Raw genomic sequence first — 144179 nt, 5'->3', positions numbered from 1 at the left:
CCCCAATGTCCATAACCCCACCCCCCTTCTCCCAACCCCCCTCCCCCCAGCAACCCACAGTTTGTTTTGTGAGATTACGAGTCACTTGTGGTTTGTCTCCCTCCCAATCCCATCTTGTTTCATTTATTCTTCTCCTACCCCCTTAAGCCCCCATGTTGCATCACCACTTCCTCATATCAGGGAGATCATGTGATAGTTGTCTTTCTCTGCTTATTTCGCTAAGCATGATACGCTCTAGTTCCATCCATGTTGTCGCAAATGGCAAGATTTCATTTCTTTTGATGGCTGCATAGTATTCCATTGTGTATATATACCACATCTTCTTGATCCATTCATCTGTTGATGGACATCTAGGTTCTTTCCATAGTTTGGCTATTGTGGACATTGCTGCTATAAACATTCGGATGCACGTGCCCCTTTGGATCACTACGTTTGTATCTTTAGGGTAAATACCCAGTAGTGCAATTGCTGGGTCATAGGGCAGTTCTATTTTCAACATTTTGAGGAATCTCCAGGCTGTTTTCCAGAGTGGTTGCACCAGCTTGCCTTCCCACCAACAGTGTAGGAGGGTTCCCCTTTCTCTGCATCCTTCAGCGAAGACTTTTTGTGAAGAAAAGAGAACCAGCAGCTTAAGCTAATTAGACCATGCGCTGGGAGATGTAAGAGGAAATCTGAATCAGGGCTCTTTATTAAAGGATAGACATGTGAGACCTGTGTGGTTCTGAGGTCTGACTTATAAACCCTGAAAGATAAAGGACTCGATATTAAATACTGGGCTTCATCCAGCAGGCCTAACTCACATGCGGAAATGAGCTGTAACTCACTAGACTGTGCGTGAAGAATGAAGCATTCCACGTATAAAGATGGACTGGTTTCTGAAAGTAGCAATAAAAATACACAAAAGCATATGGCCAAGGGCCAAAGGTTCTATGAGAAAACTGAAGGAAGATGGGTAGGGTTATGGAACGCATATTAGCTGGAGTTATTTCTAAGGTTTCCGAGGAATTGGAAAGTGCTGGGAACATTAAAAATGGTGGTTAGAGTGACGTGATTTTAGACCTAACATTAAATACTTGGGAGTGTAGGGGCACCTGGGTGGCTCAATCAGTTAAGTGCTTGAATCTTGTTTTCAGCTCAGGTCATGATCTCAGACCGGTGCAGGGCTCTACAGTCAGTTGGAAGTCTGCTTGAGATTTTCCTTCTCCTTCTGCCCTGCCCCTCTGAAAAACAAAACAAACAAGCAAACTTAGGAGTGTGAGGGCACCTGACTGGCTCATCCAGTAAAGCATGCAACTCTTGATCTCAGGGTCTTGACTTCCAGTCCCACGTAGGGGGTAGAGATTACTTAAAAAAAAGAACAAGCTTGGAAGTGTAGTCTAGGAATTTAGTTGACAGACCTAGAGTTAAATTCCTGCGGCTCAACCACTGCTGGTGTGACCTTGAGCAAGTTGCTTAATTCCTCTATTTCCTCACGAGTACAATCTGAATAAAGTACCTACTTTTTAAGATTGTACTGAGAATTAAACATGATAATGTTTGTAAAGTGCTTTATGTAATACCTGGTTCTTGAAATCTAATTAAATGGTAATTATGATCAAGCACAGATCTCCAATGAAAAACTGGGCTGCCCATTGGTAGGAAGCCTACTGCTTCTAAAAGTGCTCAGTAAGGGGTTAAGTGACCGACTTTGGGTTTGGGCTCAGGTTGTAATCTTGGGGTTATGAGATGGACCGCTCTTTTGCACTCTACGCTGAGCACGGGGTCTGCCTAAGACAATCTCCCTCTCCCTCTGCCCCTCTCTGCCATGTGCTCTCTCCCTCTCAAATAAATCAATAAATCTTTAAAAAATAAATAAAGGTCTTCAATAAGTCAGCTGGTCGTGTAGCAGGGTGCTATAAAGCCATTCCTCCTGTCTGGGCAAGGAGAGTGTCAGGGGTCATGACTGCACTCTGGTGAACATGTTCGAATCTAAGATTCTGTGACATGTTAGTGGTTAAATGGTTTTACAAATATTGATTCTAAAATAAAACAGCCCCAAAATACACACAGCTAAAATTGCAGAAACTACAGGGGAAAGTAGACAAATCCACCAGTGTAATGAGAGACTGACTGATCTCTTTTATATGTTCATGGATGAAAGGCCCCCTGATGGACCAACATGAACATTAGTAAAGATGTAGAAAATCTGAACTACTCATTTTGATTTATTTGATATACATCATTGTACCTATCTATTTAGAAGAAATAAACATTCTTCTCTGGCTTAGGACATTTGTAAACATTGACCAGAGACACATAGCACATAGCAAGTCTCAAGATACTTTGAAGAACTGATGTCATATTTATTCTCTGGCCATAATGCAATAAATGTATATGTAAAAAATATACATATAAATATATGTTGAATTAAAAATACTTTACCTTACATTTTAAAGAAGAAATAATAAGGTAAAATTTAGAATACCAGAACTAAATAAAAATACTATAGATCAAAACTGTGGGATGTAGAAAAATTATAATTCGAGGAAAACTTATAGCCTTAATTTCTATATTACAAAAATAGGAAGGTTAAAAATATACTCATTAATTGAGAGAGATTATAAAAAGAACAACAGAATAATCTGAAGAGGGTAGAAAAGAGAGGGAGGTGGGAGGGAGAGAAAGAAAAGAACAGAAATCAGTGAAACAAAAAACAAACATACAATAGAGAGGATGACCAACAAAGTCAAAAGTTGATTCTTTGGGGTGCCTGGGTGGCTCAGTGGTTTAAAGCCTCTGCCATTGGCTCAAGTCATGATCCCAGGATCCTGGGATCGAGCCCCACATTGGGCTGCTCAGTGGAGGGCCTCTTCTCCCTCTCTCTCTGCCTGCCTCTCTGCCTACTTGAGATCTCTGTCTATCAAATAAATAATAAAATCTTTAAAAAAAAAAACCCAAAACACTATATAACAAGATGATGTTTCTGGTGAAATTGATTAAGAAAAAAAAAATATGAGAGAGGGGCGCCTGTGTGGCTCAGTTAGTTAAGCATCTGTCTTTAGCTCAGGTCATGATCCTGGGGTGCTGGGATAGAGTCTGACATCACGTTCCTTGCTCAGTGGGGAGTCTGCTTCTCGCTCTCTCTCTGTGTTCTCTCTTTTTCTCTCTCTCAAGTAAATAAATAAAAATCTTTAAAAAGAAAATAATGAAAGGTCAAAGGAATGAAAGAGAGGGATAATTATATATTAAACATAGATATATGTTTAAATATAGATTAAAGATAAAATGAGGGGCGCCTGGGTGGCTCAGTGCGTTAAAACCTCTGCCTTCAGCTCAGGTCATGATCCCAGGGTCCTGGGATGGAGCCCCACATCAGGCTCTCTGCTCAGCAGGGAGCCTGCTTCCCCCTCTCTCTCTCTGCCTGCCTCTCTGCCTACTTGTGATCTCTGTCAAATAAATAAATAAAATCTTTTAAAAAAAAGATAAAATGAGTTACTTTGTGAAAGTAAATATAAAACCAGTTAAAAAGGATATTAAAAAATATAACTTAACAAAACAATTCAAGAATTCCCTGAGAAAGGCTATCTGGTCCTATGATACTAAAGACAATAAATCTAAAGGGAAAAATCTTTCCATATACACAAAATAAACTCCAGACCCAGATAATTTATAGGGAGTGTGTCAAACTTCCAGCAGATGATTTCAATCTTTAAAAAAAAAAAAAAAATTTAAAGTAACCTTGTTACCAAACATGAGGCTCCAACTCATGACCCAGAGACCAAGAGTCAGCTGTTCTACTGACTAAGCCAGCCAGACATTCCCGAATTATTTTGGTCTTATATAAATGATTGCAGAAAATATTCCGCAACTGAGTGTTTGATGATTGTATATCCATGAAAAGTGTGACAAAGGAAAAATATAGGTCAATCTCACTGATAAGCATCAATTTATTCTAAACAAAATGTTGAACGTAAAACGTCAGGTATATAAAAGATACTGAATCATGGCCAAATAAGGTTTATCTCAGGAGTGCAAAGATATTAAAATTTGAAAAACCTATAATTTTTAATACTGATAGATGAGGGAAGAAAAAAATCTCTTAAAGTGTTTTTGAGGGGTGCCTGGGTGTCTCAGTTGTTGAATGTCTGCCTTTAGCTGGGGTCATGATCCTAGGATCCTGGGATGGAGCCCCTCATTGGGCTCCCTTCTGGGCAGAAGGCCAGCTTTTCTCTCTCCCACTTCCCCTGCTTGTGCTGTCTCTCTCGCTGTGTCTATCAAATAAATAAATAAAATCTTTTTTTAAAAAAGTGTTTTTGAGGTACCTTCAACACACATCACTCTTAATGAGGAATCGTGAATTAAAGGCATTTATTTACTGAGTCATAGGGTAGTTCTATTTTCAACTTTTTGAGGAACCTCCATATTGTTTTCCATGTTGTTTTGCACTACTGGGTATTTACCCTAAAGATACAAATGTAATGATATGAAGGGGCACGTGCACCCGAATGTTTATAGCAGCAATGTCCACAATAGCCAAACTATGGAAAGAACCTAGATGTCCATCAACAGATGAGTGGATAAAGAAGATGTGGTATATATACACACAATGGAATACTATTCAGCCATCAAAAGAAATGAAATCTTGCCATTTGCGACGATGTGGATGGAACTAGAGGGTATCATGCTTAGCGAAGTAAGTCAATCGGAGAAAGACAACTATCATATGTTCTCCCTGATATGAGGAAGTGGTGATACAACATGGGGGCTTAAGGGGGTAGGAGAAGAATAAATGAAACAAGATGGGATTGGGAGGGAGACAAACCATAAGTGACTCTTAATCTCACAAAACAAACTGAGGGTTGCTGGGGGGAGGGGGTTGGGAGAAGGGGGGTGGGGTTATGGACATTGGGGAGGGTATGTGCTTTGGTGAGTGCTGTGAAGTGTGTAAACCTGGAGATTCACAGACCTGTACCCCTGGGGATAAAAATATATTATATGTTTATAAAAAATAAAAAATAAAAAAAAAGTTTAAAAAAAGCATTTATTTATTAATTTATTTATTTTTAACTTTTTGGCTTTTGATATCAGCAACTAGACACAAATGTCCACTAACATTACACTCATTCAACACCATAATCAAGTTCCAGCCAGCATAGTAAGGTAAGAGAAAGTAAAGGAAAAGAAAAACAAAACTATCATTACTTAAGATTAGTTATTTTTAGAAAACGAAAACTAAAAATTATTAGAATGTGAAGAGCATTTAGCAAGGTGACTTATAAAATTTGTAAAAATGAAATTATATAAATATATTAAAAATATATAAATTTCATTTTATAAACCAATGAACAATTCAAAAACATGTTTCTTTTTAAGATTTTATTTATTCATTTTAGATAGAGAGAGAACATGGGAGTAGAGCAGGGGCAAAGAGAGAGGGAGGGAGATAATCCCTAGGCAGCACACTCCTGAAAAAAACTTGCTCAAATGGATAGCAAAACTTACGAAGGTAAAGTAATTAAGACAGAATGGTATTAGCACAGGGATAGACAGTTTGGGAGAGAATAATGAGTCTGGAAACAGACTTGTATGTCATGGAACCTTGATGTATGACCAAACATGACATTGCAGATCATTGGAGAAAGCATTCTTCAATAAATGGTATTTGGAACATTGGCTGGCCATTTGGAAAACAAAGAAATGGATTCCCATTTCATACCAAACAAAAACGAACTCTGTATGGACTAATGGTTTAAATGTGAAAGCCAAAACTTCTAAAGTTTCCCGCCAAATTCAAGGAAGTGCCTTTCTGACTTTAGGGTGGGCAAAGATTTTTTTCTAAGCCTTTTTCGCCACCAAGGGCAATTTGAGGTTCACGGCAAAATTGAGAGGCCACTACAGAGATTTTCCATAAACCAACTTGCCCATTCATGTAAGGCCTTTCCTGTTATCCATATCCCCCACCAGAGTGGTATGCTTGCTACTACTGATGGATCTCCACTGGTACATCATTTTCACCCTAAGTCCGTGGTTATTTAGGATTCACTCCTGGTGTTGTACATTCTGTGGGTTTGGACAAATGTTTAGCGACACGTATCCACCATTATAGTATCATACAGAATAATTTCACTGACTGAAAACTCACCTGTGTTTCACATAGTCATCCCTACCCCAATCCCCTCAACCCCTGGCAGGGCAAGGATTTTTTTAGATGCAAAAACTTTCTTTTTAGAAGAAAGTTGCAAAATACAGAAGAAAGAATTGACACATTCAACTATATAAAACTTAACTTTTATTCATGACATTCTCCATAAAAACAGTGAAAAGATCTGGGACTGGATCCCAGCTTGGGGGAAAAATTGCTCTAAAGAATGTTATTGGAGGGATGCCTGGGTGGCTCAGTGGGTTAAGCCTCTGCCTTCGGCTCAGGTCATGATCCCAGTGTCCTGGGATCGAGTCCCTCATGGGCTCCTTGCTCTGCAGGGAGCCTGCTTCTCTCTCAGCCTCTGCCTGCCTCTCTGCCTGCTTGTGTGCTCTCTCTCTCTCTCTCTGACAAATAAATAAACAAAATCTTTTTTAAAAAAAAAAGTATGTTATTGGAACAACTGGCCAAATTTCAATAGGGACTACGTGTAAGATACTAGTCTTATATCAATGTTAAACTGCCTAAATTTGAAAATGGGTATCTAAAAGAATATTTTTGTTTTCAGGGATACGTGATGCAACTTATTCTCAAATAGATGAACAAAATAATGTACAGATTATCTATTTTTTTTAAGATTTTATTCATTTATTTAATAGAAAGCACAAGTAGTCAGAGAGGCAGGTAGAGAGAGAGAGGAAGGGAAGCAGGCCAGCGCCAAGCAGAGAGCCTGGTGTGGGGCTTGATCCCAGGACCCTGGGATCATGACCTGAGCCGAAGGCAGAGGCTTTAATCCACTGAGCCACCCAGGTGCCCCTAGATTGTCTATTTTATACACAAATAGAGCAAACTGTGAATTGAAGGGTATTGTATACAGGAGTTTGTTGTATTAGTCCTGAAGCTCTTCTGTCAGTTTGATTTTTTTTTTTCCAAAATAGAGTAAAAAATATTTTTAATACTTGAAAAAAACACATGCTATAAACAGGGAAAAAATACTTGCAACACGTACAATTGACAAAATATTAGTATCAATAAAATATTTCTAAGAAAAACTCTTAGAAGTAGAAGAGAAACATGAACTGAATGGACAACCAGCATATGCAAAAAGGCTCAAACTGAGGGTACTGTGACTTATTATCAGTAGATGAGGAAAATTAAGAAGTCTGACAAGAACAAGGTTTGGCAGGAATGTGGAGTAACAGGAAAGGGCTTATGGGTGCTGCTGGCGGTATAGACTGGTACCACCACTTTGAAAACATTACAGCATTATCTTTTTTTTTTTTTCAAGGTTTTTTTAAAGATTTATTTATTTGAAAGAAAGAAAGAGTACAAGTGAGCATGGCAGGGAGGGGCAGAGGGAGAGAGAGTGAGGGAGAGAATCTCAAGCAGACTCTGCACTGAGCACGGAGTCTGATATGGGGCTTGATCCCATGATCCCTCCAGATCACAACTTGAGCCAAATCCAGAGTCAGATGCTTAACAGACTGAGCCACCTAGCTGGCCCCAGTGTTATCTTTTAAAGCTGAAAACCCCATACTCCCCCACCTAGCAGTGTTCTGAGTTTAGATGAGACCGGGATACATCCACAGGAAGTGTGCCGAGAAAGCTCCTACCAGCCTTGTTAGTAATTGCCAGGGGCAGATTTGGGTTTTGTAGGGCATGACATTATATAGTTGAGAAAAATCAGAACAAGTTGGAAAAGTGACAAAACCCAGGAAAGTACCATGCCATGTTTTATATTGTTTTATGCACTTCTATACTTTTTTCTTTTTTTGCTGCATATTCTTTGATCCCCTCTTCTTATGACAATACATTGTTTACATAGCGAGAATAAAAAGGCAAAGTCTTTCTTTTAGCATGGTTTATTTAGCTTCTTAAAATTATTAACCTTTGGGATATTAAAAAAACGTCTGGACAGAATCACTGTATATCTGTTCTAGGTCTGTGATCTACAAATTCAGGGATTCTGATAAATTTTACTTTGTATGATTCCCATCAATAAAGAAAAAAATGTAAAATACATTTATAATCATATAATCATGGATACATTCCTAATGGGAGAACTTCCATTTGACTATGTATTGGTCTGAACTCGATCCTCTACTTAGTTTTACAGATCTAACACATTTTTACAGACCAGGTTCTAGCTCCTGACATTTCAAACTATATTTCTTCCTCAACATGTGTATAATTCCGGCATTGGATGCTGTAGGACACATTCAGATCCTGATGTGACATTTGTCCCTACACCTTCCTACAATGGGATGGAAAGCAATAGTCTAATATTAACAGACTGCAAACCCATAAAATACATCCCACTGAACTCAAGAAAATGTATCTGCAACTCAACCTACTTTGGCTCAATCCCCAAATGCCTGCTGCTATCTATCACTATTTAACTTGAGAAGTGTTGAAGAAGTGGAAGCTGGAGTGTAAAGAAAAAGTGGTCCTAATCCATTGTGGTTTAAATATCCTTCTTTTGAAGGTTTTACAAAAACATATAACAACGTGAACACATTGACAAGAGTCCTCTTTTACAGATATGGATGGGATGCAAGGGACTGTAGGGCTCTGAAGCTCAAATTTCATTAGCTTCATGGCAAATTTGCCTCTAACATGCACAAAATATTGGAGACAACTCAAGTGTCCACATGAAAATGGATAAATAACTACACAAAAATAGCTTTACGGACATACAATATTACAGCAGTAAAAATAAATGTTCTACTGCTTGTTTACACTTAACTTTGATGAATCAAAGAAACATGCTGAATGGTAAAAAAGAGGATCCCAGAAGGCTAGATATATATTATTTTTATAATGTAATTTTTATTAGGATCCCATAGTTGATACTATGGGATCATAGTATTATGAGCTACTTATGGACTATTTTATGGGATCCCAAAGTTGACACTATGATGAAACTACTAAAAATGGCAGGGAGGGGCATCTGGGTGGCCCAGTGGGTTAAGCCTCTGCCTTCAGCTCAGGTCGTGATCTCAAGGTCCCCAGGATGGATTCCCGCATTGGGCTTTCCCCTCTCTCTCTGCCTGCATCTCTGCCTACTTGTGATCTCTGTGTTAAGTAAATAAATAACATCTTTTTTAAAAATTAAAAAAAAAATGTCAGGGAGAGGGAAAAATTCAGGATTGTTGTCGCTGAACGGAAGAATCCAAGAAATGAAGGATATATGCTTATATTAATGTGGTGGAGTCAGAAACTTTCACATTATCAGTATGCTTTAAAATTTAACGTATTTGTTCAAAATATTATTTTCATGCATCAAATACTAGACTGAAAATATTTTTAAGCAGTTAAAATCTAAAATATTTAAGTCATCAACCTCTGCTTTCCTCTTCCCTCTCTCCCTGCTTTCTCCCCATCCCCAGCCCTTCTTAACCACCAGCTGCTTGGGGCACGTGGCTCCAGAGTCTAGCAAAACAGAAAAGGCAATCCACAGGCACAAAGAGCCGTGACTTGTGTTATTTTCTTTTTGGTGTTGGGTGGGGTGTGGTAGTATGGAAATATGATCCAGTATGTCACATGCACCGCATCAAATTTACTCCGTTTCATTTCAGAGTTACTCTGCCAACTAAAAGCAGACTGGGATTACAGGCCTTTTGAGCCTCTGCCCCTCCCTTTTACACTCAGACTTCCCAATTTCTAAGGGTACCAGGCTCCCGCGCCACCAGCTTCAGTCTTTCCGGGCGGTCAAACTGTTTTTCAGCAGTCCCGGCCCACTCGATTACGTAAATTCTTCCAAGAGGCTCCCCAAATCCGCCCCGCCCTGCAGAACCTGGCCAGCTCCAGCCAGGATCCGAAATTTACCAGCGCCCTGGAGCCGGGAAGAGGGCAACGAAAGGCTCGGAACTTCCCAGGCCCCGCCCCTCCCTCGCGCTCCCCGCCCCCCCGCCCCCCCGCCAGCTCCCAGCCAAGCTCCGCCTCCCGCAGTAGCCCCGCCTTCCCCGCGCGCTACGCGCCGCGGCCTTTTCCCAAAACCCGGAGAAGTGGATTCTGCGCTCCGCACGTTCCCTCGGAACCGTAGTGTGGCCGAGCGAGTCCAGGCTTGCCGGAGGGAAGGTTGGCCCAGGGCCGGGAGGAGGAAACCGGCCCCGAGGGGGGAGAGGACGCGGCCCCAAGTCTGCGCCAGTGAGCGGGCCGCGGGCCCCGGCAGCTCTGGCCTCCTTCCCGTCGGGTTCCCTCTCCTCTGGGACGCGGGGCGCTAGGCCGCGGCGGTAGGATACACCCCCTCCCCCCGCCCCGTGAGCAGTTGCCCTCCCACCCTTGCGGTCTCCACGTCCCGGGCCTCCCGCCGGAACGCGGTGCCCCGCCCGCCCCGTCTCCTAGCAGCGCCGTGACGTGCACGCGCCTCTGGGTGGAGGGCCGCGGGGCCGCGGTGAGGGGCAACGCCCGAGGGGAGGATCCGGGAGCGCGGGGCGGGAGGAGTCGGGGGCCGCGGGGGACTCGGAGGCCTAGCCGCCCGCCCTGCTGGAGCCTGCTCGGTTTCGCCTTTCGAGGACCTCAGTCCCAAGCTCTTCCTGCTGATACAGAGCCGTCCCTCCCCCAACCTCCTTGACGTTCCCGGAGACTTAGGGCAGTAATTCTAGATCTTCAGTTGCACTTTTTGTTGGAATTTTTCTGGAAGAACTGAATCTGGTAATTTAGCTTAAGAATTTTTTTTTTTTTGCGAGAAATGTTTATTAGTATGTTTAGTAGTCCCCAAATTAGGTTAAAGGCCTTTCACAATCCACGTCATTTTGCAAAAACATTCTTGGTGGAAACAGGCATGGCAGTGCTTGAGAGCTTGCCTTCTGGAGCCCACCGTGCTCGGGTTCTGACAGTTAGTAAGGGTGTGAGCTTGGACAAGCCGCTTAATCTCTAAATGGCCAACGTTCCTCATGTGAAAAATTACAGTACATAATACAGCCTAGCGTGGGAGCGCGTATCTGTGCGGGGATGGTGCGAAGCCCCTTTTACGGGCTTGTGAAGGTTCCCTTGTGAAGCACTAAGCACTGTGCTTGGAACGTAGCAATACCTACGTGTTACTAAAATAGCATTTTTCTCTATGCTTTCTGGTTTTGATTTTAAAGATCCCAGTTGTGAAGTATCCCTTCTGTTTTGTGAAAAATGTAATAGAAGGATTTACTCCAGAATTTCTATAATATTTGGTATTTCAAAGTGCAAGTAGTCGGCAGAAGTAGCCTGTATGCACAAGGCTGTATTAAGCAGAGTGCAAAGGTTCACCATTCCCATGTATAAGGAAAAAGGATTCTTTTTTTTTTTTTCCCACTAGAGGAAATTTGTGAATGGAAGGAAAGCTTGCTATTAAGTAGTGTCATGATGCCTTCTTTGATTCCTTGCAGGCAAAGCCCTAGGACCGTAGGCGGACTGCAGGATAGCCATATGGTACTTTACATGTGGACTTTTTTGAGGGTAAAATACATCTCATTATGTGATTTCCTCAACAGAATACTGGAGGATGTTTGTTCCAAGATCTCTCAAAATCAAGAGGAGTGCTAATGATGATGGCAAAAGTTGTACAGCTAAGAAAATTAAACCAGATGCAGAAGACCTGCGGCTGGCTGAAGGCAGAGGTGATAGAGCTGATGCGTTAGGTACAAAAGAAGCCGAAGGGCACAGCATGGAACCATGCCCTTTCCCCAGTACAACTGGTCAGTTGGCTGAGGTTGGTTTGGTTGGATCCCAGCAGGATGCGAAGGAGAGCGATCTTTCTGAAGAGCCTGTTAAGTCATTTTCCAAAACGCAGCGCTGGCCGGAACCTGGGGAACCGGTCTGTGTTGTTTGTGGTCGTTATGGAGAGTACATCTGTGATAAGACAGATGAGGATGTGTGTAGTTTGGAGTGTAAAGCAAAACATCTTTTGCAAGTAAAGGAAAAGGAAGAAAGATTAAAGCTCAGCGATCCACACAAAGTGGATTCTGGGCCAGAGTCTCCACTTAATGCTTTTTATGTCTATAGAGAGCACCCCTTTATTTCGAACCTTCAGGAAGACCAAATTGAAAATCTTAAAAGGCAGCTAGGAATTGTAGTTCAAGGGCAAGGTGTCACCAGACCCATTATTGACTTTGAGCACTGCGGTTTCCCTGAGGCCTTGAATCTCAACTTGAAGAAATCAGGCTATGAAGTTCCAACCCCCATCCAAATGCAGATGATTCCTGTGGGACTTCTGGGAAGGGACATTCTGGCCAGTGCTGATACTGGCTCAGGAAAAACAGCTGCTTTTCTTCTTCCTGTTATCACCCGAGCTTTATGTGAGGTAAGAATTCTCAGGTGTTATTCTCAGAAGCAAGTCGGGTATAGACAAAGTTTCATCCTTAACTATGTTAAAACTGCAAGCTGAAAGTGTAACTTCAGTCATTATTGCTCCTGGTGATTTTGCTTCTGATAGTTTCTATGAAAAACACAATTTTAGGGAATTTTTCTTTTATCGGATTGAACCAAAAATATTTTCATTGAAGGTCTTAAAAATCGCCTTCCTTACAAAATATTTTCTTTCAACAAATTTTCTTTTCAAGAAATATACTTTTGCTTTGGGGAAAAAAAAAATCCTGCCGACTGAATGACCTGCAATTTTTTGTCCGTTTAGCCTCCTTGGATTTTGTGTTTTGAAAAAAATGATTTATACCAAAGTTGGAAAGTTATTGTAGAGTTCAAAATACATACTTCAGTGTGATTCGTGGTTCATCTTAAAATACTGCTACCTTACTTTACTTGTTTATAGTGTGCAAAGCACTCCTACACGTAATTAATTTCGCTGACATATTTGCCAAGGACTAGTGAGTTTATGAGGTCTGAAGTAGGATAGAAAGGGAAACCACTATAAAACGCAGGCAAAGAGAGGAGAGGTAAAGGAGGAAAATTTGGAAAACTAAAGAATTGTAGAAGATCATGTGAGGGAAAAAAGATAAAAGAAAGCATCAGATGTTCAAAATACAAGTGAAACTCACTGGTGGAAAACCAGATCTTCCTAGTTTTCTCTTCTGAAGTGGCTTGAGATTTCTGGGTCCAGCTGGCCTTCAGTTTTCCCATGCTGGTTTATTGTGGGTGTTTCTCCCTGGCCCCAGTTTTGACCTTTTCACTGTATATCTGTTATATAAGGAAGGGTTCCATTTATGGTGGATTTTTGGAGAGAAAATCTGCAGGGAGCAAAAGGCAAGAGGGTTCATAATTAGTTGGGCTGATGGGAACATCCCCAGAATCACTTCGAACATTTAGTCCACATCAGCAGGAATTAATTGCCAGCATTTTTAGACTTGTTTTTCACATCTTTGCAGAGCAAAACTCCATCTGCTCTCATTCTTACACCAACAAGAGAGCTAGCCATTCAGATAGAGAGCCAAGCTAAAGAATTGATGAGTGGTCTGCCACGCATGAAAACCGTGCTTCTGGTAGGGGGCTTACCCTTACCCCCGCAGCTTTATCGTTTGCGACAACATGTGAAGGTAAGCACCAATTTGATACAATGCCTTTGAAAAGTATTATAAGCAATGTGGGAGCTAGGGTTTTTTGGTGTCGTTTTGTTTCTGCCCTTGAGGAACTTGTGTGATTTTTAGGTTACCCTATATTTATTTTTATTTTTGTTTTTGTAGGTTAACCTTTACATTCTTACCACATAAGCCTTAATTTTATTTTTAAGGTTGTTTTCTATAGGAAAGGAACACAATTTATTGAGTAGCTGTCATACGCCAAATGCTATTGGATGTTCTGTGCACTACCTCATTTAATCACATTTGCTCTTGAAGGTCTGTGGGCGTATCGTCTTCTGGTTCAGAAGTTAAATCTCAGAAAGATGGCATTTATTTAAGGATCTATAGTTGATACACTTTTAGAGTGTATTTCTACAAACGAGGACATTATCCCACGTAACCACAATACAGTTACAGAATCCGGAAATTAACATGGATACACTGGAATGCTTCAGGAGTAAACATTGCTATCATTTACTCCTCAAAGCCCATTCATGTTTTACTAATCATTCTGTCAACTTTTCAGTAGCATAAGAACGCAGTTCAGAATCACATTTTGCCTTCCGTTGCCATATCTCTTTCATCTCCTTCAGTTTAGAACAGTTCTTTATTCTTTCCTTTTTTTCCATGATCTTGACACTTTTAAGGATTATAAACTGCTTGCTTTGAAGAACGTCCCTCAATTGATTAGATTCAAGTTATGCATCTTTGAAAGGAATATCATGGAAGAAGAGATGCTTTGTTCTTTTCATTACATCCTTTTAGGTGATACACCATTTCAGTCTGTCCTTCTACTGGAGATATTATCTGGAAAGTAAAAGTAAAGTTTATTGTTTGCCTTTGTATTTAGTTAAGTATTTTGAGTACTTTGATATTATATTTTTCTTGTGCTTTGCCAAATTTCCAGGATGACTCAGAATTACCTACTATATTTAAAGGATTATAATGCGTTATTACCATGATTTGCTTTGGTTCTCCAGTTGTCCCCAATTTGAGCGGTGGAAGCACTGTGAAGTTGGTTTCTGCGGCCTTTTATTATATCCCAATCATTCTTTGAGCACTTTTTTTCTTTCTATCTGAAGAAGATGTTCATGCTTAAATTGTTCTTCCCTTGGCTCAGCCCTGGAATCCTGCCTTTCCCCAAGCTGCCCTGATTCCTTTTGGTAGAGGATAGTAGCTAGAAATCAAGAGCTGGGCTCTTGGTAGGGCTCATTGCTATTGCTCTTTGCTGTTAAGGTACCATTGCTTCTAGGACCTGTCAGTGAATGGAAGGAGAGAATGTTCCGTAAGTGTGTGTTTCTGCTCTACATTTATTATAGACCATGAATTCATGTCGATACTTCCAACTCTAATTCAACACAACAAGACTCATTTTGGCGCTTCCTGTTTCCATATTTATCATTCTGGCAGTGAGAAACCTGCTACCTGTTATCTTTTATATGTTTATTTACTTGACCAGCTGTCTTATATGTAACCATTCGCCCATCCTCATTTCTGTCCCCTGCCCCCCAGTGATGCCTTCCTTCCTAGACTCCACCCTGCATCCTCTTCACCCCCTTAGACCGCAACACCCCGTGCAGGGTCACCTTTCTCCAGAGGCCCCTCATCACCCTGTGCCTTGCCCACTCCCCATGCCAGGCTCTGTCCTTCACATATACCCCCCTGAGGAAAAAAAAAATGGAAAAGTCTGTCTGTTCAACAAAGTGATCTTTCAAAAGCCAGGGCAAGATAGAGACCTGTTCAGATAAAGAAAACTGAGAGGGAGTTTATTACCAGTAGACTTATCTAAAAGAACACAAACTAAGATATTCTGCATTAAAGAAGATGATTCTGGAAAGGAAGGTGTGGGATCAAAGAAAGAATGGCAAGCAAAGAAAAGCCTAAGAATGTGGGTAAATGTGAACAAACATTGACTAAATAAAAAGTAATAATGAACAATCTGTGGGTTTAAAAAAAAATAGAAGTAAAATACTGGCTGACTGTAGCGTGTAAGTGCAGGAAAGTTGTGATTGGTGTTAAATCGTTTGCCCTTGGTTGCTCAAGAAAAAGCTAAATGTATCAATTTACTTTAGACTTTATTAAGTTTATTATAAATTTATTAAAATTCCCACACTAAAAGAATGGGGGGGGAGTTCATTAAAAAAAGGTTTATAAAAAAAAAGCCGGGGGGGAATAATAAATAGAAATAGAAGGGATGAGCTCAGTTCAAAATAACTACAACAGATTTAAATGTTTATGGTATTTCTGAAGAAACTAAGCGGAACTCTATAGTTCTATAGATATAGATCCTTACTACAACCCTAAATTTTATCATTCTCCATGATCTGTCTCACCATTGTGTCGGTGTGTCCTTGAAAAGTGGAATACAAGTAAATTTATGAGATCATTTGTAACTACTGTACTTTACACCAGGCACTGTCTCATTTAATCCTCACAGTAATTATTATCATTTCCATTTTATGAATGTGAGAACAGAGTCTCACACCATTATCAATTGCTAGAACTAAGATCCCTACTGAAGTTTGACCAAACAGGCCCTACTTTTAACCACTGCTTCAACTAATATGTTCTAAGTGTTAAGAGCCTTAAGCAACTTTAGAAATCCTTTTGTCCAACCTTTTAATTTAAAAACAGAAGAACAGGCCCAAAAGGATTCAGGGATTTGCTTTTGTTTACAGTCCAGATAGCAGTCAGCCTGCCTGCTAGGCCTTTACTGGTCTGGCCTCTGCCTCTTTTCAAGCCTCACCCAGGTCTTCTCCCCCTTTTTTACCCAGTGGAAACCTCAGTGGTTTTCCAGCTTCAGAAGGTTCTTGAATGTTTTCCCTCTGCCTTCTCCTCACTGGCTCCCACTATTCCTTTTGGTTTTAACTTACATGTTAGCTAGGGCTGGATAGATGCCTCCATTTATTACTCTACTGACCTCATGGGTATTTGTTTGTTTTTTCTGTTCCTTTATGTTGCGAGATTCATGAGAGCAGAGACTATGTGTGACTTAATCATAATTGAATTCTGAGTACTTAGCCCAGCGGCTGGCACATAGTAGCCACTCAGTAAGGACAGAGAGAAGGAAGAAAGGAAGAAAGGAAGGAGTATTATCTAATTTTTTTTTCTTTTTCTCTGTTCTTCAGGTTATCATAGCAACTCCTGGGCGACTTCTGGATATAATAAAACAGAGCTCTGTAGAACTCCGTGGTATAAAAATTGTAGTAGTAGATGAAGTAAGTAATTGTTGTTTAGAACATAGTCATATAGTTTAATTTATGAAAAGTATATTATACTTCTATAAACTCACCATGTGTTCAGGCATTTTCAGTCGCAGTAGTCAGTTTTAAGCTGGCTCCTGTGTGGCACTGCCCCTGACCTGTAGTGCACCCAAATTAAACCACGTTAACAAATACAACCAGCTGTTTTTTTCCTAATTGACAGAAAACACAAATCCAACATCTACTTTACTCTCAGTGATAAGTTATTTATTTATTTTAAAATTCTTTATCATTTATTTGACAGAGAGAGACATAGCAAGAGAGGGAACACAGCAGGGGGAGAGGGAGAAGCTGGCCTCTGGCTGAGCAGGGAGCCCAAAGCAGGGCTCGATCCCAGGATCATGACTTGAGCCAAAGGTAGACGCTTAACAACTGAGTCCCCCAGGCATCCCTCAGTGATAAGTTTTTTAAACATTTGACACCGGCTGTCATTTGCCTATAAAAATAAACATGTCCGTGGCCAATAACTATCAAGAGGGAGTTTGGAAGAAACTCATCATGCTTAGTTGGATGACCTTTTGCATTTTTTTCTGTGTGGACATAGGTGTCTGTCGTTGTGATTTTCAGTGTGACATAGAGCATATAGGCGTTTTTATTGTTTTGGTTTGCTTAGTAAGGTGAAATAAATATGTTTTTATCTGATGATATTCCAGCATGTGAACTGGCATGAGGACAGAAAGCCATGTGTCCTCCCAGCCTGGGCAAGGGCTGGTTCGGCCTGCAGTGTATCACATGCCCACTTTCACACGTGTCCCACCAGCAGTCACAGAGCAGGGGCCCAGCAGTGATCAGAAGTGTGGGGTCCAGGGGCTGACCAGTGATAGTAACGTGGTCCCCCTACTGTGGGTCCCAGGAGGTAGCAGTAGGGTACCAGAGAATATGGAGAGAACACATAAGTAAGATCTCCGAGATGAGGATTTGAGCCTTTTCTCCACCCACTATGGGATGCTGGGCAACTCATTTAATCTCCCAGAGTTGTGGCAAGGATGAAGTAATGATTGTGAACATGGCTCAGACCCGAAAAGTCTTGTGTAAATGTAACGTTATTCAGTCCTTTATTAGTTTTTTGTGTTTTTTTTTCTTACATATTTACTTTTGTGTATGTGAGAGAGAGCATTTAAATTCTACTCCCTTAGCAAATTACAATTATACAATACAGTGATACCAACTATGGTAACTGTTATGATTTCAGACCTTATCTGTTTTATAACTGTAAGTTTTTACCCATTAGCCCTAGATCTCTTCCTGTTTCACCCACCTTCCAGCCTCTGGCAATCATTTTTCTCCTAATTTCTATGAATTTGACTTTTATTTTCTTATTTTTAACTTTTTTACATCCCACATGTAAGTGTTACCGTATAATATTTGTCTTTTTCTGTCTAGCTTACTTTACTGAGTATAATGTCCTTCAGGTCCATCCATGTTACAAAAAAAGGAAAGAATTTTAAGTCTGAATAATATTCCATTGTGTATAAATATACCTCATTTTCTTTATCTGTTCATCCACTGATGGACACTTGGGTTGTTTCCCTACCTTGGCTATTGTGAACTGTTATTTAGTCCTTTAAAAAGTACTGCTAAGTCAGCACTTGCCTGGTGTGACCTAGTGTCAGCTGACTTACTGCATCCGGTTATCGTCAGACTGACTTCCGCCTGCAAGTACGGGTGGGCTTCCCGGTGTTGCTCAGTCCATGTGTTCTGACGTCCTCACCATGCTATGAGCCAGAGAAATGATCCTCAGATTTTAAATCTTTTTTTTTTTTTAAAGATTTTATTTATTTATTTGACAGAGAGAGAGCTCACAAGTAGGCAGAGAGGCAGGCAGAGAGAGAGGAGGAAGCAGGCTCCCTGCTGAGCAGAGAGGCCGATGCGGGACTCGATCCCAGGACCCTGGGATCATGACCCGAGCCGAAGGCAGAGGCTTTAACCCACTGAGCCACCCAGGCGCCCTGATCCTCAGATTTTAAAGTGAGATCCCATTTCCGCTTGCTTCTCCCCACGACATTTTCACTTTTGCCAATGAATGAGCCATCACAGGGCACCTCAGTGCTGTGCTCAGAATACAAAAGGAGTATTCATTCAGCAAACCTGTGCCAAGTGCTTGTCCTGTGCAGCCTCTGTCCCAGCATTGCAGGAAATGAACTGGTAAGCTACATAACTGATCATGTACTGAAACTGACTTTGGCCCAGCAGTGCTATTTAGGTACAGACTGACCAACTCTGGGTCAGTTCGGATGGCATCACAAAGAAATTTTAAATATTATTACGGCCTCCAAAGTGCTGAAGTCCTACTAGAGAAAAATACACAACCACTTGAAGTAAAGGCAAGAGCATTATCACCTACACTGACACCCAGAATTGCTGCTGAAAGGTGTAGTGCAGGCCAAGGAATGGCAGATTTTTTCTGTAAAGGACCAGACAGGAAATATTGTAGGCGTTGGGGGCCACGTGGTCTTTGCTGCAACGGCTCAGTACAGCCAGAGACAGTAGGTAAATAATCGGGTGTGACTGCTTTCTCCTGAAGCTCTATTTACAAAAACACATAAAGGCCTGTGTTTGTCTCAAGAACCTTAGTTTGCTGACTCCTGATACGAAGTGTTAGTAAAATAATGGGACTGTGTATGATATGCTAATTGTTCAAGACAATTAAGGTGAAAAGGAGAAATGAGAGAATGTGTGGATTGGCACTGTAAAAATGGCTTCTCCGATGTCATGGGATGTTACCTGGTCATCCACAGATGGAATAGGATTTAGAAAACTAGAGAACATATCGAGTATTCCAGGTGAAGAGGCTAACATGAGCAGAGCCAGAAAGGCCAAGCACAAGCATGGAGGGACCAGCCAGCTTGATGTGTTCGTCCTGAGAAATAATAGGAAGTAAAGTTGGGTAGTTAGGGTGGGGTCAAATTATAGAGGGCCTTGAAAGAGAGGCAGAGGATTTTGGATTTGATGTGGGAAACAATGAGGCTTTCTAAATTATTGAGTTGGGGTGTCACATGTGGAAAATGGTGGTTTAGCAAGGTTATTCTGCTGCTCCATGAAAGAGAAATTAAAGAAGAAAGAATCTGTGGGACAGAATGGCTAGCAACCCAGACAAGAGGTGAACAGGGTCAGGGACAGGGCGGAGGCAGTGGAGGCATGAGTACATTTGAGAATCACTGTAAATCAATCATTCATGAATCTTCTGATGACTGAATATGAGAGAAGATGGAGAAGGTGGTTGAGGAGACTCTGTAAATTCTGGTTGTGCCTTTAATTTTAAGTAAAGGACAAGTGGGTATGGGTTGGGCTTAACAATATTTGAGTTGGTTTTAGAGATGTGAATTTCTTGTGAATGGTGCATGAAGGGGAAATACCGTGTGGCATCAGCACCCATGTGAGCCACACTGGTTTCTCCAAGGGAGAAAGATGAGAGGGAGGGACAAGGGCTGGGGCTGAGTGTCTGCTTGTGAAGTTTGAAGATGAGTCCGTAGTAAACAGAGAAGTAGGCTGAGAGACCAGGCAGGAACTGGGAATGAGTAATATCCCTGAAGAGAGAGGCCACTGTTTCGAGAGGAGGGTGAAGATACAGAAATGGTCAGGCATGGAGACTAAGATAATTCCTTTAGAATTAGAAAAATCTGCTCTATTACTCTTCTGTGTCTTCCACATATCTGTCCTTTAGCCTAGAATTCTCTTTTGTCCCCTCTTCCTTCTCTTCCTTCTTTATGTGTCCATGGCTCTGAAACCTTCTATCAGTTCTCCTGATAGACTTCTGGCCTTCTTTCCTCTAGGCTCTGTTGACCTGGCTATAGACTGTTATCATTTCTCTTGTGTTATGTTCCTTGCTATATCCCTACAATCAAGCACCGTGTTGGTCCAAGTTTCTCTAATGGTTAAGAATCATCCAGTGTGTTCAGTGAATGTAATTGAAGCCCAGACCTCTTCCTTGGGTATACTGATTCAGTAGGCCTGAGTTGGAGGCGAGGAATATGTAAAAACTCTGTCTGGGTGATTCTTGTCTTCAGGGAGATTTGGGACACACTGACTAGCATGCTGCCTGACAGGTAGTACTTTTTCAGTGCTCAGATTTAATGAGTGCTTATTTGTTCATCAGATGCATTTTTAGGGCTTTTTACATGATAGACACTATCCTTGGTTTTGAGGATACAGTGGAAGGCGAGATAAGCCATGACAAATGTTGGTACACAGGTTGTGTGAGAGAGACACCTGGGGAGTTAGGTTAGTATCAGAGGAGGGTTCCCTGAATGCCATTTCTGCTGAAACCTGAATGAGAAGGAGCCAGCCACGCAGAGATCCATCTGGAGGAAAGACTGCTTCAAACAAAACAGCCAGTGTGCAGGAGCTCACGTGGGAGCAAGCATTAGGTAGCTGAGCACAGAAAGAAGGCTGGTGTGATAGGGTCGTGGGGCGTGACATGGAGGAATGGTAGGGGATGAAGTCGGAGAAGTGGATGAAGATGAAAACTGTAGGACTTTTGGCTGTGGTTAGCCGTTGGGTTTTAGTCTATGTGTGATGGGAAATTACTGGAGGGTTTCAGCAGAGGAGTAGCAGATATGATTTATGTACTAGAAGATATGGTTTATGTTCAAGCTGGGTGCTTGAGGTGGATGGCTTCCGTTGTGGGGGTGACAGGATGAGGGGGAGTCTTACAACTGTGAGCTGGAGAGAAACAGCTGGATTTGGGGCATGTTAGTGTGAACAGATTAGATGTGGGGAAGCTTGGATGAAAGAAACGGGGCGAACTTATTTCTGATGGCTTCTCTGTTTTCTGAACTGGGAGAAGCGAGGCCATCTCCTAAGATGAGAGGGGCTGAGTAGGATTATTGAGGAAAAGCAGGGGATGTTTGCAAGCCATACTGCCGTGTGCATATGCACATGCTCTGTGTCTCATGGTAAATTGAAACATAGAGACCATGCTGTGAGTGTGGTCTCAAGGGTCTTAAGTATTTTATCTCATGAATCCTCATAACAGCCCCATGGGGTGGTAACCATTATCACTCCCATTTGTAAAATGGGCGTATAGCCATTCATTAACATGCTTAATTTAAGGTCCTAGGTAGAGCCAGGATCAAACCTAGACCATCATGTTTATTTTAGATTTTTTAAATATCATAGAATGAATAATATTAAAATGAGTGTTTAAACGTCCACATTAATGGACACTTAAAAATACAGTACTTTAGGGATGCCTGGCTGGCTCAGTCAGTAGAGCATCAGACTCCGGATCTGAGAGACATGAGTTTGAGCCCCACACTGGGCATGGAGCCTACTTAAAAAATAAAAAAAAAAAACAAAGAAATAACAACAAAAATACAATGCTTTAGTCTAAATACACTGAAATAGTTTAATATCTTAATTTTCAAAATTACAGACACCTGGATTGTATTTAAAAAATCAAGATAGCCTTTATCTTTCATTATTTTAAAGCAGCACTAACAAAATTTTTTCTTGTTTGCTTAGTAGTACATAAATTGTTTTTGAAAACTAGCAATGCAGCAATATATACAGAAGCAAAAGCCCTCAGCATTAAATTTTTTAAATTTATTTAATATTTTATTATAAATATATGTACATGGTTAAAAAACAACAACAACAACAAACCCCCAAACTTTGCTAAAAGCTATAAAATGAAAAATTTTTTTTTCCTTTTTTTTTTTCCCAATTTATTTATTTTCAGAAAAACAGTATTCATTATTTTTTCACCACACCCAGTGCTCCATGCAAGCTGTGCCCTCTATAATACCCACCACCTGGTACCCCAACCTCCCACCCCCCTATAAAATGAAAAATTTAATTGCATTCCCTTCCACAGCCTGCAGGCCCTTTCCCCAGAGTTAGCAATTAAGTTTCTTGGGTGTATATGCAAATGGTACCACGTTATGCATAGTGTTTTGTACTTTGCTTTTTTCCTCCTAGCAGTGAGTATCATTTAATAAAGGACTTTCTTCTCATTATTAATGGTAGCACAGGGTTGTAGTATATGGCTCTACCATATTTTATTTCCCAGATCCCCTATTGATGGATATTTAGGGTTTATACATTTGTTGCCAGTATTAATAATGCCATAAAAATCTTTGTATATCACTAAAAACATGTAATCATACAATGTATAAGTTTATATAAATATATATTTTCCCAGTTCTTTATATTTTGACATTGTAGTATATTCTGTGCAGAAGTTTTTAATTTTTCATGTTCTTAATCATATCTTTTTTTTCCTTGGGTGGCTCAGGGTTTTAATGTCAAGTAGGACTAACTTTAAAATGATTTCATTTTAGGCCGATACCATGTTAAAGATGGGCTTTCAACAGCAAGTGCTTGACATTTTGGAAAACGTTCCTAATGATTGTCAGACCATTTTGGTTTCAGCTACAATTCCAGCTAGCATAGAACAACTAGCAAGCCAGCTTCTGCAGAATCCTGTGAGAATTATCACTGGGGAAAAGAACCTGCCCTGTTCCAGTGTGCGCCAGATTATTTTGTGGGTGGAAGAGCCAGCCAAAAAGAAGAAATTATTTGAAATCTTAAATGTGAGTAGTGAACCACGCAACCCTGTTTTGTAGACAGTGTTTGCATCTTTTACAGTTCTTAAGATAACGATTTTTAGATACAGCTTTTGGGTAATTTGTCTAGATATTTAATAATAAATTGCTTTACTTTGGAATTCTGTGGGGATCAAATAAATGCTGTATGGATGCAGGGTTGCTTTTCATTTTCTGTATTATAGAAAGATATAAATATCAAGATTATTCCTAAATAATATTTTTTATTTCAAAAATTTTTAGTAGTTTTATATATTAGATAAAGACAAGTTCTTTCTTGGCCATTCTGTCCTTGAGAAATATAATTTTTTTAGCAGTAACTTGCTCATTTTTAAAAAATATTTTATTTATTTATTTGTCAGAAAGAGAGATCACAAGGAGGAGGAACAGTAGGCAGAGGGAGAAGCAGGCTCCCCTGCTGAGCAGGGAGCCTCATGCGGGACTTGATCCCAGGACCCTGGAGTCATGACCTGAGCTGAAGGCAGATGCTTAACTGACTGAGCCACCCAGGTTGTCCCAGCAGTAACTTGTTTAAACAGAAATTTATTAAGTGGGTCATAATATGTAAGCACAGTTACTTAAAGTAGAAAGGGGATGCCTGGGTGGTTCAGTCAGTTAAGCATTTGGTTCAGTTTCAGATCAGGTCATGATCTCAGGGTTTTGAGGTTGAACCCCATGTTGGGCTCCTTGCTCATCGTGGAACCTGCTTAAAATTCCCTCTCTCCCTCTCTCTCTTCCCCAGCTTGCTTGGGCACTCTCTTTCTAAAAAAAAATTAAAAAAATAAAGTATTAAGTTAAATACAGTTTGTATTTACTTATAAACAGTATTTATAATCTTAAATTACACTCAAAATTTTAAAATTATTTTTGCAATATTAATGAAATGATGGAGAAACTGAAGAGCAGTAGAGTTTTGCGCTTTTGTTTTTGCATGTTTTAAAGAAAACACTCATTTTAACACTCATTTTTCCTCTATGAACCTTTTGATAACTAGCTTATACTAGTGCTTTCAGAAAAACTTCCCATTTTGATTTATGTTCTATGAATAATTTTAAATGCATGTTTTTCATTTTTCAGGATAAGAAGCTCTTCAAGCCTCCAGTGTTAGTATTTGTGGACTGCAAGCTGGGAGCAGATCTCTTAAGCGAGGCAGTGCAGAAAATCACAGGTTTAAAAAGTGTATCTATACATTCGGAAAAATCACAAACAGAAAGGAAAAACATATTGAAGGTTTGACACTCAGCATTCTTTTTTTTTTTTAAAGATTTTATTTATTTATTTGACAGAGAGAGATCACAAGTAGGCAGAGAGGCAGGCAGAGAGAGAGAGAGAGAGAGAGGAAAGCAGGCTCTCCGCTCAGCAGAGAGCCCGATGTGGGACTCGATCCCAGGACCCTGGGATCATGACCTGAGCCGAAGGCAGCGGCTTAACCCACTGAGCCACCCAGGCGCCCTCAGCATTCTCTTTTTAAGGGACCCTATATCACCAGCAGGTTTTTAAAGCAGACTTTTTTAATGACTGCAAGAATTTCAGGCAGGCAGGACTATGAGCTAATTGTTCCTCTTGCTCAGGCTTCTGTGTGTTGGAAGCAATAAGCCTGTTCCCTACAGGATTAATCTACTACATAGATTACTAATTCAGAATCCACCATTTCTGGAATCAAGTCAGTTTAGACTGGGGGAGAGCAATAAATTCACCCTTAGAAATGTTTGCCAGAATACCTTAGTAGAAAAAAAAATTGATACCAGGAATGGGGAGGGTTTGGGAAGAATTAAACTACACATGTTCCTCAGTTATATTAAGACCTTAACTTATTGAAAAGATTTGGCAACAACAATATTGATGAAGAAAGCTTTGAAAAAAGAAAAGATGTCTGAATTGTATCAAACCAGGTAAGATAAATTCTGAATAATGAATTGTGTTGCTTTGTCGGGAAGGGATTACTTGAAGGAGACTACGAAGTTGTGGTGAGCACAGGAGTCCTGGGACGAGGCCTAGACTTGATCAGTGTCAAGCTGGTTGTCAATTTCGATATGCCTTCAAGTATGGACGAGTACGTGCATCAGGTAAAGAGATTTTATATGTTTCCACCGTGAGTTTTCTTGGGTGAGGCATTGTCAGTAGAATGGTAACTAAAAAGATAAAAAAGTTTTATCATAGATATAAAAAAACTCTCACATCATTTTGTTTTTAAAACGTATATGTAGGGGTGCCTGGGTGGCTCAGTGGGTTTAAGCCTCTGCCTTCGGCTCAGGTCGTGATCTCAGGGTCCTGGGATCGAGCCCCGCATCAGGCTCTCTGCTTATCAGGGAGCCTGGTTTCCCTTCTCTCTCTGCTTGCCTCGGCCTACTTGTGATCTCTGTCAAATAAATAAATAAAATCTTTTAAAAAATAAAAAAATAAAACGTATATGTATGGGGGTGCCTGTCTGGCTCAGTTGGTGGAGCATATGACTCTTGATTTCAGGGTTATGAGTTCGACCCCCCTGTTGGGAGTAGAGATTACTTTAAAATAAAATATTTAAAAATATGTATATATGGATATAAACTAAATTTTTTTTAAAAAACTATATGTATACCTAAAATGGGTTAAATTATTAGAAATAATAACCTAAAATGTTAGTGTAAAAAAATTTTAAGTAGCTAGTTTTGCGGTTATTTTTACTTCCTTTGTATTTCTTATTCAGTAAGCATATTAAGTGACTTTTATAACCAAGGGGAAACAAGGCTTTGTTTTAAGTTAATATATCTGGCCAAAATAAAACTGATCCATTAAAAGTATTTGTTTTTTTTTTTAGAAATCTTGTCTTCATCTCTTCTTCATATCCTTATTTGTTCTAGACTTTCACCTATTAAAGTTTTGTTTCTTTATTTTGCTGCCAGAGATAACAGCAGCTCTTCTTTCGAGCAGAAATAGAGCTTTCTGTTAGCATCGCCTTATCTCCCTGACTGCTACCTGTCTTCCTTCTCCGGCATCACTTACAGACTCTTCAAGTAAAGCCTTTCTGTCATGTTCGTAGAATTACCTCTGAATGCCGCATTTGCTGGGATCACCCACTGAAATGCTTTTAGTGCCTTGAAGGCATTGTTACTTGTGTCTTTACTTAGTAATAATATAGCAGAGCCTCTGTCTGTCTGTGCTGCCTCAGTTACCTGTGCATCACGGAACTGACTCGCACACAGGAATTGATTGCTCAGATCACTGAAGCTTATTTTCTTCCAAACTTTTAATGATTTTGGGTGTAATCTTTCTAAAATATTAACATGTTTAAGAAACTCCTTTGCTTCTTAAGTAGAATATGCTGATTATAATTAATTAACTCTTTCTTGCCATCCCATGGTCAGTCCTGTGGCTCTCAGTTACTCACAATGTACCCTGAGCTATGGCCTCAGGGGGTCTTGATGTTTGTAGAGTTTCTAACATCTGCTCAGAATGGCCCCATATCCTCCCGCTTTTCTGGTTCTGTATCAGTGTATTGTTTGTTCACTTGCTTCAGTAAGTGAAGTATGAAGATACACAATAAGAAATAATGCAAGCAACAAAAGATATAAAATGAAAAATAAGTCTCTTTCTTTTTTTTTTTTTTAAAGATTTTATTTATTTATTTGACAGAGATCACAAGCAGGCAGAAAGAGAGGAGGAAGCAGGCTTCCTGTGGAACAGAGCCCGCTGTGGGGCTCGAACCCAGGACCCTGGGATCATGACCTGAGCTGAAGGCAGAGGCTTTAAGCCACTGAACCACCCAGGCACCCTTTTTTGTTTTTTGTTTTTTTAAGGTTTGTGTATTCTAGGGAGAGAACGTGCACATGTGCATGCAGGGGGAGTGGCGGAGGGAAAGAGAGAGACTCTACAACAGATTCCCTCCCCAGCATGGAGCCCTATGTGGGGCTCGATCTCACGACCCCGAGATCGTGACCTGAGCCAAAATCTAGTCCGATGTCCAACTGACTGAACCACCCAAGGACCCCAAGATAAAAAAATAGGTCTTTGTAAGGTAGCCCTCCTACCTTTTAGTAGATACTGCAGTTAACAGTGCAGAAAATATAAATGCCTATTTATACACAAATACACGTGTGTATGCATACCTAGTTACACTTACTACATAAATGAGACCATATTACACCAACTATCTATGCCTTGCCTTCTTTATTAAATATGTATTAGGCATCTTTCCTTATTAGCATACATAATAGGTATCATTTTAAAAATACTAATGTGTATCAAATGCTTCCCATATGACGAGGAGGCCCTGTTCTAAACTCTTTAAATGGTTTTACTTGTTTAATAGGGCTTGATCTGTTTTCATGGCTGCATGGTAATCTATTTTATGGATTATCTTAATTTACTTGATGAATCCTTTTGAATTTGATGGAAATCACATGTTTCTAATATTCTGTTATTAAATAATGCTGCACGGGGCATCTGGGTGGCTCAGTCAGTTAAGCATCTGACTCTTGATCTCAGGTCAGGTCTTGATCTCAGGGTAATGAGTTCAAGCCCCGTGTTGGGCTCCATATCGGGCATGGAGCCTATTTAGAAAAATAATAATAATAATGCTGCACTGAAAATTCACCTGCATAGTTATGCCTCTCATGCAGTGTATTTGTAAGATAAATGCGTAGGAGACCTGCCCGGTCAAAGGAAAATATTGTATTTTATTTAATTCCATTTTATTTATATTTGTTTTTTTTAGGATACATGGACTTTTTTAAGATTGATTGATTGGTTTTAGATTTTGTTTATTTGAGAGAAAAAGAGAGAGCATGAGTGGGGGAAGGAGCAGAGGGAGAGGGACAAGCAGACTCCCCGCTGAGGGCAGAGCCCTACTTGGGGCTCACTCTCAGGACCCATAATCATGATCTGAGCCAAAACCAAGAGTCGGATGCTCAGCTGACTGGGCCACCCAGGCACCCCGAGGATATATGTATTTTAAATTATAGTAGGTATTCCTGTGTGCCTGCTTTTAAAGATTTATTTATTTGAGAGAGACAGCGCATGCATGAGCTGGGGGGAGAGGCAAAAGGAGAAGGACAGAATCAGAGCATGGAGCTCAATGCTGCCGGGCTCAGTCTCAACCCTGAGATCGTGTCCTGAGTTGTGAAACCAGGAGTCGGACTCTTAACCAATTGAGCTACCCAGGTGCCCCTGCGTGTCTGCTTCTAATTTAGGGGCAGAGAGCTTCTGGGGAAATAATTTTAAATTTGTTAAGTTTTTTTAGAGTTTGTAGACTATTGCAGTTATTTTTTTAAAAAGCTTATGTCTCAGTATAAAATATCTTAGAATAAATTATGTCTCAATTGATAAAATTCGCCACTTGAAAGTGTACAATTCAGTGGTTTTAGTATATTCATATAGTTGTGCAACCATTACTACAATTTTAGAACATTTTTATCATCCCCAAGAGAAAACCCCATACCCAGCCCATCAGCAATCACTCACTCCCCCTTCATCTCTCACACATGCGCACATGCGTGTACACACACACACACACACATACCCCTTAAGCAACCACTACTCTACTTTCTGTCTTTATAGATTTATCTTTTCTAGAAATTTCATATAAATGGAATCATATGGTGTGTGGTATTCTCTGGCTTTTTTTCACTGAATATGATGTTTTCAAGTTTTACCCATATATATATCGGTACATTTTTTATTGCTACATAATATTGCATTGTAAGGATATACCACCTTTGTTCAAGAGTTGCTGGACATTTAGCATGTTTCTACTTTTTTTTTTTTACTGTGAATAATGCTGCTGTAAGCATTCATTTACAAGTTTTTATGTGGACATAGGTTTTCATTTCTTTTGTTTCAATTCCAGTATAGTTAAAATACAGTATTTTATTAGTTTCAGGTGTGCAATATAGTGATTCAGCAATTCAGTGCATTACTCAGTGCTCATCAGGACAAATGCACTCTTAATTCTCTTCACTTATTTCACCCCTCTCCCCACCACCGTAACTGTCAGTTTGTTCTCTAAGGTTAAGTCTCTCTTTTTTGGCTTTTGTCGTTTTTTTTTGTTTTGTTTTGTTTGGCTTTTGTCGTTTTTAATTTGTTCATTTGTTTCGTTAATTCCACGTATGAGTGGAATCATACAGTATTTCTTTCTCTCTGACTGACTGACTTCATTTAGCATTATACTGTCTAGATTCATCCATGTTGTTACAAATGGCAAGATTCCATTCTTTCTAAGGCTGAGTAGTACTCCCAGGCATATATAGATCATGTCTTCTTTATTCATTCACCCGTGGATGGACACTTCCATAGAAGTGGCACGGCTGCTTCCGTAATTCAGCTATTGTAAATAATACTGCAGTAAACATAGGAGCGCATCTATCTTTTCAAATTAGTGTTTTCCTGTTCTTTTGAGTAAATACCCAGTAGTGGAATTACTAGATCATGTGGTAATTCTATTTTTAATTTTTTGAGGAAATTCCCTGTTTTCCACAGAGGCTATACCAGATTACATTCCAGTTAACAGAGCACAGGTTTCCTTTTTCTGCTTATCCTCGCCAACATTTCTTCATTTTCATGTCTTTTGGGCATACACCTGGGAATGGAATTGCTGGATCATACAGTAATTCTGTGTGTATTGTTTTGAGGAACTGATAGACCCTTTTCCAACACAGCTTCATGATTTTACATCCTCACTGGTGATGTATGAGGGTTCCAATTTCTCAAAATCGTTATCAGTACTTATTATTTTTTTAACTATAGCTGTGCTAGGGTGTGAAGTGATATCTCCTTGTCTTGTGTTCTTCTTTTTAAGATTTTATTTTTATTTATTTTAAAGAGAGAGTGAGTGCGGTACTCTGTGCTAGGTGCTGAGCCTGAAAAAGGACTTCAGTGCTTGACCAACTGAGCCGACGAGGCCCCCCTCTCTTTTATGTTTTGATCTGAATTTCCCCAATGACAAATGGACATGATTTCATGTACATACTGGCCATTCGTATATCTTTTTTGGAGAAATGTCTGTTTAAATTATTTGCCCCTTTTTAAATTGGGTTGTCCCGGGTTACTGAGTTGTAAAAGTTACTTATATATTAGAAAACCTTTACCAGATACATGATTTGCAAATATTTTCTTCCAGTATGTGAATGCAGCTATATTTCATATTAATTTTTAGCCTTATTGGAAAAATTCAGTAACATAATTAAATAAAATAGCATTCCTTCCCTTACTTGTTCCCAGTCTCATTCCCTAGAGGGCCATGTTTTGTTTTGTTTTGTTTTAAGCCTTAAAATGTCCTGTATATTGGCAGCAACTATTCATTTAAATAACTCTGAAAATAGATTTTAAGTTCTACATTTAAATTAAGGAGCCATAATTGCCTGTGACTGTGTATTTACCCCCTTCTTCTGAAGAATTTCTCAGTATATTTGGAAATGAGCAAATTTTGTTTCTTGTGTGTTTCCATCACCAATTTATATCCATTGAATTTTATCAAAATCAGAAATAACGATGCAAAAAATGAATTTGCTTAAATCTCACATTTCAGAGGCACTGAAGTACTCTAAAGCAAATAGTCTTCTTGTTCTAAAAACAGTAGCTTTCAAAAAGCTTTTACCCTAACCTTCTGATGATAAGAACCATCTTCGTGTCATTACCACCCTACACACATACACACATACACACACACACACACGTGCACATGCACACACAGGATTCGTAACTGAAACAAACATTTAACAAGCAGTACTTACTTGTGTTATGTGTGGGCGCTTTGTTATTTTCTGTTCAAGCTATTTCATTAAAAATATGCAGGTGGCAGTCCACTAATTTGGTTTCACAAACTACATTGAGATGTACAATTCAAAAACATGCTACGTGAATGCATGTTAATCTTAGTAAAGCCTCTTTAAATACTAATCTTCATTTTCTTTCAAGCGACATTGAGGTTTTATGTGAACATTTTGGAAATGTTCTTTGCATTTCATTTCAGGTTGGAAGAGTGGGAAGATTAGGCCAACATGGAACAGCGATTACTTTCATCAATAACAATTCAAAAAGACTCTTCTGGGATATTGCAAAAAGAGTGAAACCCACAGGATCCATTCTTCCCCCACAGTTGTTAAATTCCCCCTACCTTCATGACCAGAAAAGAAAGGAACAACAGAAAGATAAACAGACACAGAATGATCTGGTTACAGGAGCTAATCTTATGGACATCATTAGAAAACATGATAAAAGTAATTCTCAAAAATGACTTGTGATACCACTGAACAATTTTTTATTGTGTATTACCAGTGAAATTTCTGTATAATTGTATGGTTTGAGTAAATGAGACCTGTACATGAAACAAAAACATTTAACATAATTTAAATTTTTTAAATTGAATCTCAAATTTATACTGCAGTATTGTATTTATTTCCCTTTTAATTCTCATAAATTAAAAAATAAGAAAATGAATTGCTAAATAAAGTAAAATTTTTTCTGTCTAGACAAAGCCTCAGTTTTTCCTTAATAAATATTTTTGGAGCTGCTGTCAGAACCAGGAACCTGAATAATGAGGAGTCAGACTCAGAATGGTGATGCTTTTGTTTAGTGTCCCCCGTGCGCTGCAAGCCTATCAGCGCTTGGATCATTGTTCAATAAACGAATGTTAGGAAGAAAGTAAATGATGGAAACTGGAAGAAATGGTCAGTGCTGCTTTTAAAAGATAAATATGAAATATCTATCCTATTCTTAGTTTTCCCTTCAGCTTGGTAAATAGAAGTTTATGTTACATTTAATATGAGCTTATCAAAATAATGTCATGTTCATGTTGCTACTTACAGTTTTAGGTTAATTTTGGTTTGCTAACTAATATTAAATGCTAGAAGAAAGGATAAGTACTTGATGCATCAGTACTTTCATTTCTTTGTAAACTGCTGGTGTCAGTTAAATAGTATGTTACATAAATGTTGACACTTAACATTTAGGACACTTAACATTAGGATATCCTAAACATCCTCCCCAAAGGGGTGTGGCAGATTTGTTTTTTACTTATTTGACAGAGATCGCAAGTAGGCAGAGAGGCAGGCAGAGAGAGAGGGGGAAGCAGGCTCCCTGCTGAGCAGAGAGCCCGATGCGGGGCTTGATCCCAGGACCCCAAGACCACAACCTGTAACAAAGGCAGAAGCTTAACCCACTGAGCCACCCAGGCACCCTGTGGCAGAGATTTATATAACTAACTAGAGTCTACGTGTAGATAGTTTCTTAATGTTGTCTCCACCCAAAGGAAATCAGGGGGTCAGAAGTTCCCCAAAGAATATGAACCCTCAAGACTCTGGCTCTCTTTACCTGTTTCTGAGTTTGCTGTCAAGTGATAAGTATGTTTGATTTCAAGGATAAGGCAGCCATTAAGGTCCCAGAGTGTTGTAGCCAGAAGAGGTGCATTTAGAGCCTGAACTCAAAGCCTCAGCTCAGTGCTCAACGTATAAAAGAGGCCTTAAGGGGGACCTGGGTGGCTCAGTGGGTTAAGGCCTCTGTCTTCAGCTCAGGTCGTGATCCCAAGGTTCTGGGATGGAGCCCAGCATTGTGCTCTCTGCTCAGCAGGGAGCCTGCTTCCCTCTCTCTCTCTGCCTGCCTCTCTGCCTACTGGTGATTTCTCTCTGTCAAAAAAAAAAAAGGGGGGGGGGTCCTTAAAAGTGCTGATAATACTCTCTAGAGAAAGGGCACTTTTTCACTAGGCTCAAACTTGCCTATAAATAAAAGCAGTATAATTATAAGAGAGCTTAGCAAGTCAACATATTTAGAAGACTGTATTTTTTAAAGATTGATTTTATTTGTCAGAGAGAGAAAGAGAGCACAAGCAGGGGGAGCGGCAGGTAGAGGGAGAAGCAGGGTCCCCGCCGAGCAGGGAGCCAGACATGGGGTTTCAATCCTAGGACCCTGGGATCATGACCTGAGCTGAAGGCAGATGCTTAACTGACTAAGCCACCCAGGTGTCCCTTTACCAAACTTGTTAAACCATCACCAATGGGCACTAACATTTTTTTTTAACTAACCTCTGTGCCAAATGTGGCGCTTGTCCTCACAACCCCAAGATCAAGAGTTGTGTGCTCTACGGACGATCCAGCCAGGCACCCCTAGAAGACCATATTTTTAAAAAATCAGTAGTATTGGGCTATGACGTAACCTCACTGGTCAGCTTAATGTGCTGGCTGGCCGGCTTCTGCTCCCACCACCACTCCTGTCCTTCATTTTTCTTCCTACAACCTGATGTCCCGCCTGCTCTCATTTTGAACTTTCCTATTGCCTTGGGCATTATTGACCACCCTCTTCGGAACTCTCCCTTCCCTTAAGGCAGCAGGTGAATGAGGCAATGGTGGGGGCAAGAGCCCCAGGCTTACAGGATCAAATCAGAATTTTTTTTTTGAAGTTCTTTTTTTTGTTTCCTCACATCTTCACAAAGAACATTGCCACGTATTTAAATTCTCACAATGATTAATTTTTATAAAACTTTAAAAATATTTATTATATTAAATATTTTAAATTATATTAAATATTATATTAAAATTTATAAATAAATTTTTATTAAAAAAACGTTTATAAATCTAAGGTGGATCCATGAAGTGTTATTTTCTGATAAAACCGTACTTTTTTTTGGCAGTGTTACTCGGCTTGCGCCCTTTTATGAGATTAATATCAATGCACCTCTTAGTGCCTTGTTGCATTTTCTGCTCACCACAATCCACACAGAGTTTGCTCCACAAATGTAGGCAGGCCTGCCACAAGAGGTGATGTGTCATTCGAGGTGACTTTCCTGGCAGCCAAAAGTAAACTGACTCCAGACAGATAGGACTCCTTTGTTGTCTCCCAGGCACACTTAGAGTGACCCCAGAGGCTGTAGGGCCACTGTATGAAAACCAACCACTGATAATTAAGTAAACACAATTCTCTTGTTCTGCGAGGTTAGTGTGAGGACCAGTGTTACTGTTCTATTTTATAATGTATGGCGTCTGTGGTGTTAATTTGACAAAATTGCACATAAAGGGATTATAAGACAAATGTTTACTTTTTAAAGGTGTTTACAAATAGTAATTCATAAAATGTTTACAAAAAGTAATTTTTTGAAGATATTTTATTTATTTATTTGTGAGAGAGAGAGAGGGAGCACAAGCAGGGGAGCAGTGGGCAGAGGTAGAGGAAGAAGCAGGATCCCAGCCAAGCAAGGAGCCCAATGTGGGACTCGATTCCAGGACTCCGGGATCACAACCTGAGCCAAAGGCAGCTGCTTAACCAACTGAGCCACCCAGACGTCCCTACAAATAGTAATTTTCTAAAAATTTTTGAATTTTACCTTTCTGAAGAATCTGTATCCTTTTCTCATTTCATCTCATAAAGATGAAAGCTTAATAAAACTGTTTGCAGATAACTAGGTTCCAGTTGCAGCTCCACAGTTTGTTTGTTTTAATTAGGGGAAATTTATTACTATATCTAATCTCTAGCTTTGCTCATTTGTAAGATGAGAGGGTTTGCTTTAAACCTCTCTGAGGTTTTCTCAAATCTCTATTTTCTGTGCTTCATACATTTTTTCCAAGATTTTACTTTTTATTTTATTTTATTTTTTAAGATTTTATTTATTCATTTGAGAGAGAGACAGAGCACGGACGGGGATTGGCAGAGGGAGAGGGAGAAGCAAGCTCCCCACTGAGCCAGCCAGGAGACTGATGTGGGGCTCAGTCCCAGGACCTGGAGATCGTGACCTGAGCCAAAGGCAGACACCCAACCCTCTGAGCCACCCAGGTGCCCCTTAAGATCTTATTTGTCAGAGATAGAGATAGAGAGAGAGGGAGAGACAACAAGCAGGAGGGGCGGAGAGAGAGGGAGAAGCAGGCTCCATGCTGAGCAAGGAGCCCCATGCGGGACTTGATCCTGGGACTCCAGGATCATGACCCGAGTCAAAGGCAGACGCTTAGCCGACTGAGCCACCCCCGCATCCTAACTTCTCTTTTTTATTAAATAATCACCCCCGCATCCTAACTTCTCTTTTTTATTAAATAATCTCTATACCCGACGGGCTTGAGCCCACACCCCGAGATCAAGAGTCACATGTTTCACTGACTGAGCCAGCAGGTGCCTTTGTACTTCATAGTTTAATATACATAAGTCTCTGTTTCCATGTCTGGAATATGCTTCAGAATAATGCAGGGCGGGGAGTCTGGATGAAACAAAGTTGGCTAAGAGCCCGTCATGACTGAAGCCAGGTGATGATGGGTACATGGGGGTTCATTACTATTCGGCCTATGTTTGATGTGTTTGAAATATTCCATAATTAAAACATACGCACACACACACACACACACACACAGATTTTGTATTTATATAAACTTTCCAATCCTATCCTTTGACTTGTGCCCTAGTTACAGATCTTCAACTTTCCCCCCAACCTTGGCTGAAATTCTGCCTATCTAGAGCCAAAGTCATCAGCTTCCTGACAAAAATAAAAGTCCCTCCTGACTTCCCCACTGCCTGTGGTGCTACCATGTCCTAGTCATGCTCAGAACTGCGGTGTCATCACTGACTCACCTCTCTCCCTAGTCTCCGTATCTGCTTACTCACCGAGTCCTACCTGTTTTTCTTTCAAAATGCCCCCATTTTTGTTTTTAAGATTTTATTTATTTGACAGACAGACACAGTCAGAGAGGGAACATAAGCAGGGGGTGTGGGAGAGGGAGAAGCAGGCTCCCTGCTGAGCAGAAAGCCCGATGTGGGCTTGATCCCAGGACCCTGGAATCATGACCTGAGCCGAAGGCAGACGCTTAACTGACTGAGCCAGGTGCCCCAAGATGCCCCCATTTTTGTGCTGCCACAAAAGACCAGGGCTCCATCACCCAAAATCTAAATTTTACTTGCACCTCTGAATTGGCCATTCTAATTGCAAGCCCCTGGCACTCGGTGTTCCTCCAATCCAGAGCAGGAGCATATTTTTAGAGTAGAATTTCAGAAACCTTCAGCAGTTTCCTGTTGACAGCAACGTCAAATCTGCGCTCTTCTGGCTGGGGTCCGAATCCCTCCTTCATCTGAGTCCACTCGGCAGCTTTCTTCCCACTGTTCCCAAGCCCGAACCATCTGCTGTGGCTTTCTCTGCCCACTAGAACAGCACTGAACACCTCTGCTGGAAGATTAAGCAGTTCCTCAGAGCTTCCGCGGACACATTCACAGCACCGGTAATTAGCTGCTGGCAACCTGAACGTTATGTCACTGGCTGAGCTCTCAATCACCCAACACAGCTCAAGAAACGCGAAGCATCTGCTTGTGGAGGGACACTTTTAATTAGGGAGGGAATGTTTGTCGCATTTTTTCTCTATTTTGAATCCTAATGATATTTTCTTTGGAATTCCAGAGAACTTTTAAGTGTTTGGAATCAGGTAATAATAGTAAAGCGGACTGTAAAATTAGGGCAGCATTTTATGTTTTTATTTCTATTTATCTATTTATTTGAGAGAGAGAGAGCATGAGTGGGGCGTGGGGCGGAGGGAGAAGCAGACTCCCTGCTGAGCAGGGAGACCAATGTGGGACTTGATCCCAGGACCTTAGGATCATGAGCAGAGCCAAAGGCAGACACTTATCGGACTGAGCCACCCAGACATCCCTGTTTTTATTTTTTTAAAAAGTTTTATTTGTCAGAGAGAGAGAACACACAAGCAGAGGGAGCAGTAGGCAGAGGGAGAAGCAGGCTCCCCGCTGAGCAGGGAGCCCTATAAGGGACTGGATCCCAGGATCTTGGGATTATGACCTGAGCTGAAGGCAGATGCTTAACTGACTGAGCCACCCAGACATCCTTAAGGCAGCGTTTTAGAACTGACAAGATTTGCTTTGATATAGGAGTTAGATGACTGTGTGCATTTCCTTAATGTCATGCTTTAGAGAAAGGAAATTAGGACTTATTTATTTTGAAAGATGTACATATTTATTTAAGAGAGAGAGAGAAAGAGAGCACGTGCAATGGGGGGTGGGGTGGAGGGGAAGAGGGAATCCTGAGGTAGACTTCCCGCTGACTGTGAGTGAGCTCTACATGGGGCTCCTTCCCAAGACCCCGACATCATGAGTCAAGAGTAATCAAGAGTCAGTTGCTTAACCAACTGAACCTCCCAGATGCGCCAACATTTTAAAACACTTATTATGATTTTTAAGGCATTTCACGCAGAACAGTTAATGACTTCTATGAATGCAAAAATAGACTGAAAATTCCTAATCAAAAATAGCATTTTACATAAAATGTATGCATGCACTTAGGAAGTATCTTTGGAACAATATTAGGAAAGCAGATGTGAGAGCCCACGAGGAGGAGAGAGCTGGAACTGTATCTTTCTAAAATAGAGGGCAGTTTCCATATTTATTTATAGGTAAGTGACTGTTCAATTTCCTTAAAATTCTTTTGGATTTGGGGGTGGTAGGGAAGTGTGGATTATGTGTGTATGTGCTTTGTAAGAAATACATTTCAGGGGCGCCTGGGTGGCTCAGTGGGTTAAAGGCTCTGCCTTTGACTCAGGTCATGATCCCAGGGTCCTGGGATCGAGCCCCGCATTGGGATCTCTGCTCGGCAGGGAGCCTGCCTCCCCCTCTCTCTGTGCCTGCCCCGCTGCCTACTTGTGATTTCTGTCTGTCAAATAAATAAATAAATAAATAATCTTAAAAAAAAAAAAAAGAAATGTATTTCAATTTCAGTTTATTGGGAAAGATAGCGTTGTGTTTAAGAAATTCGTTTATATACTTGAACTCTCACTAACAGATATGAAATAGTACACATAAAATTAAAATTCATTTCAAACTGCTAGCAAATTAAATAATTAGCTTAATGCTGTTGGAATGGTATTATTGGGTGGGGATGCATTTTGGAATTTTTTTAAAAGATAAGACATCGTTGTAAACGATTCAAGGAAAATTTTGTATGGGCTTTAAAGAAACAAACTAGACTAAAGGTATCCTGGGCATATCAGTCTAGGAACTGAGGAGTCCATCCAAGCCCCAAGGTAAAGGACAGATACTTGACTTTTTCTGCCATCTCCTCTTGCATTCAATGCATACTGGGGATGATAGTGGGTTCTGATTGCTTTGTATACTTACTTGAAAAAAAAATCTATAGAATGGGATTCTCAGGATTTCAATTTTTTTTATGTGTGATTGAAGCTTCTGTAGCTTTTCTTAATTAGTTTTTGGGTGTGGTTTCATCTTGTATACATAGTATTTATTCTCAAGTAAGTTATTAATCTTCTTTTTGTTTTGCAAAACTGCTTTTTCCAGCTTTATTAAGAAACTAAAAGCCTAAGTAGCCTTTGTGAGACTAATGAACTCAATCAATTTATATTTTTTAAAAAATGCGAACACAAAATCAGATACCTGATTCTGATAACAAATTTTTCCAATACTAAAATACGGACCCAGTCTTTTAGAATATTGTTTTTTCCTGATGTATAAATGTATTTATATGGTCAGTCTTGCACAGGTTTAAAATCAATCATATTACTTACACATTTATCAAATTGCCAGAAATTCAGACCATATTATTGCTGCTGAGCACCATGTGAATAGATTATGATGGTGACATTTCATGATATTCTAGACCTTATGATCCTTAATGCCCAGGATTAACATATGCTCACGTCTTTGACAAAAAGTCAAGCTTCTTGAAAGCTCTGAAAGCTTCGGACCAAGAGCTTTAAAAGTAAAGACCATGTCTCTGAGATCTGCATGAGTCTCATTACCTGTTTTTCTGATTTTTTTTTAAGATTTTTTGTATTTATTTGACAGAGAGAGAGATCACAAGTAGGTAGAGAGGGAGACAGAGAGAGAGGGAGAAGCAGGCTTCCCACTGAGCAGAGAGCCCACTGTTGGGCTCCATCCCAGGACCTTAAGATCATGACCTGAGCCGTAGGCAGAGGCTTAACCCACTGAGCCACCCAGGTGCCCCTGTTTTTCTGATCTTGAGAAAATGCTGGTAACTGGAGGATTTTAGCGGATGGAATTCCTTTTTTTTTTTTTTTTTTTTTTTTAAGTCTTTACAAAAGCCAACCAGAATGGGAAAATAAAAACAAATTCAATGGTGCCCCTTGAGTTGTGCAAGAAAGTCGATGGGAGTTTTAGAGTATTTACCGACAACCGGTGAAGTGAATGATGGTTGAGCAGTTAACCCTTCACATGTTTTGGCATATTGGGTAGCAATACCCTGGCCAGAAGCTAGGGCGGCTGTGATTTCCCCTGTCATGGCTTCGCTGAGCTCCTTGGTTACAGTGCTGTATAGGCTTACCATTTAGTATTCACAGTGCGTCCCAGCACGCTGAATGCAGCACAGAACACTGGTGATTCCCTGTGGTTGGCGGTGGGTATGGGTGTGTATGGAAGGGCAGACATTATTCGACAACAAAGGAGAACAAGTTTATCATGATTTTATGAGCATCAAGGCTCAGCTTTGTGCTCATGATGTTTCTTTGTCATCAGAGAGAGCAGAATCCTTAAATGTAAACATGAAGACAGTGTCTTACTTGGTTGAAAGAGCAAGATAGGAGCCAACTACTGACAAATTTTCTGCTGTGATGGAGAAACACAATTTCATTACCCTATTGCATTTAAAATAAACATGGTAGGGGCTCCTGGCTGGCTCAGTCCATTGAGCATCTGACTCTTGATTTCAGCTTGTGTGGTGATCTCAGGGCTGTGCTGTTGAGCTCCCCTTGGGGCTTTGCTCTCAGTGGGGAGTCTGCTTGGGATTCTTTCGCACCCCCCTCCTCACGTGTGTGCTCTTTCTCTCAAATAAATAAATAAATATGTCTTCTAAAATAATTTTTTTTAAAGTGCTAAAAAGAAAAAGGGTAATTACGAAAATGGATCTGTGGATTTAATAAAATTGTTAACAATGGTCAATATCATCAATAAGTATTTAGGTGGCCAGTTTCTAAGCTTTTAAAAAATACAAAACGAAACCAAGGATACAATTACTTTTTGAAAGCACTAGTCAGTGGGAGCAGAGATGAGTGAAGACATAATCAAAGGTCAAGAACGGGAAGAAACAAATTAAAAAAAGAATTACTGATATTCTTTCTGATTGGTTTTTCTTACTAACACTAGTAGGGAGGGAAAAACAAACATAGGGACCTAGATGGGGCCGTGATGGACGGCAGGAGGTTGAGGTGATATTGCTCTCTTGAATACTCTGGTTCTCATCCACCATGTGAAGCTACTGGAGGTGCTAATGATTAAATTACTTCTAAAATAATAGAGTTAGAATTCCTAGATAATAGACCCTGTTTCTCTGAGGAATGAAATGGAACTATTGTAGATTAAAATTCTTAGTGATTCTTTAAGGAACAAAATAACCATACAAACTTCTAAACTGTTTAGCGGAGACAATGAATAACTAATGCTATTCTAGCATTTCCCGGGTATCAGGCAGTGTTTAACTACTTTTGATGATTAACTCATTTAATCCTTGCAAGTGCCCTAAAAGGTAGGTACTTTTCTTTTCTTTCTTTCTTTTTTTTTTTTTTAATAGGCTCCATGCCCAGCGTGGAGTTCAGTGCGGGGCTCAAACTCACAACCCTAAGATCAAGACCTGAGCTGAGATCAAGAGTTGGATACTCAAGTGACCGAACTACCCAGGTGCCCTGGTACTATTTTTTTAAATGAACATTTTACAAATGTTCACAGGGGTTACCTAAAATGCCCAAGGTAAGTGGCAGAGCCAAGACTCAAGCCCAGACAGCCAGGATCTAGCATTTCTGTGCAGAACCAACATCCCTGTGCTGAGTTTTGGTATAGAGAGAATGACAGGCAAGTTCCTTTCTCTATGCCCCGGTAGTCCCATTTCTTCTCAAAGCAAGGACCATATATCCTCTAGAAATGAAACATTTGAAGCCAGAGAGACCACACCTTGTTGACAGCTTCTTGTTCCACGCCCACGTCCCGCAGAGAGGGAAAGTGTGAATATGCACGGGCTGTTGGAAGGTTAGGACCAGAGTCCAAGCCTTTTGATTTCTTCCATGACTTCATTTTGCAGATTTTATTAGTCCCCGGAGCACCCAGAACAATGCTGTACTATATTCTCAGTGAATGCCTAGACAAGTATGTACATAGCCTATGACTTAAAATAAAACATAAAATCTATTAATATATTATTAAAACATAAAATAACTCAATAAAAACACTATAAATAACAAAGTATTTCTATTCCTTTTTTAAAATTATGGAACAATTGTTGAAAGCTGAATTCTAGCTATAATATTTGGCAATTTATAGAGAACATCCATAAAAGTGAATAACTATCATGAAATAAAATAGAAAAATAATCTTTTGATATATAGACTGTGCTTTATAGTTCCAAAACTCTTCCTTATATTTTAATGCTTATAAACAAATTGTATTTTTATATATGTGTGTATATAGATACATAAATTTTTGTATATATATTATTTAATAAATTAATTAATTTTTTTTTTTTTAAGGGAGAGAGGGATGGATGAGGGGTGGAGGAAGAAGAAAAGAGAGAATCTTAAGCAGGTTTCATGCTCAGTACAGAGCCAACTTGGGGCTCAATCTCACAACCCTGAAATCATGACCTGAGTTGAAATTAAGAGTCAGATGCTTAATTGATTGAGCCAACCAGGTGTCCATATTATACTTTAATGTAATTCTGGGTTGGCTTTTTTCTCCTAAAATATCAGGAAAAGAATAGTAGTGGAAACTTGATCTGGGTTCTTTGGTTCTCTTCACTTGTTGGTATGTAATTTAGAAATTTATGAAAATTAAATGCTCAGTTTTGGTAGATTAGGTTGCTATTCAGCAAGTAGCCATTTCTCTGTCCCTCTGTCTCATGGGGTGGGGCATATACCTTTCTGCCCTGCTTGCTCTGGGCTTGGCTCTGTGGCTTGCTTCGGCCAATGGAACAAGAGCAGACTTGACGAGAGCAGAGGTTTTAAATGAGCTTGCTGGTTTTTGGCTCGCCCTCTTATGACCTTGCCATTGAGCGTGAGAGGCACCCAAGCTGGCCACTATCCCTTCAACCTATTCCTGGAAAGAGAGGCACAAAGACCAGACCTGATTCTCACCAGCAGCCTGAGGTAGAGAGAGCCACCTCAACAACTTACAGATCTGTGAGCAAGAAAAGGAAGAGTTTTTGTTTTAAGCCACTGAAATTTAGAGGTGTTTGTTATACCACATTATTGCCATAGAACCCTGAGATCTGTGGGAACCTGTACGGTGGTCGAAAAAGGAGGTCACATTTACTAACGACCTAAGATGTGCAATGGTTTCACTGACCATGTGACTATTTTTGTTTAAAGATTTTATTTATTTATTTGACAGAGAGAGAGGAAAAGCACAGAAGCAGGGGGAGTGGCAGAGGGAGAGGGGGGAGCAGGCTCCCTGCCCAATGCAGGACTTGATCCCAGGATCCTGAGATCATGACCTGAGCCGAAGGGAGCTGCTTAACCAACAGAGCCACCCAGGTGCCCCATGCGATTATGTTTTGTTTTGTTTTTTAAGATTTATTCATTTATTTGAGAGAGAGGAAAAAAAGAGAGAGAGCACAAGCAAGTGGAAGGGGCAGAGGGAGAAGCATAGAGAACCCCAAGCATGCTCTGAGCTGAGCAGGGAGCCGAACACAGCCCTGGATGCCCAAAACTTGAGATCAGGACCTGAGCTGAAACCAAGCATCACACGCTTAATGGAGAGCACCAGCCAGGCACCCTGACTGACCAGGCAATTCTTACAACAGCTCCATGTCGTGGGAACTATTATTATCCCATTTTGTAGATGAGGAATGGAGCAGAGAGGGGTTAAGGAACTTCTCCAAGATCACACAGCTGGGGCATGGACTGAAGCCCCGCTCTGGATGGTTATGAAACCTGTGCCTTTTGTTCTCTACTGCCTCACATGTTCTTACGTGGTTTTTAAAATTGCAGGCTCAAAACGAGAATTTTAAAAATGGCTCATAACATAGCAGAATGAGCTAGAATTCAGACGCCAGCAGCTACATCTGAGAAGATGAGGTGTTTGTTAATGGATGTTACTAAAAATTAAACATCTGGAAGGATTGTTTCCAAGCTTCTAGAAACATGACACTATAGGTTTATTGTATTCTGTAATGATTGTGACAAACTGTATATAATTGTCTTGAAAGTTATTTTTTTTTATTCATCCAGAGAGATCTTGGGCCAGATCCTGTTCCAGCAATGACGCCTCTGGATGCTGTGGTTGACAAAGTCTGTGACATCTATTTCCTGCCCTCGAAAGATGAGCAGTTTCATGGGGAAGCCCGGAAGTGGGCTGTGGTTACTGTGTTGTCCCTCAGTCTAGTCCTGTTTATTTTGGGTGGAGCGGTGGAAGGCAGGTGGAGGCCATAGCTTATCAGAGACGTTGGCCACATGGGCCCTTTCTCTTATTTTTCCCTTTGCTATCACTACTGCCCCTTCTCATTCTCTTTACAGCCACTGAGAGAAGAGGCCCAGTTACATTCCCCACTGGCCAGTCCTCCAGCAGCCAGAGTAACAGAGGGGGGGCGGCCAGGCCGCAGGGACCCCGGCTTTCTAAGAGCTGCGACCGTTTCTCCACACACCTTCTTACACCCTGGCTGGTGTGTGAGAAGCAAAGGTCCCTTTGTACCCTCTCTCTCCTTGTAGTGCTACTTCCGACCTCCCTCTCTCCTCGGAGGTTGCTGCTCTCCTGCTGTTGCCCGAGCAACACCAGTGCCCCACATCCATCGTTCCGGCTTCCCTGCGATCAAGATTTGCTCTAGCTCCCATCAGAAGGACTCTAATGAGTTAATGCATGCTGTGATTTCAGGAAAACGGCTTATGTTATTTTTTTTTCCCTGTCCCCCCCTACCTTGAAGGAACAGTTAAACATATCTGGATAGATTGTAAATTGTGGGATCTCAGGGACCAAGAAACATGAAATGACAATAACTAAATGTATGGAATGCTGTGTGCCGGGCAAACATATTTATTCATTTGATCCTTATAACAACCCACTATGGGAGTCCCTATTATTATCACATCCATTTTACAGATGATGAAAACTGAGGCACACTGGAGTTAATTATGGTGCCCAGATCTAAGTAGCTTTTGAGCTTCACTCCTAACATCTACTGGGAGAGAGGCAAGGGGCGCCTGGGTGACTCAGTCGGTTAAGTGTCTGACTCTTGGTTTGGGCTCAGGTCATGATCTCAGGGTCCTGGGATTGAGCCAACAGTAGAGCTCTGTGCTCAGCAGGGAGTCTGCTTGAGATACTCTCTTCTTCTGCCTCTTCACCCACTCATATGTGTTCTCTCTCTCAAATAAATAAAGAAATCTTTAACCAAAGAAAGGAAGGAAGGAAGGAGGGTAGGGAGGAAGGAAGGAAGGGACAGGAGATAACTCTTGTGTGAGCGCTTCCTGGAAGCCCACGGACCATATCACTTAGATGAGGCTTACATCTCCTTGAAGACTGGCCGGTTCCTTGAGAACAAAGCTTATGTGATGACAGGACGCCTGGGTGGCTCAGTTAGTTAAGCATCTGCCTTCAGCTCCGGTCATAACCACAAGGTCCTGGGATGGAGTCCCACCTGGGCTCCTCGCTCAGCAGGGATACTTCTTCTCCCTCTGCTGGCTGCTCTCCCGGCTTGGGCATCCTCTCTCTGTCTCTCTTTGACAAATAAATAAAAATCTTTAAAAAAAAAAAAAAAAGCTTACGAGATGGACACTGCTTCATGCTTAATGTTTGTTGAGGAGAGCCCAGGCGTACAGATATCTATTCAAGCCAAAGAGCTCTAGCTTTAGAAAGTAACTGAGAGATAGTTTGTCTAACCCCATCAGTTTACAACTGATGAAACAGAATAGAACAGGTTTAATGGATTTGGTTGGGCCTCCTGGCATTTCCCGACGACCTGTCCAGTGATCTTAAAGTGTCAGCCGTTCACCCCCTCTTTCCTACTTCTCTTCATATAACCTGTTCCAAATCCTATTGATCCTCAACCTCAGGATGTCTCATCCACCGCTGGCTTGGTTCCCGCCCCCACTGTCAACCAGGCTCATCATTACCTCCCAACTGAACTGACACAGTGACCTTCCTTGGCACGCCTGCCTCGGCCACCCCCCGCCAATCCTGGGCTCCTGTCCACAGCTCACAATCACACGCTTGTCTGCTCATCTTCTTCAAAGCCTGGGTCTGATCTCAGCACAAGCCTGGAGCCCAAAGGCCTGGATTTGAATTTCGGTTTTACTATTCTGTCACCAAACAGACTCAGCCATTGTGGTTCAAAACAAAATGGGGGAGGGGGATGGTGAAACCAGCACCCGGTTTAAAGCTCAGCCCTGGGGACTGAGGGGGACAAAGCATCAGCCCAGAGCACCCGGGCCAACCAACCTCAAACTCCATCCCCAGAGGCATAAGCAGCCATCTTTAAAGCTGGCATTTCTGTCCTCCCTCTGAGTACATTTAGGGGTGGGGGAAGAGGGAAGGCCAGGGAGGGGCTGGGAGGGACAGCCAAGAGAGAGGGAATCCCCACACCCACTGCCTCTGTTTAATTTCTCGATGAAAACCTCTCCCCTTCCTAGAAATGGAAGCAGAAATGAAAGTGTGGCCAGCGCTGAGGGTTATAGCAGGGCGGAGAGACTAGAATTAAGGGAGAACTTGCCAGTGTGCAAAATGGGCCCCCCCTCCCCCTTTACAACTCCCAGATGTAGAGTGGGGAGAGGTAGGCAGCACAGCTCGGAGGGCCAGGACCAGGTACCCCACATTCAGACCACACACACACACCACCTCCCCCAAAATCAGGGCCCCTGTGTGGCATTCTCATTACCCTGTGCTAGGTGCCTTTTAACACAATGGGAGAACTGAGTGCATTGTGTGCTCAGGCTAGAAGGTTAATTTACAGATGAACCTGTGATGAAGGAGTATCAGTTGCTACATTCCAGGAATGGGCCAGATTACTGAAGATTCAAACAGTTTAGGGAAATGGGCAGAAACGAGGCTAATGAAATTCAGTCTCACAAAGCTGGAAGATCATGCATTAAAGTAGAATCCGTAATATATTTAAATGAAGCCTTAATAGGTAGAATTGCTGGCAATAATGAGGAAAGGGTCCCAGGGCTAGATAAAAAATCATCAGGAGTCTAGTTACAAACAGGGGATTTCCTCACAGAGCAGAGGAAGCAATGGTTCCTCTACGTAAATGAGTCTCTCATATCTCATTTAGAATCCTGGGTGCAATCCTGAGTTTGTAGCTATGCCAAAATGAACACTGTGTTAAAAAAAAAAAAAAAAAAAAAAAAGTCAGCGGGGTAGGGGTTGCAGGGAGAGGGAAACAATGGGAAAGGTTGATCTGGAGCTCAGGAATGTGCCATAATAATTTTAAAAGGACTGTTTCACTCCTTTCCTGAGCTGAGTGCAGGAAGAATCTTTAAACTTTGGTTCAGGGCTTAGAGGGTGTCTGGCTGGGCAGTTGGGCATGTGACTCTTGACCTCAGGTTGTGAGCTCAAGCTCATGTTGGGCATAGAGTTTACTCAATAAAAAAATAAAAAATAAATAAATAAACTTTGGTTCAGATGTCTGGAGTTTTGGATAGGCATCCCCACAATTCTTTTCATGCTTTGTCCTCACTCTTTCGCTGACTTGGTACTTTGTCGTGTATTTTTGAGATAAGGATTCTAAATTTATTGCAGGGAGAGAGCAGGAGTTTTGAGCAGAGAAAAAGGAAATGGAATGATTTTGAAGTTAGCATTATTCGAGCACAGTCAAGAACACATGAGTGCAGAGTGGGCTACAACTTTGTGAAACCAGAAACATCCTCTAAGCACAGACCTATCACCAGCAGGGGCCAACGAAGTCCCAGGGAGAGGAAGAGAGAGGCCATGAAGATGTGACCAGAGAGATGGGGAGCCATAGAATTCTGTCCCTTTTCATCCAGTTAGAGTGCAATTGTCTTATGATTGAATAAATAAAATCTGAACCCACATCTTAAAGCCCTGCTCTCTCATTCCTATATGCAATGAGAGAAAGAGAAATTCCTTAGACTTGCCCTGTCCTGTATGGTGGCTGTTGGGCACTCAAATGTGGCTCCCATAAGTGGGAAATACACACTGGATGTCAGAAAAGGACGTAATTTCATTAATAGTTTTTTAGTATATATGCTGCCGAAGCTAGCACAATTACTTTAATAATTTTTATGTATGAAAATAAACATTTAAACCTTCAAAAAAATAATTTTTATGTGGATTGTGTATTTGAGTGATAAGTCTGACATGTGGGGTTAAATAAAATGTATTATTAAAATAAATTACTCATTAATAATTCATTAAAATGAATTAATGGCTATTAAAGAATTTAAAATTCGCATGTAGTTTATACTATATGGGACAGCCTGCTTTAGATTTTCAAGTAGTGGAACGGACGTCTAGGGTAGCAGTTTCCATTCCCCTTGTTAGATTTCTGGAGAGGGGGGAGCAAGCTGATAAATGAGGAGTCTGTTTTCATTTTCTTTTCTCAGGAATATAATCTCGAAGTGCTCAGGCCGAACTGTTGTCAGTTAGAGTAGATGTTTGGGGCCGATGAAAGCCTCATGGTACAGAAATTTAATTAATAATATTTAAGAAATGCAGCTGGGGAGAAATAAAGGGCACAGTGAACAAGACTATTTGGGCATAATTCCATGTGAATTAAACTCATAAAGTCCATCTAAACCTTCACCATGGCTTGTGAAACACTGTTCTTCACAGAAGACAGCAAAATGCCATCCTTTACTCATCTTTGTACACTAGAGGAAACTGAGAAAATGTTAATCCAAATAGAACACTAAACTCTCTGTTGTGCCCCAGATCATTGCATCTGAAAAAAAAAAAAAAAAAGACAAAAACCTTGTAGAACTCTTTCTGTTGGTGGATTTCTTTTTTTCCTGAGTGAGTCAGAGAACAGACTGTGGTCTAAACTAAAAAAAAAAAAAAAAAAAATTTAAAAATAAGCCTTATGCATACGGGTAAGGGCATGTGGATGGGTGTGGAATTATTCATGAAGCTACAAAACTGGAGAGACACTCCCTCTTCTCCCCTCTGGAAAGACTGAGGATGTAGATGATTCTCTTAATCCAGGTGGCCTGCTTACTTGGCAGCTGGGTTTTAAAACTGCAACCCTGAGAAGCAATCACTTGGCACAATCCTTTTTATGCTGTTTTTTAAATGGGAAAACTGATTTATGAGACCACACGAACTGAAGAGTGATTATATCATTCTAGACCATTCTCAGCATTCTGGATAGTACTACCATTGCAATTGAACCAATAAAAGAAATGGGATTATAAACTATTTTGGGGTTAATATGGACAGCTGAGTGATTTATACACATTTAATATCCTTAGTGAGACCTCCTAATCACTTTTTATACTGGTTGAAAGATAAGTTAGTCTTATTTTTCATTCCTTTTGGGAAAGCATCTACAGTTCTAGGGAGCAAGAATGTCTTGTCCCCTGTTTGGGGAGCAAGAATTCTTGTTTCTTTAAAGGTCTTTTTAGCTGGACTAAGAACCAAATTAATATGAGACAGATGAACAGGAGATAATCAAATTGAATAGCATATATATGGAGAATCTACATAAACAAAGGATGTACATAGACATGGAAATTCCAAGGACAATCAGGCTAAATGAAGTGTATCTGTTATCTTGTACCAAGGAAAAGGGGCTAAGAGTCTGTGGTTTCAAAGAAGGGAATGCGGGACAACTGGGTGGCTCAGTTGGTTAAGTGGCTGTGTTTGGCTCAGATTATGATCTCAGGGTCCTGGGATCGAGCCCGCATCGTATAGGGCTCTCTTCTCAGTAGGGAGTCTGCTTCTCCCTCTCACTCTATCCCTGTGTTCTCTCCATTTCTCAAAATAAATAAATAAATAAATAAATAAAATCTTAAAAACAGAAGAAAGAAAGAAAAAGAAAGGAGAAAGAAAGAAAGGAAGAGAGAAGGAAAGAGAGGGAGGAGGAAAGGAAGAAAAAAAGGAGAGAAAGAAAAGAATGCAATTTACAGGGCAATCAGGAGAAGAGGAGAGGTTTGGTAATTAGATGTTTGCCCTGCCATATGATGGTTACTCAGACAAGATTTATCTCTGGTAATAACCCTTATTCTGGAAAGACCTGTCCCCCCAACCCCGCCTTTAGATTTTTCTGTGTAGTTAAGAGAGGGACAAAAGTTTCTATTGAACCAGCAAGGTCTTGATTGCCTTCAGCTCAAAATAATCCACGTGTAGGGGCACCTGGGTGGATCAGTCGGTTAAGCTTCTGACTCTTAATGTCCACTCAGGTCATGATCTCTGGGTCTTGAGATCAAGCTTCTCCCCATCCCCCAGCGGGGACTCTGCGTGAGAGTCTCTCTCCTCTCCTTCTCCCTCTGCCCCTCCCCACTCAAATAAATACATAAATCTTAACAAAAAATGCGCATGCCAAAGTGGGACAGTCTGCTTGTCCTGAACTCCTTCAAATTCTACTTGGAATAGTCAGCAACATTTTCAACACAGTATAAACAATGACCTTGGGCCGTGTTGGCAAAGCACCATGGGAAGAAGACTCCCAACAAAAGGTCAAAATTAGCATTTTAATTTTTTTTTTTTTAGTGTTTTCTGAAGATTTTTATTTATTTATTCGACAGAAAGAGAAAGAGAGCACAAGCAAGGGGGAGCTGCAGAGGGAGGAGGAGAAGCAGACTCCCTGCAGAGCAGGGAGCCCAACTAGGGCTCTGTTCTAGGACCCTGGGACCAGGACCTGAGCCAAAGGCAGCCGCTTAACAGACTGTTTCACCCAGGTGCCCCAAAATTGGCCTTTTTTAAAAAAATTTTTTCTTCCTAAGCAAACCCTAGAGCTTTCTTTATATAAAAATTGGTTACCCGGCAGGCTTTGGGGCTGACAATGGTTTTTAAATCTTATTAATCTTCTCTGGAATGAAACCAGCATGATTCAAAGAGCAAAGAGAGGCTGGAACGTTTGCTAATCCCCGAGTTCTTTTCTTTTTATATTAAAAAAGGATTACTGGCTTAATGTAATTGTTTCTTTTTAGATTACTGGTAGTAATGCTAAATTTATTCAGAATGTGTCACTGAGTGATCGCAACTGAATTCATACAGATTTCATCAACAGGACGTATTAAAAAGTACAAGCATATTATATAATACATACTTCTGAGGCTCTTAGTCTAACATGTATTAGAATTTAGAAGGAAAATACAAAATATGACAGATTTTTAACTATCTATATTTGTTTAACTCTAGGCTTATCAAAAAGTCATAGAAACTTGAGCACCAGAAAGCATCATTGTAAAAACAGCAGTACAGAGCAGTGGTGTGGAACACAGGCAATGGCGCCCAATTTCCTGAGTCCCGAACTTGGCTCTGTGACTAAATAAGTATATGATATCAGGCAAGTTATTGAACCTCCTGGAAACTGTTTCCCCTTATCTATAGAATAGTGATAGTCACAGTAATGTTACTGAGCTTATAGGGTTATGGAGATTAAATGAGATAATGTATGTATCTTGCCCAAAGAAGGGACTCAATAATTGGTAGTCATGATTATTTAATGCAGTCATTGAACTCACCTGTTTCTCAGGCAAGAGAACTGCAGCGAAGAAACTGGTCTGGTCCTATCATGGTTGTGATGGAGCCACAGATGGAATCCAAGGGCTGTGTTCTTAGCCCTGTCCTCAGCATCCACTTTGTCCTCTGGACTTTGAAATTACTCATTTTTATAGTTTTGTTGCCCTTTTTTGTTATGGATCCCAAATGGAACTAAATACAAACACCTACAAAACAGGAAAATACAGCCTGAATTTTAATGATTAAAAAGTTATGAAATTGACTAAATTGTAACAGGTTTGAATCCTAAGAGACTGTACATTAGTAAGAGATTCTTCCTGAAATCTTAATCTAGAAGGCTTCAAATATGCTTGCTTTACTTCTGAATTCTTTTTACGTTTTCTTTCAGTTTGTCTCCCTCTAGTGGATCTTAAAAAAAGATACTTGCTTTTATTTTCAGTGACTATGGATTGTTTGGGATAGGTTTTGACAAGTTAAGAGAGTTCACTATTGTCAGCCTGGTTCATGTTGTGAAACACCTAGAATACTGTGTTGCCTGGGTGGGAGTCTGCAGAGACTCTAATTCAAAGGGGGTAGAAAGAGTCCAAGGGCGTTTGCTTTCTGCCACCTACACAAGCTCTAAGTAGCACATGCAAAGACACAAAAGCGTGTTCAGAGAAGTGGCAAGTTGTTTGAAATGACTGAGAAAAAAGCACAAGCAATTCGGAAGGAAAGACTGTGGTAAGGATGGAGTGGAAGGGTAAACAGGACCAAATCACAGGGTTTTTTTAAAGTTATGTTTGAATTTAGTTTTTAAGTAATGAGAGTTGTATTGATTAAGATTAGGCTGCAAAAACCAAAAATCAAATAAGTAGCTTTTAGAAAATGAAAGTGAAATTCTGTCTATACAAAACAAATCAGGAAGCAGGTAGTTTGGTATGGAGCTCCCCATCAATAGGGATCCAGGTTCTTTCTAAGTCTACCTCCTCCAACCACAGCGTGTGGCTTTTCTCCTCATGGTCCAAAATGGTTGCCAGAGCTCCAGCTATTGTATACATTTATCTAATTGGCCATCTATATTTGCACTTCAGACTCAATTTTCCCAGAAAATAAATTAACTGATTTCTACCCCCAAACTAGTGCTTTCCTTTGGTTCTCTAGCTCCCTATCTCACTAGAAGAAAGAACAATAAAATGAGACTGAGAAGGAGATGTAGGAGACTTGAGCTGAGAGAGAGTTCAGCAAACAAGAGAAGAGTGTTTTAAAATGGAGTGGTGAGGGGAGGCTGGCTGGTTTGGTTGGTGGAGTATGGAGCATGGAGCATGTGACTCTTGATCACTGTGTCGTGAGTTCCAGCCTCATATTCGGTGTAGATATTACTGAAATAAAATAAAATAAAACAAAATGTAGTGTGACTAATCATGCTAAATGCTGTAGAGAGTTAAGACATACAGGTCTGAAGGTCAGGATTTTTTTTTTTTAATGAAGGATTTTATTTTTCTTTAAATATTTTATTTATTTATTTGAGAGAGAGCACTAGCACGGGGGTGGAGGAGGCTTGTGGGGAGAAGCAGAGGAAGAGGGAGAAGCAGGCTCTTCTCTGAGCAGGGAACCCGACGGGGATCACAAGCCGAGCAGAAGGCAGACTTAAAGGCAGACTGACTGAGCCTCCCAGGCACCCCTGGAGGGTCAGCTTTTTATGAGAGCTGACAGTAAGGTGACTGGTGAGCTTGGGAGAGGTGTGTCTACACATTTTTCCTAGAGCAGAGCCCTGTTCAGTGTTGAAGTTCATGGGCTAGAATTGCCTCTCACTATTATCATAATGGTGGGATAGTGGGGTTAGAAGTTAGTTGAAATAAGAAGTGAAGGGAACAGTAAAGGAATAGAGAAAGGGAGTGTTGGCCTTCAAGAAATTTATATGAAGAGAGGAGTATCCTGCGCTTATCCCTGTCATGGTTGATCCACCCTCATAGTGTGAGGTTAACTTCCAATCAGAAAGAGTTGTGCAGGAGTGCTTGGGTGGCTCTGACTCTTGATTTTGGCTCAGGTCATGATCTTAGATCAAGCCTAGCATTTGCCCTCTACACCTCCCCCCTCCCCCCCACCGCTGAACATGGAACCTACTTTAGATTCTCTCTCTCAGCCCTGTCTTCCCTTCCCTTCTGCTCAGTCTTCTGCTCACTCGTGCTCTTTCCCCCACCCCAAAAAGAAGAAAGAAAGAAAGAAAGAGAGAGGAAAGAAGGAAGGAAGGAAGGAAGCATGGATGACTTGTGGACATCTCAGTTGTGTCCATGGAAAAGTCCCAGACTCTCTTACTCTATTTGGACCTTGGTTCTTAACCTTTAGCACTATTCCTGGAAACCTGATTATTTGGGGCCTTAACGGCCCTGCTTCTTTCTTGATTTTAATGAGTCTTAATTTCTCAGTATTTTCTTTTGGATGCCATCTTGTGTTCCCTTTCTGGCTTCTACCCCTTGTAGCTGCCCTGTCCAACAGCCCTGGCTGAAAGCAGCCTCTTCCGCATGAATTCGACATGCCTCATACACCTCTACATCTGCTATGCCCCTTCCTAAGGGAGCACTGACATGAGGAGGGATGGAAAGGTAGAAAAGGAGCCAGAGGACAAGAAGGGGTGTGGGGGTAGAACATTCTTCTCCTCTCTTCTCTTCTATTTTCTCTTCTCTTTCAGATGAGAGAAATGTCAAAGATGGAAGACAGGATAACTGATGTAGGGAGGCCCCTAGTGGTGGAGAAAATGAATCCAGGATCCAGGAAGGACACGAGTTTCTCTGAAGCCAGAGCTAAACGAGGGCTCAAAGGAAGGATAAGTTTGCAGCTGGTGACAAATGCGACTGGAAACTTAGAAAAAATATCAGTAGGGTTATCTTAGATGACTGAAGATGTAATTGGTTCCAACTGAGCTCACAGTTGTGCAGAACTCAGGTTGCATGTAATGTGCTTACAATTTTTATATGCATGGTCCATTTTAATTCTCCTAAATACCCGACGATTAACTGCATATAGTTGAAACATATCGATTTAAATTTATATACGGTAATGTGTCACATTTATCAAATCATTTCACGTGTATTATCTAATTTGATTCTTCTAGCGACCATTGATGCATTGTCTCCTCATTTTACAGGTAAAGAAGCCAAGGTTCAAAGGGAGGTAAAATAATTTGAGTGACAGCAGGTTTTATTACCTTAATCTCCCAAAAGAACTATTATTTTAGTGAGTCAAATTTGAAAACTTAAGGCATTTTTAAGGGCTGCTGTTTTGGCAGTAACAAAGCATTCTGCCTGAACTAGAGAACAGGGCTCTGACACGGGCAGATGCGTTTAGATGTTGGAGAGGGCCTTATGCCCTAAATCAGGCAGATTCTAGCCACTGACTCAGAAAACTGAGTCTTTATAAAGATTTTATTTATTTATTTGACAGAGAGCGATCACAAGCAGGCAGAGAGGCAGGCAGAGAGAAGGGGGGAAGCAGGCTCCCCACAGAGCAGAGAGCCCAGTGTGGGTTGGATCCCAGGACCCTGGGATCATGACCTGAGCCAAGCCGAAGGCAAAGGCTTTAACCCACTGAGCCACCCAGGTGCCCCTGAAAACTGAGTCTTGAAATGGAATGAGGTTCATTCAACTTGTTCACCCTATGAACCTTATTTTGGCCAAGTCTGCATTTTCTAGATTCCCTTTTCTTTCCTTCTTTTCCCTTTTTTTCTTTCTTCCTTCCTCTCTTTCTCTCTCTCTCCTTTTTTTTTTTTTAAGGATTTTATTTATTTATTTGACAGAGAATGAGAGAGATCACAAGTAGGCAGAGAGAGGGGGAAGCAGGCTCCCCGCTGAGTAAAGAGCCTGCCTCAGGGCTCTATCCCAGGACCCCAGGACCATGACCTGAGCTGAAGGCAGAGGCCTAACCCTCTGTGTCACCCAGGTGCCCATCTTTTTTAAGGTTTTATCTTTAAATAATCTCTACATCCAACATGGGGCTCAAACTCACAACCGGGAGACCAAGCGTCACACACTCCAGGAACTGAGCCAGCCAGGAGCTCTTGGATTCCCTTTTCTTATCTTCTTTCAAAACGCCTACAAAATCTGAAGTTCTAAAAAAAAGTAATCAAATTGGAGCAAAATTGAGATTGCCACTGCTCCCTCTTGGAGCTAGGTTTTCATTGCTCTTTTGATTTCTAAGAGTATAGGGAGTCCTTTACAAAACGAGACTCACTATTTCCTCTTGTAGTTATTTCTAGGGATTAAATCATAATCCTCATCCTTTATAAAATAAGATGTGTCATTATTATAACAGAGAGCTTCTAAAATGCATGATCCCAGTTTCTCATCACTAGCCTTGAATAGGGCTTTTCCGTGTTTTGGAGAGTTATATTAAGCTATGCATTTTAGTAGCTTACGTTTATTGAGCATTAATCCTCCAGCAGGCTCTGAGCTAAGCACTTTGCATACATTATCTCATTTAATCCTCATTAGGACGCTTTCGGGAAGGTAGCATTATCATCTGCAATTTCCATATGAGGGAGCTGAGGCAATCAGAGTTTAAATGACTTTCTCTTCTGGCCAGTTGTGGACAGGATTTGGAGAAGTATATCTCAGTGTAATAAATAAAAGATCAAAATTCCTCTTGGGTAACCTGGAGATGGCTCACAGGTAGCCCTTGGTCCTGTGGAGTGTTATTCGTATGGTTGGAATTAAACTGAGAGCTTCTAAAGGCAGAAAGAAGAGGGAAATATGGTTAGTTTAGTGTTAGAAGAAGGTCTCTGACAGTTCGGGCAGAGCACTTAGGGAGGCAAAAGTGAGACAGACAAGGTCCTGCTCCATTTTGAGCTCACAGTCTTGGGCAGATTATGATATAGGCCAGGCATTGTCTGGTCTTATTGGACTCATAACTATAACCTTAATGGACACATAGCTGTGTGTGTGTGTGTGTGTGTGTGTGTGTTTTTTTCTAAGATTTATTTATTTATTTTAGAGAGAAAATGCGAGCATGAGTTGGGGGAGGGGCAAAAGGCGAGGGAGGGAGAGAAGCAGATGCCATCCTGAGCATGGAGCCTGATGAGGCTCCATCTCACATCCCTGAAATCATCCCACATCCCTGAAATCATAAGGTGAAATCAAGAATCAGATGCTTAACTGACTGAGCCACCCAGGCTCCCTGGCACTTAATAGTTTTAATAAGATTTATTTATTTCTCATCTTTAACCACTTAAAGCATCTCTCAGTGTTGGGCATTGAGAATTTTTCCAGTTTGGGGCCAATATGGATACACAATTTTCCTGCACACTTTTTGGTATCTACTGAAATATTTTTTTTAAAAGATTTTATTTATTTATTTGACAGAGAGAGACACAGTGAGAGAGGGAACACAAGCAGGGGGAGTGGGAGAGGGAGAAGCAGGCTTCCCTCTGAGCAGGGAGCCTGATGAGGGGCTCAATCCCAGGAACCTGGAATCATGACCCAAACCAAAGGCAGGTGCTTAACAACAGAGCCATCCAAGCACCCCTGAAACATTTTCTTAGAATAAATTTTTGCAGAACAGTTCCTAGGTCAAAGAGTATGAATATCTTTATGGTTCTTTCAACACATTATCATGTTGCTTTCTAGAACGATTTGTGATTTGCACAACATATTTATTAAGCATCTACAATATATCGAGCTTTATATTAAACACTAGAGATATACTGTGAACGAATATGGTCCCTGCCTTCAAGAAGTGTAACAATTTCTGTCACTAAAAATATATACTTCTAAATTTTTTGAAAGATTTTATCTCTGGGGTGCCTCTGTGGCTCTGTTGGTTAAACACTTGACTCATGATTTTGGCTGAGGTCACGATCTCAGGGTTGTGAGATGGAGCCCTGAGTAGGGCTCTGGCTGGGTATGGAGGCTGCTAAACATTCTCTCTCTCCATCTACCTCTCCCCACCAGTCAAAAGTTAAAAAAAAAAATTATTATTATTTTTTAAGATTTCATTTATTTGAGAGAGAGGAGAAAGCACAAGCAGGGGGAGGGGCAGAAGGAGAAGACTCCCTGCTGAGCAGGGAGCCTGACCTGGGGCTCCATCCCAGGACCCTGGGATCATGACGTGAGCCAAAGGCAGACGCTTAACTGACTAAGCAATCCAGGGGCCTTTAGATTTTATTATTTTTTAATGTCATCTTTATACCCAGCTTCCCAAAGTGGAGCTCACACTCATGACCCCAAGATCAGGAGTTGCATGCTCTACAAACTAGGCCAGCCAGATGCCCCTATACATTTAATTTTGATGCCAAATCACCAGGACATAAGTGTAAAATAACATTTTTTAAATTTATACCTATTTTTCTTTTTACACTTGCATTTAATGATTGGATGTTTATGTTCTATTTTTATATAAATTATTTTTGTCTGTGGGTTGATTCTTTTTTATGTGAAATATCATTGTCCATTTTAAAATTCTGTTTATTTCCTTATTCTACTTATAAACTTATTTTCCTTGTAAAATTGAAAGAAATGTTTTCATCTGTCACATTTAATGTATTTTTCTTGTTAGCTTATATTTTATCATTTCATTATTACTTCCAACTACACATGTTTAAAATTTTTATGTATTTGAGATTGTCAGTCTTTCCCTTTGCCATATCTTTTGCTTATAAACTGAATGGCTCTTTTCTCATAGACCTGATAAATATTATATTATTTTTCTGATGGTTTCTCTATAACTTAATCTTCATTAATTTTAGAATGAATTTTAGAGTGAGTTTTAGAATAAGTACTTTATCATCCATTCAGTTTTTCTATATAGTTGGAGCCACTTCTGGTTTCTTTTCGTATACCACTGAGCACATTTCCATTACCTGCACTTTTGCCCTTTAAAAAACACTGTTGCTCAAAATAATTTTTAAAAAATAAAAAAATTAAACAAAAATAAAAATAAAAATACTGCTGCTTATAACATGTTTGACTAGAGTCTTTCATTGATCTCGTTATATTTCAGAATGTATTTTTGCTACTTTTTTTGTGTTTCAAAATCTTACTGGGATATATATTGAAACTGACTAATCTTATGACGTGACTTCAGAATTCTAGTTATACCACTTGCTGGTTGCTAGTTCACCGGTTCAACTCTAAGCTTGGGGATAATATTAATATCTGCCTCGTTAAAGTTTTAGAATTAAATGGAAAAATTCCACGTAAAGTCATTTAGCACACTTTCTATCTCCACGCTTTGCATAGGAAATGCTAGAATCGTATTAATTATTATGCTTAGCTTGAGGACAAATAGCCATTTTTACAACTTCACTGTAAGGTGGACAGACCACGATTTTTCTATACTGAACCTCGACGAAAGCGTCACTGTCACTCTTAAAGGTGCCCAAGCTCCAAGCCTCAGCGCCGCCCGGGGAGGGGCGGGCCCCGTTGCCTAGGAGATGGGGGGGCGGGTCTGGAGTTTAGAATCTTTGCTACCAGACGACGGGCACTTCCTGGGGGCGGGAGGAGGCGAGGGCGCGGCGCCCGACGCGACGTCCAGCAGCCAATCAGAAAGCAGGGCGCCCATTCAAATTGCGGCCGCAGAGGGAGCCGGCGGTGCGGGTTGTGAGTGGTGTGGACGTCGTTGGGGAGGTCTTCGCGAGTGGGGAGCCCTTCAGAGGGGCGAAGTATCCATGCTGTGGGGGCGTGCGAGCGCCTTCTGTACCGGTGACCGCTGAGGTGCGAGCGGAGGCCTTAGCGCGGGGTCCCCCACCGGCCCCGGAATCCCGGTCGGCGGCCAAGGGGTCCCCGAAGGACGCGCGCGGGCGGCTCCTCTGTGGGGACCCGGAAGCCGGACTTCAGGGCCCCTCGGCCTGGGCCTCACCCACTGAAGTCTCGCTCAGTCGGTTGGCATTAAGAGGTACACTCGCTGTCGCAGCCCTCGGAGTGACTAGCGGGGAGAACCATCCACGGGGATCTTTCGCTTGCGGCTGTGACTTAATTTCCTTCTTTTTGTTCGTTCCACTCCTCTTTAAACTCCGGTGGCAAAACGTCCCAAACAAAAAGCCCCATCTGTTTGCGTAAGTAGCAAATAGTTTTTAGCTGCGGTAGAATTTCCAGAATCTTGTCTTGCCTTTAAATTTACTTCCATAAAAGGAACGTTCTGTATTTTTAGTTAAAATGTTGAAGGAAGATGCTTATATCCTGGCGGTTTTGTTTTTGTTTTTGTTTTCTCTTTTTGGGGGCGGCGGCGGTGGTGGTAATGATTATTACTTATTTAAATCCTTAAAAGCCTTACTTAAAAGTTAACTTCTATTATTTTATCCCTGCATAGCCGTATCTATGGAATAGTTTGAGCAAGTGTCATTTTACAAGTGAGAACCAAGCATGCAAAGTTAAGGACTTGTTTACATCAGTAGTACACAGTTCGGTGCAGAGTTGACTAGAAGCCAGGCCTTTGAGCTGTCATGGCAGTTCTTTTTCTTTTAAACCATTAGTGCTGCATATTGTTGACATATTTACAGGCACACCTGTCTGCTTTGTTGTCTAACTGCTAGAGAGCAAGCTGTCTATTTACCTAATCTTGCATAATTTTTCTCAACAGAAGCAATTAATTTACTTGTTGTAGTTATTGTCTATGGTATTTATTTGGGAATACTCTGTTTTGCAACCCCTCTCAAACTAATCTCCACGAGGCGTCCCTGTAATTAACATACATTCAACAGGTGTTATGGAAATGCTTTATCCAGTCTTTGATTTAGGTGCCAGGGTTTCTGTTAGTCCCTCTCCTAATCTGCAAACAGGGAGTACTCAACTAGAAATCTTTGCTGACATGCAGGTTCCTCCCCCCCATCTTACTGTGTTAAAAGACACATGACATGTATCCTCTTACCTTCTTTTACTTATACATTTTAAAGTGTATATCCTTAAATACATTCATGTTGTTCAGCTGTCACTAACATCCATTCCCTAATCCTTTGTCATCTTGTAAATCTGAAACTCTGTACTTATTAAACAACAATCCTTCATTTTCCCTGGCTCCAGCCCCTGGCAACCACCATTATACTTTCTGTCTTTATGATTTTTAACTACTCCAAGTATCTCATATGAGTGGAATCCTCCAGTATTTGTCTTTTTGTGACTTACCTCATTTAGCTTTATGTCTTTAAGGTTCATCCATGTTATAGCATATTGCAGAATTTCTTTTTAAGGCTGCATAATATTTCGGTGTCTGTAAATACCACATTTTGGTGAGCCTTTCATCCGTCCATGGACACTTGGGTTGCTTCCATATTTTAGGTACAGCGAATAATACTGTTATGAACATGGGTGTACAGATGTCTCTTCAAGATCCCGATTTTAGTTCTTTTGGTTAGATATCCAGAAGTAGAATCCCTCGGTCATATTGTAATTCTATTTTTAGTTTTTTGAGGAACTTCCATGCTGTTTTCCACAGTGGCTGCGCTATTTCACGTTTCCACCAGTAGCACACAAGGGTACTAATTTCTCCACATCCTCACCAATACTTGTTTTTTTTTTGTTAGTAGCCAGCCTAATGGGTGTGATGTGGTATCTCATTGTAGTTTTGATTTGTTTTTCCCTAATGATTAGTGATGTTGAACATCTTCTTATGTGCTTATTGGTTATTTAAATATCTTCTTTGATATGTACTGTTTACATCTTTTAAGTCACTTAGTATCTTTATCCTGATATCATGGAAAACTGTGTATTTCTTCTAAACTAAGGAAATGGGAACAGGGTTTTGTCAATAGTATCTATCAGAGGGCCTGGCATGTAATAGGGACTCAGTAAATATTTGTTACATAATGATTATAAGCTCTTTGAAGGCAGAGATTTGTGTGAAGTTGCTTAGGAGCAGTATCTGAGGAGGAGATTGTGATTTATTCTAACATATTCCTTTGGGAAATTATTTTCACAGTAGAGAGTTCTCGTATTTTTTAATGTCTGTTTATAGTCTTACAATCTAATTTTTTTTTTTTTTTTTTTACAGTTTAGCAGATAATTGGAAACTTACACATACGATATGGCTGGAAGTCAAATGAACATCTAAAAAAGAGCTTCGGTTCTTCACCAACACTTTTTTAAAACAACTTGCTGCCACAATGTCAGTATACACCACACATAGTAGAAATAACAGGGATATCCTTGGTATACCTTCTTCCCAAAAGAGTTCATCACTGAATGTCCTCACCCATAGTAGCAGACGTAAGCTGCATTTGAATTCGGATGTGTCAGAATGTGAAAATGATGATCCGTTATTGAGATCTGCAGGTAAAATCAGAGACATAAATTGTACTTATGTGATTTCAGCCTGTAAAAAAACAGGAGAGGTTCCTCTTACCCCTGACCCTGTAGGTAGATTGACACTTCAGAGAAGAGTTACAAGGAGCAAAGAATCATCTTCACATGGCAGCGAGTTGGGAGACTCAACCGAAAAAACTGCAGAGACACGTCTTACATTACAGCGTCGTGCTAAAACAGAATCTGTGGGAAAGTGGAGAACAACTCAAATGGATTCTGTGGAAAAGGGGAAAACAGCTCAAACAGATTGTGTAAAAAAGTGGAAAACAACACAGAATGTGGGAAGCCCAACAGAAAATGATTGTGCTTCCCTGGAAGTGAGGAGAAAGGTAACAGTTGTAAATAATGATAAAGACTCTTCTGTTGCACCTTTTGTTCCTTTAGCGGAAGGCCCAAAAGACGTTGAAATGATGAATGATGAAAAACACAAAGAAACATCTTCTGCCCTTCTTGGGGCAAATGAACATGTTGCACTTCAATACTTAAGTAATAGAGCACCCACTGATACCCAGAGTCAGACTAAAGTTGTTCCATCCAGACACTTGGCAACAAAGCCTCTTCAGAGCAAGTTGAGTATCAAAGTGTCAGGAACAGGAAACTTACATCAGCGAAGTACTGGGAAGGATATGGCAAAAAATTCAAATAAAATTGAAAGCTTAGAAAAAAGAACACCTACGAAATACATCATAGGACACAAATGGACACCAAAGTGTGGCACGCCACAGCTTATTAGCCCAGCTGCATCGACACCGAAAAATAGGGTGCCTAGCCTCCAAGTTCAACAAAAGCCAAGAGGTTCTCTTCTAGCAAATGAAAGGGAAAGGTCACAAGAAAATACACTCCCTCTTAAAGAGGAAACGGCAGGTCAGAACACTTCTATAGAAGCAGACCCCCTAAAAGTAGAGAACAGTCAAGTGACAGTGGCAATACGTGTGAGGCCGTTCAGCAAAAGGTATGTTACACCTTTTTAAATCTAAGGCCAAACTTCCGACATGTAATGTGTCCCATTCCTCTCTGCCTTTGGAAAGTGAGTGCATTCATGCATCTTCAAGCTTGGCACTGGCATTTCTATGTAGAGAGAACTTTTGGTTTAGTTGTGGAACCCTCATTATTTTTGATGATTGGGTATAAAATTAAAACATGGAAATCACCATCTTTTGTAAATGTAAATTTCTTTAGATCTGCTGCTTTGAAAACGTTGGAATGACTTAAGTGTCTAATGCAGTCTGCTTTCACATCTGCGATGTATGGTGGGCTCTTCTGTGTTTCCCTTAAAAAGAGCACTTATTAGGTCACTTATTCCACAAAGAGGTCCTTCCAAAATCCTGTCCAGCATATTATCATTCCCATCATCTTCTCTGATAGATAGTAGTTATATATCAGATATATATATATATATAATAAATGTTATAGATAGTTATATATCAGCTATAGATAGCTAATAAATGCAGTGATGTATTAGATTTGAGGCTGATAGTAAAAAATCGCTCTCCAAAGTGGTTGTGGGTGAGATAGTCACATATTACAGGTAGGGATAAGAAAAATGAACATGACAAAATGTGAATGTGGCATTTAATTATTTTTGGATGTTTTGTGAGGTGACTGCAAAAAACCTTCAAAGTTAGTTGTTAACTCTGTTGTATATCTAAGCAAGATGCGACAGGATATGGTGACCCCTGCTGTGGGGGAAGGAACCCCTAGTTCGAACCTAAAGGGTCAGAGATTAAAAGCAAGTTATAGGGTGCTTTAAAGCCTGTTAATGAAGATGCGGGGTTTGTGATAAGTGAGAAAACTGAGAGTGAGTTGGCCGGAGAGAAAAACTGAGAGTGAGTTGGCCGGAGAGAATGGGGAAACCTCAAAGACAGGCCTCAAGGTTCATGATAGGACGAGAGACCATAGAAGGAATAGAGGTGGTAGGAGTAAACTCCACGACAGATGACTACCCACGATGGATGACGACTAAGTTCTGAAGAGAACTTAGTAAGGGGCCAAGTGCCTGAGTCCAGACTCATCAGACAAGCCATGTAAACTGGGCTGATGGCAGGGGCAGTGGAACACTTGTCACATTGAAGAAGCAGGTTGATTCCAGGATAAATTCTGATCTAAAGCAGAGTTGGGGGCAAAAAGGGACATCTGGGGGCCAGGCAAGGACTGTTAATGTTTTTCTGCAGATGCAGAGTAAGTGAAAGATTTCCACTTAAGTCTGATGGAAGAAGCATGCACGTGAAAATCCAGGATTTTAAGGGAGATCATCTAACAGAGGGGGGAACTTTGTATTAACAGTAACAATAGGCAGTAGCCCAAAGAGATTTATGATTGAGACTTATACTTAACTGAGTTTGTTGAAATTCTGTTTGCATTTCACATCAGCTTTATGTAGATCTGCATCTCTGAAACTTCTCTATAATATATTAAAAAGTTCCTAGATTTGGACTGAAGAGTATAGATAGATTATAGTGGTGGGATGGGTGAAGGGAGAGCTCAAGAGGAAAAGGAAAAAGATGGAAAATCCTGTAAAAGTAGGGTGATTTTTCAGACAACAGATCTGGGACTCCATTTTCCCTCTAAGGAGTGACCCTGGAGCTGTAGGGAGTATGTATTTGGAAATACATGTTAGCTGGTCTACATTTTCCACATAAAACTAAAGAATTATCTTGCTCTGGAGTTGTTGTCTTTAACTTGTTTTGAGGTTCTTGTTATATTCTATGGAATAATACTCCAAATAATCACAGTAACTTAATATTTTTCTTTGTGCTTCTTCATAAAGAGAGAAGGTTGAAAAGGCATCCCAGGTGGTCTTCATGAATGGGGAAGAAATAGTTGTGGAACATCCTGACATGAAACAAGTTTATAATTTTATTTATGATCTTACATTCTGGTCTTTCGATGAATGTCATCCCAACTATGCTAACCAGACAACTGTTTATGAGATGCTAGCTGTACCCCTCCTAGAACGCGCCTTTGAAGGCTACAATACCTGTCTGTTCGCTTATGGTCAGACTGGCTCAGGAAAATCATATACGTAAGTATTTTTCCAAGTACAGTTATTGAAAATGTCAAACTCTTTGGTGAGAAACAGTGTAGTGTTGATAGAAAGAATGTAGTTTTGAAACTACATAGGTCTGGGCTCAAATCTCATCCATTCTATATACTGGTTCTGCAAACTTGGGCACGTTATGTAACCTCTGAGCTTCAGCTTATTCAGGAGATACTATTTACTTTGTAAGGGTCATTGACCCATTTTACTGTACATATGTCTTGTGTAAACCCAAATCTGGAGAGGTTATTTTGTAAATATGATTGTGAGAATTAAAAGTAGTCAACTAATAAATGGTATATGTATATAAAAAGGCTCTGCTTGTACTTTCTCACAACTCTCTGAATTAGATACCTCTTATTTATTTCCATTTTATAGAAGAGGAAATTGAGGTTTTCTGGGGTTAAGTACCTTGTTTAAGGTCACAGAGCTAATAAGTGGTGAGATCAAGATTTGAACTCAGGAAGATCTGACTTCAGAGACTAGGTTATTAGATATTTATAATGTGGTTTAATTAGCTTGTTTCCCATTCATTCCCCAACCCATTTCCCCAGAAGAATTTTTAAAAACCACTAATTAGTTTTATCCCTATTCACCCCTGCCATTTATTATGTATTTTCCAGGATGATGGGACTTAGTGAAGAACCAGGAATAATTCCAAGGTTTTGTGAAGACCTTTTTGCTCAAGTAGCCAAAAAACAAACTCAGGAGGTGCGTTCTCTTTTGTAAGCCTTCATGTTAGACTAGGAAACAGTCAAATCAAATTAAAATCAGAGTTATCACCTCTAAGGAAATAATGGAAGATGCAATTTTAAGTTCTAAATCATTCTCTTTTGAAACAGTGGTATGGGAGAGAGATTGGAGATTCAAAACTTTGGAATGAATTCCCCTCGATGGGCAGTGATAGAAGGATCATCTCTTCTGTCTTCTCTAGCTTTTTCAGCTATATTACTTTTATGTATGTGCAGTGGCTTATAATGTGGCAGTTATGTACCATTACATGTTTGTAGTCAGGCAGATACACAGACTCAACTAAGGACAGTGGGTAGAAACTTCAGAACAACATGAAGCAGAGAGTAGTGAAGCTGGAGTTTAAACCCAGATTCAGCTTCAAATACCATGCTCTTTACACTGCCCTACACCTGAAAATTGGTACTAGCTTCCCTTTTTTGTTATTCATTCGTCCATGCAGCCAGTATTTACTGTATATCGGCTGTTTGCCGAGCATTCCATTAGATCATTTTTCCCCAAATTTGCTTCATCATAAGAATTACCAGGAATGTGTCAGGGGCAGATTTTCACTTGTGTGTTTGATCATGTGTGATTGTATATGTGTGTGTTTGTGTGTGTGTATGTGTACACTTGCTAAAAAAAATCTCTTCAGGAGATTCTGATTTAGTTGATCTGGGCTACAGCTGGGAATTTATAGTTTTCTTACTACACTATACCTAGTGATTCTTATGATAAGGGAAATTGGAGAAATGCTGTGCAAGATTTGGGAATATGTAGTTAAAAGACCCAGTTTCTGTATTTAAGAGAGTATAATGGAGAAATGAGTCAGTAAATAGCCAAGCACAATCAACTTAATGCTAAATAAATGAAAACAAATACTATAATAGTGTAAGAACAGTGTGCTTTGAGAATATTTAAGATTAGAGGAAGCCACGTGTTCTTAAATGAGGGACAACTGAGCTTATTTTTGAAGGAAACAGAGCAGTTATTAGCTTGGTGAAGCAGCGGAAGGACATTCCAGGCAGCGGGAGCAGCATGTGCAAAGCTTTGAAAGCAAGAGAGTAGGGAGCCTTTGGGAATCTATAAATTGTTTACTTTGCTTTAAGCATGGAATTTGAGAATGGAGGGTGATAAGAGATGAAACCAGAGAGGCAGGCAAAACTCAGCTTGTGAATGACTTTATGACCCTTGCATCTAGGAATTTAGAAAGCTATGGAAGAATTTTAAGCAGGGAAATCAAATGACCACCTTTGCTCTTCAAAAAAAAAAAAAAAAAAGATAGCTCTGGCTGCAGTTTTGAAAATGGATTGAAAAGAAGTAAAACTGGATGCAAAGAGACCAGTTGTGGGACTTGTAAACTGTAAGGAAGGCATGACAGGGACTAGATTCAGGTAGTGACTGTAGGATTGAACATTTGAGAGATCTTAGTAAATAGAGCTTATTTTCTTTGGATAAATGTCAATTCAAGTCCTTTGCCTGTTTTTAAATTGGGTTGTTTGTCTTTTTGCTGTTGGGTTGTAAGAGTCCTTTATATATTCTGGATCCTAGAACCTTATCTGTTATATAATTTGCAAAAAATGCAAGGATTTTTAAAATAAGTTGCATGTTGTGTTTCTATTTGTCCTACTAGGTCAGCTACCACCTTGAAATGAGCTTTTTTGAAGTGTATAATGAAAAAATTCATGACCTTCTGGTTTGTAAAGGAGAAAACGGGCAGAGAAAGCAACCAGTAAGATTAAAACAATTTATGACCTGTTTTTAATTTGCTTTTATAAATGCGTATGGTTATGCTAGTACTCAACATGATCTATATGGCTTGCATTTTTACTAAAATTGCTATTATATGGTAGCAAATGCTTGGGATCTACAGTCTAAGTGAGTAAATAAATAGTAAATAATCTAAACATTATTGCTAATGGGAATTAAATTCATTATTAAATTTAGCCTCTTTTAAAACAAATATTGTATCAAAATTTAAGATAAAATATGTGTTTCAAGATTTCATTAGACCACTTAAATCAAACACTAAATCCCTAAAGCCAAAAAGCAGTAGAAGTTTAAAAATTGTTTTGTTATTATAGAATATGTATCTTATTGGGTTATTTAGTAAATTGGTATCTTGTACATTATATTTTCTGTGAAATAATAAGTTCCACAAATACATAATTTTTTTAAAAAAACTGCTATCAAAATATAAAATTTGAGGAGTACCTGGATGGCTCAGTTGATTAAGCCTCCAACTCTTGATTTTGATTCAGGTCATGATCTCAATGGATCTCTTGGGATTGAGCCCTTCATTGGGCTCTGAGCTCTGCAGAGCAGAATCTGCTGGAGACTCTCTCTGCCTTTGCACCTCACCCCCTATCTTGCACATGCTCTCTCTCTCTCAAATAAATAAATAAAGTCCTTTCTTTAAAAGAATGTAAAAATTTTTAATTTTGAAAAGGACCTTGGAGAGCAAGAAAGTAAAATCAAAAGAGGTCACTTGACTTTCAAAGTCAAGTCATTCAAAGTCATTGTGGCTATGCTGTTGGTAACATCAAGAATCTTAAACTTGGCTTTTCTTCTTTGACTTAAATGTATTTTAAATTTCTGGTTACAAAGTTTAAAACATAATGTAAACCTGGAAAAAAATTAACTGAAATTTGCTGAACGTATTTTATTTTAAAGAGATATTTAAGAGCATAGAGATAATAGCCACTGCAGGTCTTAAGAATAAAGAACTAGGGACGCCTGGGTGGCGCAGTTGGTTGGACGACTGCCTTCAGCTCAGGGCGTGATCCTGGAGTCCCGGGATCGAGTCCCACATCAGGCTCCCAGCTCCATGGGGAGTCTGCTTCGCTCTCTGACCTTCTCCTCGCTCGTGCTCTCTCTCACTGTCTCTCTCTCTCAAATAAATAAAAAAATAAAATCTTAAAAATATATTTAAAAAAAAAAAGAATAAAGAACTAGTAAGATATTTGATGCTACAGTGAACTGTGGCATCTTGTAAATAGTTTGTGATACTGAAGCAGTATCTTAATGCCTTACAGATTTGTGTTTGTGAGAACCTTTATATTTATCTCTGGGTCAAGTAAAGGCAAATCTCTTTGCCTTAAACTCCACATACACAAGAAAAGACCATTTAAAATTGTGTTTTATATGAAATATTTGTTATGCCCTTAATAATGCTAATGTTTTCTTCTATTAGCTGAGAGTAAGGGAGCATCCTGTCTCTGGGCCGTATGTCGAAGCTCTGTCAATGTAAGTGTTTGGTTCAGTGAAAACAAGGAGGAGACAAGTAATGAATAGAACGAATGTTGTTCTCATTTGCCTTCCTGACTTTGAAACACTGGATAACTATTTAACATTCACCCTTAATATTATTCCTTTAATTTTTCCTCTCTTTCCAACTACAGCATTAGCTGCTTGTTTTTGTGTTTTTTTATATTTTTTGCAGCACCTGTAAAGTGCCTGATATGGAGTGTTAGTTATACTGTGTGTGAGATATTTGATTTTTCTCCCCTTATCCCCTTTCCCCATTAAGTTAAGCCTTCCCTTTCTAGCTGCTTTTTCTATTACTTTAAGCTGAAGAGGGGAGAAGGTGCTAAGATGAGTTTAGTGTTGAGAGTGTGAGACATGCTAAGAGTCATTTACTTTATCTTTCAACACCCCAGATGCCTTCTTAAAGAAAAGGGAAAGTGCATAGGTATGGATTCGGCTCCATTCAATAATTCTGGGATTATGTCACAACCTATACATACTAGCATACGCATACCCACGTATGCCAAGTATAGGTTTTGGTCTCATGATTTAGACTTGAATATTATAATATTAAGAGCTGAACTGCTTCATTAATAAAAACCATACTTTTTGGTAAAATTAAAACATTTGCTATCCTTTAAGAATGGAGACAGTGAAAGATTGTGTGAGAGCCAGTATAATAATATCTATGAATTATTCAATTGTGGTCTTCAGAAAGTAATTACGTAATTTACACATTATTATTATTTTATGAGAATAAGAAGGTAATTATCAGTAAAAACAATTTTGTCGGGGCGCCTGGTGGCTCAGTGGGTTGGAGCCTCTGCCTTCGGCTCGGGTCATGGTCCCAGGGTCCTGGGATCGAGCCCCGCATCGGGCTCTCTGCTCGGCAGGGAGCCTGCTTTCCTCCTCTCTCTCTGTCTGCCTCTCTGCCTACTTGTGCTCTCTGTCTGTCAAATAAATAAATAAAATCTTTAAAAAAACAAAAAACAAAAAAAAAACAATTTTGTCTTTTTCCTTTTTAAAAATAGGAATGTTGTCAGTTCTTACTCTGATATCCAGGTAAGATTGATTGTATTTTATCTTCTTTCTGCTACATTGAAAGATCATAATCATAAGTATTCATAAGAATATTTCTCCTTAACTGCTACTTGCATAAGTAAATCTTGTTAATTCATTATGAGCTGATTTTGTTTGTTAAACTTCAATCAGAGGAATTACTCAAAATAAAAATTGACTATCATAGCAGCTTAGCGTTATTGAAATAGTCTTTTAAAGGTGCAATTTCCTCATTCAAGTATCTGTGATGGAGGCAGAGTTGAAAATGGGAATACAAATTATTAAATTACAAACATTTATTAATTTCATTTTATAAACAGTTTATAAAGTGTATATGTTGCCAAATGCACTTACTTAATTTTGTTGTTTCTTAATTTGTTCTAATAAATTTTAGTTTGCTGTTCTGACCTCCCTCTCTTCTTTCTTGTAAGAGTTGGCTAGAATTGGGAAATAAACAAAGGGCAACTGCTGCTACTGGTATGAATGATAAAAGCTCCCGATCGCATTCGGTTTTCACCCTGGTAATGACCCAGACCAAGGTATTCTTTTTATTGATTATTTTCTTTAAATCAAAAGTAAGAGTATGATAATATAAATATATAACATAATTGGATTTTAGTATACACAATAATAGAATGACTTTTGTATGATGGCAGTATTTTTATTTTACTGTTTGAAAAATCAATAATGTATGATTATTAATTTATGATATCATTGATATTACTATGATAAGAATATTAATGTATGATAATATGTTTATAATACATGGTATTTGTACAGTATTTGGAAAAATGTATCAGAAAGTCAGAGATTTTTAAAAATTCAGCCGTAGGTTCCACTATTCAAATAAAGCCCCTCTCAGTATTTTAATATATAATATTTTAGTTGTTTTACAATCACTCTTAAACAAATTTACAAAATCTTCAATAATTTTATGCCATTAAAATTCTTTATCAACTATCATTTTTCATAGCTATATAATATTCCATAAACGATTCCAGTTTCTCTGCTGTTGGACATTTATGTTGCTTTTAAGTGCTTTGCTCCTTTGGGATGCCTGGCTGGCTCAGTCATAAGAGCATGTGATTCTTGATCTTGGGGTCATGAGTTCAAGTCCTGGGTTGGGTGGAGAGATTATTTAAATAAATAAATAAACACCTTGCTTTTTTCATGCTGTGATAAAATAACACCTTTGTACATTAAGCTTTTGCTCTGTTTATGGTTGTTTTGTCAATATAATTGGGTAGTTGTGAGTTTTTATCTCTTTAAAGTCATTTATTTTGGCATAATGCAAGCATTGCTCCATGTATTCTTGAATGTTTATTATAAGTTATTAATGATCACACTTTTGTGAGGGGACAGTTTCAAAAATAAATGAGCGGTTTGTAATCTTGTCTAACCTTCCATTTCAAGACTTACATTGATAGCAAGTCATGGAAGAACTTATGACCTATTATTTTAATGTCTTTTTGCTACAGACGGAATCTGTGGAAGGGGAAGAACATGATCACAGAATAACGAGTCGGATAAACCTGATAGATCTGGCGGGCAGTGAGCGCTGCTCCACAGCTCAAACTAGCGGAGATCGACTGAAGGTAAATATGAGGCTTTTCTGGGGCACCTGGCTGGCTCAGTCAGTGGAGCATATGACTCTTGTTCTTGAGGTTGTGAGCTCAAACTGACGCTGGGTGTAGAGATTACTCGAATAAATACAATCTTTAAAAAATATATAAGCGGGGACGCCTGGGTGGCTCAGTTGGTTAAGCAGCTGCCTTCGGCTCAGGTCATGATCCCAGCGTCCTGGGATCGAGTCCCACATCGGGCTCCTTGCTCATCAGGGAGCCTCCTTCTCCCTCTGCCTCTGCCTGCCTGTGCTTGCTCTCTCCCCCCCCCTCTGATAAATAAATAAAATCTTTAAAAAAAAAAAATATATATATATATATATAAGCGGCTTTTCTCATTTTAATGAAACTTAATTAACTTTTAATTCCCCAGGGCATTATTTGTAGGAGTTTGCAAACTAAATATACTTAACAACAACAAACAAAAACAAAAACTGTCTATCTGCAGTTTATAGACGACACTGCTGTGGTTTAAAGAGAGATCTTTACTTTTGTGGTCGTGTTTGCTTTTCAAAGAAAATTAGTAAATTTTGAGTTGTAAGGAAGTTGGTAGTTTATGGAAGAAAATATTGACTTGGTAATTATATGAGGGAAGGAATGTATTTTGTGAAATGAATGGATTGCTGAGCAGTTATTTTAAATTAGATGTTTTTTCTCATACACAGGAAGGTGGGAGTATTAATAAGTCTTTGCTCGTGCTGGGAAAGGTCATATCAGCTCTTTCTGAACAAGCAAACCGAAAGAGAGTATTTATTCCTTATCGCGAATCTGTTCTTACATGGCAAGTATCTTTGGAAATACAAAGAATTGTATAAAACATAGCGAACACTCTGGGGAAAAGAATGATAGACTGACTTCATGTAGCCTTGGGACCGAGAAGTGGTTAGCCGTGTGACTCCTAAGACCAGACTATGCGGATTGAATCTTGGTTCTGCATCCTATAAGCTCTGCAACTTCAGGCAAATCATTTAATGTTCTAGTCTGTTTCTCCACCTGTAAAATGAGTATAATAACAATATCTCCCTTGTAAGGTTATAGTGAAGATTAAATAATTACTACAAAACTGTTAACACGTAGTATGTGCTGTATTAGTATAAGCAGCTGGTACTACCCTCACTGTTTTTAGTGCTTCATGTATGAGCATATATGATACCACCAAACATATTGCTGTGTGTAAAAAGTGAAACCGTTTTGTGTGGTACCCACTGACTAGCATTTAAGTGTTCAATAAACATTTTGTTAATGAGTATGTTTTCATTAATGAGATACATTACATTCAAATTGCATCTGTATAGATTTAATATCCAATTGTGATAAGCATTGATATATAACTCTGATAAGGGCTGCCTCTCTACTTGACAGCCCCGATGCAGGGCTTGATCTCAGGACCCTGAGATCATGACCAGAGCCAAATCAAGAGTCGATGGTTAACTGACTGGGTCACCCAGGCCCCTAGACCACTGTGTGTCTTTATAATTGGTTTATAGGAATGTAGTTGTCACCTGAAAACATTTAAGGGAAAATCTGATTATTATTTTTTTTTGGTGCCTTTTGGAAACTAAGAATAGTGAAATTCATTCTGCATTAATAAAGAAAAGTGATTTAGTCTCATACTATCTTTTTTCCTCTATAAGAAGGCTTTTGCATATAGTAGAAAACAACAATTTTGTTTATATGCCCATTCATCATTTTCAGTATTTATTGAACACTTGTTCCTAAAGGTTGTGGCAGCATTGGAAATACAGAGATGTCCAACACACATACTTTCTCTCCTGAAGTATAGCTCACAGTCTAGTCTGGGAAGTGGGAAGTGGTATCTCACTAAATATTTGATGGTTAACCATAATTTAAATCTTTTCCCCAGTTACTGTTTCATGAAGCAATATAAAAAGTATAAGAGAAAACAATGTTCATTAGATCTAAAAATAACTACAAATACCACAAAAGTTCTGAATGGTGGTGCTCATGGTGGGCTCAGTCCATAGAGCATGTGACTCCTGATCTCAGGATCGTGAGTTTAAGCCCCACATTGGGTGTAGAGGTTACTTTAAAAATAAACAAATAAAAGTCCTGAATGGTATATGAGTGAAAAATATAATACTATATTATATATGCTATTAGTTTGTTTTGTTCTTTCTACATAAGTACTGCTATTAGGTCGTAGAAACAAAGTCTAATTATGACTTATTTTCCTTGAAGGCTGTTAAAAGAAAGTTTGGGTGGAAATTCAAAAACTGCAATGATCGCTACTGTCAGTCCCGCTGCCAACAACATTGAAGAAACTTTAAGCACACTGAGATATGCCAGCCAAGCCCGTATGATAGTCAATATTGCCAAAGTAAATGAAGATATGAATGCTAAGTTAATTAGAGGTGAAGATTTCTCTAAACATTTAATTATTTTATAACAGCTAAATCTCAAATATTGTTTCAGTCATGAAAATATGCAATTTAAGAAAATTAAAGATTTTTCTTTCATACCTACTTATAATAGATGCAAGACCTCATTCTACAATGATGGTGGAAGAGAGGTGGAAGGACGATGGGAAATAGAATTAGGAAGGGGAAAACAGGCAGAAAAAGAAAATAGAGAGTGGGTAAAGGGGAAAGAGCGAACATAGAAAAATAATCTTACAGACTGAGTCATAGATGTGTGCAGCAGAATAATACTGTGATTTATTACTTTTCCTCCTACAACCTTTCCTCCATTGCATTCTGTTTATCAGCTCTACTCTTGCTTAGTTCATTGATCTAAAGGATAGTGATCTAAAGGCTTGAGTTTCTAGCATAGGCCTAATTTCATTCATGCTCAGTGCTACTTTTTTGTATCCCTTGGGAATCCTGCTTAGGATGAACTTGAGTACCTGCATGGAACCTTGGTTTGTGCAGTTTTCTCTTTGCTTATGTGGAGCTACCATCTTTTCATAGTCCTTTGTCCTTTGGCCCTTTTGAGCTGCAGAGGATGAATGGTTACTTCAGAGGAGCAGACCAGAGAAGAATGAATTTACTGTTACCATGGTCCATTGTCTCCCTTTTGGATTCCCTCTTTCACAAATAGGGCTACATTCATTAAAAATAAGTATTCTGAACTCCAGCTTGAAAAATCTTTGATTTTTATCCAACATGTCTTTATGAGTAAGGTTTGCCTTGGGACAATCCTGGTTCACGTCTCCTGCATTAGTGTGATTAACAATGTGCTTCTCAAAAGTGTCCCTCTTTGGACCATACATGATATGGCCATACTACTTATAAGGGGGGAAATTCATTAAGATGAGAGCACTTTTTCAGGTTAAGGCTAAGTAGAAATGTATACGTAATGTAAGTAAAATAAAATTGATTTCCGTAAATATTCTATTTTATTTAGTAATATTTAAAACTTGAAATAAGAAAATTGGAGGATTAATCCTACTGTGGTAATGATTATATATCAAATGTTATTAATCGTGCACCTTTTTACATATTTAGAATTGAAAGCAGAAATTGAAAAGCTAAAAGCTGCTCAAAGGAACAGTCGAAATATTGACCCTGAACGATATAGGCTATGCCGGCAAGAAATAACATCCTTAAGAATGAAACTGCACCAACAGGAGAGAGACATAGCAGAAATGCAAAGGTGGACATCAATATTTTAGATGTCTGTGTGTTACCTAAAATCATTGGATGGGTGGTGCTGGGATTGGTGGAGAGGGAGGACTTTAGGAAGGATCTGTGGCTCTGTTTTCATACTCTCTGTATGAATAGAGGAGTCCATCCCCAGACCATCATATTTTAAATATTCCTAAGTAGTTTCCTAATCTTTATTTATTATCTTTAATTCTCAATCTTATGCATCTGGATATTTTTAACTGTATTATTCTGTTTGTCTTTGGAAAGAGCATGGAAAGAAAAATTTGAACAAGCTGAAAGAAGAAAACTTCAAGAAACAAAGGCATTACAGGTATTTCAACTTTCTAAACTGATTTGAAAATTAAATGAAGATGACATAAATATGGAAATGGAATTTCTCAAATATTCATTGCATACGGACTCTATATGGCAAGCAATACCATAAAGAGAAATAGTATAAGAAAGTGCTGAGATCAAGACTCTGATATACTTAGAGCCCATAATTATGTTGGAAAATTAAAATATAAACAAACCATCTAATTCTGCTCACTTCGGTTCAACAAATATTAAATGTTTTTTTCTGTGCCAGGCCTGGGGGAGGCCAAGGTGAATAATATGTAGTTTTGGCCCTCAAACAGCATGTAATTTAAAGGAAGATTTACAATGTAAATAGGTGACTGAAAGGCAGTGTGATCTGACTAGGTTGAACCATATGATACTGCCATTTTTTAGGTAAGAAATGAACACCGGCAGTGTTATACGGTTCAACCTAAGGCAATGAAAAGCATGTAAAAGGAAGAGAAGCAGGAGACAGGAGGGAGTAATTAACTTTGATGAGGATGGTTGTTAAGTAGGACTTCAAAGAGAAAAGGACAACTAAGCAAGATTTTGTTAGGCTACCAAAGTCAAGATTTCTTTTTTTTTAAATTTTTTATGTTTTTAAAGATCATATTTATTTGACAGAGAGATCAGAAGTAGGCATAGCAGAAGGCAGAGAAGGGGAAGCAGGTTCCCCGCTGAGCAGAGAGCCTGATGCAGGCCTTGATCCCAGGACCTGAGACCATGACCTGAGCCGAAGGCAGAGGCTTAACCCACTGAGCCACCCAGGTGCCCCGCAAAGTCAAGATTTCTAAGCAAGGAATCCCATGTTCAGAAGCATGGAAGGACAACATAGCTTGGATGTCCACAGAATTCAGAACTTGTATATTAATGCTGGTGACAGAGATTGGACTAGAGAGTAATGCAAGATTCAGATCATGACAGAGCGAGGAACTTGAATTTAGGTGACTGGGAGCCACTGAAGTGTTTGAATGGAAAGGAAGTGACATGAGCAGACTTCTGTTTTAAATAGGGTCTTCTGGTAATGGTGGATTTGAGGGAGGAAAGACTCATGCTGGCTGGGAAGGTTATTCATCTAGGAGTCTGTTACCATGGTGAAGGTAAGAAGTGGTGAGAGCTTGAGTAAGGCAGTGGCAGTGGGAATGGCTAGTGGAGGAGCTGGGTTCAAAAGATAGAAAGGAGGTACAATTCATAGACTCAGAGTGTGTTTTGGATGTGTGTGTATGCTGAAAAAATGGAAAAGTCAAGAATGATGCCCAGGTTTCTGAGATGGGTGCATTGCACTGTAAAATCATGAAGTCACTGTAGTAGTGAAAGAAGCCAGATGACAGTGGGTTGAGGAGTGACTAAGGAGATAGGGCCATACAGGTAAACACTGAAAACCTTGAGTGAGAAGTCAGAGAAAGGGGCTGTGAGATCCTGGAGAAGTTTTGTTTGTTCATTTTGGTTTTGTTTCTTTAAAGGAGGGAAGACACCTGAACTTTTTTATAGGAATCAAAACTCCTTAATGGAATGAGGTTCTAAAAGAGATTGGAGAGTATGGGTCAAGGGCAAAGGTATTGGCCGTAAAGAAAATATTTCAAATGACTGGTAGGCAAAGAACTGTAAGAATTGGGAGGAAGGGGAGAATATTCCTGGGGAAGGTGAGTCCAGCTTCATAGAAGAAGCTTGATTTGAGTTTTGAAAATTTGGCTTTGAAGCCTGGGTAAGATTTTGTTAGGTAGAAAAAAGGAAGAGTGCATTCTAGGAAAGGAAAATTGTATGAGAGTAAAGGTACAAAAGTTGAAGGTATGCTCAGAAGAAGGTGTGTGGATCAGTTTTATTGGAGCAGCAGTTTGTATGTGGTCATAAGGAGATAAAATGGGAAGGATATGTTATGGTTAGTTTATTGATTTTCAGGCTAAGTAATTTGACTTTTATCTTGTAGGAAGTGGGAAGTGATTGAGAATGTTTGACTGGGGTGTTGACATTTTGAGAATACCCTTTCAGGAGAATTGATTTAGCATAGGATGTAAGATGAACTGAAAACAAGAGAAATTGTTGACAGGGCAATCAGGCAACTGCTGCAGTAGTTCAAGTATGAGGCAATAAGGATCTGAACTAAGGTGAGGACAGCAAAGATGCAACAAAAGGAACTGATCCATTCTAAAGACAATCAGTCAGTAAGAAAAGGCACATTTGAGGGTGACAGATTGATGCAGGAGAGGGCTCAGCATGGCGAAGGTCAAAAAAAGGCCAACATAACTCTGAAAGTCTAAGATGTGTGATGGTAACAGTCACGGGGGAACCATGAAAGAGAGATTCTAAGAAATCTTTACTGAGACTTCACGTACAGCAATATTAATGTTTAACATAGACCACTTATTTTAGATGGATTTAGTAATTTGCTGCCTTTTGTTAATGTTAATTTATTTTCTGACTTCCACTAGAAAGCAGGAATTACATTTCAAATGGACAACCATTTGCCAAACCTCGTCAATCTCAACGAAGATCCTCAACTATCAGAGATGCTGTTATATATGATAAAAGAAGGAACAACAACAGTGGGAAAGTATAAACCAAACTCAAGCCATGACATTCAGTTATCTGGGGTACTGATTGCTGATGATCATTGGTATGTTATTCTTCTAGAAAAAAAAGGCTCCTGTTCATTATTTTAGTAGGCTTCCATATCTTGATGTGTATGGTTTCCTTCACATGAGGCATTCATTTGTACTGATTCTTTGGTGTAATTTTTCAAATGCATCTTGTAGCCAGGAAAAGCAGACATTCTGAGTGTCTTGTAAGGAAGATAGGTTAATTACTATCAATATGAGGTATAGTGTAATGGTATTTCTGTTTTGGTGTATCTGATCTGTTGGTTGAGGGATCATTTATTTTATTTTATTTTTTAAATGTCACAACTTTTTTTGCAAATACTCTAGAAATTTTTTTTTTAAAGATTTTACTTATTTATTTGACAGAGATCACAAGTAGGCAGAGAGGCAGGCAGAAGGAGATAGAGAGAGAGGAGGAAGCAGGCTCCCTGCTAAGCAGAGAGCCTGATGTGGGGCTCGATCCTAAGACCCTGGGATCATGACCTGAGCCGAAGGCAGAGGCTTAACCCACTGAGCCACCTAGGCACCCCTGCTGTGAAGTATCTTATTGTGTACATTTATCTACCTTTTATACTATTACTATCTTTCTCTTTTGTTGATAGATATGTGGGTTGTTTTTAATTTTTTGGTATCATAATATTGCTATGCATATTCTTATACATATCTCTTGGTACAAATGTGAAGAGTTTCTCTGGAGTGAGTTTCCCAGATGATAAACTGAGATATGAGTCCTTAAGTTTTAGCCATAAGAACTTAGGAGGCCTAACCTACCAGACTAGAAAGACACAGCCTTTCTGTTTATCCCAATCTGCTATGTAAATATTATGATTTTCTAATTATGCTATAACAATGTATTTATTATTAACAATATATAAACAATAATACTTTTTAAAGCTTGGGAAACACTTTTTTTTTTAAAGATTTTGTTTATTTATTTGACAGAGAACATAAGTAGGCAGAGAGGCAGGCAGAGAGAGAGGAGGAAGCAGGCTCCCTGCTGAGCAGAGAGCCCCATGTGGGGCTCAATCCCAGGACCTGAGATCATGACCTGAGCCGAAGGCAGAGGCTTAACCCACTGAGCCACCCAGGTGCCCCTAGGAAACACTCTTAAATTATATCTAAAACTACCTTAGATATTAGATTGTAGGATATGTTCTTATTCAACTTTACTTAGTAATTTCACATTGTTTTCCAAAATGATTATGAATTTTTACTTCCACTGGCATTGAGAGTATCTATTACTCCATATCCTTGTCAAAACTTGGTACTAGCAGACTTTAATTTATGCCAGTCTAGAGAACATGATATGGTATCTCATTGCAGATTCATTTTGCATTTCTTTGATGAATAATCTCTTCATGTATTTATTGGTTATTTTAGTTTGCTTTTCTAGGACTTGACTGTTCATGTATTTTATCCATGTTTCAGTTGGATTACTTGGCTTTTCTTAGTAATGTGTAAGAGATCTCTATATATTCTGATTGCCAGCTCTTTGTTTTATGTATTGTAAGAATCTTTTTCCAATGTGTGGCTTATCTTTTCACTCTCTTTTAGTGCCTTATGATGGATTGAAGCTCTTTGTTTTATTGTAGTATGTAGCATGAGTCCTTTTCCATTACAACAGTTGTGGTCTTTTTTAAGAAATCCTTTCTGCACTGAGGTCATAGAGATGTTCTTTTAACTTTTCTTCTAGATGTTTTAAAGTTTTGTTTTCATACTTGAGCTTTTAAGTAGTCTGGAATTTTTTGTTTGGTGTGAAATAGGGGTCTGAATTCATTTATTTCTCATGTGAATAAGTAATTCTGCTAATATCATATATTAAATAGCTTCTTTTGTGATCTGAATTGTTCATACAAAAAATTTCCCAAAAGAAATTTTTCTTCTCACTAGTACTCTGTAGTCTTAATTATTTGAGCTTTATAATGTCTTTATATCTGGTATGTATATCTCTTTCTTCTTCAGGTCCTTTTGTTCTATTAGTTAACAGTTTTCTATAACAAATTTGTAGTATTATTTACACCAGTGTCAAAGATACGTGACATAATCCCAAAGTGTTAGGAGTCCAGTAGGGGAGTAGGAAGTCCCCTACTTGCCTGGCACTCTGTTTTTCCCCTTTTAGTACACTCATCACTATTGTCTTACTCACTACACCATGAACTTCGTGAGCCTTGGTTTCATGTCTGTCTTCATTGCCGGGACCTATCTGGCACATGGGGGCTTAATGAAGAAAAGAACTTCAGTACCTATCAATGTATATTAATGTTACATGGGACTTGGCATTCTATTTTTTAAAGATTTTATTCATTTTTTTTAAGGTTTTATTTATTTATTTGACAGAAAGAGAGAGCACAAGTAGGGGAAGCAGAGGCAGAGGAGAAGAGCAGGCTGAGCAGGGAGCCTGACTTGGGGCTCGATCCCAGGACGCTGGGATCATGACCTGAGCAGAAGGCAGACACTTAACTACTGAGTCACCCAGAGCCACAGGACTTGCATTCTTAATGCTTAGAAGTAAAACTCACCTCTAGCTTGAGCCAAAAAGATAAGCTTCCAGCATTCAAGTTGGGCATTGAAGGATGAGAGAGATAACATTCTTCCTATGTTGGAGAAAACACTCAAAAGAGAGAAGCTGATGTCAAGGCAAATTCAAGGTACTGAATTAAGAGTAAGATGTTGTTCTCACAAGGAAATAGTCATGGATAAAGAATGTTGGTGGTGAAGCCAGATTGTGGAGGTTTCAGAATGCCAGACCAAGGAGTTTTGATAGAGCTAGGAGAGAGAAGGAATCGGAACAAGTAGATCCTGTTGAAACCTTTACCTGGTTAAAACACTAGACTGGTGGGAGGGACATACTGGCAAGGGGTGAGCTATTCTTTCCAGATTGTTTTCTCTAGGTGCTACAACTGAACCGTTACTCTTTAATTATAGATCTTGGAGCCTAATCAACAGCTAGAGGTTTTGGGTTGGGACTCAGCTTTTTCTGTAGCTTTTTCTCTCTCTGTTAAGTTAATCTAAAGATGAATGGTGGAGTGTCTTTCCTATTCTTGAAATAAAAAGAATATGGAATTTCTTTTAAGGAATATGTAGCATTTATAGCTGATTTTCATAGTGTCAGGGTCTAGCTAATTAGACGACTAAGGAGTGTGTTTTTATCTCCATGCTTTTCCTTCTTCTGTATAACCCTGCTTTTCATGAGAGGAAAATGTTTTTCTCTTCATCTTTAAAACTCATACATAAAACCAGAAATTAAAAAATAAAACACTTAAAAGTGTTTCATTCATAGGTAACCATTGTCAATATTCTAATGTTTTTTCCTTGAATTCATTTCATTTTACTTTATTTTTGAGGAGAAGGTTGGTTGTTTTTTTTTTTTTTTAAGTAGTTATAGTTAAATTACATACAATGAAAATCCTTCCCACCACTGATGGTTTGGAATTGCTCAGGCTTTTTTTGCCAAAACTTCAAAATGTAGTTGGAGGAAAATAAAAGAATTTTAAGTTATTTTTGTCACAAATTGATATGAATCTTAACAGCAAGGGAATAATCCCAGCAGGATTATCTTGTATTGCCTTTTTCTTTTTCATCTATGCTGTAATTATAACAATGTACTTCTTATCTTAACAGTACTATAAAAAATTTTGATGGAATAGTGAGTATCATCCCAGTTGGAGAAGCAAAGACATATATAAATGGAAAACACATTTTGGAATCCACAGTATTACATCATGTAAGTTAGCCAGTGCTAAAATCTAACAAATTGTTTGACTTTGGGCAAGTTGTTTAATTTATGTGAATCTCAATTTTCTCCCCTGTAAGATAAGGTAGTGAACTAGATTAAAGACTTTACAGTTGTAAAATTCTCTTTTCTATTAATTCATTAATTACCTTCATTCATGCAAAGACAAAAGGTATGTCACTGTAAACTAGTACCTGAAGAGCTGACCACTGACAGCACCATTATGTGTCCAGTAAAGAGCTCGAAAAGCATCCTCGTTATGTGACTTTTGAAAAAAGTTATTTAATTAGGGTGATTGTATATCACTGAAGTCAGGATACTGTTGAGAGCATTTGTAATAATTATATTGGGAGAAGGGCACCTGGCTGGCTCAGTTGGAAAAACATGCAACTCTTGATCTTAGGGTCTTGAGTTTGAGCCCCATGCTGGGTGTAGAGATTACGTAAATAAATAAAACTTGAAAAAAATTACATTGGGAGGACAGGCAAAAATGAGTCTGTTACAGGCAAACCAAGACTGTTGGTCACTTCATACATATCCTACCTTTCGGGGGAGGGGAGGATTAAATAAAATAATCTGTCTATAGTTCTTAACACAATGTCTGCAAATTGTATGCTCAGTGAATGCCTATTTTTATTATCAAGCTCTGTGCTCTTTAACTTCCTCATTCCTAAAATCTAGATAATAGTGTTATCTCACTGGGTTGTTGTGAGATATAAATGAGATCACGTATATATAGTGTTTAACACAGTGATTGGCATATAGAAAATATTTAATAAATGTTAGTTTCTATGATTTTTAATGTTTATTATTACTGATATTAGACTATATTGAATTACTGAGCTTAATTATTTGTCCCATGAAAGTTTTTGATTCAGACTCACCTCAAGTAGTACATTTTTTGTGTGCTTTAGGGTGATCGGGTGATTCTTGGTGGTGATCATTATTTTAGATTTAATCATCCAGTAGAAGTCCAGAAAGGAAAAAGACCATCTGGTAGAGATACTCTTATAAGCGAGGGTCCAAAGGACTTTGAATTTGCAAAAAATGAGTTGCTCATCGCACAGAGATCACAGTAAGTATTCTTGTTGATATGAAATAGTAAGAATATGAGAGAGGTCTACAAGAAAGAGTTAACTGTATCGTGCTAGTCTCTGCCAGTTAATTCTTTGGGTGCTAGTGTCTAGTGATGTGATCTTTTCTCTTGGTACATTCATTCATTCAGCAGACATTAATTGAGCAGATATTATGTATCTGTCACTATACTAGGAATACAAAGAATAACTGAAATTTAGCTACTATACTGGAGGAATTTATCAGCTCGTGGGGCTGACACGTGGTTGTACCAGAGTGCCATGACAGAGTCCTGCAGTATGTGCCGTTTACGGAGTGAGGGGTGACTCGTAGGCCCGACCAGGAATCAGCACTGTTTTCTAAGGGACAAGAAGACATCCCCTGGAATGGAGTCCCAAGAAGCTGTTAGCAGTTAGCCAGCAGAACAGGGGTGTGAATACTTTTTGTTTTCTTTGCCCCATTTTTAGCTCATGAAATATTGTAGGATTTCTGATTTAAGCAATATCATTACCAATTAATTGGTAAAGTATATGTAAAGAGTTAGGACTTTATCTTAAAGGATACAGAATCATTAAAAATTTTAGGCAGACAAGAAGGAGACCTGACAGAATTACAGTTTTTGAGCTCACCATGACCCAAGTTCGGAGAACAGAAGAGAGGTGGAGCAAGTATAGCTTGCAAATGCCAGTCAGAGATTGTTGAAGTAGAAGCACAGCGTGGTTAGGTCGGAGAGAGTATTATGGAGAAAGAACCAACCACACTTGACGACCAAAGAGGATGAAGGGATGAGGAATCAGAATAACTAGTATGGATTGGGCTAATCCTATTTTATCTTTTAAAAATTCTGAACTTGCTTCTGGTGTTTTTTAAAAAAAAATTGTGGTACAATATCTGTAACATAAAATTCACTATTTTAACCATTTTAAAATATACATCTCAAGGATGTTAAGTATATTGACAGTGTGTACAACCATCAAACTATTCATCTCCAGAACTTTTTTATCTTCCCAAACTGAAACTCTGTTGCCATTCAGCTGTGACTCCCCATAATCCCTGTTCTTGTTATCCTACCCGCCAGGCCCTGGTTACCGTTAGCCTTCCTTCTTTTGATAATTCTTTTTTCAGTGAAATTGAGAATGGAAATTTCTATACAATGTAGTTGCTAAAGCATTGATTTTATTTTTTTTAAGGATTTTTTTATTTATTTGAGAGAGAGAGAGACAGAGACAGCAAGAGAGAAAACAAGCAAGAAGGAGAAGCAGGCTCCCCACTGAACAGGGAGCCTGGCGTGGGGTTCCATTCCAGGACCCTGGGATCGTGATCTGAGCCAAAGTCATGCTTAACTGACTGAGCCACTCAGGTGCCTCTAGAGCATTGATTTTATTGAGAAGAAAGCAGCTTTCAGTTTTTTATACTCCTTGATGCTTTTCCCTTGTATATTGAAAGATGACAAAGCTAATTTAATGTTTTAACTTACCAAATGTCAAATTATTATAGATGGTTGAAAATATACAACCTATTTTATTAGCTCTCATAACATTTTTAGAATTATTTCAATGTTTTCCCTAACCTGTGACCTAAACGTGAATTAAAAGTTATTGATATATGAAATATAATTTTTGCTCTAATTATTGTTAATCATAAAATACCCTTATTTGGGGGGCATCTGGGTGGCTTAATTGGTTAAGTATCCAACTCTTGATTTTAGCTCAGGTTATGACCTCAGGGTTATGAGACTGAGCCCCGTGTTGGACTCCGGCTCAGTCGGAGTCCGCTTGACATTTTCTCTCACTCTCTCCCTCAGCCGCTACCACATTGTGCGCATGCGTGCGTGTGTTCTCTCACTCTCTCTCAAAAACATAACAAAACAAAACAAAAAACCTTTATTTTGTGTTTTCTATAATGTCAACTATATTGTTTACTACAATGTCAACTATATGTTTACTAATGTCAACTATAATGTTTACTTCACCGTTCACTATGACATCATATTTTTATATAACTTATTTTCTTTAAGATTAGAAAATACAGGGACACCTGGGTGACTCATTAGGTTAAGTGTCTGCCTTTGGCTCAGTTCATGGTCTCTGGGTCCTGGGATCAAGCCCCTCGTTGGGCTCCCTGCTCCTCAGGGAACCCGCTTCTCCCTCTCTCTCTGCCCTTCTGCCATGCTTGTGCTCTTTCTCTCACTCTATCTCAGATGGATAAAATCTTAAAAAAAAAAGATAAGAAAAATATATTTACTTAAATGCTATGGTAACTAAGAAATAAACAAATTTTCATCCTTTCATATTGTTTTGCATAAGGCATTCTAAAAGCAATAAAAATTTAAGAACACTGTTGACAGAGTGTCAGAAATTTAAATGATGAGTTTGAAATTTTTGTTTAAAGAAAACATTTTAATATGATTAAGAACTACTATGGTATATAAAGGATTCTTGACTATGTGTCCTGTGACTGTTTTGCTACTTTGTAGACTTGAAGCAGAAATAAAAGAGGCACAATTGAGAGCAAAGGAAGAAATGATGCAAGGAATCCAAATTGCAAAAAAAATGGCTCAACAAGAGCTTTCTTCTCAAAAAGCTGCATATGAAAGCAAAATAAAAGCATTGGAAGCAGAACTGGTAAAAGGCAGAACTGTTTTTTTCTTTCTCTGCTTGTGTACCCTAAGTGATATATTGCCTATAAAATTGAGTATATCCCTAGAAGGAAACTGAAGGAATATCAAAGACTAGAGAGTCAAAGCCAAGTGGGTCTCAGCCTTCTTTAATTTTACTTCAGGAAGCAAGTTAGCAGTAGACAAATAGCTGTTGGAAGAAGAAAAATAGAGAAGCTTCTATCTTCTACCTACTTGAGCCCATGGCTCTCTCTCTGGTTTCTTGGTCATCTTGCATTCCCACAGCCCATTTTAGAGGAGAGTGCTCTAGAAGGTTTGACTGGTGATACTTATTTTAGGTTAGATTAATCAAGCTGAATGAGAGAGAAAAACTACAGGGCAACTTTTCTATTGATGAGTCAATTTCTTATACATTGATTAAAGAAATGGACTCTTGTACATTTTTATATTGTTTTTGAAAAAACATTATGTGTTTTTGCCCATTACTTTTTTTTATTGTTCTTTAAAGAAGGAAGAGGCTCAAAGGAAGAAAATGCAGGAAATAAATAACCAGAAGGCTAATGACAAAATTGAGGAATTAGAAAAGGCAAAACAACAACTTGAGCAGGAAATCTATGTCAATAAAAAGCGATTAGAAATGGAGACTTTGGCTGCAAAGCAGGTAATTTCATTTTGTAAGTAGTTGGCTCTGTTCTGAGCGACAGCTGGAAAATTTTTTTTTTTTTTTTTTTTTAAATGAACTCATGGTACCTAAGAGGAGATGGCTGAATCTGGGTCTCCTGATGAGAAGGGCTCTACTTTTTCTTCTTTTTTTTTTTTTCTCTTTTGGGGGGGTGGGGGGTTGAGATCATTTTGTTTGATTTTCTTTTTTTTTTTTTTTTAACGAGACCAGTGCTCTAACCCCTGAGCTATGGAGCCCCGCTTCTTTTTTTTTTTTTTTTTTTTAATGAAAAGGGCTCTTCTTGCCTGAAAGCTTACAACCTGGTAATGCTCACAGCTCTGCTCACACATCATCACACAAACATTTTGAAAGACACAGAGCTCTTATTTTGAGCTGGTTCCATACAGCTTTCCCTTTTTATGCCTCCACAATTGTCCTGTGATCCATCAGCCCAAATAATGTAAATGAATGAAATAGTGCTAGGGTTCAATGTGTAGAAGGAAGAAAGGCACAGCTCTTACACTGGATTGTATCCTCATGTCAGATGAAGCATTGTCCATCCATGGAAAGTGTGACCAGCAGTCTACTTGCCTGAGTGACTCCTAAGAGAACTCACAGGAGGGCGTTCATAACCCCAGTCATATGAGCTCAGGCCCTGAAGCTTTTATCATCTCAGTGAGGCCAGAGACATCTTCAGGGCTGACTCATATTAAGCAAGTTCTGAAGACTGCGGTATAAAACCAGACTGTCAGTATTTTAATATCTTGAGTTCCCTTTTTATTAACCATTTGGAGTATTCCTTCTCCTTATGTTAGTGGTTGTTAAAATACGGTCTTTAGTCCAGCAACATCAGCATTACTGTTAGAAATGTGTCGTAGACCCCAGAACTCCTATAATTAGAAACTCTAGAGGTGAGGCCCAGATCTAGTCTAACAAGTGTTGCGTGGAATTTTGACAAATACTAAAGTTTGAGCAGCATGGTTTTCCATCTCTGCTTTGATTCCTTACATCTTAACCTCAAAATTTGTCCTTGAAGGAGCAATTTTCTTTTTCTTTTTTCCAAGTTATATAGTGAGAGTGTTGGTAGAAGAAAATACCTCTAGTAACCCAAAAGTTCTGATACTATAATACAGTGATAATGTGTGACTAGTCAATTCTAGGACACAAAGTAGCTAGTGAACCACCTGAGAATTTTAGAAAAAGAAAAAAAAAAAAAACTGTTTAAATCTTGAAAACAGTAATTATTAATGGGCTGTTATAAAGTATTTGTGGCAAATAAGGTTTTTGTTGTATCTTTTAAATTTAACTTTATTTGGTCATCAAATGTTCTTGAATGTGGGCTCTTCTGAGCAGTTTTTTCTTTTCTTTTTTTTCCCCAAAAGGTTTTTTACTTCCTATCAATGGGAAGAATAAGATTAATTTATGTCATAAAAAATTCTAATGATTTTGTTATGGAGTCAAATTTTATACAGATATTTTATAAATCACTTTTTAAAGGCCTTTTATGCTTAATAAAACCTGTAAAACATGTATACTTAATAAAACATACCGTAAAATGAAATTCAATTATGCTATGTTATGTTATCAATTATAATTTCTCTCTTTGTGTATTTTCATGTATGGGTCTATGTGAATGACTATCAATTAGGCTTTAGAAGATCATAGCATCCGCCATGCAAGAATTCTGGAAGCTTTAGAAACTGAGAAGCAAAAAATTGCTAAAGAAGTACAAATACTGCAGCAAAATCAAAGTAATAGAGATAAAACTTTTTTAAGTGAGTATATGATGATTTTAGTGGGCATTTTCTAAAGTTTTACGTATGTTATTTCATATGATGTAATTGCTAAAATGTTAGAGTTGGTTGTCTTTGTATATTAAAAATGATTTATTTTGGATGTTGCTTTTTTGGATCTAAATAAATTTGCAGAATTTTTAGTTTTTAGAATATTTAGTTACATAAGCAAATAGTAAATAAAATTTCAAGTGATACTTTAATGTGTAACGTGTTTTTAAAAGTGCAATCTCTTAAAAAAAATTTTTTTTAAGATTTTATTTATTTGACAGAGAGAGACAGTGAGAGAGGGAACACAAGCAGAGGGAGTGGGAGAGGGAGAAGCAGGCTTTCTGCTGAGCAGAGAGCCCAATGTGGGGCTCGATCCCAAGACCCAGGGACCATAACCTGAGCCAAAGGCAGATGCTTAATGACTGAGCCACCCAGGTGCTCCTAAAAATGCAGTCTCTTTTTCTAATTTTTTAGGTCTTACATCTAGACTGGGCATTGGGTACTTCCTCTTCTTTTTCACTTGAATCTTATTTTTTGTGTATACTTCTACATTGCTGTATGGAACATGGCATGTTTTCAATGACTTTTTCTCATTATGGAAAATTTCAAACAATTTATAAAAGTAGAGAGATTGCTACAACAGACTCATATATTTATCATCCAACTTCAGCAATTTCTAACACATGTTTGGTCTTATTCTGGCTGTACTTAGCCCACCTGCCTCCCTGGACCGTTGTGAAGAACTCCAAGACATTATTCCATTTGATTTGTAAATATTTCACTATATATCTCTGCATTAGATAAGGACTTTCTTCTCTCTTTCTTTGTCACTCTTTAAGCATAACCATGATATTGTTAGCAAACCTAAAAATATTAATAATAATTTCTTCTACTCATTAGATTTCTAGTCTACATTCAAATTTCCTGGATTGTGTCATAATTTTTTTTTTAATATCTTGTTTGTTTGAATCAAGATACAAACATGATCCTCACACATTGTGTTTGGTAGATATGCCTTGTAAGTCTTATTCTATTTTTATTATTTTTTTAAGATTTATTTTTTTTTTAGAGAGAGAGGGAGAATGCGTGATCTGGTGTGGGGGATGGGGCAGAGGGAGAGAGAATCTCAAGCAGACTCTGAGCTGAACCAGAGCTTGACTCATGGCTCAGTCTCAGGCCTCTGAGATCACAACCCAAGCCAAAATCAAGAGTCAGATATGCTTAACTGGCTAAGTCACCCTGGTGCCCCAAGTCTCTTTTATTTACATTTATTTTTCATTTTTATTAAGTAGTCTCCACGTCAAAAGTGGGGCTTGAACTCACAACCCTGAGATCAAGAGTCACATGCTCTACCTACTGAGCCAGCAAGGCACCCCCATTTAAAAAAAAAAAAAAAAAAAAGATTTATTTATTTATTTATTTTAAAGAGAGAGAGCAAGAGCACATGTGAATAGTGGGAGGGACAGAGGGACAGAATGCCCAAGCAGACTCCCTGCTGAGTGCAGAGCCCAAAGTGACAGATCCATGACACATGAGATCATGGCCTGAGCCAACACTGAGAGTGGGATGCTTAATGGACTGAGCCACGCAGGTGCCTCTTTTTAAGTCTCTTAACTCATAAATTTGCTTTTCTTGTCTCTTTCTCCTTGTAATTTGCTTTTTGAAAAAATCAGGTTATTTATCCTGTAGTTTCCTACATTCTGGATCTTGCTCTTGTATCTCTATGTGTTGCTTAACAGGTTCCTCTGCCCCTATATTCCCTACACAATGGTGGCTATTTCTTCAGGCCTATCAGGTTCAGATTCAATTTTTTTTTTTTTTAAGATTTTATTTATTTATTTGACAGAGAGAGATCACAAGTAGATGGAGAGGCAGGCAGAGAGAGAGAGAGGGAAGCAGGCTCCCTGCTGAGCAGAGAGCACGATGCGGGACTCGATCCCAGGACCCGAGATCATGACCTGAGCCGAAGGCAGCGGCTTAACCCACTGAGCCACCCAGGTGCCCCTGAGATTCAATTTTTTAGCAAGAATTACCTGGTAATGGTGTTGTATATTTTCTATAGCTTCTATTTTGAAATACATTTGAAACTATTAATGCTTGTTATATCTGTTGTGCAAAGTAAATGAATACATTGACTAATACATCTTTTTATTCTTCTTAGAGCCTAAAAACAAGACCTTGCAATGAATATCTGACTTTTTTACCATGCATATAATGAATTTTATCCTTTCAAAAAAGTGTTCTAATGGAAGATTGGTGAGAAGTTTGGGTGATAAAGAAAATATGATAAAATCTTAATTTTAAATTAGGAAAATGGAATTGTGGCCTACATTATTTCCCTTTTTTGTTCTGATATCCTGAAATCTATGTTTGTTTAAATTTTCAGGCAAAATAAAGAAAGATTGTGGTTTTATATAAGTAAGGCTGTAGTATGCTTTACCCAATACTTTAAACAAATTATAAATTAAAAAATAAAATCAGAGGGGTGCTTGGGTGGCTTAGTGGGTTAAGCCTCTGCCTTTGGCTCAGGTCATGATCTTAGGGTTCTGGGATCAAGCCCCACATTAGGCTATCTGCTCAGCAGGGAGTCTGCTTCCCTATCTCTCTCTCTCTGCCTGCTTGTGATCTCACTCTCTGTGAAATAAATAAATAAATAATCTTCAAAAAAATTAAAAAAAAAAATTTGAGAACCAGTATCTTAATGTACACATTGGGTTGGATGATAGATGACTCCTTTAAAAATAAATAAATAAATCAGAAAAAGAATCTTTAAAGATATTAGAAGACGAAGCATTGTCTTTGGCATTTCCTCTCTTACGAAATCCTTTCTGTATCAACTTTCTATATCACTTTCAGTTTTTTTCTGTGTCTCCAGAGGTGAAAGACATCATTTGCTATGAAGAATACTTTAGTTCAGGCTTGAGGAAAAGTTACTCAAACATTGCCCTTACTTTCTGTATTAGTTAACTATTTATTTAAAATCAATTTTTTTTTTCAGGAGTTCTGCCTAGTGATATAAGTCAGGGCTCATATGTGTTTTTTGATCATCTCTGTGTGTTTTCTACTAGTTCAGACAAATTGGAGCTCCATGAAACTCTCAATGATGATTCAGGAAGCCAATGCCATCAGCCACAAATTTAAAAAATGTTACGTTTTTAGCAGGTGAGCAATTTCTTAGCCTAATTATAAAGTAGTTCTTTGTTTTAAACTAACTGACCTTCATAGGATTGCTTTCTAAATTTAGTTTCTGCAAAGACATAGTATCTATATGATCTTTCTAGGAGAGATCAGTATCAGAATTCCCAGTGACACATTTGGACTCCCCTTTCAGAGCTCACTCGGGAGTAAAAGACTTTCAATAATTAGCATACCATACTAAATACACTAAGTATGTTTATAAAATATACTTATTTTATTAAAATATACTTATTTGTTAATATAAGTATATTTTATAAACAATAATTTTAGGTGTTTTAGGAATTTACTGATTTTCTTTTGAGTTGCAAACTTACTAATATTACATGTTTGGAAAGAAATATACCTAATTAGAATATGATTTTTAAAATACCTACATAATAAGTTATTTTTATATAGTGTATATTAGTCATGATTTTTTTACTATAATAAAAATGCTTAACAATGGAAGATTTAATCAGTGGATGGAATTTTTATGGAAGTTGTTTTAATTCAGAAAACTCTTATAAATGGGTATGTATGTTTTAGGATAAACATTTTTCTTTGATCTTTCTTTCAGACATGATGTATCAGATAAAGGAAGTAATTCTGACACTTATGTTCGGGTTCGTAACCTACAACTAGGGATCTCAACTTTCTGGAGTCTAGAAAAGTTTGAATCTAAGCTTGCAGCAATGAAAGAACTTTATGAGGTTTGGAATATTATTAAGACCTTTGTAAAGTTTTTGAAATAAAAAAATATACAAGTGATGTGTTCTTAGTAAAGAAACTTTGGCAAATAAAGGAAAAGGCAATTTACATTACCCAAACCAAACAATAGTAACAATTATGTATGTTTACTTTACTTTTGCCTCTAATAGATGGGGTTTTATATAATTCATTTTAATATAGGTATACCTGTAATAGAGAAATTTAGTGCTGAATCTGTCCACAGTTACACTTGTGTGTTTTCAAAATTTTGCATTTAAGCTTAAGAGAAGAAAAAATTTGATAGACATAAAGCACTTTGCATCATTTATCATTATCTCAATGCCTATAATGTGTATTTTTACATAATTATATTTTCCCATTGCTGTGCTTTTTGGTATTATCAGTTGTTTTCTATTTTAATAGGACTAAAAATATCCCTGCACATATTGGTTTTTTTTTTTTTTTTTTTTTTTTATTTATTTGACAGACAGAGATCACAAGCAGGCAGAGAGGCAGGCAGAGAGAGAGGAGGAAGCAGGCTCCCCGCTGAGCAGAGAGCCCGATGCGGGCCTCGATCCCAGGACCCTGAGATCATAACCTGAGCCGAAGGCAGCGCTTAACCCACTGAGCCACCCAGGCACCCCATATTGGTTTTTAATATCTTACAAAAGCACTGCACTGAAGTCATTTGATCATTCTTCCTTGTCATATACATTAAAATATGGTAGATGAGTTACCTCTGTTACTATCCTAGATCCTACTTTTTTTTTTTTTTTTTTTTAAGATTTTATTTATTTATTTGACAGAGAGAGAGATCACAAGCAGGTGGAGAGTCAGGCAGAGAGAGAGAGAAGCAGGCTCCCGCCAAGCAAAGAGCCCGATGCGGGGCTCGATCCCAGGACACTGAGATCATGACCTGAGCCGAAGGCAGCGGCTTAATCCACTGAGCCACCCAGGCGCCCCTAGATCCTACTTTCAACTGTTGAAATATTCTTTGACTATTTTTCTATATAACTATACTATTTCTGAATCAAGTTCTATATGTATAGTATTTTGCTTGAACTTTAATTAATATTACTCTAAATACTTAAAATTCAGAATATTATCATGATTCATATATTCAACCAGGGAGTGATTGAATCTTAATGTTGTCAGAGTATTCTTTTATTTTTCTACTGAGGATTTATCTTTTTTGTTTTTACTGTCTTCTAACTCCCAAGTTTATGTTTTTGAATCATTTAATGATTTCTGTGCTTTTTCTGTGATAGCACTCTTTCAATAAAATTTCTAGCATCTTGTGCTTGATTTTTTGTTTTGTTAAGAATGTGGTATTTTTAAGACTTTATTTATTTGAGAGAGTGTGAGTGGGAGAGGGATGCAGGGAGAGGGAGTGAAAGAATCCTCAAGCAGACTTCCTGCTGAACACAGAGCCCAATGTGGTGCTCAGTCCCAGGCCACTGAGATCATTACCGAGCTGAAATGAAGAGTTGGATGCTTAACTGTCTGAGCCACCCAGGGGCCCCAGGAATGTGTTATTTTTAGACTTCTGTCAGATAACCTATAATTTTGTAATTTTTAATTTAAAATATAACAAATTTAAATTTTTGTTTTCTTTTAGTTGCTAAACATGTTTTAAAAGACTTTATTTATTTATTAGAGAGAGAGAACATGAGCAGGTGAAAGGACAGAGAGGGAAAGGGGGAAGCAGACTCTCCGCTGAGCGGGGAGCCCATGTAAGGCTTGATCCCAAGATCCTGGGATCATGACCTGAGCTGAAGGCAGATGCTTAGCCCCATGAGCCACCCAGATGTCCTAGTTGCTAAATATTTTTTAACGTAAACTAATAGAAACCATGTATTTTATTTTTCTTAGAGTAATAATAATAACAAGAGTGATGATGTCTTTTGTGATCCTGAAGATGAATGGGAACCTGACATTACAAATGCACCGGTTTCTTCCTTTTCTAGAAGGAGGTAAAGACATTTTGTTACTGTTTTTTGTTATTATTGTTGTTCTGGGTATATATTTGTAGATAGAAAGAAAGAAAGAAAAACATTTCCTTATTTTAAAGGAACTATCTATTGTCATAATGGATATGTCTGTGAGAGACCGAGTAATATAAGAGAAATAGTATGTTAGTGATCAAATTACAGCACTTGGGGCATTAAATTGTTTATCGGTCAGTAAGAATGGGAAAAAAATGGTCAGCATCTGACCATGTAAGTCTTAAGAGTGACTTAGAATAGAATAAATCTAATTTCCTATAAAAATGAATAGTGTTTATTACTTTTAAATTACCCTTTTTCAAATATCATATTCTATGATATTTTATTGTAAGTTATAGAACATTAAATGCTGCCAAGTTAGTATGAGCACCACAGAAGAATAAATATGGTGATAGAGAACTTATATGTGTGACAAATGCTGCTTATTAACTAAAACCATAAAAGACTTCCACAGTGAATAGATGTTTTTCAAGGAAAAACTAGTTCTGTTTAGACCTCAGATGCTTAGATTACAGAGGAGCAAAATGGTATAATAGAATGGTCATGGTCTTGGAACCAATTTAGCTGCTTAGTTTGGTTTTTAAACAAAGACTTCTTTTTAAACAAATACTTCTCCATTTGGTTTTTAAACAAGACTACTGTCTGCTATGTCTTGAGGATACAAAGATGAATAAAAAAAATACTCTCTTGTCCCCAAAGAACAGGAATTGAAGAGACTAGAAGATCAATTGATAAAGACCCAGAATCAGGTCAGGCAGAACTGGAGAGGAAAGTATGGTTTTATACATATTCAAGAGGAAGATTGAATAAGGACTTGGCTAGCTGTGGGGTTGAGGGTGATAAAGGGCTCGAGGATGAATCCTGGTCTCACAGGGGTAACTGTCTCACAGGGGTAACTGCTAAAGGAAGGTGGTGTTTCCAGACATGGAGGGTCAGATTAACTTTTTTTTTTAAAGATTTTATTTATTTATTTGTCAGAGAGAGTGAGCACAGGCAGACAGAGTGGCAGGCAGAGGCAGAGGGAGAAGCAGGCTCCCTGCTGAGCAGGAAGCCTGATGCGGGACTCGATCCCAGGATGCTGGGATCATGACCTGAGCCAAAGGCAGCCACTTAACCAACTCAGCCACCCAGGCGTCCCAGATTAACTTATTTTTGAACATAATGAGTTTGAGATTCCCAGGGAGCATCCAAGTGTATACATTCAGACCTAGAACACGGAAGGAAGGATTTAAGAATTTTCAGGATGTTAGAGTCCATGGCATTCTCCATCCAACAGAAGCATCATCATTGTCAAGAACATTTACTTAGTGCTTGCTGAGTATTATCTCAGGTGGTTCTTACACAAAACTGTGAGATCAGAGCTGTCATTACCCACCTTTTACAGATGAAGAGGCTGAAGATTTAAAGAGGTTATAAGTTGTCCAAACTCACAGAGCTGATCAAGGAAGAGCCGGCCCTCAAATCCACGTTTGAGTGACTCTGAAGATCCTGATTTTTCTTGACCACTGTGCCACATTGCCTCTCTGTTGCATATGAAAGAACAGAATCTTTCTGGTTAATTTCTACCCCCCCCCCCCCCCCCCGCCCACTTCATCACCTTTAGCTGCAGTTCAGAATCCATTTGGGTTTCCAGACCTTTTCAGGCCTTTCTTGTTTTTGACTATGATTACTTTAAACTCATTTTAAAAATTTCAAAGAGATGGAACTACTTTAGAAAGATTTCTTCCTCCTGTTACTTCTCTTCTATTTGCTATATGGTAACTGCTAAGCTACAGTTGGAAATAGCCAAGAAACAAGAATCGATACATCTTATCTTATGTGTTACATACATACCAGCTGTGTATTTCAAGCTGAAAGAAATCAAAGCATGTCCTTTAAACTGATTCTGAGTTTCTTGAGCACAGGATATATATCTGTATCCCTTATAATGTACTATAATGAAAAAGTCACAGGCTCATGTCAGCGTCCTGGGTTCTAACTTTTTTCATTAAGTTTTTAATTTCAATTCCAATATAGTTAGCATACAGTAATATTAGTTTCAGGTGTGTAATAGAGTGATTTATGCCCAGTGTACCCAGGGGCAAGTGACATTACATCTTTAGGCTTCAGTTTCCTCATCTCTAAGATGGAGATAGTAATACATTTCTCCAGGACCTATTGCATTTGCTTCTTCTGCTACTTCTGCAATGACCACCGTGGGACTGATGATGATGTCGTGAAGTAGTTGTAAGGATTCGAGATAAAGTATGTAGAACTTCCACCGCAGTGGATAGTTCTTAATGGCAGTTCTTAATATTGGATGTTTATATGTGCTAAATAAGATTAAATCTTGGAATACAGAGATGATATTCTTTCTTTTTTTTTTTTTTAAGATTTTATTAATTTATTTGACAGAGAGAGATCACAAGTAGGCAGAGAGGCAGGCAGAGAGAGAGAGGAAGCAGCACGCTCCCCGCTGAGCAGAGAGCCAGATGCAGGGCTCCATCCCAGGACCCCGGGACCATGACCCAAGCTGAAGGCAGAGGCTTTAACCCACTGAGCCACCCAGGCACCCAGATGATCTTATTTCTGATTTAATACCAGTGATATCTTTAAGTGGTATCTTCAGGTGATTTATCTTGAAGATTTCAGAACAGTGTTGGGTTCTCCAAAATGAGCTAAAGATGGCCTGTGGGGCAAATTGGGCAGAAGGCCTTGGGGTATGTAAGCTAACCTAAAGTAACATAAGCCTCCCCCAAATTCAGACCAGAACTACAAATTCATCAGAGGGTGATTCATAAATCCCTTTAGATTTTATAATATTGGTTTCTTACTGTATTTTATTATAAACAGATACAAACTTGGTGTACTTAGAATTATGGATCACAGTATAATTAATGAACATTAGTGAGCAACGAGATGAGTGAAAAAAGTGAAGGGGATTAAGGGTACATTTATTGTGATGACCACCGAGCAATATATAGAATTGTTGAATCACTGTATTTCACTATATTGTACACTTGAAACTAATGTAACACACTACATGTTAATTATACTTGAATTTTTGAAATTAATTAAAAATATATAATGAACATAAAAGTTTTAGCTTATTGAAAGTTGGTGATCTACATCTTATTTTCTGCTAACCTCTAGGTTAATAACTAGGGAAGCAACAAAAGTTTAAATTATTACCAGAAAATTAAAAACTTCTTTTGATATTTTGAAATTAGGTGTTTTCATGTGGTAGAGATGTTTTCTTGAGAACTTCTAATATTTAAAACTATCATATTTTTCTTAAAAAATGAATTGCTCTTGGTCAGAGACCTTGTATATGAAGTTTCAGCCTTGTAAGAATGTTTATGACAGAATTGCAAACTCTGAGAATGCCTGCGGGTAATGGAAACACTGACAGATTCTTAATTATGGAACCTTTACCGGGCAGCGATACGCCATAGCCGCTCTGCAATGAAATAGACTGATTTGGATGCCTATAAATTGTGATTCATTCTGTGGACAGTCAAAAGTAAAACTCCTGAGGTTAAGTAAAAATTCTTTGAAAGGAATGTGACAGGCATTTTGTTTGAGTTTAAACATTGTTTAACTATGATAGTGTTAGAAGAATAAATTTCCCTGGTTTAGACTTACTGTAATGTACCCTTCCCTTTCATCCCTAAATACCAAAAACTGTTACCTTTGAGGTATTTCTTCTTCCTATTATCAGTCTATTGAGGTTTGATATTTCCTTTCCCTGTTATGAGTGGTATTTCTGTGTTTTTCTTGTAGGAATTCATGGGGAAAAATACATTTGAAACATTTAGATGACTCCAGATGGAATATGTTTTTGTTTAATGATCTTTTCAACAAATAGTATTTTTCTTTGGCCGACAGTGGTAGAGAGTTCTGTTAGGAAAAAGACTTCAAAGGATCCCCTAGATTTAGATCCAGGTCACAGCTCAAGGATTCACTGATACAATGAGGGCTGGAGTTGGCGTTTAAAAAATGGACAGATGAATGGCAATGTGGAAGTAGGCTGCTTTTTCCAGTAGCAGTTAAGAAAAATGAGTAACAGCCAGACAGCCAGTCATACTCCAGGCAGAGATCAGAGTGGTTTTATATGCTGAGGGGAAAGAGGCAGCGGAAAGAGAGAGTGAAGATAGAGTCATTCCCTCCTTTTGTGTTACTGCTACACTTCACAGGCATTCTGCTTTTCACACTGTGCAGCAAGTGCTTACTTGAATGTTTTTTTATGTAAGTCATCTCCTTGTTTAGAATCCTCGCCAGGCGAATCTCAGCATAAAATCCAAGCTTCCTTGATTGGCATTACAGTCAGCCTCAGGCTGGCATCTTCGCACCCCCTTGCGTCTCCCTTGCTCCTCTCCACTGTCCTACTGCAGTCCTTCAGAATCTCACTCTGTCCTTGAATGCGCCATTCAAGGTGCATTCTTTGATTACCAGGGCTTCCCACATCCTGGTGCCTGTGTCTGAACCACTGTTCGTTCCCTCCTTCCCAAGCCTGCCTCCCTGTTGGGCTAACTCCTGTGCGTCCTTCAAGGTCATTGTCCCAGGAGCCCCCTTCCCACTCCTCACTGACTCCTTTGGGCCAGGTCAAGTTCTTCTCCAGCAAAGCATGCTCTGCTTTCATGGCACATCACTGTATTGTAATTATTTGCCTACTTTCTCTCTTTTCCTGTGAACCTTAAGTTCATGAGCCCAAAAACCATGTTTCCTGTGTTTAAACACAGTATTTAGAACCTGTTACTCTATAAATATGTGTTCCATTTACTTAATTTAATTATATGCTTAGAACGATACCTATAAATAGTAAAGTTCTTGCTTCATAAACCAAATGAATTTAACTATTTATTGATGAAAATGTTTCCACAGGAAACACACACCTGCATACCCATTTTCTTTAGAGAATTAAGAATATTTTGTTTGATATTTTATTTATTAATTTAAGAGAGAGCAGGAGAGAGAGAGAGCACAAGTCAGGGGGCAGGGCAAAGGGAGAAAGAGAAGCAGGCTCCCTGCTGAGCAGGGAATGCATTGTGGGACTCGAACCCAGGACCCTGGGATGATGACCTGAGCTGAAGGCAGATGCTTAACCGACTGAGCCACCCAGGTGCCCCAAGAATATTTTTTTAAAGATTTATTTATATATTTATTTGAGAGAAAGAGAGAGAGCATACACGTGAGTTGGGAGAGGGGCAGAAGGAGAAGAAGAAACAGACTCTTCACTGAGCAGGGAGCCCTGTTTGGGGCTCCATCCCAGGACCCTGGGATCATGACCTGAGCTGAAGGCAGGCACTTAACTGATTGAGCCAGGTGCTCCAAGAATATTCTTAATATTGTTATTCCATGTAGTGTATAACCACTGATCTTATGGTTTATCTTATTTTAGGAGCAGGAGCTTGATGAAGAATAGAAGAATTTCTGGTTGTTTACATGACATACAAGCCCACCCAATTCAGGATTTGCATTCTTCCCATTCATCAGGTATTTTTTCAACATATTTTCTTGCATACTGAGAAAAGTATCAAGGCTTATTGTCTACCAGCACAATAAAATGTTATATATCTGTGTATCAACTTATTTATTCAGTATTATTTGAGAGTAAGATGTTTTACAAAAGTAATTTTCAGGATGCCTGGGTGGCTCAGTTGATTAGGCAGCTGCCTTCAGCTCAGGTCATGATCCTAGGGTCCTGGGATCGAGTCCCACGTTGGGCACCTTGCTCAACAGGGAGCCTGCTTCTCTCTCTGCCTCTGTCTGTTACTTTACCTGCTTATGCAGTCTCTCTGACAGATAAATAAATAAAATCTTAAAACAAAAAGAGTAATTTTTCCAGGTAAATTAAAGCTGTCTTTTTAAAGGCCATATTTAAAAATTAAAGAAAATGCAAGAGCTCTTTGCTCATTTGCAGTTTTCAAAGAAGCAAACAAACCATGTGTGCCTTTAGTATGGACCTGCCCAGGCAGCCACAGGGCTGGGCACGGTGCAGTGTGCAGCTCTGGGAAGTTGAGCAAGTGTCCTAACTTCTCACCTTAAGTGCCGTATTTTTAAACCAGAGTTTTGCAATGCTTTGTAAAGTGTTGATGTTGGATTTTAGAATGCATTAACATCATCATCTTACTGAACAAAGAATATATTGTTAACTATTCATGATGACTAGAATATAATCACTATTATCCTGGTAATAATGGTAAAAAGTGGTAGAGCTTTGCATTTTGTAGCTTTTCTTTCTTCTCTTCCCAAATCAAATTCTTATCTTTGGCCTAATCTCTTTTTTAAAAATGCTTTTTATTTTGTTTTGTTTTTTAATACCCCAAACATGGGGCTCGAACTCACGACCCCAAGATCAAGAGTCACATGCCCTAATGACTGAGCCAGCTATGTTCCCCTCTCCTAGACTCTTAATAGTCCCCACCCTTTGTCCTTATTCTACCTTCCTTTTAGTTTGGTGTTTCATCATCTATGAACCTGAAAATAACCTTGTTTTTTAAATGAGAATCATTATACTCATGAGTTAGCATTCCAGTATAAAGTTATTACCAGAGGCTCCAAATTAGCTCCTTAAGCTGTTTCCATTTACTTCTGGTTTGGACAGTGCTTAGAAAATTAGTCTGAAAGCCTGTCTCCCAGAGATGTGATATATTAACTGTACATAATAATTGGCTTTAGCCTATTTTAATTACAGTATGCCTAGATAAGGAACTGATATAAAGTAGAACTAATGAGACATTCCTTTTAATAGTTTGTTTTAGTATTGCCTACACTTTCAGCTCATGAATTAATTTAATTAATTTATATTATGATATTTATATTTATTCTATTTATATTATTTTTTGTGTAACTACCATTGTTTTTACTAGTTTCAGAGTTTCTTAGGTGTTCCCCAAAAGTCAATAAGGAAGGAGAGTAAACCAGTGGTTGCTTAGTTGATTTGCATTGTCTATTATTTGTATTGTGGTTGAGGAACTACTAACCTATGGCCTGACTCCACTGACAGATGAATTGACTCCTTTATAAAATTGTGTTTTCACTTAGGCTTATTGAAGTAAAAATGCATTGAAATAAGAACAGCCTACTTTGAATTTACTGACAAATGAGTCTATAATATGCTTGTGTTAATACATTTATTTGAAAGTATTGTGCCTGAAAAGTAGGCTTAAGATGGCTATTTTCTACCGATACAGGATTACTGGAGAAATCGAGCCCTATTTACTCAAGTTCAGCAGAATCTTTTCTTCCTGGAATTTGCAAAGAATTGATTGGGTCATCCTTAAGTTTTCTTGGACAGAGTTATGATGAAGAAAAAACCATGGCTGACAGTCTGATGGATAATTTTCTTAAAATTTATCACGGACTATTTGCCATTTCCAAAGCTCATGAAGAACAAGATGAAGAAAGTCAAGAAAACTGTAAGCAAACTTACAGCTTTTATTAACTTACATGAATGATTATTTTCTGCACATTACATATTCTTTTGAAGGAATATTTTGCATGCATTTTGCCACATTTTGCATGCATTTTCTGACCTTAATGTTGATCATATATGAGTTCTTTTATCTGAAGATTATTTCTTCCAGTAATTCTCCTTCTTTTTTCAAAGTGTTCTCTTCTGATCGAGCAACGCAGTCACTTACAATCCAGGTCACCTGTGCTTTTGAGCAGCTTGTGGTGCTAATCAAACACTGGCTGAATGAAATTCTGCCTTGTATCAGCACAGTAAGGCTTGAAGATGAATTGAGACAAGAGATCAAAAAACTAGGAGGCTACTTACAGTTATTTTTACAGGTAAATTGCTTTGCTGATTATCATTTGAAGAATTCATTTATTTAGCAAGTATTTATTGACCTACGGTCTGCATCTTCCCCAAAATTAGATCTGTAGAATGTTCAGAAGTGATTTCTGCTTTATAATTCTGAAACTGTGGTTATCTATAATTGTCTATTAATTATGGCTTCTGTGCCAGGCACTGAGAGTTCTCAGTGATTTACAAATATTAACTCATTTAAATCTTAACAACTTCAGAAGTGGGCACCGTTATTAATCACCATTTTATAAATGAAGCAATGGAGGTACAGGGTATGTAGCTTATCCAGTATTATAGGCGTAGCCGGTTAAGTGATGGAATTAGGATCTGAACCTGGGCAGGCTTGGGCCCAGAGTTCATGCTCTTTATTATGCATATTCTACTATGCTAACCCTTAGTAATGGCTATGGGGAAAAAGGCAAAGTCTTGCTCTGGTTGTTTGTTAGATTAGTCACAAGCCCGGCGATGCACAGGCAAGGAAAATAATTTTTTTTCTGTTTACCTTATATCAAGTGAGATTAGACTTGGCTCTGAAGAAGTAGTAAGCTAAAAGCTTACTCTCTGTCATATAAAATCTGGGGGTAGGCATGGTGGCTCTGCTCCACTCCTTGAGATCCAAGCTCCTTCCAACATACCTTTCTACCAAGCCAAATCATGGCCCTTTATTTCATGGTCCACCAGAGTGGTGGAGCTCTGTCTGAGTTCAGTGCAGTGGGATGGAAGAAGTGACAAAGAAGAGAAAGGCCAAACTTCCTTTAAAGGAAGTTTCTAGAAATTTCCCTATGACATTTCTCTTTATGTATCTTTGGCCAGAACTTCATTACATGACTATATCTAGCTACAAGTATTATTGGGAAATGTACTTTTTATTCTGGACAGATATGTACCTAGTGGAAAAATCAAGAATTCTATTACTACAAAAGAAGTGGGGAATTTGATATTGGATAATACCTAGTCACCCACCATTTCAGTGAACTCCTCTGTAAGAATTCTTTGAGTAGGGGTTCCTGGGTGGCTGAGTCAGTTAAGTATCCAACTCTCAATTTCAGCTCATTTTATGATCTCAGGGTCATTGGATCAAGCCTTGTGTCAGGCTCTGTGTTTAGTGTAGAGTCTGCTTAGGATTTTCTCACTCTCTCTCTCTCTCCCTCTGCCCTCCCCCTGCTTGTGCATATATGCATGTGCTCTTTCTCTCTAAATAAATAAAATCTTAAAAAAAAAAAAAGAATTCCTTGAATATATGAGGGGAACAGATATAAAAATATCAAAAGGGATAGGTTTCAGTTTTTTAAATGGGTGACTTAGATTCATAACAAAATGTTCTAAAATGTTGAACAAAACTTACATTATTATGCCCACCAAGAGACTTTCTACATTCTATTATTGTGGTAGAAGTTAGTTGTATTAAATACTTCCTGAGGGGCTATTTACTTGATAGGATTTGGAAATGTTTGTTTGATTAAGTAATCTCACTAGTCAAATTGAAATCAAACCTTTATTTTTTTATGTTTTTTTTTTTAAAGATTTTATTTATTTATTTTAGAGGGTGAGAGGCAAGAAGGTCAAAGGGAGAAGCACACTCCCCATAGATCTGGGATCCCAATGCAGGACTCGATCCCAGGACTCCACGATCATGACCTGAGCTGAAGGCAGTCACTTAACCAACTGAGCCACCCAGGCACCCCAAAGTTTATTTTTAATTGTCCATTATTATTCTTCCCTAGGAGGTCTTTGTGGGTCTCCCCACAACTCAGGCATTTCTCTTATTTGTTTTTCAGATAACTTATACTTCACCTGTTATGCCTTTTTTTTTTTTTTTAAGATTTTATTTATTTATTTGACAGACAGAGATCCCAAGCAGGCAGAGAGGCAGGCAGAGAGAGCGAGGAAGAAGCAGGCTCCTTGCTGAGCAGAGAACCTGATGCGGGGCTCGATCCCAGGACCCTGAGATCATGACCTGAGACGAAGGCAGAGGCTTTAACCCACTGAGCCACTCAGGTGCCCCTGTTATGCCTTTTACTATAACATCTCTATAAGCCCACACACCTCAATGGGCAGTTAGTGTTGGGCAGTTAGAGCGGCTTAGGTGTCTTTTTCTCACAAGGACTCCTCATATGAAAGATGCTTAGTTGGATACTTGTTATTGAATTAATTATAAATTCACACTGGATGAAGGATCACTTTGGATAATAGCAGTGAGGAAACAGAACGACCGTAGGACAGAGAGGTGGGCCTCAAACCAGTATGGGTGAAGTAATAGATGAAGGAAACGTTCTGATAGCACAGAGCCATGAAGATGAAGGCTGGCCAGAGAGCAAAGCTGGGGAGCCAAAGCCCGAGAGTCCGACTTATGCTTGAGCCTGGAGAAGGAAGCTAGTCGAAGGGTTGTGGTGGGAAGAGAGTGTGAGATATACTTAGTTGGCGCTTAGATTTTAGATGCAGTTCAGGAACAAGAAAAAACCCCTAAACCCATTATTGGCATTTGGAAACCCAGTGTTTGAACCCATGCTAAATTAGTTCTATGTCCTTTGGCAAATTGCTTAAATTTTTAAGCTCCCCATTTTCTCTTTGGGAAAACAAAAATAACAGCGCCTATCTGACACGGTTGCTATGAGGATCAGATGGATGGAGGCTGTAAGAAAGTGCCTATGAGAGTAACTGGTGTGTAGTTTCTTTCCTTCTTTTCATTCTCTAGGAAGAACACTTTGAACTTAACTTAGGAGTTGTGACCTATAGCCCTATGGGAAAGGTTTTTTTTTTTTTTTTTTTAAAGATTTTATTTATTTATTTGACAGACAGAGATCACAAGTAGGCAGAGAGGCAGGCAGAGAGAGAGGGAGGAAGCAGGCTCCCTGCTGAGCAGAGAGCCCGATGTGGGGCTCGATCCCAGGACCCTGAGATCATGACCTGAGCTGAAGGCAGAGGCTTTAACCCACTGAGCCACCCAGGCACCCTGGGAAAGGTTTTATGTAAAGAATCAAGGATGGAGAGAACAGGTGACTCGAAGGGGAGGTTAGACCAAGCTCAGGAAAGACTTATGTTAAACTGGCAAAACTGAATTTAGTGACTATACTTCCTACCTAAGTGTGGTTTGAGAATTCTTACCTTGTAGCAGTATTATAAGCATGGCCTAGAAAGCAAGCCAAGAGGAGTATTCTGAAGAATAACTGCAGTTGGCAGGTAAAAGAAAGAAAACCCTGGGGGCATCTGGGTGCCTCAGCTGTTAATCAACTGCCTACTGCTCAGGACATGATCCCAGGGTCCTGGGATCGAGCCCTGCATCCGGCTCCCTGCTCAGTGGGAATCCAGCTTCACCCTCTCCCACTCCCCCTACTTGTGTTCCCTCTCTTGCTGTGTCTCTATGAAATAAATAAATAGAATCTTTAAAAAAAAAAAAAGAAAGAAAGAAAGAAAGAGAAGATCTCGGTGCAGGGCAGGGGAGGCACGCTTCATTCTTCTTGGGCATGTGTACTCCGGTGTAGAAGTCTTTTGTTTAAAGGGTTGTTTTCCCCCCTTTCACTTCCCTTTCCTCTTCCTTCTCCCCTGATAAGAGAAAGTATCTTTATTAACCATCTGTCAGATGGCTAATGGGACAGGAAAAATTCAAAGGCAAAAAAGAGTCACATTTTGTTCTCTTTTCTGGTGTGGGGGGCATTCACTCATTGCTTCTGTCTTCTATTTAGTTCACTGCATACTTGTCTTTTGTCTCCTATTAGCATGTAGGGTCTTTGGGCGTAGAGGCTGTATCCAAGTGATTTTATCATCGTTAGTAGCTATAGGGTTGTATGTTTTTTTATTCTGAGTGAGACTTTTATGAAGCATAGTCACGATATGAATGAACGCAGAATTTATTTTCTTCAAATTGCTTTTCTTGTCTTTTCTTTACCTCTGTTTATAATCTCATGTATCTGATATACTGATCCATTTTTGTTTTATAGGGATGTTGTTCAGATATCTCATCAATGGTAAAAGAGGCTCAAACGAAAATAATCCGAATTGTACAACAAGCTGTAAAGTATGTGGGACAGTTAGCAGTTCTTAAAGGGAGCAAGCTGCATTTCCTGGAAAATAGTGGCAATAAGGCTGCTGGTGTTCAGGTAATTTGGTAATACTAGTTTTGGAAGACTTCATCTGAGGAACAGTAGTCTTCTGATAATAGTATCAACTAAACAGGATAAGTTGTTTTTATTTTAAAATAGTTCATACTTTTAATAGTTTGGCAATATTTAAAACGGTTTCAATCTAAATTAGTTAAATGTACTGGATAATTCTGGAATCTTCACTTTGCCTTTTGGATCTTTGCTTTGATGATGCATACCTACTCTGGAGGGTTTGCACAGCCAGTCAACACATACGGAACTCCATAATTCTAGAAAATTTGTATTTGCTTGCTCTAAGTATTCATGCCATTAAGAGCAGTATTATATTAGAATGTTACTGTGTTATAGCAACACAGCGTTCTAAGATGACTTTTTTTTTTTAACTTAAATTTTCCTTAGTTAACATATAGTGCAATATTGGTTTCTGGAGTAGAACTCAGTGGTTCATCACTTAATACCCATCACCCATCTAACCCATTCTCTACCTACCTCCTCAGACAGATAATCCTTATTAACTGTTATATGTGGAATGTTAAATTATAGATTTGCTAAATTTATTACATGTTATATGTGGAATAGTAAATGATAGATTTTTCTTACAGACCGTTTTTATTCCAGCTTTAGTTGCATTTAATAAACTAGGAACTTAATGTAGTCCTAAAATAAGCAGAAAATATAACAATTATTTTATAATTTAAAAACAAAACACCGAATTTTCTACTTAATGCTTAAAACTTTTTCTAGGAGGACTTCATGGATGCTCTTTGTGATGGTATAGGCTTAGGAATGAAGATTCTATTAGATTCTGGACTAGAAAAAGCAAAAGAACTTCAGCATGAACTCTTAAGTCAGTGTACCCAAAATGAGGTAAGAGGAACAAAAGTACATTCTATATAATACCAGATGACCTATAAAGTTGATTTTTAGAAAATAGTTTAATTCAACTAAATTGGATTCTTATAAATTTATGTGTTTTAATTAGTGTTGATTTTTTTTTTTAATTGAAAAGGCTGATGTGATTATTATGTCAGTTATTGTCAGTGAATGGACTGCGGATTAACTCCAGAGCAGAATGGAGTCTGGCAGTGACATCTAGTGTTCACTTTCTGCTGGTCTCTTTCTTCCTGATCCTTGTTTAGGTCTCTGCTTTTCCACCTAAGAATAGAAACTACCACTTACTGATGCCATATTTTAAACTAAATATTTTGCCAAAGGCATTCATATCTGTTATTTCATATCAAGATACAAAATCAATGAAGATTTGAGTGACTTCCAAAAATATGCTTCCCCAGCACCTTCTTTAGCTAACTGACGTTAAACATGAACCCAGTAGCTGTCTTAGAGGTGGCACTGTTGAAAACCAGTCTCTCAGTTTTCAGCAATCATTTATCAAGTCCACGCTCTGACTGTTTCTTCACCTGTTGAATGTAATAATATTTATGTCCTAGATTGTGAGTCATTTATTTACTAAATTATTTCCCAGTGCAAGTATGGGACGAGGTGCTCTCCTTAGAATAGGGGTGAACCTCCCCACTTTGCAAGGGAGGAATTACTTGGGTTCCCATGCGTTTTACGGAGCTGGAGGACCTCGTCCAGTCGTTCGAGCCAGGGTTTTATATTCTACCTATGGGGCTACAAAACTAAGGTTTGTAAATCGTTGTTCACCCACGTTAATTTTCATTATTGGGAGTTATTATTAGTGAAGTGGGGACTCAGGAGATAAGTTCTAATCTTTACAGCAGTGAAATCTCGGAGCTCTGTCAGTTCTAGAATCTTCTAACAACTTCTTGTTAAAACCGTCTCTGTCCATTCCCTTTCTTTTTCTGGAGTCGGTCAGCTGGGATGGAGCTGCCTGGGGATGTTGTGTTTGCTGAGCTCACCCCCAGGAGGACGGTACTCATTTACATACATACTGTTTGATCTAGGAAAGACAATCAGGTAGAGGACCCTTAGCGTCCACCCCTGTGGCTCATTTCCAGGAAGGCATTGAGTAAGTTAGTTTTTTTTCTTTTCTTTTAGAAAAACCTTTTCATTAATGCATGTCTAGCTTCCTTATCAGGAGAGAAATTGTCCATGTAAGCTAGAGGGGCTCTCCAACCCTCCTCAGACTAAAAGGCTACATGGGTTCTAAAGGGCTATCATCTCTGCCCAAACTGGCTCAGAACTGGAAGAAACATTGAACACTAAATTGCTCTCCTGCTTCCTGTGTAGCCTTGAGCTGCTCACCTGGGCCCCTCACGTGTTGCATTTAAAAAGTGAGGATGAGCATACGAATGCCCTAAGATTGTTCTGAGGATGTTGTGCCATGAAGAACAGTGGACAGAAATGCTAAACACAGTTCCCCCGCAGGTCTTACCTGCCTCACTTTGCTCACTTGCTCTCTACTGCCCCCTGCCCACATCTTCAGCTTGGCTGTGCTCAGCTGTAGCACCGTTTGTCCCCAAAACACTTTCTCTGTCCTTGTTTGCAAAGTATAGTTTCCACCGGCAGTAAGTGCAAGGGGCCTAGAGTCAGTTAATGAAAAGTAGAAGCGAAGTAAGCTCACACGAATGCGCTTCGAGTAGTAGGGCGGGGCGCAGACGTCAGCTTGGCGGGGGTTTGCAGGAAATGCATAGCAAAACGGTCAGGCCCATTTTGCATACAATTCCTATTAGTGACATTTTCAGGCAAACTTCTCCCTCCCTTCCTCTTTTTTTTTTGTTTTTTAAAGATTTTGTTTATTTATTTGACAGAGATCAAACGTAGGCAGAGAGGCAGACAGAGAAAGAAAGGGGGAATCAGGCTCCCTGCTAAACAGAAAGCGGGCTCAATCGCAGGACCCTGAGATCATGACCTGAACCAAAGGCAGAGGCTTTAACCCCCTGAGCCACCCAGGCGCCCCTCCTTCCCTTTCTCTTACTTACTTTCTCTCATAGTCTGTATGCCCCCACTGTATAGTCATGGTGGGATTTTAGCTTGTCATATTCTCTTAAGTTAAAACTCAAGAACCTGTGGAAGGAAAACAAAGAATCCAAAGAACTGGAAAATGGGTTCAAACATAAGGCATTGGATTTATAACTGTAAAGCTGGAGCCAGGGGAAAAAAGAATTTGTGTGTGTCTTTTTTTTTTTTTTTTAACCACATAGAGAAACTTGAAGTTAGACTTTGGGAAGAGCTGTGTGGGTGAAGCCAATTAAATTCTCACACCGTCCCCGGCAGAAATTAAGTGAAAAGGTACCTCACGGGGGCAGCATTGAGCAGTACAAAAGCAAAGGCTTTAAACCGAGACTGGGGTTCCCACCTTGGTTCTGAGTCTTAGGAGCTTGGAATCTGTTTTCTTATTTGTAAAAATGAAGACAGTTGCATATGCAGCATAGAATTATAATTGAGAAGCAGGTAATAAAACATGTAAGGGAAATCACTTAGATATAGGAAGGCAAGTACTGACAGTAGTTAATGATACCTACTATGTTACATATTTGGAAGTTGCTAAGAGTAGAACTTAAAATTTCTCATTGCAAGAAAAAAAATTGTAACTGTGAGGTAATGGATGTTAACTAAACTTCTTGTGGCGGTGGTTTTGCAGCATATTGAATCATTATGTTGTACAGTTTTAAACTAATACAGCATTATATGTCGACTATATCGCTGTGAAAATGTATATGTAGTTCTTTGAGCATAATATCTGCTTGATAAATTAGTTACCTCACCCTCTTCAAGGGAAGGCTTGGAAAGTTCATCCCTATAAATATTTAAATGTAAAACAAAATGCTGTTATAATCAGAAACATCAGAGTGTATCTATAGTTAATATAGAATCAACATGCAATTTATTTTAAAAGAAATTCTGCCTATATGATTTAGGTACGCTGGCTGTTTAATTGCAGTCCCAATAATAGAACTCAAGTCTTTTGACTTTTTAGACTAAAATTCTTGCCTGTCTCGTCCCATAGAGTTCTAGGATTTTTAAACCTCTAAATAATTATTTATATAGTAAAATATGTTCATATTCTATATAGGTTACCAAACAGATGAAAGGTAAAGCCATGGGATTGATTGGATGTCTTGAAAACATGTTTGCTGAGTGGAAAACAGTAAGAGAAGCTTTAATGTTTACTTTGGTTTGGTGTATTTTAGTATTTCGTTCAGCCGAAGTATAGATATGATATGTTTATTTCAGTTTTCATCCTTAGCCAGATAATTCCTTTGTGCCTGGTTAGTTGCAGCATGTGTCATAGTTTTCTAGCTACTTCCTCTTGGACATCATAACTAATTTTTTAAGAAAGAGATAAGATAGTGTATAGAAATTGATTAATAGTGTTTTATCTATTTCTTACTGCTACTAGTTTAGTAACTATCAGCTTTTCCTGGGCTAGTCACTGGCTAAAAAATTGTTTAATAATCAATATGCTTGAAGATTTTAAAATATAGGTGAATTAAACAAATTATTTTTAAATCACAAGTAAATAACAAAATATAAATTAAGTATATAATCAATGTGTCAAATAGGAAAGAAATAGCTATGGCTCGAAAATTTTTATTTAAATAAAAATAAATGGGAGATATATAATGTTGAATTCTAAAAAATTAAATTTATCTTTTATGATATTGGATAATAAAGGGTACTGTTGTTTTATTTCACTCCCATGTAATATGATGATTGTACTTTGATTTAAAATTAATTTAAAATTCTTGGGGCACCTGGCTGGCTCAGTTAGAAGGGCATGCAACTCTTGAACTCAGGGTTGTGAGTTCAAGCCCATATTGGGCATAAAGCTTAGTTTTAAAAAATTCTTTTAATTTAAAAAATAAAATTAATTTAAAATTCTTATTTCTTTTAAAAACAGTAATTACTGTTTTTAATTGTATTATTGTATGTTGGTCTTGCTTGTGGAAACAGAACTAAGCACTGGTGAGGAAAGTAAACTCATTCTCTTTCCTGAAGATAAGACTCTGGTGATTAAAATTAAATTGACTAAGCCTTACTGTCATGTAGCCTATTATGTATCTTTAAAAATATTAACTTTATTTACAGAAAAGTTTTATAACTGAACTACAACAAGAAGGTCCTGGATACCAAGATTTGAAGAAGATGGTTAATCTTGCACAGGAATTCCTGAAGTTAAAACATTGCTTGGAGCAAACTATTCAAATTATTATTTCTGCACTGAGAGGTATATACTCCAGATGGATTTGTAATTCATCAAAATTTTATAGTTTAAGAACTCTCAGACATCTTTTCATTTCTAGTCTAATTCATTAACTAAAGTCTAATTAATGCTACTTCTTTGACACTAATTATAGAAACTTGTACGGTCATATTCTTACTTAATGTATCTAAGTACTTTGCCTAAATAATTAGATCCTAAAAACCCAGGTGTTTAATTAGCAGATAAGCTGAGTAATCTTAAGTCATTTAGATTTATCTTGACAGGGTTACTTTGACCTGAAAGATATGTAGAGTCATATAAGAGTAATAAATACCTCATGAAGAATGAAAACATTAATTAACTTTTTCTTCTTCTTGCATAGGATGCCACACGGACAAAAATCTTCTCAAGAATTGCGTTGAAAGTCTTTGCAACTTGGCCAAGGATTTTCATGATGATTTGAGCATGTGCTCTACTTCTCTTGACAGCTGTGAGAAGGGACTACCTCGAGTTGGCCATGGGGGACTAGAATCTCTAGCCAAGTCACTCCTCTTGTGTTTTGAATCAGAGGAAAGAGCCGATTTGTTGAATCCCTGGGAAACTTGTAATCAAAATACCAGAGAAGAAGGACAGCAATCTAAATCAAGCAGGACCGACTCCATTAGGAATAAAGGTGTACCAAAGCGTGTCTTTGAACTCCATGGCTCGTCCCCAGCAGTGACCTCAGAGGACAGTATGCCCAGTAGGATTCAGTGGGTGTGAATTCTGATATGTAGGCACTTTATGACCATCCATGAAAAAGAGGGAACACTGGGTAGGCAATTTTCCTTATGTAGGAGAATATAAAAAGCCGGAAGTCAGCATAAATGTTTCAAAGAAGTCCACATCTGTTTGATGGCCTTCCATTGGGAATGGAAAGTATAAGCATTATGGAATTCTGATTTCAGAATGTGCATTTAGGAATTTCTCGGCAGATAATTTGAAATAGGCATTCACCATATTGGAACATGGTGGCAAGATAATAAAATTAGGAGTTCGAAAACAAGTGAATGGTCATTTCTCCAGTTTCTCATTGCCTTGAACTTTAAATGTTTATTTTTCACATTGATATACTATTTTAAATGTTTATTTTTCACATTGATACACTATTTTAAATGTTTATTTTTCACATTGATATACTATCTCTGGTTGGTTCTTCAGTTTGTTTGTAAATGGTTACTATAGTTACTATTAAGTTATTTTCTCATGAGTGGAAACACATGAATAATCAGTTACCTTTATGCCTGTGCCTTCTCTCCTCTGCAAATAGCTACAATGAGGTTTATGGTGAAATTGCCAATTGTAGGTTTTACTAAGGCAGCTTAACTTGCATTGTTAGATCCTAAACTGTTTTCTTGAAGGGTTAACTGGTTGTCTTTTTGAATAGTGTGTTCAAGGGCAGTTTCCTTTTCTTTCCAAATAGAAATAGTTACTTGAATATATATTAATAAAATGGCTTGCTGGTATAATAGTTCACTATATTATCTATGTTCCATAATGGGAGCTGTATGAATATAGTTTAAAACCAATAAAATAGTGCCAGAATCATCTTTTGAATGGGGTTAAGAAATCAGAGGCTATCATTTTCTTGATAATGCTTGTTTTGTTAAGGTGTAATGAAAGAGTTTGTATGTGATTTGGTAAAGGTTAAAGATCTGTATTATATCTCACAGTTGATTTGCAATCAGGTAATAAAGACAATATTCTCCTTTTGGGACCTTTATTAAGGAAATAGTTTGACATTTTGACCACAAGCATATGTGGAATCTGGAAAGATATTTAGTGATTCTGCTTGAGCGATATTGAGCAGTTCCTGGAGAATAATTCTTTTAAATAAACCGATCCTTTCATGTGCCCTTTTCACTTGCAAATATCACTTTAGCCTGAGAAGTGAAAATTAGATATTAGTACCATGAGTAAGTGCAGTAATTTCCTTTTTGGGAAGAGATGAAATTGTAACTACTACTGGTTACTGTAGCCAGAACAATGTTAATAAACCATGTGCAGTATTGCCAGGAGTTTTAAAATGGTGCAGTGCAGCAAATTTGCTTTAATTTTCTTTCTTTTTTTTTTTTTTCCTCCTCTTTCTGGCATTTGAGCTTGTGTTCTTTCTAAAGTTCTAAAAGTATTTTTAATAGTCAACGCTCTGCCAAGTGGCACTTTTGCTATCAAGTTTCATGAAGTGTCAATGTACATAGAACTTTGCCTGCAGATTGTACTTCTTTGAGGAACTTTCTAAAGTATCAATACAGTAGTTTAAAGTAGTTTAAAGAGTTTAAACATATTAATGTTTGGAACTTAGTCTTTACTTCCTGCTTTTGAAATTCATGACTTCATTGGTCAAAAAACTATTATTAATGTCTTTGTAATTTTTGTATATACATATATATTTATACTTTTAGATAAATTGTTATACAGTATTCAAACAAATGATGAAAATATATTTGCTCTTAGAATCATGTGCACTGATAAGAAATGTTATAAACAGAATGCCTTTAATAAATGTTACTGGCTTCAGAATTCTCTCTTGGTCTCAGGGTTTTTTTGTTTTATTGATTTCTTTTTTTTTATTAAAAGCTTTTATTTATTTATTTGACAGAGATCACAAATAGGCAGAGAGGCAGACGGGGGGGGGGGGGAGCAGGCTCCCCACTGAGCAGAGAGCCGAATGCAGGACTCTGTCGGAGGACCTTGAGATCATGACCTGAGCCGAAGGCAGAGGCTTAACCCACTGAGCCACCCAGGTGCCCCTGTTTTATTGATTTTCTTCATTACTTTATTTCTGACTCAAAATTGCCATAATAGCTCTGCTTTGATAATAGTTATACTGGTTATGTCATAGTTACACATAACTATGATGTGTTCATCATACTTACATATAACTATAATGTGTTTTATATATGGATATATAAAACTATAATAACAGTTATATTGGTATTGCAAACCAAACAAATCATTAGGTAATACTAAACAATAATAATATTATTATGGCAACTACTTAGATTTTTTTTGTTCAACATTGCTCTGCCTCTTTGCAGCTAGTTTTCTGGGATAGCTTTATCTGCATGTGCTGTAGTGGAAAGAGCGGCCGTAGACAACTTGCTTGCTGTCTTCCTCCCCATTTCCTCATGTGCAGAAAGAAAAGTAATACCCACCTCATGGACTTCCTGGGCATTAAATGGGGGAAATGTAGGACTAGGTCCTGGCCAAGTAGTGCATTGTTAGTAAATGTTAGTGTCTGTCCTTTCCCGTTACTGGCAACTAAATCCTCGTCGTCATATGTACAGGGTCACCCGTGGTTCAAGCCTGTGCTGTGAATGTCAGTCTGCCAAGAGACAAGTTGTATTGCAACCCTGCAAACACGGCATACTTGAAAATATATCTGCTACCCTCAGGTTTCATGATAATAAAAGGAAGTAAACAGTATCCTACCGGTCTTAAGGAAGGTTTGGTGTGATGTAGGAGTGTCCTTCATGAGGTCCCTCTGAGATTTTTGGCAAAATATTATTTAGTTAACTCATTAGCATTTCTAAATTTGCAGTGCCTAACTATTTGCCAGTAACGATTTTGAGATTTTATCTAAATATGGAAAGTAAAAGTTCATTTATCACAGAGGAGGGGGAAGGTGTCAGTTTGGTGGGGTTAAAAGAAGGTTGATCTGTTCAGCTTCTTGTGCATGATTCATCAGGGAAGCTTGTGCTCTGGATTTAGCAAGTTACAGTCACAGCATGATATAATCAAGACTGAATTTTTTCATCTTTCTTATTTAACCATTATTGGCTTATGAGCTTTTTAGATGTGGAATATGGGCATTTAGCTGAATAACATCTGATAGCTAGGTTCATTCTTCTTATTCCAATAATTATTTATTTAATGCCAGACATACTTCTAGTGCAATGACCTAGAAACATGGGGAAAAAAAAAAAAAAAGCTTAGATTGCCTCAAATCCTGGACTTGTGAAAGACCCAATTTGTTGGCTCCCGAGTTGCTCATAACACTGTACCTTCTCAGTGCAGAAGACCTCTGACTACACTGGAGTTGAACCCCATGAGAACTGCCAGAGCATCACTGATTGACTCAAGAGAGAATTGAGGAGGACACCATGTTGATTAAGTGCATGGCTCTTCCCATTTCCCATTGCCAAATGTCCAGGAGTTCAGATGCTCATAGATTTTTAAGAGTTTAAGAGGACATTTGCAGTCTTTCCTAAGAAGGCATCATGCTTTTATTTCTTTGACTCATTTCGGTGTAAACATCTGAATTTGTCTACATCATCAAGCATCTACCCTTCACGGGCCCTCATTTCCAAGATGAACAGATTGAGCTATCCTCTACAAAGATGGGGAATCTCTGACATTTGGGAAATGGGTATCACTTCTTACAGCCCTTCTCCTCTTCTGGCTTTCAAGGCCTCCCACCCCATCCCGTTTTGGATGCTGTACTGTGAAGTGTCTGTTGACTTTCCTTCTCTTCCAGGAGCTCCATCGCTGGCTGTGCCCGCCCCCACACCCCCTGCCTTATGACTCTCCTGAAACTGCTCTCACTAAGGTTGTTGGCAATCTTCCAGCTGCAAAATCCAAAGCAATTTTTCAGTCTTCTTCTTTGATTGCTTCCTCTCTTTAAAAATTCTTTCCTCCCCGGGGTGGGGGTTGGGGGCTGGATGGCTCAGTCAGTTAAGTGTTGGACGCCTGGCTTCTGCTCAGGTCATGATCTCAGGGTTGTGAGATCCTCTCTTGCCTCAGGCTCCGAGGTTAGAATGGAGTCTGCTTGAGATTCTCTCTCTCCCTTTGTCCCTCTCCTCCAAATAAATAAACATCTAAAATAAATAAATAAATAAATAAATTCTTTCCTCCCGTGTCCCCCATAACAGAAAATTCTGGCTTTTTCTACCTCCCTGATTGGTTTTTCATTTTTTTCAACTCCACGTGTTTCTCATCCTCTACCTATTCTTTTAAATACTGACTAGCGTTCCTTGGATTCTGTGCCCAGTGAGCCCTCTCTCTGAAGTCTCCTTGCTCTCCCTAAGGACAGCTGAATAGTGTAGCTGTTGAAGATGCAGGTTCTAGAGGCTTTGCCAATCACTCTTTACTGTCCGGGCAGCTTCCTTACCAGAAGCAGAAGGTACACATGAGCTTAAGATCTTCATGCTAGGTGACGTAGTGGATGGTGATGTCTTCAACAATGATGACGAACACAGGAAGAGCTAGATTTAAGAGGTCTGGGGAATGGGGTAATTTTTTAGATACATTTCAATTTAAGGTGGCTATAGTACCACCAGGTACACAGTCTGAGTATAAGAGTGTTCAAGAGAGGCACGCCTGGGTAGCACAGTCGGTCAAGCGTCTTGTTTTGGGCTCAGGTTGCGATGCCGGGATTCTGCAATCAAGTCCCACGTTGAGCTCCCTGCTCAGCAGGGGCGTCTGTTTCTCCCTCTCCCTCTGTTTCTCTCCCCCTGCTCATGTTCTCTCTTTCTCTCTCTCAAATAAATAAATAAAATCTTTAAAAAGAGAGAGAGCGTGCTCAGGAGAAGGAAATGTCAATCTGGGAGCAACTGCTCATGCCTGGTGGTTAAAACTGCTCAGGTGGGTGAAATCAATGTGTAATCGTGGCTGACTTTCCTTGAGTCCTCATACGCCAAGTTTTCCAGGCTAGGGGCTGTAGCTGTGTTGTCCGTTCACCCCCGCAGCCATGACTCCCATCAGGTAGGTACCGTTATTATCATTTGAGAAAGGAGAAGCTGATTTCTATCCCAACAGATTCGTTTTCCTGGTCTTTGAACTTCATATAAACCCAGTCATACAGCGTATTAGCATGTGTCTGGTTTCTTTCACTCAACACAATGTTTTGCGGGTCCTCGTGACCAGTATGTGCATCATCAGCACTGCGGCCCTCGCTACTGCTCAGAGCAGGGAGCATTCCATGTCCTCACCGCGAAGGGTTGAGCCCTTCACCTGTTGCTGGACACGGGACCTCTTTCCAGTGTGCTCGTTTGCCCACATGGATCCCATGTTTTTCTATATTTCAGTGTGGGACTTTGCTCAAGCTCTACTTTTAGGATTGGGAGGGGCTCTTCTTGCATTTTTTTCCTTCCAGATTTTAAGTCATTTCTGTCAATGTCTCCATTAGGCCTCCTGGGTCAGCAGGATCCAGGCTCCCCAGGAGCCCTGTGAGGTCTTCTACTCCTTCCTGCACATATCCCCTTCTTTCTCCGCCACTCCTAGGCCCCCTGGCTGGCTGCCCAGAACCCACTGCTCCCGTGAGCATCCAGAGCATACCTTCTGGAACTTCCAGGCCACCTCCCCAGCCGGCAAAACCTTAGGGCTCTTAGAGAAACCTCACCTATTTACTACGCAAGAACAGAAAAGGAAGAAAGACTTCTGTGAGCTCCTAGACGTGAGGTCATATTTTTTCCCTACTTCTCTGAAACCAAGCCTCCTCCCCAGCACATCATCGAGGACACACGTTGGTGGACATGCACAATGAAGTCACTGTAGGATGGAAGAAGAAAACTATCTCAAACCCTGTCCAGGGCAGGGCTTTTTTCTATGATGTAATTCACAACCTCTTTCTGGGAAGGAATTAGCATTCCTGATAAAATGCTTAAGGAATGTTCTGTTAGAACAAAATGAGATAAAAGCTTCTGGGAAGCCAGGGTTACTCACTCAGCTGACTAACTAACCAAATACTTTTAAACTAGACTTTCTTTTTTTTTTTTAATCCAGTAATTCTTTATTCTCTTCCTATAAAATCTCTTCACCAAAAAGTTCTCTTGGAACTGACTTGCACACAAAGGCCTCTTTCCTGGCAACAACTTTGAGGTGTTTTGTTTTGTTTTTCTTTTTAAGATTTTATTTGAGAGAGAGAGAAAGAGAGAGATCACAAGCAGGGGGTGTAAAGGGAGACGTAGACTCCCTGCTGAGCAGGGACCTCCTCCCCTACCCCCACCATGCCAATGTGAGACTCGGTCCCAGGGCTCTGGGATCGGGACCTGAGCCCAAAGCAGACTCTTAACGATGGAGCCATCCAGGTGCCCCAGGCAGCAACTCTGAAATCAAACTCTGACATGTGCTGATCATCAACACGAGATGTCGCTGTGCTATTCTGATAGGATTCTGGGTGATAATTTGGGTAAATTTGAACTTAACATAAATCACTTTTCATAGATTTAAGCATTTAACAATTTTTTTCAAGTACTTCCTTGTCTTCCCTCTTTATTTTTTAAAATATTTTATTTATTTGAGAGAGAGAAGGGTGAGGAGCAGAGGGAGGGGGACAAGCAGACCCTGCACTGAGGGCAGAGCCCATTGCAGGGCTCGATTTCATGACCTGAGCAGAAATCAAATGCTTAAGCGACTGAGCCCCCCAGCAGTCCCTGTCTTCATTCTTTAAAAGGTGAATATACAAGTTTGGGGAGAAGCTAAAAACAAAAACAAAAACAAGAAGTTCGAGCAGAACACAGTGCTAGGACTCCAGCTGCCCAAACAGCTGGGAGGAAACCCAGAAAAGAGGTGAAGGGTAAAAACAAAAATCCCAGTCGTAAAACCCCCGGAAACGGGGCTGGGGAGAGAGCTCCAAGCAGCGAGCACAGGGAACTTCAGGCTTGCCAGACCTGGGCTTGAGTTCCTGCCCGGCCCTTCGCGGTGTGACTCCGGTCCAGTCACAGCCTCCCTATGCCTGGGCTTCCTCAGCAACCCCACAGACAATCCCACACCCTTGGGGGGCCGCTGTGAGTTCCGTTGAATTGCTAGACTGTGTGCCTTGACGGGCAGGCGGGTTTCAGCGAGCAGGGGGACTCAGTAGGTTAAGCGTCTGTCTCCTGATTTCAGCTCAGATCATGATCTCAGGGTCGTGATGTCACATCGGGCTCCACACTGAGCAGGGAGTCTGCTTGGGATTCTCTGTCCCTCTGCCTCTGCCCTTCCCTCTGCCCTTCCCTCTGTCTCTCTTTCTCTCTCTGAAATAAATAAATAAATAAAATCTTTAAAAATTATGTGTTATCTACCCAATCCCCACCGCCAGGACGGGGATGGACTGTTAGGCTCATGGCTCTCGCCTCCTCACTGCGACAGATCGTCTGGCTTTGTCTGCAGTGTGCAACGGTCACTGTTTCCTCTTCTTCGAGGTTCCTGGACCAACATGTTAGACATGGACCTTCTGGCCATCGATCGAAGTTCCTGGACCAGCATGTTAGACATGGACCTTCTGGCCATCGATTGGATCCGGACAAACAGAATCACAGCCAACACCTCCTGTGAACTTGCCGTCTAACCTTGGTGAGCACAGACATGGCTACTGCTGCGGAGGACAATTCGAGCTCCTGTCCAGGTCTGACCCCTGCTCCATTACTCCTACGCCAGTTACATTTTCCAGGGCAGGGTATACTTCGCAGCATCCTAAAACAACATGAGAGTTGACGGCTAGTTTGAAGTTTTTGCATAGGTAGAGATCTCTGTTTCTTCATTTCCCTTCGTTTCTGTATCCTCCCTAACCACTTAGGACATCACATCCCCAGTTAGCATCAGGCTAGGGGATGGAGAAGTGGAAAGAATGCATTCTCGTCACCAAGTTTGCTTAGGTCTGGAATATGGGACATGAAAATTGTCAAGAGCTTAAGCACTCGGGTCCCATCCACACAGCTTAGATTTGGGGAAATTCTACCTGAAGTAAAACGAAATGTACTAGACACCAAGGGAAATTTACAGCAGAGCAACCCAAACTCTGAATAACCCACATGCAAATCTGTGAGCAGTTTCAGTTGTTCACAGGGTGGTGCTTTTAGTAAGGTCTTTTCAAGAAAAGCGAGTAAGCTCTGGGCCTTCTGATGCTCCTTGATCTTGATCTTCCTTCTGCATTAAATACTTCCAGTATCCCCTGCCACCTATCCAGAAGGCCCTGGTGATTTCCATTCCCTGAACACTGTTCCAGTTGCTTCCCGCTTCTGCCCCATGTGGACTCTGTCCCTCTTTCTCTTGTGGTCCCCAAAGCTCGGGGCTTGGCTTCTCTCTCTCTCTCTCTCTCTCTCTCTCTCTCCTGCCTCTACACCTTTCCTTCTGGATCTCAAGCACTTTCCTGTGTGGGTTTTCCATATGTCTCAACCCAACAAGCTTCTACATTCCAGCTTTTCATCCCCACCTGTCTCCTCAAACACATTTTTTTCTTCCACAAACTTTTTTTGCACCTGACCTTCTGCTTATCTCTGTCTCACAGTTCCTGAATCTTAGTCTTCACTCTGTCTTCCCGTGTCTCCCATCATCCAACTCGATACCTTTCTATTAACTCTTCCTCAAAAAAGTGTTTCATCTGCCCCTTTCTTTCTTTTAAAATTAAAAAAAAATTTTTTTTAATTAGGTAGGCTCTGTGCCCAGTGTGGGGCTTGAGCTCACAATCTTGCCAGCTTGGGGCTAACCCTAGGGCTCTAGGGTTAGGAAATGGGTGGGTGGAGTCCATATTAGAACCCAGCTCTGTTTGAGATTTTGAGCCTCTGCTAATTAGTGCACTACTGTACAAATGCAAATGCCGCTCCTGGACTCAGAACCTCCCTGGTTTCACCTGAGTCCATAATTAGTCAGCAAGCAGTTTTTAAGACTGTACATGGGCAGGAGCATACCAGCTCCCTATGGAAAGTCCCTCTCTTGCTTTGCTTCTCTGAATAGCTGTCTTGTCATTCTGCGAGCCATCATGAAATCATGAACTAGAAGGCATTCATGTTTTAAATGTCTTCTTATTTCTTAATGTCTTTTTTTTTTAATCTGCCCTAGGTACGCCATGCTACCTAGCATGCTCAGTTTTCTTTAAATGAGCTTTTCAAGTGACGTGAAACAAATACTTAAAATGCACAAATCCCGTGTCCTGCATCAAGATAGCTGCTACAGAGATAAGGAAACAAGGGGACCAATGCTCAGAAGCCCTCCTCACGCCTGCTCCTAGTCATTGGCCCCCAACAGGTGACCTCCACGCGGACTTCTAACAGCATGATTAGCTGTGCCTGTTTTTGAGCTTTTGTGTAAGTAGTATTGTACCTGGGAATTCTTTTGGGTCTAACTTCTTTTGCTCAGTGTTCTCTTTGCAAGATTCATGATGTGGTGTAGGTCATTCACCATTGCTACATAGTGTTTCCTTGTATAGTAATTACTATATTGCAATTTGTTTATCCACCTGTGGACAATTTGCATATTGCACACCCTCCCTGTAACCATATACGTCAGTCATGTTTGCCAGAGACTTTTACACTTGCCGGCGAGCCAGGCATAAGTCCCCGCCGTGGCTTTGGCCACATGACTCGCTTTGCCTAAGAAGATCTTAGCAGAAGTGATGCAAACTGTCTTGAAAAAATGCTTTGAAGACTGGGCTTGTTAGCTCTTGTATCTCTGCTATTGCCATGGGACCAGCACGTGCAGGCTGGACCTAGGAGGAGAACTAGGGACACGTGAAGGAGGCCTCCCCTCCTGTCTCTTAGAGCCCAGCCTGGATCAGCCGCCATAGAGTCATGAGCTAAGAAAATGCAGCTGCTGTCTGCCGGGGAGATTGTGTCCATGGTCAAGCGACACTCTCTTCCACCACATCAGGCCGTGTCTAGTTGATGTACCTTTGCTTTATTCTGTTTTCTGTTACTACAGTGAAATTGACATGAGCATTCTTGAAAATGTGTTTTAGGGGCACACATCTACTGTTTCCCAGATGGCTCAAATGTTTTTAAAAAATTCACAGAAGGAAGGTCCTCATGCAATTTCCTTTAACCATTATATTACCAAGTATCTACCCCAAAAGGAAAAGTAACACCTATCTGCCCTTGTATTCCTTCAAGCCTCTAGAGAGATTAATATTAATGGCAAACAAACAAATAGTTCTGAGACCAAGATAGCCAAGCACTGGCTCTTTAGCTGGGTGTGCAGCCCCTTACCTTCCTACAAATGGGAGTCCTTTTAGGGCCAGCCGGAACATGGCCCGTTGGCATCCAAACGGCGCTCCTCTATGCCTCCACAAGTTAAACCAAACCCACTTTGAACTTGTTCTCTCCCAGTTGGTGCCCTTGTCGGGGCCATCCATCACCAGCACACTTTCCCTGGACAACTGTTTCAACGATACATCATCCAAGTGAGCGGGGGACTTCTTAACGGATTGCTCGTATCCATCAGCACAGGGAGCCACAGCTCTGGGAATCTATTAGTGTAATCCAGCATCAGGGTGAGGCATATTGATAGAGCCAAGCTGGTCGATCTGTGAATTGTGGGTACCTGGAAGTTCAGGTCAGGAGACTAATGCAGATTTCAGGTTGGATTGATGTGGCTATGAATGGTATTTTATGATATAAACTTTACCTCTGATTTAGAAAGTAATTTAATGTGGGTGACAGCTGAGGTCCAGGCTAAGAGAGGTCGACATGGTAGATATCTGTAGCTCTTAGAAGATCTATTTTGGGAATAAATTACTGTTCTTGATACTATTATTTCATTTTGCGATATGTCATCAGGGGCACGAGAAAATTGGCCTGGGAGGAAAGTTTTGCACATAAAGCAAAACGGGCTCGTTCTGCTGCCTGCCAGGTAAATAAATATGAGGTGAGTGTGGCCGCTGCAAGGTTCAGTCGCCATCTGTTTTCGTTGGTTGAAGCTGGATTCTCAGAGGTCTTGCCCTTGACCCGATGTTTAGATAATGAAGCAGAGGTTGCAATGCATATGTTGTTAACAACGGTTGCAGGACTTTGGTGATAAGAAAAACTATAGTGATTAGGCAGGGGAGTAGGGCTACAACAGGTACCACGACCAGATACCAATATGGGGTTCAAATCAATTAGGACCCAAATCAGGGAACACATACCTATCTTTGTGGTTCAGGAAATAAAAGGCGTTGTTCTGTCCCACGGACATACCTGACAGCTTCTGACTAGACATGGAAAAAATTTTCTGGTGACTCTGAAGACTTGTCTACTACTTTATTAAATATAAAAACAAGGATAGGCAGTCCTTATTTGATACTTATCTATTATTTCACTTAATACTCACAACAGCCTTATGAGTTAGGTACTATTATTATCTCTCTCTCTCTCTCTCTTTTTAAGATTTTATTTATTTATTTGAGAGAGAAAGAGATATCTGGAGCAAGGGGTAGGGCTAGAAGGAGAAGCAGACTCCCTGCTGAGCAGGAAGCCCGATGTAGGGCTCAATCTTACGGTCTGGGATCATGACCTGAGCGGAAGGTAGATGCTTAACCGACTGAGCCACCCAGGCGCCCTTATTATCTCTATTTGAAAGTTGAGAAAAGTGAACCACAGGAAGGTCGAGTGACTTGCCCAAGGTCACGCAGCTGGTAAATGCTGAAGATGGGATGAATACAAGTATCTGGGTCTCGACATTTTGCTCTTGACCCTCAAGAGAAGAGAATCTCAAACCTGGCTGCACATAAGCATCACCTGGGAGGGCTTTAAAAATATCAATACCTGACCCCTGGCTCCCAGATTTTGTTTTAATTGGTATGAGGCGAATTGGCCCATAAATATATTTTAATGCTTTCTTAATATTTTCTCTTGTGTAGCCAAAGATGAGAATCACTAACTCAGTCCCTTTCAAGAAATGGTAGTTATTTTCATTATGATGTTTTAATGCAACTGCACCAAAAAGCCGCAGAAGTCACCTTCCAATTAGCAGCAGAGGAGCAAAGCATTTAGAAAATCTTGGGCTCCAGGGGCCACCCGAGGACTTGGCTGCTCATTGGCTCAATGATGACACCTTCAGGCAAAGAAGACAAGTACAGAGTTTCTTGCCGAAGGGCACGTATTGTCTCTGTGAAGACGTCAGCAAGCCGCCTACCACACAGTGCCTTCTAGAACTCACAAGCCCAGCCCCTTTTTAAAGTAGAAAAGGTTTACTTTTACACCCAGCATCAATTTTTAGAAAGATTTTTTAATTTTTTATTAACATATAATGTATTATTAGCCCCAGGGGTATAGGTCTGTGAATCGGCATAGAAAGATTTTTTAAACTGCTCCTTATCTCAAAGGCAATGAGCATTTTGTTCCAACTGAGATGCCTTTCATACTTGATTCCGGTCACGGCAAACAGAGCCTGTGTTCTGTCCTTTCACGCAGCTGAGACAGCATTGTGGGCTGTTTGTGTGGGGGCTCCCTCCCTCTGGTGTGCCTGCCAGGCCCTGTGCAGGGGCTCTTAATGCTGTCTCTGTTCTCATCCTCACTGGCCGAGGCCTGGCATCGGCACTGCAGGCCAAATGGAAAATGGCACAAGACGAGCACATTAGCACATCCCTTTGGCCTTTGCAGTGAAAATTAGGAAACAGTCTTTCTTTCTTCCTAAAAACCCTAAAAAAGGTTTTTTTATTTAATGAAGGCAGGACACAGATACAAATTCACAATATTGCAAAAATTTTTGAATAATGTATATCTACATTTTACCTTCATTCAAATATATATATTTTTTTAAGATTTTATTTATTTATTTGACAGAGAGAGATTACAAGTAGACAGAGAGGCAGGCAGAGAGAGAGAGGAGGAAGAAGGCTCCCTGCCGAGCAGAGAGCCCGATGCGGGACTCGATCCCAGGACCCTGAGATCATGACCTGAGCCGAAGGCAGCGGCTTAACCCACTGAGCCACCCAGGCGCCCTCAAATATATTTTTAATTGAAGGATAGTTGACATACAATATTATATTGGTCTCAGGTGTATGACATACTGATTCAACAATTCTATACATTATGAAATGCTTAACATGGTAAGTGTAGCTACCATCCATCATTACACAATTTATTATAGTGTTATTGGCTATATTCACTATGCCATACTTTACATCCCCGTGGTTTATATATTTTATAACTGGAAGTTTGTACCTCTTAATCTCTTTCACCTCATTCACCCATTTGCCCCACCAGCCTCCCTTCAGGGAACCACCATTTCGTTCTCTGTATTTAAGAGTCTGTTTCTGTTTTGTTTCATTTGTTCATTTGGTTTGTTTTTTAGATGTCACATGTAAGTAAAATCATATGGAATTTGTCTTTCGCTGTCTGACTTATTTCACTCAGCATAATATCTTTTAGGTTCATTCATGTTGTTGCAAATGGGAAGTCCTCATTCTTTTTTATGGCCAAGTAATATTCCATTATATGTAAGTACCACATCTTCTTTATTTTATTATATTCTTTTTGATGCAATTGTAAATAGGGTTTTTTCCTTTAATTTCTTTTCTGCCAGTTTGTTACTAGTGTATAGAGAGATATAACAGATTTTTGTATATTAATTTTATATCCTGAAGGTTTACTGTCTTCATTAGTCCCAATAGTTCTTTTTAATGGCATCTTTATATATATATGTATATATATATATATATATATATATATATATTATCCTGTCATCTATAAACAGTGACAGTTTTACTTATTTCTTAAAATTTGGAAGCCTTTTATTTTAATTTTTGTCTGGCCGCTGCGGCTAGGACTTCCAATACTATGTTAATAAAGTGGCAAGGGTAGGTACCCTTGTCTTGTCACCAGTAAGTATGTTAGTTGTGGCTTTTTCATATATGGCCTTTATTATGTTGAGGTTTGTTCCCTCTATCCTCATATTGTTCATAGTTTTTATCATTAATGGATGTCGAATATTGTCAAATGCTTTTGCTTTTTCTGCATCTGTTGAGATGATGATATGATTTTGCTTTTTATTTGGTTAATGTTGTGTATCTTGTTGATTGGTTTGTACGTATTGAACCATCCTTGCATCCCTGCAATAAAGCCCACTTGCTCAAGGTGAATGATCCTTTTGATGTATTTTTTAATTTGGTTTGCTGAGGACTTTTGCAAATACACTCAACAGGATACTGGCCTGTAATTTTCTTCTTTTGTATTGTCTTTGTCTGGTTTGGGCATCAGAGTAATACTGGTCATGTAGAATGAATTTGGAAACATTCCTTCCTCTTCAGTTTTTTGGAATAGTTTGAGAAGGATAGCTATTAATGCTTCTTTAACTTTTTTGTAAAGTTCAATTGCAAAGCCATCTGGTCCTGAACTTTCATTTGTCTTAAATTTTTTGATTACTGATGCAATTTTATTTCTAGTAATTGGTCTGTTCAGGTTTTCTATCTCTTCCTGACTCAGTCTTGGAAGATTGTTTCTAGAAATTTATCCACTTCTTCTAGGTAGTCCAATTAGTCTCTTATAATCTTTTGAACAATATGTTAATGTTTCTAATGTAGTATAAGCATGTGAAATCATCTGAAACTGACCATTAACCTTGTCAATGCTAGCACAGAGCGTAGATTGTTTGAATAACACTTGATTTTACCCTAAAGCTTTTGGCCCCATTCACGCTTTCATGATGAATGGGACTACAAAATTCGTATGTATAATTTTGAAAAGTGAAACTGAAAAACTTCTAAAAATATAATTAGATAGGGGTACCTGGGTGGCTCAGTTGTTAAGTGTCTGCCTGTGGCTCAAGTCGTGATCCCAGGGTCCTGGGACTGAGTCCCACATCAGGCTCCCTGCTCATTGGGAAGCTTGCTTCTCAACTCCCCCTGTTTGTGTTCCCTCTCTCGCTGTCTCTCTGTCAAATAAATAAATAGAATCTTTTTAAAAAAGCTGGTGGAGGGCGCCTGGGTGGCTCAGTGGGTTAAGCCGCTGCCTTCGGCTCAGGTCATGATCTCAGGGTCCTGGGATCGAGTCCCGCATCGGGCTCTCTGCTCAGCAGGGAGCCTGCTTCCCTCTCTCTCTCTGCCTGCCTCTCCATCTACTTGTGATTTCTCTCTGTCAAATAAATAAATAAAATCTTTAAAAAAAAAAAAAAAGCTGGTGGATTTAAAAATATATATATAATTGATAAATATAAAAGCCTTAATTTCATATGGAATATTATAGATTTATTCAATTATATCTTATTATATTTTATATATTATGTATGTAATATATATTTATATATTATATTTTATGTTTTTACATTATATTTATGTTTTATCAGAAAATGACAAGTGCTATGAGGAAAATCAGTAGATTAAAGGAAGGGGATAGAGAGTGCTAGGATACTAAGAGGGAGGGTTGCTATTCTATGTCTAGTGATACAGTGACATGGGAGCAGAGACCTACAGGAAGAGGAGCGTGCGGGAGGAGGAGAAGGCAGAGCAGGTAGGGCCTCATAGACATTCATAAGGACTATGGATTTCACACGGAGCAGAGAACCACTGGAGGGTTTTAAGTAGAGGATATGACATGATTTGATTTAAATTTTGAAAAGTCCACTCTTTCTGCTGTTTGGGGACTGTAGGGGGATAAGGCTGGAAATACAAAGACCATGAGGAGACCATGGACATGATCCAGGAAAGAGAGGATGGTGGGCATCATGTGTTGTCCTTTTACAAACTTGATCAGACTATATTCCAATCAGACAGGAACTCACGGACTGAGTAAAAGTGAACGTGTTGGCCGGGATTCTATCCCAGCATTTGAAGTAGTTTATCGAGAGCTGTGGGGTCAGGGACTCTTCCCTTGGAGCTCTACCCAGTCTGAGCTTGTTATGCAACCATGCTGCATTAGAAAACAGTAGCAGGACCAAGCCAGGGAGCAGCTCAGGATCCACAGTGTCCGGGACCATTAATCTTGGTTTGTGAAGCCGAGAAAAATAATCTATGTGAGTGTCAATATGAAAATCAACATGGGGTACCTGAGCAGATTCTGGAGCCTCAGATCAATACAAATGTCTCACTACTACCTTAAAAAAAGTTTTGAGTAAGATAAATGCATGTAAGAAAAATTGAAGAATTGATTATACCTTAGATATTTTTTCAAAGTAATGAGATTGTGTGGAGAGGACTACCCCACAGGAGCCCCTTTGGTCTCCCATCCAGCCACCCATCCCAGGCTGGGTACATAACGGCCGCCTTCTGACTCATCTGCCTCCCTCTGAGCTCTTACTGGGGCTCCCCACTGGCAAATCCGCTAAGAAGTCGGGGGACAGTAAGGAGCCCCCGAGGGTCTTCAGGGGCGGTCTGCTTCCCTAGCATGGTGCAGAGTGGAGGAGAATTTAGCTTAGAACCCGAAAGGCAAATACCTCGTGCGGTGGTTGACAGCGTGAAGGAAACGCCCTTTCTCTCCTCCTCCTTCTTTGGATCTCCCTTCCCCATCAGAAGGCGAATTCAAGAACTAGGAATGGGGGCTGGGCGGGAGGCCTCCGGTCTCAACAGAATCAGGCTTTGTAAGAAACATGAGGTGGAAAAGGGAATAAATACTCTTTTAGCGTAAAAGAGTCAAAGTCCGAGGCTCCTGGGTGGCTCAGTTGGTTAAACATCTCATTCTTGATTTCGGCTCTGGTTATGATCTCAGGGTCCTGGGTGGAGGCCAGCAGGCGGCTCCCCGATCAGCAGGGGTCTACTTGAGATTCTCTCCCCGTCTCTCTGCCCCTCTCTCCACTCTCTCTCAAATAAATAAAATCTTTTTCAAAAAGAAATCAAAGTCATGTTAACAGAGGAAGAGACCTTGAATGTAGAATTGAGGCTGATTCCTGAATAGGATTAACTTTTGAAGTTTCTGAGGGAGAATCAAAGAGAAACAAAACAGAACAGAACAAAACACCAAACTCTAACAAAGAGAAGCACCCCCGAGCCCTCCCTTCCCACCCCCCTCACCCTCCTTGGGGCTAAAAGCTTCCACCCCCCAGGGGCTGGAGCTGGCTGACGCAGGAGGCTGGGCTCAGCCACTATCCCGAGCTCATGTGTAAGACCCTCTAAGAGGCTTGAAGCCGGTTCTTGCCCGAGTAGTGGACTATCTGCTCCCAGAATGGGCCCTTTGTCACTCCTGGGCAGAGGGGTGTGATTTACAAATTAGGCACAAGATCTGTGGGAGGTGTTTGATCTGTGAATTTCTAGACGCCATCTCAGTCCCAGGGGCCTCCGGCAGTTCTGAAACCAGAGACCCGAGGGTCCGGCGTGGAGGGCTGCTGAGTTGTGTGGGTGAGTTTTCATCTTACAGACGCTCTGCAAGGGGGCAACACCTTGGAGGAGCTGTATTCTTACCCCTTACCTGCTTGTATCTGTTTCTCCCTCCCCCGATCGCTTTGCTTTCCCTGCCCTCCTCTGAAATGGGGCCTGAGCACAGCTGACCAGAGCTTAGGGTGGGGAGTTGAGGGCAAGAAGCAAGTAGAGGGGCGTCTGGGTGGCTCAGTGGGTTAAGCCGCTGCCTTCGGCTCGGGTCATGATCCCAGGGTCCTGGGATCGAGTCCCGCATTGGGCTCTCTGCTCAGCAAGGAGCCTGCTTCCCTCTCTCTTTCTCTGCCTGCTTCTCTGTCTACTTGTGATCTCTGTCTGTCAAATAAACAAATAAAATCTTTAAAAAAAAAAAAAAAAGAAGAAGAAGCAAGTAAAGTAGAGCTCTCTCTTCTCTGTGTCTTTCTGCTCCCCCATGCCTGGAGTCTGTACTGATGGTCCTGTCTGTTGGCTCTTGGTCTCCCTGCGTGGTGCAGCTCAGGTCTGGACTGTGACATCTGCAGGGGCCTCCCTGCCCTGGGGGCTCGGACTCCTCCAGGCAGAAGGAGAGTGACTGTGGCTAAGGTGTAGAAAAGTGAGCTCCCTCTTCTGGTTCCTGAGCACTGTAGGCAGCAGGGATGCTATTCCTGGCCATTGCCAAGTGCACATGGCAGGGAAATGGGCCGGGAATGCGGCCCAGATGCTTTGGGCTAGCTGGAAAAAGCGAGCGGAGAGCCCCAAGTGTGGGTCACAGCTGCACTGCGGCTGCGACCGCCTGCGGAGGTCCTCGGTGGCAGGGTCTTTACCCAAATTAAATACGGCTTGCTGACAGCTTAGAGAACACCCCTTACTTCACCCATAAACCAACACTGACATGTTAATTTGTTTCTGTACGGTTTGCAGTCATTTAATGGGGTTGGGTTTATAGGGTAAGCCTTCAGTCCCTGTTGGTTTTTCCTCCCTCTCACGTCAAGAAGCCTGAATTGCCCGCTGAAATAGCAAAGGACCTCAGGTTACCGGGTCTAGGAGAGAGAGAGAAGTGATCCAGAGCACGGGAGCCCACCATGCTGTCCACAAAAACAGAAGTGTATTTTTTAAAAAAATATTTTATTTATTTATTTGACAGAGATCACAAGTAGGCAGAGAGGCAGGCAGAGAGAGAGAGAGAGAGGAGGAAGCAGGCTCCCTGCTGTGCAGAGAGCCCCATGTGGGGCTTGATCCCAGGACTCTGGGATCGTGACCTGAGCTGAAGGCAGAGGCTTTAACCCACTGAGCCACCCAGGTACCCCCAAAAGTGTATTTTTTTAAAATTTATTTATTCATGAGAGAGATAGGGAGAGAAGCAGAGGGAGAAGCAGACTCCCCACAGAGCAGGGATCCCTATGTGGGACTGAATCCCAGGATCCTGGGATCATGACCTGAACTGAAGGCACCCAGGTGCCCACAAAGGTGTTTTTGTAAGGTTGTTCTCCTAAGGAGAGCCTATCAGTAAATTCCTTTTTTAAATCTTATCAGTTTTGAACATTTAAATTTAATTAACACATGATGTGTTACTGGTTTCAGAGGTGGAGGTCAGTGACTCATCAGTCTTATATAATACCCCACCACCCCACCTCCCTCCCCTCTAGCAACCCCAATTTTTATGTCTTTAAAGCTTCCTCCCCACTGTATAATTACTCAAGAAATTAGGCCACCTCACTCTTCTGATCTTTTAGGACAAACACGAAAACACCCGTGAACCTGGTCTGCTTTGCCTTAGCTGCCCTAATTTCATCCCTAATTTCATCTGTCGTCCATCCCTCCTCCTGCTGGTTCTTCAGGGTTTTGTGTTAACCAGAGAGCTACCCAAGGAGTCACTGTGTGGCTTCACGGCTTCATGTCACGTTAGGAAGTTTGTTTCTTAAAACCTGATTTTCTGCTGACCCTTCCTGCCTGGTCTTAAAGGGGCTTTGCGCTTTTCTTCTTTTGAGCTTGAGGTGGAGTGGGAACTGTGAGGCCACTGGTCTTCTGCTCTGGGCTTGGTCTGTTTGGTTTGAATGGTGCTCTGTAGTTCCCAGGGCCAAGGACAGAGCACAGGGCCGTCCTGTCCTGAGGTAACCACCGGCCTCTGACCCAGGCACTCAGTCTGATCTGGGAAGAGCCATGATGCCTGGGATTTGCATCCTAAACCCAGTTTTGGTACAGCTACCTGGAGGGCCATTTTTTAAAAAATATTTTATTTATTTGACAGAGAGAGAGCAGGAATGAGAGAGGGAGAAGCAGGCTTCCCACTGGGCAGGTAGCCCGACCAGGGCTTGATCCCAGGACCCCAGGATCATGACCTAAACTGAAGGCAGACGCTTGACTGAGCCACCCAGGTGCCCTCTGCCCCTTTATCTTAAAGGACTCTCAGTCAGTGACACAGCCATTTGGAGGCCAAACCTGGCACAGTAGCATTCTCTCAGGATTTGGCTGTAACTGTTGTGTCTCTAGGAAGTGGCCTGAGAAATTGTGGAAATGCCTTCTGCAGGAACCGGGGAAAGTGCCGAATAAAACACTTGCTCCTCAGGAGGGCGGCCTCGTCATGTATGGCTGGCCCCTGGTGAGGCCCGTTTGGTGTGTCAGCGTCAGCATACAGTCTGGCGCTCTGTGGAGGACATCCTCTCACAGAGATTAGTGATGGAATGTCACAGTGGCTAAATGATTAAAATCCTCCATCTTGTAGTGGGATCTGTTATTTTTTTTCCTGTCCGCCCAGCGTCCCTGATGTGTTTGGTGAGCTGCTTTGTCCCTATTTTAAGTCAAGTGATTCTAGTGAGGTGGCCCATGGTAGTGTTCCCTTTTTGGGCCTAAAGATGGGCATGTGACCTAGGCCTGACCAAGGAGAGACAGGGTTGGGGTGGGGGAAGACGGAAGGCCTCTTGGATCCAGCTGTGTTAGAAGATAGGATTTGCTGTTCTGGGCATTTTCAGTTACTTGAGGTGATTAGGTTTTTATTCCTAATAACCAAAAGAGCTCTAACGAATGGGGCTGAGGGAGGGTTAGGTTGCTGAAGGCGCTCGACCTGGTACGTATGGTCATCAGTGTCCCATGGCAGAACAGTGTCTGTCCAGCCCGGTACTGAGTGGCATGGCACTGCTGCCCACAGCCAGGCTCCAGAGGCCCCCAGTATGGCGCTCTGGCAGGCTGGGGGGTCTCTTCTGTGAACTCTGCCACCTGTTTCCTGAGCCAGTCATCCCACAAAGGAGTGGCTGATGAACTGGGGCAAGTGTCTTCAACTGGTCCAGGAAACAAACATGGCGGCCAGCGTGGGAACAGAACGGGGCACAAGTCTACTGGCATCTTGTCTAAGGAAAGGTATTAGGCGAGGGAGCAGTCTGGGGGTGGGGGGGACAAGGTGAGGGCCCTCCTGACCTCTAGTGCTACCTCAGTCCCTTGACCTCTCCAGGCCGGGCTTCCAGACTGGACTAGAGGCAGGGTGTTCAGAGCTGTAGGGGTAGGGAACCTCCCTGAGACCCCCAGGCTGATTCGCACTTGCACCACTTCTGCCCGCTGCCAGCAGGTGGCCCCCTGATGGGGCGCGGGCCAGTAGGAACAAGCACAGCCCAGCCTCTCCGGCTCTCGGGAGGACAGAGGAATTTCCTTGGCTCCTTCTGTTGCAAAACATGTCTTCAGTTCCCAACCTTGGCATCTGCTGCAGGTGTGGAATGTGTGTGTGCCTTAGTTCTTCATTGTCACCCTACAACAGGACCAAGACTTCTGCAGCCCATTGTCGAGAGCAACGCTTTTCCAGTGACTTGCTTTAGAGCATTGAAAGGAGATGTCTGATATTTCTAGGAATCGCCCTTATGCAGGTCTGATTGATTAGCTGACTCTTGCAAAGGCACTGCCCCGTCGGCATCGAGAAACAACTGGAGTTGCAGGCTTCACAGCCGTGGCCCAGTATTCAGAAAACGCTGCTGGGAGATCTACAAAATGTCAAGTTTAATTAAAGTTAAATTTCCAAGCGATGCGGTTGGTGGGCAAAGCTACCGTATTTGTAGTGACACCTAGATGAATTTGGACCTTTTTGGTCAGGTGATCGGTCCATGGGGAGAGTCCTACACACGTAAGCCCCTCCCAAAGGTTCATACCCTTTTTTTTTTTTACAGATGTTTAGAATTTTCTAGTTTATCCTGTTTGCCTCTGAAGTATACATGCAATTATCAGAAAGTTCACTGGTTTCTAGAACGGTGACAGTTCGTGGTTCTGTTTTTTTTTTTTTCCTTTCTTTCTCTCTCTCTCTCTTTTTTTTTTTTTTTTTTTTTTTTTTTTGCTCTGCATTGCATCACAGAAGGATTTAGTATAAGCACAATAACATGAAGGTGGTTGACTCAACAGGTGGGATGCTGGCTTCTCAGTGATGGGTTTTCTTGCCCTATTCTTTAGAAGAAGTTGGAAGTATTGACGGTGACACTTTTCAATCTGCCAACCCCCCAAAGTAATCCTGCTAATCTTTGTTGGAACGGGCACACACCGTGACGTAATAGATTCTTCCCTTTCTAGGTATTTTCTAAATCCTCAGAGCAATAATGGTCTCCTTTCAAGTTGCTAGTGATTTATGCAAAGAGACTTGGCTCCTGGATGTCCCTCGAGCAATAAACACACCATATTTAAAAAGCATCTGGGGAAGAAGTCTAGGGAAGTGATGTTTGCAGGGATTCTTGGCAGTATATAGAAAAGCCCTTTAGTTAAAGGCGCACACAATGGGAACCTGAGAACTCCCCAAGGCTTCCCTTTCCCTTTTCATCTAACACGCTAACTTCAGAATAGATTTGTGTAGAGAAAAGGCAGGGCTCCATGAATGAGGCACACCTTTTAGACAACCAGCACTGTTCCTGGTGAAGGTCTGGAATATTCTGCCAGGCTTTGCCCCGTCAAAGGTCCTCTTGTCCCTCCTGCTGTCACTTCCTCGCTCCTGAAGTTGTTCTTCAAGAATTCTCACCTCCAGCTTCCCAAGCTCAAGATGACAGCTTCTTGACTGGATGTGTCCTGTGGCAGCCCAGTGCAGGCTTCTAGAGAGAGGATGTATTCCCCTGTGCTATGACTGCAGGGGGATTGGGAAGTTCTCCCTACTCCCCAGATCCCTCTCTGAGTGATAGCCCCTCCTCATTTCCAAACTGGTCAGGCTCTCAGGTCAAAAATTCGGTTCCGTTGGGGCGCCTGAGTGGCTCAGTGGGTTAAGCCACTGCCTTCGGCTCAGGTCATGATCTCAGGGTCCTGGGATCGAGTCCCGCATTGGGCTCTCTGCTCAGCAGGGAGCCTGCTTCCTCCTCTCTCTCTCTCTCTGCCTGCCTCTCTGTCTACTTGTGATCTCTGTCTGTCAAATAAACAAATAAAAAATCTTTAAAAAAAAATTCGGTTCCACACAAAGTGAAGAGACAGACTCATGCAGTCGGGATGGGATTTCATTTTATTTTATTTTGTTTTATAGACTCAAAGAGCTTTCCAAATCGTCAGGTTATGTCCAGAATTAAAGGGTAAATAAGCAGATGCCAGAGTCCAAGCTTTTTTCAATTTTGCGCTATTCCTTCCCTCTCCTTCCCTTCCCAAACTTTTGCTTCTCAGAGGCAACCGTTGCCTGCCTCGCCCTCCCCAGCCGTACCCTCCAGGGCTCCTGCAGTAGGACCCTCCTCTCCCAGTCAGCAAGCTTTCAGAAGCTTTTCTGAGCCCTACACATCTGTTGTCCTTCTCAAGGGATCTGGAAGCCACCATGCTGTGGATAGGTTGCTGTGGATAAGTTGTCAAGCAGTTAGAGCTGGAAAGTTCTACTGAGGGAGTGTGTATATTGCTCCCATCTGGAGAGGCCGAGTGACTCTCAGCCCACTGTGCTCTAGTTGCCTATGGCTGGGGCAAAGGGAAAGGCAGGTCAGGACCATGCGAGTCCAGGACTGCTGTAAAAAGGAAAGTCAGTAACCCCCAGCTCTGGTTCCAATTGTGTATCTTTCTGTGTGATCTTGCAGGATCGTCTGTCCTCCTGGTTATGGAAACCTCGAGCTTCGTTGTCAGGATCGTCCGAGACGAGGTTGCAAAAGGGTTCTGGAGGCGGTTTTATGAGATCTGAAAGTTGGTGCTTCTCAGACTGCACACGAATGCCCCGAGGGTCTGCTTAAAATCAGATTCTGAAGCAGCTGGTCTCAAGCCAAGCCCGAGTCGGCTTTTCTCCAAGCTCCCAGGGGTAGGCAGTGCTGCTGGCCTGTGGACCAGTAAGGGGCCAGAATATAGCAAAGGTGTCTCACGGGCCAGACACATAGTCAGGGCTCCCAGGGTGGCAACTGTTATTAGTTGTCATATTCCAGGTAGGTTTACTCTAATTTTGGTCCAGGGACTTGCTTCCGGATTCACCTTGCCCACTGCCACTAATCTAGATGACGGTGTATTTTGCAGCCCCGAGGAAAATTCATACCATGAGCTCTTTCCCCTGAAGAACTCTCCCTGTAGGCGGCCCCTTCAAAGCCAGGACTTTCCTGATTATGTTTCTGGAAGGAATTTTCCTTATCCCTTTCCATTGTCTCTGCTCCGTGGATGTAGGTTAAGACGCATCCTATCTAATTTTCTGTGGAGCCTGAGAGCTTGGGATAAGCCTGTATCACATCAAAGGAGGCCCACGAGCTCACCATGCCTACCGGTTACAGAACAGGAGGCCTATTCAGACAGGAGAAAATGTGAATTTTCTTACAATCCTCCTTAAATTTCCGTAATCCATTCTACAGTTCCAGAAGATGTAGCTTCCTCCAGTTCTGACATAAAATAATACATAACATACAGAAGCTAGTAGCCCCAGGGAGCTCAAAGAAGTCTCGTTTCCTCATTCACTTTTACTGATTTTTAAAAAATAAAATTCCAGGGGCGCCTGGGTGGCTCAGTGGGTTGAGCCTCTGCCTTTGGCTCAGGTCCTGATCTCAGGGTCCTGGGGTCAAGCCCCACATTGGGCTCTCTGCTCAGTGGGGAGCCTGCTTCTCCCTCTCCCTTTGCCTGCTGTTCCCCCTGCCTATACTTTCTCTCTGTGTGTGTCAAATAAATAAATAAAATCTTAAAAAAATTTAAAAAATAAAATTCCATAGTTACACTGAACTCAAGAGGCGCGTGAGAATTTGTAATAGATAGAGAGAGAAGGAGCTCTTGTCCCTTGTCCTTGTCTCTTGTCCTTGACTGACCCCTTCCACAAGTGCTATGTCAGGCACTGTCTCTGCTTACCTTACTGAATCCTTAATAGCCTCATTCTTTTTTGTTCTTTTTAAGATTTTTTTTTATTTTTAAAGTAATCGCTGCACCCGACGTGGGACTCAAACTCACCACCCCAAGATCGAGAGCCACACAACACACTCTACCCACTGAGCCAGCCAGGAGCCCTCTTAAAGCCCAATTCTTATTACTACCATCCTCAGTTCACAGATGGGGAAATTGAGGCACATTCCCAAAAATGGTTAATGCTCATGTGTTGACCAAGAAGATGACATTCCTTGACCACAGCACTGAGTAAATGGTAGAGTGGGGTGAGAGGGAGTTCCGGTTCTTTCGAAAGAGCAGGACAAGTATCTCCATTCCTTCTGTTTGGTTAAGGACTCCATGCCTTGTCCCTCAGCTGTCAGGTGACTAGTTGTTTCCCATCTGCGTTCCTCTGGTAGAAATTAACTTAAAAGGCAGCTCTGGGCTTCCGGTCCACTTGGCCTGTGCAGCACTTAACAACGGTCACTTTTCACCCTTGGCGGGGGAGCAGCGCATTTCAGTGGGAGAGCATGGGTTCCCAAAGTGTAATTTATCTGTTTATAAAGCACTTTAAAGTCTTTTGGGAGAGCGGGGCTGTGTAAATACGCTATTTATTATTCATCAACTTTATCCTTGTAATGGTCCCCCCTGACAGGGCTGAGTCAAGAGGGGTCAGGCTGCCAGGAACACCCCCCAACCCCTTCTGGGTGAGAGGCGTGGCCCCACCTCACACTCACACGTGACAGGTCCTGTTAGGGTCCGCAGCAGTCCTGAGGTGCTTATGAAATCCCTCCAGTGACTTGGATCTCTCATGGGAATGTCGTTCAGAATACAGTGCCTGGGTGGCTCAGTGGGTTAAGCCTCTTCCTTCAGCTCAGGTCATGATCTTGGGGTCCTGGGATCGAGCCCTGCATCAGGCTCCCTGTTTGACAGGGAGCCTGCTTCCCCCTTTCTCTCTGCCTGCCTCTCTGCCTACTTGTGATCTCTCCCTCTGTCAAATAAATAAAACTATTAAAAAAAAAAAAACCCACAGGGACCCTCAGTTCATGAGTGAACAGGGAGAGCAATAACCTAGCAAACTAAGTACTTTCGTTTGAGCTCTTTGGGGTTGCTGAAAGTCTTACTTCACACCTTACTTAGTGGACTATACTGAAAGCAAATACTTTTTTCTAAAAAGACTTTTTCGTTTGATTGTGAGAATATTAAAGGGCTCATTTGTAAAAAGGTCAGAAAAATAGAGAAAGAAGAAAATAAACATCACCAGTAGTCCTTGCTGCACAGAAATAATACTGCTGTAAACTTTCAATTTTAATTTCTTTTGTCATTTTCATGCACACACACACACAAACACACACACACACACAGGTTTTTCATCATGCTGCATGTGCATCTGTCATTTAAAATTTTGTTTCATAAATACTTTCTTGTTACATTGAGTATTTTTTTTTAAGATTTTGTTTATTTATTTGACAGACAGAGATCACAAGTAGGCAGAGAGGCAGGCAGAGAGAGAGGGGGAAGCAGGCTCCCTGCTGAGCAGAGAGCCCAACGCAGGGCTCGATCCCAGGACCCTGGGATTATGACCTGAGCAGAGGCTTTAACCCACTGAGCCACCCAGGTGCCGCACATTGAGTATTTTTGAAAGTACGATTTAAATGTCTTCATAGGCATGTACACAAGCAGCTCTTCCTTCGGTGGGTTAGGCCTCGCATGGTTTTCGAGCTGTCACCTGGAGTGTTCATTTTCACTGGTGATGAAAGGGAAAGGTGACCAGACTGAAAATGAGATGTCAGTGGAACTCAAAGCCGAGTGTATTTTAAGGAACCTCTGTGCCCAACGTGGGGGCAAACTCACAACCGCAGGTCGAGAGTAACGTGTGCCACATGAGCCCACCAGGTGTCCCTGAGTCACGTGTATTTTAATACGCCGTTTCATAAACCATCTCTTGTACCAGTGAACTTCTTTTCACTCCCGTTACTAGAATAGAATGAAAATCCTAGTTAATTTAGAGGTTCCTTGAGGTTCGAGGAAGGCAGAATCGTTTGGGGCACACTGGTGAGAAGCGAGCGATGGAACGAACACCACGGTCATGTTCTTCGAGCAGATGTCGCACATGCAGACTCTCCCAGCTTTGGTGCCTTCGCGTGTGCTCTCCGTGTTTAGTGATTGCAGACATGCGAGCTTACACGGGGAGGTCTGCGCCCACGTGTTTCCCTCACCGCTGCTATTCTTACTCCTGCTGGGAACAGTCAGATTCATGCGTAACAAACCCATGTACTTAATTCCTTTCAGATGTACGAATTGGAACAGATCAAGCCATAATGAAAGAAAATAAATCAGAAACGATGCACACGAACACCCAAAGAGCCCAGGGACAGAAGCAAGGCTGAGCAAAGTTTAGCATCTGGGTAGCGAAACCCAGATTTTTTGAAGGTACCAGCTTGACCCTATTGTGTGAGTGTCCATCATTGGCTCCTCTTAACGGAGTTCTTTTTTTTTTTGTGAATCACGATTATATTTATTTTATTTGAGAGAGAGTGCATGTACCCACGTGTGCACATGCACCCCCATGAGCAAGGGGAGAGGTCGAGGGGGAGGGAAAGAATCGCAGGCAGACTCCTTGCTGAGCAGGGAGTCCAATGGGGGCTCAGTCGGGTGATCCAAGGTCATGACCTGAGCTGAAACCAGGAGTTGGCCGCCCAACCGACTGAGCTGCCCTTGTACCCCTTGATGGGGTTCTTTCTGGAACCTCTCCTTTTAAGAAGATTTAATTCTGACCTTGCAGGCTGGGGCCATATCTGTGTATTCCTTTGTGTAGTATCTAGCCCGAACCCACTCACAGTGTCACCTAACACGAGGTTTAATTTATTTCCTGAAGAGCTAATGCATTGACCTGGTTCAAATTCCAAAAGGCAGAAAAGAGTGTCCAGTAATAAAATACCTTCTTCCCACCCCTGTCCCCAGGTGCCCAGCTTTTCAGTTCTTTATATGTTCGTCCATATTTTACCCATCGTATGCAAATAAGTTATAAAGTTTTACTTCTCTTCTTTGTAATCAAATAGTACATTCTACATACACTCTTTGGTACCTTGCTTTGTTCCCATAACGATATTTTGGGAATCATTTCAAAATCAGTTCACGGAGAGCTTCCTCGTTCTTTTTTACCAGCTCCATAGTATTCCATTGCTTGATCCCCAATTTAATCTTTTTGTTTTGTTTTGTTTTTGAGACAGAGAGCGAGAGTACAAGTTGGGGAAGGGCCAGAGAAAGAGGGAGAGAGACTCTCAAGCAGACTCCCCACTCAGCATGGAACTAGACGCCAGGCTCAGTCTCACGACCCTGAGATCATGACCTGAGCCGAAATCAAGAGTTGGACGCTTAACTGACTGAGCCACCCAGGTGCCCCTTAATCAATCCCTTATTAATTTTATTTAGATTTTTTCAGTTTTTCACTATTACAAACAGTGCTTCAATGAATAAAGACAGAATAAGTCATTTTATACATATGAGGGAATAATGTATGCTTTTGAGTCTGAGTGGATTTCAGAGCTAGAAAGGAACAGGATGTGTTGGGGCCCGTAGAGCTTCACGTTGACCTGAAAAGGAAGCCAGTGTGTCTAGCTCTTTTTCTAGTAAAAACAAAATGAATCTGAGTGTATCTGGTCAGGCAGATTACATACTGTAGGAATGACCAAATATAAAGGCTTCATTCTCTCCTCTCTCTGGTACCTCAGGTAGGTGAGAAGCAGTTGATTTTAGGTACTCATATTCTCCAAGATCTTCTCTTTCATTCTTCCCCTCACCCAACCCCATTTTCTTGCATTTTTAAAGAATCACAAATAGGTCTCAAACATCCCAAGTGCAGGAATTTCAAGTGCTCTCCACCCCCTGTCTTCAGCACCAAAAGAAAACTGAGCCTCCTGCCATGTTAGTTAATTTCCTTCCCTTTCCTTCTTCCCCCCTCCCCTGCCTTAACCTGCTTCCTTCTCTCTTTTCCTTCCTTTCTTCCACTGACAACCAATAACCAGCCTTTACTAAATGCCTGGTGTATGCAAAGCCTGTGTCCCAACCTCTGCCCTCAAGGTTCTTACTACCTACCAGGAGAGGAAGAGAGAGCAATCACTTTGGTTGGGCAGGTTGGGGTGGACCTCCTGGAGGGAAGTGGGCCTGGGGGGAAGTGGGCCTGGGGGCATGAAGAGGGCCTCATGGGCAGGATGGAGGTTAAGGAATCCCAGGCATTCTTCCCTCCAATTGGAAGGAACAGAACAAGTAAGGCCCAGAGTGTGTGTGTCCTAGCCACAAAGAACATCCTACTCGAATATTGGGGGGGTGGGCATAGCAGGCAAGGTTGGGGAAGTACATTGGGGCAAGCTTGTAGTCTTCCAGGAGGCAGGAGTCAGAAGTGTGAGCAGACCAGTGAAGACGTCCGAGCTGGAATCAAGTCACTGATGCACTGGGCCTTCTGTCCTCTGGTGTGGCTGGAGGGGAGGGGAGGCTGGCATCTGGGGACCAGGTAGGAAGCCATCGCAGAGGTCCAACTGAGAAATAAGAGTCCGAGCAGCAGTGATTGGAGGAATCCGTAGCGATGGGTGGGGAGGCATTGGCAGCTGTAAATAGAGGGATCTGTTAGGTAATACATAGGCATATGCTATGTACCCTGCTTTTCTTTACTTATTATATTATCAGTATTTTCTCAGAGCAGTCAATATTCTTTTACACCTGCCCTTTCAGTGATTGCATGAATCCATTCTATAAATGCGATCCATTCTTCTAGTGCAGGAGATTTGTGCTTTTTCCAATTTCACACGATTACAGATAATGCTTCAGCAAGCATCCTGGTGCATAAATACTTTTTTCTCGGATTATTTCTTCAGGATGTATTCATAGAAGTGGGATTACAATATTCAAGGGAATAGAATTTGTAAAGGAGTTTGATAGGTATTGACAAATGTAAACTCCCACCCCCCCAGTAAAGGAAAGTGGCTGGCTGACCGTCAGCTCATTAAATATTATTATTTTAAAAAATTTGAGGCCATTTCAAAGGTGAAAAATGATATCTTGCTTTTGATTTAGTGTTTCAATTAGTAGTGAAGTTGAACATTTTTTCTATATGTTAATTGATCATTAACTTTAACCAGTGCTTTTTCCTTTATGAAGAAATTGTTTGAGACATCTGGGTGGCTCAGTCGGTTAAGCGGCTGCCTTCGGCTCAAGTCAGGATCCATTCTCCTGGGATCGAGTCCCAAGTCGGGTTCCTCGCTCAGCAGGGAGCCTGCTTCTCCCTCTGCCTCTGCCTGCCACTCTGCCTGCCTGTGCTTGCATTCTCTCCCTCCCTCTCTGACAAATAAATAAAAATAAAATCTTAAAAAAAGAAATTGTTTACACTTTTTGCTCATGTTTCTATCAGGGCATTAGTGGGTTTTTGTTTTGGTTTGGCTTTTATTTTAGTTTGGGTTATATGTTAGTCTCCCATGGATTTATAAGGATATTAAACTTTGTCATACACATTGCAAGTATTTTTCAGTTCCTAGTTTCCTTTTAATTTTGTTTGTTATATTTTTGAAATTCAGGAACTTAAAATTTCATGGGGTCAAAACGGATCAGTATTTTATTCCATTGTTTCTTTGTACCTAGAAAACCTTTTCCTATCTTCAGTGTGTATAAATAGTCACCATTATATTCTAGCTCCTGTTAAGGCTTACAGTTTAAATTCTTCAGTGTATTTGGGATTTATTTTGCTGTTCAAGGGGTAAGGTGGATTTCTCCCCAAATAAGTAGCCATTTTTATTAAACACTATTTGTCACACACTCCATCCCTTCCTCATTGATCTGTGATTTAAAAAGCAAATATAAATAAATAAATAAATATGATACCGAAATGTTTCAAATCTTCTAAGGCTCATTTTATAATCATTTTTTCCATTCGTGTCAGCACCAGGGTGTTTTAATTAATACATCTTTTTTTTTTTTTTTTAAGATTTTATTTATTTATTTGACAGAGAGATCACAAGTAGGCAGAGAGAGAAGGGGAAGCAGGTTCCCTGCTGAGCAGAGAGCCCAATGCGGGGCTCGATCCCAGGACCCTGAGACATGACCTGGGATCATGACCTGAGCCAAAGGCAAAGGCTTAACCCACTGAGCCACCCAGGTGCCCCTAATTAATACATTTTTAAATTGGTTTTGATATCTGGTAAGGGAAATCCTCCTTCATCATTCTTTTCTATGAAAATGTCCTTAGTATTGTGAAATGTCTTATTTCAGAGAAATGTTGAAATAACTTTGTCCAACTTTAAAGAATGGTGTTTTAAATGTCCTAAGCCGATTTGTTAATTGAAATGAAGTATTCCCCCATGAATTTTCCTACCTCTCTCATTGGGGGCATCGCTGATTCTAATCCAACATAAGAATGCCCCTGGAAGTCCCTGGCAGATGACAGAGAGGAAAATTAGAAGCAGATAATAGCTCTCTTGGGTGACTAGTATTGAACATTACATATTTCCTTGTCAGAACAATTAGAAAGGGAGGAAAAAACCTCAGTAGATGCCTAAAAATGTACTAGGGAGTTAGGTGGGCAATTTCACTGTAGAAGTTCAAGCACGTGGATGTCACAGGAGTCACTGTGGCTTTAGTTGCCAATGTATTGCTCCCACTCCAGAGCACCCTGGAGCTTGTGTTTTCTTGGTAATCCGGAATGCTCCTTCGGTCAGGTGGTAAGGAGCTCCCAGTGTGAACGCGGTCAACAGCAGCCATTGTGTTTTGTCTCCCCGCCCCCCCCCCCCCCCCCGCCTCACCTCCCTTGTCCCCGCCCCAACTGTGGGGGGTTGGTGTGTCATCAGAGGAGTCTAGCATGATTCACTTGGCTGAGTCAGGGTCAGGCGCCGGGGATCTTAAAAATAGATGTGCTGGAGAGCAGATTTAGTTTGATTTCATGAAACATGCCATCTTACAGGCAACAGTAAACCCTGCCGGAAACGTCAGTATTTTAAGACTCCTTGGAGAAAATTCGCCTTCGGGCTCCTATCCAGTGGAAACCTACGAAAAAGAAAGAATAAACAAACTCCCTTTAAGTTCCCTCTGATTTTTATAAAGACGCTCCAGTGAGGGCATGAACTAGTTATAAAAGTAAAGCTTAAAGTTCTTTATTCCATTGTGAAGAGCCTTTAAAAGGACAGCGAAGGGAGAGGTCTCTCTTGTGCAGAAAATGCAGTATTTATCATTTCAAAAGGACTGCCTCGGAGTTTTATTAGTTTGGGTGGACTGATTGTTGTAACAAACAACCCTCCTATTGAGGGGTTTAACACAATAACGCTTTATTTCTCACCCGTGTCTCAATCGAATGAGGGTCAGTGGGGCGGGGAGGGGGGTAACTCTGCCCCAGGCATTACGTCTAGGATGTGAGCTGCCTGCACCTTGTGGCGTCCCCCCCTCACTCCCCCTTTAAGTTAGTGGAATCCCTTCCTTTCAGCTGGCAGATGGGAAAAGGAAAGGAGGGTCCCATTTCGGCAGTTTTCACAAGCCAGGCCTGGGCATAATACTTCCAGTGGCCATCCTTCAGTCCCGTGGCCAGACCTCATTGCAGAGATGATTGGGAAGTGCTGCCGAGTAGCACGCCTGGTTAGCAGAGAGGAGGAGCAGAGACTCTGGGGAGTGCTAGCGGCTTCTGCCACAGGACTCCTTTATTCATTCACGGTATTTATGGAGTAAATACGGAGTAAAATATTATGGAGTACATTGTCTGGAGCTAAGGCAGCAGTCTGCAGGGTTGCACCGGTGCCTGCCCTCAGGAGAATGTCATGGGTTCTGAATCCTCATCAACGGTGTGATTTCAGCTGTTTGAGCTGCCTGGTGGGGAGGAACAGAGCTTGTAGTGCTGTTTGAGGACTGTCGAGGTAACCAGGGAAAGCCACGCTTTGCATCATGTAGTGAAGGACCTGTTTATGCATTTATCATGTCATTTGTCTTTAACATTGATTGTTAGCTCCGTGTTAAGGCACAGAATTGACACAATATGCACTTCCCTCTCAAATCTCAGTATTGTGGATTCGTTTTCAATGTATATCAACGTTTTTCAACATTTACAAATTAAATGGCTGGATTTTCTATCTACCCAAACATGATTTATCAAACAAAACAACCCCCAAACAAGAACCCTGCTTAATCCTTCAACCCAAATAGTTTATGAGTTTTATTATGGCCCATTTGTACTCTTACTAATGAGGAAATAAAAACACACATTAGAAAACCCAGACACCATGGTCAGTATAAATCGTGGGAGAACTGGTGAAAGGGAGGTGGTAGGTTTGCAAATAAAAATTTGAGGGAAAAGCGTCATCCCCTGCAGTGTTCACATTGGCCACTAGATGGCAATGTCTCACAGAATATAGTGATCGCTCCCTGGGACTGGTGGGTCTACTTTGCTCTTGGACTTTCAAATCCTAACTTCAAAAATGAACTAAAGAGAATTGAAAGGAGCAGTAAAACATGTCAAAAATGTTTTTGTTCTTAATATTGTGAAAATAAATATCTCAAGCACTCTCAAGAAGTTCTCTTGTGACATTTCCTATTTTTTTATACCTAGAGGCCAACAGAAATAATACAGTATTATATTTTTATGAATGCTGAAAATGTATACATGCAACTTGTGGGGTTTTCGGAGTCATTTGCTGAGTGCCCTTTGGGATTGATCTATTCTTAGCTTTCTGTGCACCTTTGGGAGCTGGGCTTGATTGAGCTGCTG

The 144179-nt window shown here is 40.1% G+C and overlaps 2 protein-coding genes across 4 annotated transcripts; both read left to right on the top strand.

Moving 5' to 3' along the window:
• The first annotated feature begins 10111 nt into the window (after positions 1-10111).
• DDX59 (DEAD-box helicase 59) lies at positions 10112-31780 on the top strand. 3 transcript variants are annotated; one of them, XM_044267559.1, is made up of 8 exons: positions 10112-10198; positions 11587-12395; positions 13414-13581; positions 16734-16823; positions 23150-23401; positions 24491-24643; positions 25351-25479; positions 31359-31780. In XM_044267559.1, exons 2-8 carry the CDS (start codon positions 11598-11600, stop codon positions 31620-31622), a joined length of 1854 nt encoding a protein of 617 aa, XP_044123494.1. In that variant the 5' UTR covers positions 10112-10198; positions 11587-11597; the 3' UTR covers positions 31623-31780. The 3 variants fall into 3 exon arrangements, with proteins under 3 accessions (XP_044123494.1, XP_044123493.1, XP_044123492.1); XM_044267558.1 differs by lacking the exon at positions 10112-10198 and adding an exon at positions 10220-10353; XM_044267557.1 differs by lacking the exon at positions 10112-10198 and adding an exon at positions 10571-10774.
• A 26771-nt stretch (positions 31781-58551) lies between these two features.
• Positions 58552-111324, top strand: KIF14 (kinesin family member 14). Its single transcript, XM_044267556.1, has 30 exons — positions 58552-58964; positions 60896-62158; positions 63974-64228; positions 64867-64954; positions 66606-66704; positions 68166-68218; positions 69250-69280; positions 69709-69816; positions 70756-70872; positions 71565-71680; positions 73099-73271; positions 74364-74511; positions 74772-74835; positions 77273-77457; positions 81062-81164; positions 82088-82248; positions 84724-84871; positions 85373-85525; positions 87174-87300; positions 90378-90471; positions 91064-91196; positions 93067-93167; positions 98581-98675; positions 100376-100600; positions 100792-100976; positions 104934-105092; positions 105840-105962; positions 109093-109167; positions 110109-110247; positions 110606-111324. Exons 2-30 carry the CDS (start codon positions 61008-61010, stop codon positions 110983-110985), a joined length of 4989 nt encoding a protein of 1662 aa, XP_044123491.1. The 5' UTR covers positions 58552-58964; positions 60896-61007; the 3' UTR covers positions 110986-111324.
• The last annotated feature ends 32855 nt before the right edge of the window (positions 111325-144179 follow it).

This window comes from Neovison vison, chromosome 10 (assembly GCF_020171115.1).
Source record: "Neovison vison isolate M4711 chromosome 10, ASM_NN_V1, whole genome shotgun sequence".
Taxonomy (NCBI): Eukaryota; Metazoa; Chordata; class Mammalia; order Carnivora; family Mustelidae; genus Neogale; species Neogale vison.
This window is presented reverse-complemented; position numbering and strand designations above follow the sequence as displayed.

What these genes read in the sequence shown, in the direction of transcription:
- KIF14 (XM_044267556.1), top strand. Translation starts at nt 61,008, where the DNA reads ATGTCAGTATACACCACACATAGTAGAAATAACAGGGATATCCTTGGT. An exon ending in TCTTCCTTTTCTAGAAGGAG is followed by an intron (nt 93,168 to 98,580) that starts GTAAAGACATTT and finishes ATCTTATTTTAG; the next exon opens with GAGCAGGAGCTTGATGAAGA. An exon ending in TGTTTGCTGAGTGGAAAACA is followed by an intron (nt 109,168 to 110,108) that starts GTAAGAGAAGCT and finishes CTTTATTTACAG; the next exon opens with AAAAGTTTTATAACTGAACT.
- DDX59 (XM_044267559.1), top strand. Translation starts at nt 11,598, where the DNA reads ATGTTTGTTCCAAGATCTCTCAAAATCAAGAGGAGTGCTAATGATGAT. An exon ending in AAATTGTAGTAGTAGATGAA is followed by an intron (nt 16,824 to 23,149) that starts GTAAGTAATTGT and finishes ATTTCATTTTAG; the next exon opens with GCCGATACCATGTTAAAGAT. An exon ending in TGGACGAGTACGTGCATCAG is followed by an intron (nt 25,480 to 31,358) that starts GTAAAGAGATTT and finishes ATTTCATTTCAG; the next exon opens with GTTGGAAGAGTGGGAAGATT.